This window comes from Hippopotamus amphibius, chromosome 6 (genome assembly GCF_030028045.1).
Source record: "Hippopotamus amphibius kiboko isolate mHipAmp2 chromosome 6, mHipAmp2.hap2, whole genome shotgun sequence".
Lineage (NCBI taxonomy): Eukaryota > Metazoa > Chordata > Mammalia > Artiodactyla > Hippopotamidae > Hippopotamus > Hippopotamus amphibius.
In genome coordinates this window covers 42,758,219-42,902,397 of record NC_080191.1, presented here as the reverse complement: position 1 = coordinate 42,902,397, position 144,179 = coordinate 42,758,219, and the positions used below count along the sequence as shown (strand labels likewise).

The window sequence follows — 144,179 nt, the reverse complement described above, 5'->3', positions numbered from 1 at the left end:
TTTATCACATGTAATTTTTAAAAGACATTAAAATATGTTACAAAAATCCAGCAGAAGGAGCGTGAGCATAGGTTGCAAACTGGATTTAAGTGTCAGCTCCATCTATGTCTAGCTAGTGTCTAGCTTTGGACCAGTCACTAAAATACTTGAGCCTCAGTTTCCTTGTCTGTAAAACGGAGGCATTAATACCTAATCCACATGGTTGTTGTGTTGCTTGAGACGGTAATAGGAGGTACTTGAGATTCAGTGGGTCCTACGTGAATACTTGTAAAAAAGAGAGCAATGATTGCCCAGACGTGAGGCAGGCTTCTGAGGGTGTTAGAAAATGGAAAAGAAGAGAAAGGTGAGAGGGAGATCTCAGAAACATGGCAGAAAACAAGATGACTTGCCAACAAAACTGAGGTTTATGGCCCAAAGCCTCCTTCCCTAAACCCTCTTCCCATCCCTGGCTGTCCTGGGGTTCTGCTTTTCTTCTTTCAGGCTGCCAGAATGTGGCCATTGTGGGAGGAGATGATGGGGACAGGAAAAAATGGGACAGGATGAATGTAAGACCAAATAAAGTCCGTGGTAATATTTTTAAATATTTGTGTGTTGCAATGACTATTTTTTGTGAAAGAGCCTGCAGTGCCCCTGCTTTCTGTTAGTGCATAGGTGCCCCGATCCTGGGGATAAACTCACCGTAATATCCTCGTCAGGACTGCCTGCTTCCATCCCACTCTCTAAACCATTCTCAACGGAAGCAGTATCACTCCCAAGGAGACAAAAATTGCTTCTCGGGGGGGGGACAAAAAGTCTCACTATTTTAATGTATAAAGCTCAGAGACTAGGTGACAGATAGATAGATAGATGATAGATAGATATTACACATACATAAATAGTATACCTGTGGTATTACATTTTCATGGGAGGGCATTTGAAGAGCATACCTAAAAAGGCCCTTTGGGGGGTAGTAATGAAAGAAAGTTGGGAAGCCTGCTCTAAGCACTTTGGGGGCAGGGATTCTGAATTCACAATCGCTGCGGTATCGTCCATGCACATGACAGGGGTTCATAACGACACACTAGAGGGACATAGGGAGCCAGAGAAGAAGGGAGGAGGGAGGCACTTGCTGCATCCGTGCATCCATTTGGGGGCTACAAACAAGGGAGACCATTCAGCGGGCTTCATTCTTAGTTCATGGGCAGGGAGCGAGACACTGCTGTGACTCCCAGCCCTGACAAAATGGGCATCTTCTGAAAATCCCCCCCAGCGCTTCCGACATCTTCCCCTCTTGTCCCATTTGACTAAGTCACATGACTTTCCCAAAACCGATCACCCACAAGGGTGTGGACTCCTCCTTAGACCTGTCGGGACGAGCCCTGGAGCTGGGAGGGGGTCCGCGCCACTGAGGCACAAAGGGGCAGAGAAGTGGCAGGAACCCAAATGAAATCAGGGTCTGTGGGGAAAGAAGAAGGAATGGATGGAGCCTGGTAAGGAGAACAATGGACCAAATCTACTTCATTGCTGGGTCAGATGTCCCTGAGCCATTTTATTAAGAGAAATGGGCTTCCACAGTGTTCCTGCCAAAAGTCAGTAGCTCTAAACAAAGCAAACAATCTTTATTTTTTTATTGAAGTATAACTGATGTACATTTTTAACTGAATAACAGTCTTTATTTCAATATATGTTTTGGCTAGCGATTTAATTTAATCACGTGAAATACAGTTGTATCTTTTCATGTTGTATGCATGTATTACAGCATACTGTGGTCTCTTATTTAAGCAATCTTAAACACGTCTTTGGATTTTTCTGAGAGAGGGACTATGGTATCAGGAAAGAAACGTGGATCTGAGAACCTAGGGACCAGGGTTGTAGCCTTAGCTTTTTTGAGTTAAACGGGTAACACCGGGCAGGTCCTTTCCTCTCTCACAGCTTTGGTTTGCTCACTTGTGAAGTAAAGAAAAGACCATCACAGTCTCTGCCATCCCTAAGATTCTGTGTCTTGGAATAAATACACTTCTACTATATTATAGATTATAGAGCTTTGTGGGGTTTTACTTGTATTGATGCTTTTGCCAAATATTTTGTGTCCTGTCTACAATTTTCTTCCCTGGTGTTTGAACAGAAGCAAGCTCTCAATTACAATGCTGTTTTGTTAGGAAAAATATAATCCATTTAACCATAAGTCGTGTCACATTACAGTTTCCATGTCTGTACCACAGAAGAAGCCTGCTATATACAGTTTTAAATGACCACGTGCAACCTTTTGGATGGATGGATGAGTTGATGGACACACAGACAGATAACTGAATGAATAAATGTGTTTGCTGTGTAAGGTTAGGTATAAGTCACAGGCCACACTGAGTCAATGCAGTGGCAGGTGTATGTCTTTCCACAATTAAGGGAACTGGACATTGTCCCTATTCTAATAATAGTTCTATGGATGGAGCTTGTGTCTACATTTGTCAACACTCTATTTGCCAGCTTCCCAAAGGGCTTACTGGCATTTTCATTAGACTCTCTACTTTCCTTCTATTACACATCTGCACCGTCTGTTGCCCTTGCTGAAGGAAGGCAGTGACCACACTGATGTCCTAAAAGGCAGAAAACCTCTCTCCTTGTAGCTCCCTTTCTCTGGTCCCTTTTCCCTTAAGGATTATGAGATTTACAGGTTGCTACTAATGAGAGTGTGTTTTCTTTTTATACAATTTCTCATATAAAAATTAAAAATAAACACACAAGCACAAACACCACACACACCTTGAACCACTTACAAAGGTAGGAAACATTTTTAGGTTAAGAGCAGTGACAAGTTATCAATGTTTCTGAGATGAAATTTTAATCTAGAAGGGCTTTTTAAAAAAATAGCTGATTCATTTTTTTGTACAACAGAAACTAAGACAACACTGTAAAGCAATTATACACCAAAAAAAGATGTATACAAAAAAATAAAAAATTAAATTAAAATTAAAAAAAAAAAAAACAGGGCTTTTTTTAAAAGTACTTTTCTATTTTGGCCCAGTAAATGAACATAAGTAGCTGTTGTTTATTACTGAAGTATTCCCAACGAATATGTAAAACCCAACTGACAAAAGCAAATCTAATATCCCAGGCGGAGAAAGTCCCCGGCACACGCTTCCTCGTGTTCCCCATTCAGCTGAAGACCTCCCTGTCAACACTGCCCTGTGATTGTCGCTTTACTGGCCGCTTCCTGCAGCTGCCATCTGGCTGATTAGAAGGGGTAAGGGCCTACGTGACAAGCCCTCGGGGCGTTACTCCAACGCTTTGGGAAACAGATCCAGGAACCACTAATAAATCTTTCAAGCAGCTTTAAAGAGGAGAGGGCACTGGGTCTGGAAGAAGTTGATCCCTTCGTGCCTTATCCCATACTCTCTGTTCGTGCCCTCCTTTCATTTCCAAGGAGTCTCCAAGCGCGCGCGCCCCGCCCTCCCGGAGCCCCCGCCCAGCCCCGCGCGCGAGGAGGGCGGCCGCGGTGGATGCGCGTGGGCCAGGCGAGGCGCGAGGGCGGCGGGAGGCTGCAGGATCTCGGTCCATACTTCATTGCCCCATAGGACTTCACTTACTAGACACCAGTTCAAAGATACATCAGAATGGCAAGACGGGAGGACAGATATTGGGAGTGCGGGGGCGGGGTGGGGGGGCGGGAGAGGGAGGCTTCTGGGTGCGGGACCCTGTGTGACAGCTCGCCTACGTGGACAGCCATGCCCTGGATCCTCTCTCCATTGGAGCACTTCCTTCCTCTCTAAGCATGGGTCTGCCTGCAGTGTGTCACATTTATCTGTTTTCCTCCTCTCCCCACCACCCCAGCCCACTACCACTAAGCTGGTGGAGATAAGCTCAAGCGGCCCCAGGGAAAACCAAGACGCCCTTCCTTCTGTGTGAGGTCATCGAGAGCAGCGTAGTACATTCCACTTAATTACCAGGAGAAATTCTCTAGGACTGCTTTTGATACTATTCCTAGAATCAATCAGTCAGATCTTACATTTAGATGCAACTTGAAGATGCAAAAACAAACAAAATAAAAACAAAACAGTAACAACAACAAAACTATGGTATTGTATTTTAACAGCTTAAACAGCTCCATTTGTTTAGCTTAAATAGAGGAGTAGCTTTCCAGAAATACACAGAAGAGTGCTTCAGGCCTGCTGAATGCATAACAGTGACAGCTGCAAAGTCACAAAGGAAGTACCATTTAGGTGGCATTTGCTAATGAATTGTATTTGAAGTGAGAAAGAAAAATTGTTAAAATAATGAAAGTTAAAGGCAAAATAGAGACCTTCTCATCTACTTTATTTTATGAATTAACAGCTGGATTTTCAGTTTGGAATATAATCTAATTGGCAGTAGCAAGGAGAGGGTTATATAGTATTTAATACGGGAAGGCTGTGTCTCAGAAGTCTTTTTTGACTTATTAAAATAGAAATTATATGCATGGAATACTTTTATAATTATGTGACTGTAACAGTTACTTCTTTCTTTCATACAGATATGTGTTAATGAAATAAGTATATGTTCTCAAGAGTCATATTTAGAAAGTAGAATTTCTACAAATAGGCAGGTAAGTTTTGAAATTCCAGTGAACAGAGTTAAAGGCAGTGCTGAAAAAAATATGAAACTAATTTTCAAATATTTTCTTCAGTTTTAAAGTTATGTGTTAAAAGTAAGCTCACCAGAGTTCCATGAACTTTGAATTCAAGCAAACATTTTTAAAATTAATTTTCTTATTTCTTTTCATCTGTTCATTCAAAGATAGTTTTTAAAACTTAGCTTAATGACTTTCCTACATAAAGAGCCTAATTTTAATGTAGGTGATTTTGGATTAACTTTGACAACAGTGCCAGCCTGGTAGGAAACATTTCCCTGAACTGATACAGACCTGTCAAAGAGAAATGGCCTGTTTCTGCATGATGCTTGAAGACATTCATGTGTGTGACACAGAAAATAATGGTTACACACAAAGTAAAGGTTACATACAAAATAAAGACACTTAGCAGTTTTGAAAGTACTAGAGATGGTGTACTTTGGTTGAAAGATAACTGAACGGCATTATTCCAGCTTTAAGGACATTAAAATTTAATTTGAGAAGAGCAAGTAACATCTGCTGGTAATAGTGCTAATGACACAAGCCAGGGACACAAAACCAGCCTGCCCAGTCTTTATCTTAACTCCGCTTGCCTCCTTCCAAATTGTACCCTTTCTATCTTCTAATCTTAACCCGTTTTGTCAGCCATTTATTCTAATATTAATTCCTTTCTTGATTGAAACCCTGAATAAAAGTCAGTTCATCCAACACACACAAGACAGAAACACTAGGTTCTAAATCTCGTGCTGGTAAGAGTGAGTCAATGCCCAATGTATGACACAGAGGGGACATCACAGGCAAAAGTGAATTAACTCTTTTGTACCCTTTCCCTTCTCCCCCATTTTCCTACTGGACTGGTTGCTGCCTTCCTCCTCCCCACTGCCCTCTCTACACCCACCTCCCATCCTTGTCATCCTATCCTTCAAAAGAATTCTTATCAGCTTTTTCATGAATGTCCATCATGCCCTATGCCAGTGGTCCTCAAAATGAGCACAGGGAATATTATGGGAATCAGTTCCCACATCCTCAGCATCCATATGGTTTGTATGAAAACCATTCTCCCTGAGAAAGAGCCTGTAGTCAAGTTGTCCTTTGGTTCTCTGTTCCTGTCTCCCTTTTCTCACCAAAAAAAAAAGAAAAAAAGGCATACCTCTCACCTATCAGGACTCAATTCAGTGCATTACCAGAGGGCTTAAAACTCTCTGAGACACCCAAGATAAAATCAATTTAAAGTAGTAGTGTTGGATGGAAAACAGTAGTGTTGGATGGAAAAAACTAAAAATAGAGTTACCATATGCTCTAGCAATCCCACTCATGGGCATATATCCAAAAAAGACAAACGTTCTAATTTGAAAAGATACATGCACCCCGATGTTCATAGCAGCACTATTTACAATAGCCAAGACATGGAAGCAACCTAAATGTCCATCAACAGAGGAATGGATAAAGAAGATGTGATACATATATACAATGGAATATTACTCAGCCATAAAAAGAATGAAATAATGTCATTTGCCGCAACATGGAGGAACCTAGAGATTATCATACTAAGTCAGAGAAAGACAAATATGATATCACTTATATGTGGAATCTACAAAAAAATGTATAACTGACTCACTTTGCTGCACATCTGAAACATTGTAAATCAACTATACTTCAATTAAAAAAAAAGTAGTAGTGTTGATGTTGCGACTCTAGTGACTGGCTAACAAATTCTTTTGCAAGTCAAGTGGCTTCTGATTCTTTTGAAAAAAGAGCTGATAGATCAATAAAAATAATTTTCCACAATATATCACTATGTGATTTTGTTAGGATATACCTTGGAGAAGTGAGTGGCTTTCCTAACAACATTTCCATTACCACCTACTTATTCAGTGAACAAAATTTCTTAATACATCTGTAAAAATGGCATGATGAAAAATAGACCCAAGCCCTGTCTTTTTCTAAATATAAGTAATAGTCATCTATGAACTCATGAAATAAGTTTTTAAACACCCTATCTAATTAAGAGATGCAGTTCTAATAGAATTTTATTTTTACATTTAGTAACTATCAACATTTGTAATATAATGATGTTGAGAACACACTGAGTCCTGATAATAATTGCAATAACTGGATTCTAGAAGAAAATCCTTATACTTAGGGTCTTATGGTCAAAAAATTAATTTCAATTTACATACATATTTTTGTTTGAGAAAGATAGTTAAGACTTTCAAACACAGAAAACACTAGGATAAAATTTTTATCAGGGAGTGGAATAGAAATACAATTTCAAAGGGTAAGGAAAAAAGAGGATGATATCAAATTTCCCCTTGTCTATGCCCATACCTTTCTCATCACTATGAGATTTAGGCTTTGTTGAATACATTAAATATTATGTATCAATTTTATTTTAAATAAAAGTGGAAATTAAATCCTTTGAAACAAGGTTGAAAGTTTTTAGATATCAACTTAAACAGGTGCAAAGAATACATAGCTTTTGAAAATTCTCTCTGGGGATATATAAGCAAAAAAGTTTGAAGACCATTAGGCTAACTTATTCCAATCTACACCTCTCCCCTCCCCAGTACTACCATCTGGGATGTTCCACTTTAGGAGGCACAGCTCAGGGGCAGAGTATTTGACTGCAGAACATTCTTCTTTCAATTATGGTATAGTGGTCCAGAACCTATGCTTTGGAGGCAGGAAGATCTAAGCACAATTACTAGGATGGGGGTGAGGGAGACAAGATGCAAGACTTGAGACACTCAGGTTCTTGCAAGCATCAGCCTGCACTTGCTCAAACCTGAGAGTTTGCCTCCTGAAATTTTGTATTCCATGTGCCTCACTTGCCTCACCCTGGTTTGATTTTAGAAGGCCCTTGGAGAGGCAATATTTTCACATGTGTGCACGTGTGCAGTTGCAGACATACATGTTCACACACAGATCCAAGTGGCTGATAGGTGGAGGTTTTCCCCCGTCCTCCTGTCTGTCCCTCAAGTCTGTCCTCTCCCACTGCCCTCTGGCCTCTGCTTACACTGAGTAACAGAGACGTGCCCTCTCTGTGCTCAGGAATCCCCCTGTCTCTTAAATCTGAAAAGTGCAGGAAACTTGTGTTCCCTTTGCAAGAAGTATAGCTATAAGGACTTAGTCCACATAATACTTTAAACATAATACAATATAACCTAATAGCATGGTCTCCAAAAACGTATTATTAGTGAAAACGCTAAAATGTGCAGGTAGGGTGGTTTCCACATGGGTGCAATGGGTAATTCTGTAAGAAGCCTAGTGAAGATTTGCCGAGTCTTGCTTTCCTCCCTTGCCCATCTTAGTCCATTCAGCCTGCAACAACAAAAATACCACAGACTGGGTGGCTTATAAACAATAGACATTTATTTCTCAGAGTTCTGGAGAATGGGAGGCACCAGCAGATTTGGCATCTGGTGAGGGCCTGCTTCCTGATTCATAGACGGGATCTTCTCACTGTCACCTCCCATGGTGGAGGGGTCAAGGAAAGCTCTCTGGGGTCTCTTTCATGAGGACGCTAATCTCATTCATGAGGGCTCCACCCTCATGACCTAAACATCTTCTAAAGCCCCCACCTCCTAATACCATCGCACTGGGCGTTAGGTTTTAATATATAAATTCTGGGTGGGGCGGTAAGGGGAGGGGAGGGGGAGAGGATGCAAACATTTAGACCCTAGCACTGCCCAACATTAAGGTCTGCCTGCAAGACTTGGTTCCACCCTCAGGTTATCTCATTACCAGCTCGCTGCAGTTTACACAGGGCAGTTCTGTGCTGGATACAGAGATGAGGAGGCACAACACCCACCTTCAATTAGCTTTACATTGAAAGGATATATTTGATTTCTTCTCTTTGCAACTGTTTTTTCTAGCCTCACAATACCAAAACTAGTATTTTTGCTTGTTTGTTTCTATATTGACTCATGCCCAGAGTCACAGAGATACTAAATGTTCATTCAACCCTGTTATGTGAGATAATTTTATTCACTCAAATATTTACTTATCAACAAGTGTTCTGGAGTGCCAGGCGACTGCGTGGGTACAGAGGATACAGAAATAAAATAGAAAAAAAAAATCCCTGCTCTCAAGATTTTTTTTTTGAGAGGGGTGGGGTAGGGAAGTATCTCTCTTAATAAATTAAAACCCAAACACTCAAGGCTTAGGCACCAGGGAGACCCCAGCCTGTCTCCTGGGCCACCTGTGCCTTCTGTGTCTCTTACTTGGTTTCTTCTGCCACCACTACTCTGGCCCTCAGGGATGGGTCATACCCCCTTTACCTGTCTACAGCACACTGAGGTCAGTGGGCCAACAGCAGCCTGCTGCCTGTTTAATTTTCTCTTGAGTTTTTTTGTTTGTTTGTCTGTCTGTTTGTTTTTGGTGGGGGGAGGCACAGCACAGCTTGCAGGATCTTAGTTCCCCAACCAGGGATTGAACCGGCACCCCCTCACCACCCCCCAGGGCAGTGAACGCTCCAAGTCCTAACCACTGGATCACCAGGAAGCCAGGGAATTCCCTGCCTATTTTTGTAAGTAAAGTTTTATTGGAACCCAGTCATGCTCATTCATTTGTGTGTTGCCTGTGGCTGCTTTCACACTACAGTAGTGGAGTTGAGTAGTTGTGACAGTGACCATATGCCCAAAAAGCCTAAAATATTTACTATCTGATACACCAACTCCCAGTCTAGAGGTGTAACCCAAGCCTATACCTTTTCCCTTAGCTCCCCTTAAGCATATCTGAAAAAAAGCTCAAACTTTCAAAAGGATTTTACTAAATATTTTCAGAAAATAAAATGAAAATGAACACAGAATAAAATAAGCATGCAAACATTCTGACACGGGACTCTGGTATCTGACTCTGTCACAGTTGACTCAGTGTAGAGTGTCTAGTTTCTGCCTTCTAATCCAGCCCCGAAGGCAAACCCAGAGCTGCAAACTCCTGACCTCTCCTGCTCCCAGCCTAGTTCTTTCTTATTTTTATTTTTTATTTTTATTATTTATTTTTTCACTGCATCGGGTCTTCATTGCTGTGCACAGGCTTTCTCTAGTTGTGATGAGCAGGGGCTGCTCTTCGTTGTGGTGTGTGGGCTTCTCATTGTGGTGGCTTCTTTAGTTGCGGAGCATGGACTTAGTTATTCTGTGACATGTGGGATCTTCCCGGACCAGGGATTGAACCTATGTCCCCTGCATTGGCAAGTGGATTTTTAACCACTGTGCCACTAGGGAAGCCCCTGAGCCTAGTTCTTTGTGGAGATTGCCATCTTATGATCCAACACTTGGGAACTACTTTCTGGACCTCTTGAGACCCACTGGTCAAACCCCAACAGACTCCCATCCCACAGCCCTCTTGGAACTCTTTTCTCTCAACTTTCCATAAGCATCTCAGTGCTGCAGATCTTCCTCGAATGACTGACCCAGTCAATGACCTCATCCTTCAGCAAAGGGTGTTGTCTAGACTACAAAACCAACAGTATAAGAACTCATGGTAAAAAAAAAAAAAAAAAACTCATGGTAAATACAGGATCCCAGTGAAAGGGTCACCTTCACTGATAGAGAATGAGGGCCGAGTTACGGTTCTATTTCTCAACTCTCACCTCAAGAAACCCAGTCTCCTAGAGAATATGTAAATTACCAGAGGAAATCAAACCTACTGAGGGACAATAATCTGAGAAGGACATGAGAAAAGTCCATAAATAAGCATAGGTGTGAAAGTATCAATCGCTGCTGAGGGCAGCGGAACAAGAGGACCTGGAGGGAGAGGCAAGGGAGACCTCTTTGGAGGAAGGGAACTCGGATAAATGAAGGATAAGAACTGACAGGGAAGATATGTGTTACTAAGTGACCCTCTGCTACACGTTGCCCCCTCCCCATTTCTCCTCTACGTTATTTCCTCCCTGGTAAAGTACCGCCAGGGCAGCAGCCACAGCTGTGGGTGACGGGGGCCTGAACAGTAGCTGAACCAGCCATGACTGTGTTTACTCAAAACAAAACAAAACAAAAAACAAAAACAAAAAGAGAGACTGAAATAGAATTTGAAGAGATCGTAACTCTGTAGAGAAAATTAGGCTTTTGGTAATTAGCAATGAAACACATTTTGCTCAAATAATCACTCTTCTATTCCCATCTTATTAGTAAACACACACTGAAAGTGGAGGAAGTCTGTGACTAAATAATAACTCTAAGAGGCTTCCTTTCACTTAAGCAAAAATTCATTTTGAATTTTTCTAATTGCAAGGTAGCTGCTTACAGACACTGATGTCCACACAAGGTGACAAATTTCCTCAGTATTGCATGCTCCATCTACCCAGGAACTGTTTTTTAACTCAGCAATTTTCCTTCAACACAGGGTCATGGAATAAATATTCTTTTCCCTACAAATTCAGTTGATCTAGACTTTGATGTAAATACCTATGAAGATACTGATTAATAAAGATAAGCTTGAGTTTAATCATTTGCCTTTGGATTTTTATCTTCCATTCTATACTACATAGTATTTCTAAGGAAAAACAAATGAGGTCAAAAACATAATATAAATAACATTTATTTAACTTCAAAGGAACAAAACTCTTTGTTTCTATGGAATTGTTGGGCCCCTGGTCAGCATCAATGTCATTCTAATTGACACTCTGTTTTCTGTTATACAATTTACATTTGAATTCCAAATATTTCCCTTTGATACATTTCCAAAAGAAGATTCAGACAAATTGTCTGTTTTTTCTTTTAAGTGTAATATTAAAATCTCCTTCTATGCCACTCCTCTGGATGCCTCATTAAAATTTTTAAAAAGTCATCACCTTTATTCTATCCATGGAGATTTTTGAGGGGAGAGGGAGGTTGGAACAAGATGAAGAGGATGTTTTCATCAGAGGAGAATTGTTCCAGGATGAAAAAGCTCGCAGGAATATATGACGTGTTTCAGAAGAATGAGGAGGAAAAAGCAAAGACTGGGAGGAATCTTCTCCTGTGGGTGTCAGCCCCGCCAGAGACACTGCTACACTGCTCACAAATGACATGTTTCAGATTACTTGACACGGTCATGCAAGCAACAGAAAGCTATATGGTTTTTAGTCTTCAGGTAGCAGTAAAATGATAATGTGGGAGGATGGGGGGGGGAAATGAACTTCTCATTTTGTATTTAAATTACTTTTGAGCTAGTTCTAGACTGTGGAGGAGTTGATAAGCCACCCAGTTCATACACACTCACACCTCCCTCCTCCTCCACAGCCTCACCAAAGTTTCCCACAGACTTGAACTAGCCAACTCATCATTCACTCAAATTGCATTTATGGAGGGACTGGTACATGCGGGCATCGTGTCATGCCCTGGCAAAATAGATGAAAGTACACATTTCCTGCCTCTAATGGAAATGTCAGACAAGTAGACAGACAGTCACAACGCAGAGAGGGAAGTCTCCTGTTATGAGCAGGAGGTTATGAGCCAGGCACCAACCCAGCTGGGGATGGAGTGCACAAGGTGAAGGTAAGGGAATTCTTCCCAGAGCTGGCTGTGTTTTTAAAGATGGATGGGTGTTGTTCAAGAAAAGGGAAGGACATTCCTGGGGATCTCAGCTGCATAATCCCAGGATATAAGATATAGAATGAAAAAGTTGAGTTTGGAAAAAAGAGCCGGGGCAATTATAGAGGATCTTGAAGGCTATACAAAGAGTTTGAACTTCATTCTGTAGTTGATGGAAGTGATGACTAGGATTTTTAAGAAGGGATTAACCTGATTTGCATTCACAGCATCAGTGTTGTGCATAGGCTGTTACCTCTTTTCTAAATGACTCAAATCAGGAAACCCAACTAGGATAAAAGGAAGGACTAGGGACTTCCCTGGTGGTCCAGTGGTTAAGACTCCCCGCTCCCAATGCAGGGGGCCTGGGTTCGATCGCTGGTCAGGGAACTAAGATCCCACATGCCACAACTAGAGAAGCCTGTACACCACAATGGAGAACCAGAACAGCCAAAATAAATATATAATTTTTAAAAGACTAAATAATAATAGTTTTTTTTTTAAAGGCAGGGCTTGTGAATGTGAGGCCCAAGAAACACATATGCTTCAAGAGGATTTATAAGAAATGGGGGTACCAAACCTATTGATGAATTGGCTGCTGGTAGTGAGGGAGGGCTAAAGCGACAACATAGATGGTGGTGCAATTCAAGACTCAGGAATAGGGAGCCTCATAGAGGAAGAGGAAGTGTAGAGAGTGGCAGTGGTGGACACAGCTGAGATGAGATGAGTTTAATCAATGGAGCATCCTATGGGGGATTAATATAGAGATGTAGAACTCGGAAGACAGGGAAGGATAGAAAGACACATTTGGGTGCCATCTGGCAGGTAGGAGAAGTCACAGGTGGGGATGAGATGGTCAAGGAGAGATAGGGAGGCCTGGAGATCACCTGCATTTCAGAGACCCTGAGAAAGAGACTGAGAAGGAGTGAGCAAATGGGCAGAATGAAAACCGCAAGAGCCATGTAAAAGCCAAGGAGGGACTGTGTTTCAGAGACAGAGTGATCGACAGGGACAAATGCCACTGAAAAGTAATCAGATCAAGCTAAAGAAGGGACTTGGCTTTTGTAAGCAGGACATCTTTGAGGATCTTGGCAGAGTGATTGTAGTAGAGTAGTGGGACTTGAACCCAGATCTCAAAGACTGAAGACTAAATGGGAGAAGGGGAAGCGGAAACAGCAATGCAGACTCAAATTTCAGGAGGCTTGACATAGAAAGCTAGTGGAAAGAAGTGACAGAAAATAGTTACGAAACTCAGGTCAAGGAGGAGCGTGTGTGTGTGTGTGTGTGTGTGTGTTTGTGTATGAGAGAGAGAGAGAGGGAGAGAGAGTTGAGTTTTGCTTTAAGAAGGTGCTGTCACCTTCTATTTCCTGCCCGCTGACAACCCTGGGACTAATCTAATCCAATTCTCAGGTTTTAAATGAAAAAAGAGTGGTGTGTGTGGTGCAGGAATTTATAGAACACTTACTGCCTGTCAGACCTTTTTGTGTTTTTTCCCTTTTATCATCCCAGCAGTTCTACATTATGGGCAATTATTATATTCTCTCTTTAAACTTCTCAGGAAACCAAGTCAGAAAGGTCCACTGGTTTGCTCACAGCCCAGTGTATGTAAACCATCAAGCTGGAATTTGGTTCCAGGTCTCTCTGAATCAGCCCCGTGAGTGAGAGGGTCAGCCACTCTCTAGCAATTTCATCTCTAGGAGCCTGTTCCCTTCTCCATGAAATGAAAGCTTTGGACCAGGCAGTCACCATCCTGACTTGCTTCCAGTGCACCAGGCAGTCAAGACCCAAGAGTTCCTTCAAAGAAGCAAACCACATGGTAAACAAACCATGTGAAAAATCCATTTATTTATCTTCTTGCCACTTTAACTCCCATCTACACATCTGAGCACACAATTCTATTCTTTTCAAATTCAACTTCAAGTCTAGGAGGAATTGAGTTAATTTTAGCACCTCAAGCGGCTGGCTCAGCGGGACAAAGGCCCATGACACTAAACACAAATGCCCTTTTTGGGTAGTTGCAGAAAAATTAGTCTGGAAGGAGATTTTTCTTCTTTCTCTTTATGCCAGGTTTCTCAGTATATAGATAGATAGATAGAGAGAAATATATAAATAAAATATATAATGTATATTTTTATTTTAACTTATTGATATGTAACATACATTCACAATAGTGCACACACGCTAAGTATGTACCATGATTAATTTTCACAAGATGAACATATGCTTGTAACCAGCACCCTAACGGCTGCCTCTTTTTGAAAATTATTTGTTCCTTGTTTCCACAGTCATAAAGCTTCCTTGGTAATTCAAGTCTCTACCTCACAGTGAATTTAGAAGGGCTAGCTAATTATAGTTTCAACTGTAAAACACTTTGACAAACTTGAAGTAGTTAGAGAGCTGCTTAAATTGATTATAATGTCACATGGTTTCTACTTAAATTATTTCACCTGGGAAAATGTCAAACTGTCCTCATTAACAGATCACGAAAGAGATGTGTTTGAAATTCAATATAATGGAGACTTGTGAATTTTTTTTAAACTATTGGCAGGCAGCTTGTAACCTGAAATATTCCTGTTTGAGTTTTGATTCAGCCTCCATCCCTTTTCATAACACTTTCTACATTCCTTTTTCTGTAGCAATGGGAAATTTTGTGTTTGAAAGTGATAGTGGTCCCCCAAAACCTCCATGTATTACAAGGTGGTCACATGGTTGGTTATCACTGGTCCTTGGCTTCAACTACTGGTTTTCAGGCATTGTTAATAATGCTTTGTACAAAGCCACATTCATAGTTTAACCTTCTCCAGACATGGACCACCTTTCAGAGTCTGATCTCATTCAAGGTCATTTCTAATCTGGAGGGGCATGAAAAACTGCTCAAGTAGGCTCATCTCAATGTGGGATGAGTGAGCAGAAAAGCAACTGGCCTCTTGAGGACGATGCTTCTACCTCTCAAGGGAAAGTGGAAAGGAAGAACCCTGCACATGACAAGGACTCTGATGGTGAAATCTAGAGAATCCCTGAGTTAACAGCAAGAAAGGTTGACTCAGCTGCACAAGATTTGGCTCCCAGAAAGTCAATAGCACGTCAGCCATTGTGGTTATTCCACAATGATATGAATGGAGGAAGAATAATGCTTTTTGTGGCACATGAAAATAAATCTCATTACTATTATTTCTATTTACTGATGCTTGGAGTCCAATCATTCCCAGCCTGACTGGGAATTGCTGGAATTATTTCCAATAGTCATTTTGATAAATCTAGTCATTTCACATAACCTCCAGGAAATTCATTTTTCTTCCACTCACTAACCTGTCTGAAAGATCTGGCTCACAATCTAGACTTGTACTACCTGTAGACCAATACTTCTCATTCCCAAATTATATGCCTCTAATCTTTCAAGCTCAGAGATTTACCAAGGGAGTGAAAGTTAATCCAGCTTTGGCAGTTGCTAACTTTATTCTGCCTTGGAGCAAACATCTATAGTTTGCAAATAAAAGGTCTGTTGTTTTGTTTTGCTTTGCTTTGCTTTCGGTACAGACTTATGTCCTATTTTGGATTGTTAGGTCACTCACCATTTACATTTTTCCTATCTTCCTAAGGAGAGTGTTAGCTCCCTGAGAGCAGGAAGTAAGCCTTCTTTACATTTCTTTGTGTGCCCAAAGTGCCTTACTCAACATAGTGTATAAGAAGCATTTGCTACCTGGAGGATTGGTGGAGGAAAAAGAAAAAGCCTAATAGATCATATTAATATATTTCAAGTTTAGAAATATACTCCCTAATTTTGATCTGTCATGGTAGTTGTATAAATCCAGTCTTTTTCAAATTTAAACTACTATTGCAGATGCTAAACAAATCAACCATCCAATAAGATTATCACTCAGAGAGATTAACACTTTTCCTTTAATATTGCTAATAATAGCTTCAAATGAAGACCAGTAATAATCCTCAGAAAAAATAAACCCTCAGAAAAGATAAGATCCTTCCCCCATAAGCAGCTAACAAACAATCACAAACAAGCTAAATGCTTCTCTGCAAAATATTTTAGGTTATATTCTTATTCTCAGCTTTGCCAATTTGCACAGTCTCAGGAAAACATCATTTTACATATCTGACAATGAAAATTATTCTCTCAGCCAAGTGCAACACCTCTTAAGCATCTCCGTGAGAATGACATGAATAGAAGGAAGTAAAAAAGGCACTTTGGAATACAAGGAAATGAACAATATAGGGACTTCACTGACCTTCTCAGAGAAGACAGTCTTTATAAATCTCGAATAGTGGTGTTATTATTTCAAATGCAAAAATGTGGATATATCTGTTTTGCTAATTAAGATGTCTGTTTAACACAAGTGTTTGACACCTCATTTAAATAATTATCTACTGGGGTACCTTGTACTTCTATGTTGTATATTAAGAGTGTTCAATCAGCAGAAATTCTAGCCTCCTTAGGAATGTTTGTTAATGAACAAATTTGGAGATTTAATCAGAGTACCTCCACCTTTGGAAAAATCTTCAAAGTTAAGCCAATAAAAATTGCAGCTCTCATTGTTCATCCAGAACGAATAACAGGCTCTGGCAGGCATTTGAATGCATCCTCAGCCACAGAGACGTAGCACCATTGATTAGGGCACTTTTAGAAAGCTACCTTTCCTATCCTTCCATAGCTGGACTCTTCCTACTCATCCAGCTTTGCTACTTTCCCAGAGGATCTTTCTCCATTTTTGAACCTGAAAACAAAACAACAAAAACAAAATGCTTTGTCCCTAAATGTCCAATTCTTTGTCCCTAAATGTCCAGCTTACATAACAATGACTTTGAGGACAACATCACTGCAAGTAAGAAATGCATGGCCAACCTAATAAAAAGGGAAGAATTAACTGGGTGTCTGTGGTATAATTTGGTTTTAATATTTTGATGAAATTACCATAGCAGGAAATTCAGGAAGGATTTTCAGTGCATCACTGTTTTTCAAGGTCTGCCACTGAAGGGCCTGTGAACTCCAAGTGTTTCTTTGATTGAAAACATATTTTCAACACAGAAGGGATTCATGCATTGAGCAAGCACTTACTAAACGCATACTAGATGCTACAAAGCACATGGTCACTAGAAATACAAAGAAGAACAAACCCAAGCCCTTCTGCATGGAAGCTCTGCCTTGTGGGGACACAAAAACACAAACATAAATAAAAACGTAACCCGTGGCGGGTGGTCCTCTAATAGGTGTTGACGTGGAACCTTCTAGGAGAGGCTTGAGGAAGTTGAACAGGCTCTTCGGATGTGGTAACTTTTTTTTCCCTGCTGTAGTAACTTTCTAATTTAAACAAACTCTGTTTAGAATCTGTAAAGCAATTTCTGTAAAGCAAATCATTTATTTTGTTTTAGTCATATTTTGACATATTAAACTTTTAAGAATAACCAAGTTGTATTCATCATTCTGAAAACAACAGCAAAAACGAAGAAACCAAAAAACTTATTCCTGAAGCTCTTTGATCATCCCAGTTTTCAAAGAGGAAACCGGAGACCACCTGGGTAATAATGGGAGCCTGGTGTAAAGCATATGCTCGTGCTTTGCAATTCTTCATTCACATCTTTAACTTCCTGCTAACACTGAAGGACTCAGTAACTAGATTTGGTTCCTATTTCAGTGATTAGTCAGCTGTCTTCTACAGGGAAAGACAGTTGACTAATCACTTTCTTATTGAATCATGAAACCTAAAAATGCTCTTGGACTCAGGACTTCTATTGGATTCTCAAACAATACCTCTGACGATATGCATCTTTTCCCTTTGCATTTGAGTTGGTGACTACATATTTTTCTCTTTATCATTGTGTTTTAACCAGAGGTTCTCTTGGGTGTGACTTAGCACTGGATACATTTATATATCAGGGATATATATATCATATACATATATATTAGATTGCGTTAGCACTGGGTAAACACACATACACACATATATATTATATATATATTATATATTTCAGGGCACAAGGCATCTTAGACAACTTTGGGGTCACTGGTTCACTCCCAACATCAGCAAACTCTTCTGCTGCCTTAATAAAGGATCCTTTCTCAACAACAAGAAAACAAACAACCCCATTAAAAATGGACCAAAGACCTTAACAGATGCCTCACCAAAGAAAATATACAGAGAGCAAATAAGCACATGGAAAGATGCTCCACATCATACATCCTCAGGGAAATGCAAATTACAACAACAATAAGATACCACTACACACATATTAGAATGGCCAATATCTGGAACACTGACGACACCAAATGCTAATGAAGATGTGGAGCAGCACGAACTCTCATCCATTGCGGGTGGAATGTAAAATGGTACAGCCACTTTGGAAGGCAGTTTGGCAGTTTCTTACAAAACTAAATGTACTCTTACCATACTATCCACAAATCATATTCCTTGGTATGTACCCAAAGGAGTTGAAAACTTGAGTCCAGGAGTCCACACAAAAACCTGCACATGGATGTTTTTGCAGCTTTATTCATAATTGTCAAAACTTTCATAGGTAAATGAATAAGTAAACTATGGTACATCCAGAAAATGGAATATCACTCAGCACTGAAAAAGAATGAGCTATCAAGCCATGAAAAGACATGGAAACTAAAATGCATATTATTAAGTAGGGAAAGAAGCCAGTAGGAAAAGGCTGAATATTGTATGATTTCACCTATATAACATTCTAGAAAAGGCAAAAAACTATGGAAACAACAAAAGGATCAGTGTTTGCCAGGGACTGGGCTGGGGGAGGGATGAGTAGGCAGACCTCTGAGGATTTTTAGGGCATGAAAATACTCTATGATATCGTAATGATGGACGCATGTCATTATACATTTATCAAAAGCCATAGAATATACAATACCAAGAGAGAACTGTAATGCAAACTAGGGACTTGGAGGGATAACGATGCGTCCACACAGATTAATCAATTGTAATAAATGTATCCCTCTGGTGGGGGATGTTGATAATCGGGGAGGCCATGCATGTGTGGGGGCAGGGGGTAAGTAGGGAATCTCTGTACTTCTCTCTCAATTTCACTGTGAACCTAAAAAGGCTCCAAGAAAATAAAGTCTTTCTGTTTTTTTGAAAAAAAGGCCCCCTTGTTTTCTGCTCATTCATTGTCTTCTATGGTTCCTTCTTCCCTCACTCCCTCGGTTCACTCTCATGCTGTCTCTTTCTTTGTGTTATCCTTGGATGTTGCCAAGCTTTCTTAAGGTAACTCAGGAACTACTGAGGAACTACTAACTGTCTGTGAAGACCCACATTTCTCCAAACTCAGTGTGACTGGTATCTCAGGGTGTCTTCTTTTGTGGCCCCATTAGGGAGACTGCTGGCCTGCAGTGGGCTCAGTCTAGTCATTTCCTATTTATTATATTCCTAGGTATATTGATCACCACCCCCAGAGGGATGACAGAAACCCTGACACAGATGTTAACTCCACAATATAAAACAAATTTGTTCATCAGCCAAGAACTCTTTCAAACACTGTTCAAGAGATTAAAGAAAGGCCAGGTCAACTTCACCCTTCATTTTTTGTCTGACCTATTTCTACTTTCGCTGTCTGAATTGTTAACAATGTTCTATATTATTTTTTTAAGACAAGCATCCTAGCCCAAAAAAAAAAGTTTCTTTATGAACATTTTTATTGGATTGAGCCAAAGCAAGTCTCCTAAAACCTGACTGCATGAAGCCCCGGGGCGCCAGGAGTGCTGGGCGAGAGCTCCCCACCTCGCTGAGCAGACTTCCAAACAGTCTGCACCAAGACTTCCTGCCTCTGCCTTTTATGCAGAGACTACACAGCCAATTCCTTATCCAGCAGATTCAATTTACAGCATTTTATTTTCCAAGAATGGCACTTTAGGGAAATCAGGCTTACCAATCAGGCCATCTTAAAAGAGCCTATAATCCAATGTAGTTTCCAATTGAACAAGAAAACTGAAGTTGTGCTTTGATTTTTTCATGACTTGTCTTTATTTTGTCAGTCAGTCAACAAATATTTATTGGGTGATAGACCGGGTCCCAGGCACAGTGCTGGGCGTGAGAAATAGGAGGGCAGTGGAGTACCTGCCTTTGTGCAGTGAACTCTCTGGCCTACTGGCTCCCTTTCCACAATCATCTCTCCATATGGTGATGGAATTAAAGGGGACGGTGTTTGCTTACAAAGCCATTCATCACATGGAGGAGGTAGTGCCATCCTATGATTACAGCAGCACTCTGGAAGGCTTAGGGAATATTAGGTAAAGTGAATTTCCCTTTATACCATCACAATGACAGTAAGTACCTACAGAAATGGCCGCTTACCAAGTCAGTAATAATGTTTATAAAATATATTGAAGATTTTGGAACACAGCCACAAGGCGAATTGCAAAGTATAAAACTTTTCCCAATGTGCCTATGCAATTCATTTGAAAATTGAACATCACTCCTGAAAGAAAAATAGGAAACTAGTCTTTTGTACTGGGCTGCTTGCAATGGGCTGCTCTAAGGGTAACTGGGCACAGCAATTATTGATGAGATAGAATGGTAGCCCCTGGAGAACTGGGCAATCAGTGTGAAAGCACCCCACATACAGTTAGGACTTTTGAATTTCAGAAATGACCTGTGTTAACTCCCACTAATCCAAAGCAGGGGTGCTATACAGCAGAGATTTATACCTGGTGATGTTTTATTCGGTCACACAATAGATTAGCACTCTAGATTCATCATAATTGTATGGAAAGCCAGTCCAAGACCAACAGCACCTCTTATTCATTAAGACATCTTTGATACAAGGACACACACACACACACACACACACACACACACGCTGTCTGCATGAAGCCAAATAGCCAAACGAAAAGCAAGGAGTTTTGTTCACTGTCCAGACCTCTCAGAATTAGGTCTTCTGCATCAAGATAAAAAAACTTCAAGATTATCAGGTTTTTTAATTTTTCTACAGGTGTTTTGGCATCAAGCAATTAAAATCAACCTTTCTCTCTTCCATCACAGCTCAGGAGAAAGCTGATCCAGAGGCAGAAATGAGCCAAACATATTTGGAATTACATCACATGAAGAGACATAAACAAGGGCATGCCCTTTGGTAATAAGTAATTGTTCTTTCCGTTGCATCAAGTTTATTTTATGGATTATTTTGAGAATATATCACCGAAGCTAATCCACTGTTACATTTTTGCAAGCTCTGAAGATCTACCAAATTAGTTTATAATAAAGGATGGATTTAAGAAAAGTGATGGTTTCTACCCTTTTGCTCTTGTGTCCCAAAATCTTTTCTGTAGTGAAATAAAAGGAACAAATGACAAATAGATATTATTCAGATAGCTAAAGAAAAAACTGATTTTGTTTATTTGAACATAGTTAATATATTCAATTGACTCTGTTGGCGTAAACCATGAACTCATTCTTAAGTTGTGCTACAGAATATTGTATTCATTGAAACTCCATCCACTGTTAATGAAAACAATGAAAAAAAATGGATACTAATAGTTTACTCTTATATACAGTACTGTGCCTTCAGTGGTTCTGTTAATTAAAATTATGTAATGGGTATAGGGAGTGTGGAGTCCTGGGACATTACTGGTTACAAACAGAGTATTGGTCAGGATGTTGGAGGGAAGGAGTAGAAGAGAGTAGGAGGAAGCCCTCAATCCCCGTCTCTTTTTTTCAAAATCATTGTCTTTCTCACTGTGACAAGTGAGGTGACAGTGTTTGGTGAGAATACTGGCTAATCTACTGAACTAAAAAGATTCCTGAGTACAAAAGCTCAACAAACAAGTGCATTTTTCTCTCACAATAGCTTGAAAGCAGGGGTAGGGTTGTAATGGTAGAAGACCTCACTCACAGGATTACCCATGTTCCCAGTTTTCTTCTAAAGGTGTTTTGCCATAGCTGGGTCAGTGTCACACCCACAGTCCAGCCATGGGACAGGAAAGAGAGGGAGGAAAGGACAAACAGGTTTCTTTTACTTTTTAAAAACACACATACCATACAATTGACCCGTTTAAAGTGTACAAGTCAATAGACTTGGGTATACTACATTATTATTGTTTTAAATAGTAGTAAAATATATTGCTATGGACTGAATGTGACCCTCCCCAAGTTCATATATTCATATGTTGAAGCCCTAATCCCCAATGCAGTGGGCCTGTGGGGAGACGATTGGGAAGCATGGACACAGTGAGAAGGTGGCTGTCTACATGAGCCAGGTGGACGTCTATGTAAGCCAAGAAGCGGGTCCTTACAGAACCCAGCCATGCTGTCACCCTAATCATGGACTTCCAGTTTCCATGACTGTGAAAAATAAATGCTTGTGGTTTAAAATGGTATTTTGTTATAGCAGTCTGACCAGACTAAGTTATATATAGTAACTTTTATATAACTTTTTATATAACTTTTATAGTGCCCTCTTAACCATTTTTTTAAAGATTTTTTTTTTGATGGGGACCATTTTTAAAGTCTTTATTGAATTTGTTACAATATTGCTTCTGTTTTATGTTTTGGTCTTTTGGCCATGAGGTACGTGGGATCTTAGCTCCCCGACCAGGGATCAAACTCGCACCCCCTGCACTGGAAGACAAACTCTTAACCACTGGACCACCAGGGAAGTCCCAACCATTTTTAAGTGTATGATTCAATGGCACTGATTCCATTCACAACGTTGTGCAACCATCACTACTATCCATTTCCAAAACTTTCTCATCAATAAGCAAGTTTCTTTTAAAAAAAAAAGTGATATGGGCATTGTCTACATCCCATTCATTCACCTTCTATTGGCTGCAGCTAGTTGCAGGGGTACTTGAGATTGTAGTCTGAGGTCTGCAGCTAAAGCAGGGCGCTCTAGTACCAGAAGAAAGAAGGGAGAAGGAATGCCTGGGGAAAACTAAGTTCCCATCAAAGGTATTTATCTAAAATAAATTCTTTGTCTCTTCTGTAAGAACAATAATCCATTTACGAAGTCTCCCCTCTCATGACCTAAGCACTTCCCAAAGGCCCCACCTACTAATACCATCACATGTGGCATTATTTTTTCAACATATGAATTTGGGGAAGACACAAACATTCAGACCTTAGCAATCTTATCAGCACAATCATGTATTTTGGATTACTTTTTAGAATTTGGTTTATTTACCCTCTATACTTTGAGGGGAATATAAAGGATTCACCAAACTTTGGTGTCTTTGTTAAGGAATTGTCAGTATCACACTCGACAGCAACAAACACCAGTATTTGGCTCCAAGTGGCTATAATAAAATGAAATAAAGAATGGAAAATTGAAATAAAACAACAACAAAAACAAAAGAACCCCAGTATTTCTCAAGAACCCCTGGAAAGCGGAATTTGGGAGACAAAGAAGCTTTGTTCTTCTCATCATGGAATGTAATCATCTTTTTATTTTTTATTGTTTATTGAGTGTTATCAACTTTATTTTTACTTTTTTTAAAGGATTTTATTGAGATATAATTGACATACAATAAACTGCATATATTTAAAGTTTTCAATTTGATATTTTTTTCTTATTAGTAATATATATATGGCAATCCCAATCTCCCAAGTTTTTAAGTTATTATGTTAATTTTTAAGAAGTATTTCCCAGGACACAAAACCCAAAAGGTGCCAGGAGGTACACAGTGTGTCTTCCTCTGACCCCTGTATCACAGCTACCTGATCCCCCTTCACAGTAACAACCATTATTACCAATTTTTTGTGAGGTTTCCAAAGATATTCTATGCCTACAAAAGGACAGCATTCCTTTTTGTAGACACATGGTAGCACACAGTTCACACTTTTCTATACTGCACACTTTTTCTTGACATATTTTGAAGATCATCCCCAAACATAATGTTGTCTTTCTTTTCAAATGACTGCAGGTATTCTATTGTTTGGCTGTATCATAAATTATTTAACCAGTACTCTTTAAATAGAAGTTTAGGGATCTTGTCCTATTTGGTAAGGCAAAAATGGTTTAGTCCTTGTATATATATTGTTTGGCCCATGTGCAATCATATTTTTAAGATAAAATCCTAGAATGGATTGCTGGATGAAATAATAGCTGTTTCAGTTTCAGCTTCAGAATTCCACAGACTGAGTGGCTTAAACAACCGAAATTTATTTTGCATGATTCTGGAGGCTGGGAATGTCCGAAATCAAGACGTTGGTGGATCCAGTGTGTGGTGAGGGCCTGATTCCTGGTTTGCAGACAGCCAGCTCCTCTTTGCATGCTCACATGGCAGAGGGCAGAGAGAGGAGGCAAGCTCACTTGTCTCTTCTTATAAGGGCACTAATCCCAGGTATGAGGGTTCCACCCTCACCTAATCACCTCCCCAAGGCTCCACCTCCTAATACCAATGCCTTGAGGGTTAGGATTTCAACATATGAATTGGAGGTAGAGGAGGGAGACATTAACATTCAGCCCAGAATAAGGTACATTATTTATTATCTGTTTTCTTTTCTGCAGAGATGTTACCAACATGCTTTCTCCTGAACAGCAGCCTTGCTGACACACATTTCATTGTGGTTTAATTTGCTTTTCTCCTATTTAAATGAAGTTAAGGATCCTCTCATCTGTGTAAAGGTCATTTGATCCCCTTTGCTAAAAACTTTCTATTGATACTTTTTGCCCCTTTTTATCACATCTCTGGTTCACTTTTTAAACTCTTGGTGAATATGGGAAATATTGTCCGGTTGTGTCTTTCAGATAAACTTTAGAAGACAAACCTTAGAGTTTTTACTGCCCTTTCAAAGAATGTTTGACTAGTATTTATCCTCAAATTATCCCTTTTGGAAGTAATCCTACATGTATATAAATATCACTAATTACATTGACTATAAAGAAATATTTTTAAAAAGTAAACAAACTTCAGAAATTTGTATATAATATTTACTTAATAAATGTTGAATCAAAGAATAAATTATGGATGGATGGATTAAAATCAGCGTTGCAATGGACAAAAGTTTTGCTTTTCAAGTGCACTTTTTTTGAAGCAAAATTAATTATCAAATTTAAATTATATCAGTTGGGAACCTTTTGACTGAAAGAAAAAGAATGCCCAACTAAAAGTGACTTTAGGATAGGAATTTGTCCTCTCCTGTAACAAGAAGCTTGAAGCAGGCAATTCCAGTGTTGCTAATTCAGCAGCACAATGAAAGCTTCAAGAAACAGGCTCTTTCCCTCCTTTTCTTGATTGCCCTCAGCACATTGCTGTTCACCCTTAGGGTTGTCCACTCATGGCTGCAAAATGGCTACTGTAGTTTCAGGCATCATATCCTCACCAACTGCATGCAAAGGCAGAATAAAGGGAGATTCTTCTGAAGAGCATCTTCTTATCATAGAGAATTTGCCCAGAACCTCTTCCCTAGCATACTTACTCATTCATCTCATTCTCTACCTGGGTCACAGGCCCACCATTAAACCAATCATTGGCAAAGAGCTATGGGTCTGCCATGATAGCTTTAGAAAAATGATGATTAATCCAACTAGGGGGTTGGCCGAACTTCCCTGAGCATATTGCTGCTTGTACCTGAACAAGCTTAGAGTTCTGTGTGCAAGGAATAATGGGGGAGGGACTGGGAGATGACAGGTGGGCAGACAACCAACTCTGCATTAATTGTAAAATTTTCCAGAACATCTTTCTCTATCCATATGTGTATATATCCACATATATGTGTGTGTGCATTAGTTATAAAATTTTCCAGAATAGCTTTCTCTATCCATATATATATATGGAGTGTGTGTGTGTGTGTGTGTGTGTGTGTGTGTGTGTTGTGTAGTGGGACAGCAAAGGGGTGATGCTTTAATAAATATGGCTTTTCCACATTCTAGGAAGTGGTGAAGATTGTGTTAGAGAATGATTTCTCTTTTGTTTTAGAGAACAGTATTATAGCCCTTCCAGTTACTTCTTCAGAAAGATATTAAGAAAATAAGGAACTTGGGGCTTAACTCTAGGGTAAATGTGACTACGGGAAAGGGACTTTTCCTAGCAGGAGAGGGTCCTGCATAGCAGCAAGCAGGGCCCAAGGAAGGAGAGAAACACTCAGAGACTCCAAGAGCAAAGTCTTAAAATATTGACTTTCAAGTTTTCTTTTCCTGCACTGAAATGCCTTTATGATAGGGAGCTTCAAGCATTTAGCAAATCTCATCAACTGCATCCCAACATCAACTTTCTATTAGCAATACCTGGCATAAAAAAGCAGCAGGTTAGGAAGAGCAGCTAGAAAAAGCAATTTCAGGATAGCTGGAAGCATCCAACCAGAAGAGGCAAATCCATAGAGGCTGAAAGTAGCTTAGTGATGCCAGGGGCTGGGGAGATTCAGCAGAAATGGATAGAGACTTCTAATGTTACAGGATTTTGTTTTGGGATGATGAAAATGTTCCAGAATTAGACGGCGGTAACAGTTGTACACTTCTAGAAACATACTAATGATTATTGTACTTAAAATGAGCAAAGTTTATGGTATGTAAATTGTATTTCAATAAAGCTTTTTTTTTTTTTAAGTGGTCAGCACAGCAGCTGGGAGCAGGAAGTAATCAGCCACACTGGGCATGCTCAGTGAGTCCTCAGAAACACTAGTCTGGAGGTCTGTATTTTTCAGGATTATTTGAGGTGAAGGATTAAGTTGTTTTATTTGAATATTAAATGAGAGCTGGACCGAAAAGTCTGGAGGTCTTGGGGATTTGGCTATAATAGCAATTGGACCCCTTTCTCTGTTCTGTTTTCATGGTACCTCAACTACTCTCTGAGTCCCTTAGTGCACGCAAACAGAAAACTGTCCGTACATACATACATGTATAGGTTGTATCCTTTTTCTGTTTGAGGACAGCAGAAAGGAATTATTGGTAGAGTCTGGGTCCTCACTGAGTTGCACAATTAACAAGCACTGGAACCGCCCACCACCATGTCCACCTTCTCCAGGTTTATGATGTCAGGTTGAGCGCTTCTTAGCAAGAGGCAGAATAGCACAATGGTGAGACAAATGGGCGCTGGAGCCAGACTACCTGCGTTCAGATCAGCTCCCACAACTACATGTTGTCAGCTATGAGACAAGGGCCAGTTATTTAGCCTTTACATGCCTCAGTTAACCCTTTGTATCATTGGGATAATAGTAATGTCAACCTATAGGAATATTGTGAGAATTACATGAATTAGTCCGTGTAAAACGCTTTGAACTGCACGAAATAACAAGCACTCTAATAATAAGCCTCAGGTATTATTATTTATAATAGTGTGCAATAGACAACATTGCTCCAACGTCCAGTGAACTTGTAAAGCATGAATATAGAATTCAACTGAATTGTTAACTGAAGAGAAAGACGATAGGTAAAACCATGAGTCATTTGAGACCATGGGTGATACGTGGTAGATGGTAATTTGTAAGAGACAAGGGTGGCATATCTAATCCCTAGTCAGGCTCAGGTAACAGCCTGTATGGTGAAAAATGAAAAACAAAAACAAGCCAAAAAACCTCTTTTGGTCCTTCACGCCACCCTGTTGGCTAAGAACCATTCATTTATAATTGTGTTACTCGGGACTCTTTGGGTTGAAAGTGGCAGAAGTCTTAACTTTAAGTGACTTGAGCAAATAACAACAATAAAAAAGACTTTGTCTTATGTAACTGACAATCTGAGGGATAGTGCTAACATAAGTGAAGGTCAGCTGAGTACCAGAGCCATGTGAAGTCACCAGGACTCAGTTTTTCTCTCTCTCTACCACCCTGGCCCACCTCCCTGTATTGATTCCTTCCTATTATATCTTTTCCCGGTGGCAAGATGGCAGCATCCCATTTGCCCCACCCCCACCCCATCCTCCTAGGTTCAAGTCCAGTAGGAAAAAAATATGCAACTTAAGTCTTACCAAAAGTATCCTTGCACCTCATTGGCTCTGACCAAGTCCATTGACCATCCTGAATGAATGGAGTTTCCAAGTGAAGGAAATGCTTTGATTGGATTGGCTGAAGTCATACTGAGGATGGAAGCGTGGAGTCAACACTATCTGAACCACATGAACTCAGAAGTGGAGAAAGGATGGTTCCCCAAGAGGGGCTTTGAGAGTCCATTTTACTAGCTGTATGGCCTGCTATTCCATATTCTACTCTGTTCTGCTCACAGGCTCTCTTCCAAACCTTGCTGTTTTATCTCAGGAGCAGGACAAAGCAAATGCAGAGAGGAATATATCCACAATCAGAGTTTCTTATTATGTGTGTAGGGTGTGGGGGGAGGGGGTGACCAGGGAGAGGGTACAATTTCAGCAGATGCTGTGGTGAAGTTCATCCTGGCAGACCTAACATGGTATCTAGAGACAGAAGCAACAGATGAGTCAGGTAGGCTGTCACTAGTGACAATTGACACTAGTGACAATTACCATGGCAACCAGTCTCAATGTGCATTGCTCACAATGCACTTGGACTCAAACGTTGCCCACACTCACATGTATACATCATCACAGCTTACATGCACGTGTGACCAATACTCAACATGAGGTACAGAGGGCAGGAGTTACAAGAAGGGCCAGTAGGGTGCTTTTACTTTCTTTTGGAACCTCCCTTAGGAATGCTGACCTTCCCTTCCTAATGGCTGTCTTTACAGAAGTTGAGAAGACTTTTCAAAAGTCTTCAGCCAAGACTTCTGGGTCAGTTCCATCATGTAAAGAACTTGAAAGGTGTTACTATCATCCTTACAAGCAGAAAAAGATGAACAGACTGCAAATCAATGACTTTTCAAGGACTCATCAGAGAACAGAGGTCAGAGGCCAAACTGCCATCCCCACATCTGGATAGACAGATGAATCCAGAAAGTTAAAGCAGAGACCTCCTTAGCTGGAGCAGAAGCCGCTGGAGCCATAAATTAGTAGAAACACATAAATGGTAAATTTTATAAATTTCTTGAGTTTGACTGTGGATTATCACAAGAGTAAGAAACTCCTAGGGGCCACAGTCTAAGGGGATCCTCCACATTTTCATGGACTTGACTTCCAGGAAACCTTGGCACTCCCTCAGAGGGAGGGAAAGAGTAATCACTGTGAAATATGCCCAGAGTGTCCTTCACGAAGGCCTACTCTCCAGGGGCAGAGACTGACCAGAGTTTCCCACCCTGGGGAAAGGGCGTTTTTCCCACTGGAGGCCCCTTTGGCCTTCATGTCTCATCTAAAGGGAGAGAAAATAAAAGGCTAAGAAATGCTTGTGAAAGTCACAACCCAGGGACACAGGCCACTAACAGACTAAGATGTAATAATGAGACTGTAGAGCACGTCCCTTCCCCTACACTTTTCCAGCACAGCAAAGAGGCTCCAGTATAATGAGAGTGGATTATGGCTGTAAGAGCCACAGCAGGGTGTCAAACTCTATTTAAGGCGGAGTTCTTAGAGAAGCCCAATGACAACAGGGAGATAAAAACAAGAACACTAGAGGAACTTCAAGACTCTGGCACCTACAGTTGCATTAACAAAGCCCAATTCCTAGCCATATTATCATGAAATCTCACACTAGAAGCATATTTACCTCAGTTTTTATTATCCCACACATCACCTGGCTTTCAATAACAACAAAGTTATAAGGCACATTAAGTAGCAAGGATAAAACATGTCTGAATAGTTAAAGCAAGCATCAGAACCAGACTCAGATATGACACAGAAGTTCTGGAATTACTAGATAGGGAATTTAAATTAACTATAAGTAATATACCAATGGATCTAATGGAAAAAGTAGACAACATGCTAAAGCAGATGCGCAATGTAAGCAGGGAGATGGAAACTCTAAGAAAGAATTCAGAGGAAATGCTAGAATATTTTTTTAAGAAAAAAACAAAACACTGTGACAGAAATGAAGAATGCCTTTGATGGGCTCATCAGCAGACTGGATGTGGCCAAAAAATACTCAGTGAGCTTGATAGGTCAATAGAAACTTTTCAAAATAAAAGGCAAAAAAAAAAATCTTCAGTCAGTTAAGGACTTGCGAATTTCACCCAGCTTTGTCTTGGTGAAGTATTGCTATTAGTCATACAGACTATTAGGCTGTCTGACACCACTTTTGTAGGATGGCTAGTCTCATAGAAGTTTAGGTCACTGCTTCAGCTCTGCTCAGCAACCCACAGTAGCAGGTATACACCCTCTCACATGCACAGTTCTGGGAAATCATTCACCCCAGAGCTTCTGATTGATCTATGTCTCAATTAATGATAGAGGGCTAGCCAGCATTTGGGAGGGGGTCCAGCAGCAGCGCCAGCATTGAGGAGGCCTGACATCATGCTGTGTTCCAGATAGCTCCCAGCTGAGAAGTGGCAAGTGCGTGTGAGGCAGGGCCTCCATCCTGAAGAACTGATAGAGGAACAAATTGTCATTTGGGACAAGACACCTAAAGGCGCACAAGGTGGGCCATGTTCTCAGAAAAAGGGAGAATCCAAGTTGTCCAAAATGGGCACAAAGACTGGGTCATTCACGCAACACCGGTGACTTCCAGCTGAGTCCCTCCCACAGTGTTACCCTGGAGAATGCTGGAAACCTGCTTCCTGTCTGCCTCAACGCCTTGCCAGAGCCCAGAGGTCAGGGTGGACCTGAGCCTGTAGATGGGCTCAAGTGCTACTGACTGTGGAGGAAGGATTTGCAAACCAGGCCATGCCTGTGACCTGCTCATGCCCTCCAGGCACTGACTCCCATTCTGCCCTGCCCTGTGATCTGTTTTCTTGCTCCATGGAGAGACTCCCAAGCTTTGCCCAAACCAGTGCATGTGACACTTTTGATCTTCCTGGGTTTTTCCTATCCTATCATACTCTCACCCACCCCTCCCACCACAGGCGCCTGTGATGGTTACTTTTCCAAGACAACGTGTCTAGGCTGTGGTGTCCAGTTGTTTGGTCCAATAGTAGTCTTAATGTTGCTGTGAATATGCTTTTAAGATATGACTAGTATTTACATTCAGTAAACTTTGAGTAAAGGAGATTACCCTCCATAACGTGGGTGGGCCTCATCTAATCAGTTGAAGACCTTAAGAGCAAAGACTGAGATTTGCTGAAGAAGCGATTCTGCCTCAAGACTGCAACATAAAAGCCCTACATGAGTTTCCCACTTGCTGGCCTGTCCTACAAATTTTAGATTTGCCAACTCCCACAGTTGCCAATTTTTTAAAGTAGGTAGATGGATAGATAGATGATTGATAGATCTTCCAGGATCTGTATACACACAAACACACACACACACCTTCTTGGTTCTGCTTTTCTGGAGAACTCTGATACAGTGTCTCTACAAGTTTATTGACAGAAAAGAGTTGATCTTTTTGTAATAAATGCAAGCCCACAGTTTTAACCAAAAGGAAAATTTTTTTCAGTGAAAAACATTTTGTCCATTTGCTTAATAGTGGACTTAACAAAAATATATATATACTTCGTTCAGCTTTGCTGTTTTTCATTAATTCTCAGCTTCACAGAGTTGCAGCAGGATATTGCCTTCTGGCATGGTGGCGTTACAATTAATGCTTATTTTGCAAGAAGTCAGTATACCTCTGGCCAACCATTTCTAACTGCAGCCATATGAGAGCTTCTACATCGTAAATGGCTTGCACAGGCATCTATGGAAACAATCAACTGCCCGTGAAGACAAGTAAACCAGAACCAATCACAAACCATCACAATGACACTTAGCAGCTTGTGGAGACAAACTGATGCCTCTGCTTTTTGCTTTGTTTTGATTTTTGGAAAATAAAGAAAAATAAAGGATGCCACCATCTGAGAGTCTCAGAAACATGCTGGCAAATAATGAGGGTCTTCACCTTCCAAGTACCTCTCTGGGAGGGGGCTGACAGGAAGACTGCCCCTTTGCTGCCGGCTACTATGAGGTCTCAAACTCCATGTGAAGTGAAATCGGCTGTGGATGGCTTTCATACTGCAGCAGGAGGCAGGACTTTATTTTACTTTACTTTTTCTTGACTGAAAAATGAGAGTGCTTTTGATGTTGTTGTTGTTGTTTGAAACCAAATTGCCATGCTAGTTTAGGAAGTTCCTGATGGGGTGGGTCCCACATCCCAGATACTAGACACCACCATTGAGGGCAAACACAAGCCTCACAGCAACAACAGAACATAGCTGTGTCTAAAATAAATTTCTAACAACATACCTTTTAGCAGAGAGACTCATACTTTATTTTGACAAATATAAGATAGAAAAATATCATAAAGTGAATATAGCAGTTGTTTTTTTTATAACACGGTTTGGGATATGCAGTGCGACTTGAAAGGCATAGCTTAACAGAACAGTCTCATTTCTGTTTGGGTTTCAGTTAATACTGAATTATACGTCAGCCGTTGCATTTACTTGAAAGAATACTCGACACAGTAAACTGTTTTTTTTAAAAAGGTTATGGCATTCAATAATAAATATTGTAAAGCGATGAACCAAAACGACTCTCAAATTTTTTTATAATTACTAAAAACCAACTTTAAACTTCGTGATTAAAGCTAAGAATTCATAGTTCCAAAATAGCTTTAACATTTTCTACCAATATATAATAGAATAATAGAATAGTAGAGCACTTAGACAGTTTTTAAAAGTGAGGAAATAGTAAACATATTTCAGATGACTATAAACAGTAAACATCAATTCAGTGTATTTAAATATGTCATTTCAATAATATACTCTTCCCAACTGGCCATAAAAACTATAGTTCTGTCCTCAAAAAGGTGCCCCTGCATATAACCTTTGAGCTTGTGAAGCGTTGCCAGCATCTCTACACTCCATCTTTGGAGGGGGTGGTTGAAGGGCTCTTGGTACATGCAGATATTTGGTTACGGTCACAATGACAAAAAATGTGCCAGGAGTCCGCAGCTGAAACCCTGCCTTAATTTGTTCACCACCCTCCATATTCTTTTGTCTCTGTGATGCTAAATAATTCACACGGGTGCACATTTTGTTGCTGTCAGGCGTTTCAGCTTCTTTCTTTGTTTCCCTCCCCATTCCTCAAAGCATAAAACTGAGCGGCCCCTCATTAAAATATGTCATCTCTAACATAGAAAATAAGTGTATGTACATATATACATACATGCACTTCCTTTTCAAGGACTGGGTAACTCTTCATTTTCTATCAAATAATCCTTCTTCACATACTTGGTTCCCCTAACTAACCTCCACACTTCGAGGTAAGCATCCCTTAATGATCTCTTGCCAGCTTCTTCAGGGCTGTCTGAGGTCTGCGAGCTCCCAGCCACCCGCGGGACTCCTCTGGGGCTGCCCCTCGCCTCCTGCCCACCTGCTGCCTTCCCACCTTCTGACCCGCCATTTCCACCCTCGGCGGGCAGCTCCTCCATGACGAACGGCAGCTGGTCTCCACTTAGCTGCGCCTCCTCTCCCCCGGGCTGAGTCTCCAGGTCCTGGTAGTTGCTTTGCTTTCTGGTTTCCAAAAATTTGGCCACACAGTAAATGATGGAGCCCAGGGTGTTCACCACGACGCCGGCAATGAATAGAGAGGTGGGCTCCACATCGCTGAAGGCCACCATACCCACCGTGATGGTGGCGATGCTCTTCACCACCCCCACGAAGCTGGTGGTCACCGCCGAGTTGATGTAGGTGCAGTGCAGCGTGGTGAAGTTCATGGCACAGCCGATCAGGACGCAGGCCACGAAGATGCCCACCATGGCCGGGTCCTTCCAGCCGGGGAAGGTCCAGGCGTGGATAGAGTCGGTGCTGGCGAAGGAGCAGATGACCAGCAACGGGGTGGCAGAGACAGCGATGACGTACTGCGCGGTGAGAGGCCCGTGCTCTGTGTCTGCGCTCGCCTTCTGGATGAGCACCAGGTAGGCGGCGTGCACCAGCACCGCCAGCACGCCCGTCACGTACCCGATGGGGTCGCCGGTCAGGTCGCCGGCTCCTGGAGCGCATCAAGAGGACAGAGGAGCCAGGGCAGGAAGAAAAAAGAGAAGACAACGGGTTGGCGAGGGTGGATATGCCCTGGGGCAACGGCGTCGGTTGGCAAGTAGAGACGGGGTTCGCACCTCAGCTCTACCCACGCGTATCAAAAGGAAGAGCCAAGCTCAGTCAATGCCCAGTTAGAGGCAGAAGGAGAGGCACGCCTTCCCTTCCTTATCCCCGGGGGTCTCTCGTCTACTCTATCCAAGACAGAGGCCCGGGACAGCGCAGATGCCCCCAGAGTAGGCGCTGTGGCTTCCCCGAGCTGGCACAGATGTCACCCAGGCACGTAGTACACCTGCCGCCTCCGTGGGGCACCAGAGGAGCGAGGGGGCCCCCGGCTAGTGGCTTCTAATCTCAGGCGGGCTGGGTACGGGGGCGAAGAATGCCCTCCCCTCGACCCTCGAATGAAGGTTTCCCGTTCCGCCAGCTCCCATCTCGCTCAGTCCTCCAAGCCCGACTCGCATTGGTCTCAATTCAGTTCCCTCTGCCTGGTGCCCTCACACCCCGCGCGGCGCCGGAGATCCCAAGCTAGCCCCGGGGCTCAAGCTTGGCCCCGAGTGACCCAGGGAAGTTCACGGCTCCCTCCTTCTGTCTCGGTCTGGGGACTCTAGCTCCCAGGCTCAGGCGGCGCTCCCACCCCTCCCGGAGGAAGGAAGGAATAAAAGGAGAAGACGAATGGGGGAGGGCGATACCGAGTGAAACAGGGGCGGGGGTCGGAAGCCAGGACTAGTGGGGCTCGGGGGGGGGGGGGGCGGGGGGATTCTGAAAGAGGAGGCCGGAGCGCAGGAGAAGGCTCTGCTGGGTCTCAGAAGTCCCGTTTTCGAGCCGAGGGACCATGTTCAAAGCTCTCTGCTTCTCTCTGCCTCAGTCTCCCCATCTGGAAGTGAGGGCTTTGCCCCAAGTGATTCCCGCGGTCTCTGATTGGTGGGGTGGGGTGTACCGGGGGTCCGCGCGGGTCCCGCTCACCTGCCAGCGCCGCGCCGCAGGTGGTGATGAGCACGGCCGCGAGCACCCCCGGCGAGGGCGCGCCGTTCTTGAGCACCAGGACACCGATGAGCATGGTGACCAGGGGCAGGCAGCGCTTGAAGACCACGTACATAGGCAAGCTGAGGCCGCGCAAGGACCAGAGCGTGAGGCTGGACTGCAGCGTGGAGAGCACGGCGACCCCGGCGAAGGAGCGCGCCAGGCTCAGGCCAAAGGGGGGCACCGCGATGAACCCGAGGCGCCGCAGCAGCTCCAGGCTCAGCGCCGCGGTGGAGCTGGTCAGGCACTGCACCAGGGTCAGGAAGGAGAACTGGTAGCGGCTGATGAGGAACTTGAGCAGGATGTTGAGGGAGCCCGAGAAGACCCCATGCGCGATGGCCACCGAGATGCCCAGCACGCGGCCCCGGCACAGCTGCCGCATCGCGCCTGCCCCGCCGCACCCGGTGGTGGCGGAGCTCCGGTACCTGAGGAAGGAGAGCGGGGAAGAGAGCCGGGAGGAGCCGAGCGAGGGCGGCAGGGGTGCCCGCCCAACACCACGGCGAAGGGCAGGGGGCGCCGGCTCGGCTGCGGAGGGCAGCTCCAGCCAGGCGTCCTCGCGGCTCGGCGGCTCCGCGTCCGACTGCCCCGCAGCTCCGGGGAGGCAGTGGCGGGGGCGGGGGACTCCGAAAAGTGGCAGGGGTGGGGGGCTGGTCTGAGAGGAGTGGCGGGAATCCTAGCGACAGCGATTTGTAAGTAGGTGACGAGCCGCGATGGGTTGTGTCCCGCGCGGTTTCAGCGTCAGGGGGGACCCTCTGCGGCTGGCAGCCCCGGCAGCTGCCGTAAGAGGGTCCGGACCTGCGCCCCTCGGGCACCTAGCACCCACCCGGACGGGCTCTCCGCGCGCGGCCCCCTCTCCTCCCGCATTGCCAGCTGCTCCCGCCTGTGCTTGCTGCCCAGCTCCGAGCTGAGGGGCCCGGGCTGGGGAATCGCGGGCACAGCTAAAGATTCTAGAAACAACAGCGTTCCAGGGCCGAGCACCGTTTATTAGCGGCAACAAGTGACAGCGCCCTCAGCCCCCTTCCCCTGAGCTGCGGAGGCTTTTCCACCCACGGTTCCTCGCAGCGCAGTCGCGGGACCCTGTTCAGCTGCCCTCCAGGGAAGGGAAAAACGTCGGTGCCCGCGGGCTGCCGGGCTCCCGGATGCTCGGGCGCCAACGCCCCACCATTGAAGGAACCCGGGGCCCCAGGACGCCGCCCGGGCGTGCTTTATTTCGAGCGCGAAGCCGATCCCTTCCAGTCCCGGGCGACGCGCTCTCCTCTCTGTGCACCTTCCAAGGAGGGGACCTGGGATTACGCTCGCAGCTAGGGGCGGGGGGAGGTTCCCGGGGGCGCCGGCCTCCAGCGGCTGCCCAGCCTGGGGGCGGAGGCATGGACACCTATTACAAGTGAGGCAAAGATGTGAAATAAGCAAAAAAAGCAGAAACTAGTCCAAGTAGCCTCTCCTAGTTCGGGAGGGTCGCCAGGGAGACGGTTGCCGGGGGTGAGCTGGGAGCTACTGGCCACTCTGGGGGATGGGGTGGGGGTGGAGGCCGGGGAGGGAGGGTGTGGTCCCAGGGGCTGGAACCCCGGAGTTAGCGCAGAGACTGGGTGCAGCTTCCTCTGGATACCCGGGAACCGACCGCCGCCTGCGGAACCGTCACGGGCCGCGTTGGGGAGCAGGACGACCACTGCTACCTGCGTCGCCGGCCCAGGGCACGTCTGTCTCTCCCGCAGGACTTGTGAACTGTTTACTTCTTATTTGGCTAAGAGTAAAAAGAATGAAATTCTTATTTTCCGCGGGTGCAAGACTTCTGTGTCCCTTTGATCTGAATTTCGTTCCCTGGAAAGTAATATCCTGACCCGTAAACTCAGTAGCAACAGAGGGTTCGCTCAGCGGAGGTCACTGCTAAGTGTCAGCACAGTTTAGTTTTTGTGCTGCTTAAAAATTACTGGCCTGGCCAGGGTTTGGGAGCGAGGAAGAGAGCTCTAGATCGCTGCACTCTACCTCCCTTTTCCTTCACTTCTATTCGCTCCCCACCCACCACTGGGATCCCTACCTTCTAACCGCCGCATTGCCCTAGTAATTCTTTTGTTTTCTCCTCCATATTTCCACCTCTGTGCTGAATGCAGCGCTTCCAGCCCAGATGTTGAAGCCGCGATTATTGTCGCAGCAGGAAAATAAGTTTACATCGGAGATTGGTAGCATTACTGCAGCCCTTCATCTGGATCAGCTTTGTGTGTGCTGGGAGCTCACTTTGGTGGGAGAGAGCTTGGTCTCGACCAGTCCTCCTGCTGGGATGCCCGGGGCCTACTAGGGCCACCTCCCTGCCCCCCCACAGGTGGGCACTCAAGAAAGTGTTTGCAGAATGGCCCCCTGTGCCAGCTTTCCAGGAATAACACTGGAAAGCATTGTACTGAAACCAGGGCTTCTGGTTCCCTGGGGAATTCTTGGGTTTTTGTAGCTACAAGCTAGGGTTGCACACTATTGGCTATTTCAGGGACTCTGTTTTTCAAGTGTTGATGTTCTTTCTTCAGAAAATAATGAGGTTTGAAGCAACAGGTGAAATTTATGTGTATGTGTGTGGTATAAGCATATATTCAAAGTACACTCAGATAAAAACTTTGAAAATTATTTTTTTTAAGACAGCATCAGCAAATAACACATTTCTACTTCTGGGGACAAGAATTGTCTGCACAGACCTGGTTTTGGAATGATTCATTTCTGCCAGAAATTATAATTGCTGCCATTTGTGGTACTAACATTAGGTAAAAGATTTGGGGCTGATTCAACTATCTTACCCTTCTCATTTAGGCAAGAATATTCAGCTTAATGTTTGGAACCCACATTGGCATGAAACAGTACATTTTCTCCATTTTACTGCATATAATTTTTTCCATTAGGGCTTTCATTTAAAAAAAATTAATACCATCTCCCACGCCAGTTACTAGATAATATTCTAAAAGAAAAATGGGAAATCTTCTAAAGAAAAATGGGAAAAATAAGAATACTATATTTAGCAAGGTTAACTGTACATGAATGTAGATCTGAAGGTCAAAAAGCTATTTGACTGACTGATATTAAGGGTCTAGACCCAACCTCCATTATCTTTGGAGCTACACAATAAATTTTGATGGCATTAAATATTTCCTTTAGTTCATTCATTTAACAAACATATAGAGAGCTAGTATTTTGCACCAGGCAGTCTGTTAGCCACAGAGGATCCAAAGATGAGCGCTCATCTTAGTCTTTAGGGATTCACAGGGGGTGGTGAGGCAACACAGTGACACTTATGCAACAGTGGGGGCTTGTGGCAGAAAGAGGAGAGTGCTGAGGAGGGCAATAACATTGGCTTGAGAAGGGTATCGGAGAAGGCTTCCTGGAGAGGGAAATATGGTCTTATTACATTATTTTAATTGTAAAAGTAATACATGCTCATTATAGTACGTTAAAGGGAGCAAACTTTATAAATAGTAAGTGAACATGCTGTCTTCAATATTCCCCAGCTCCAGCCCCACTACACAGAGCTGGCTGCTGTTACAGAGTTTGGCGTGACCCTTTCAGTTTTTCTCGTGTATATATGTATACATACATAATCCTCCCTTTAAAAAAAGTAAAATTAGGATATCATACACATTTGTCTATAAAAGCATATTGTGGTAACCAGCCTCCAAGAGAGTCCCCAGAGATCCTGGCTTCCTCACAACCTCACTGTTGTTAACCCCTCCCGTGTTGTACCACAGCTGGTCTGAGTGACCAGGAGAATGCAGCAGAGGTGAGGGTGTCATACCTGAGATTATGTGTAAAAGACCAAGGCTTCCATCTTGAATTTTCTCTTTCTCTTGTATCACTCAGTCTGGGGGAAAGCCAGATGCCACGTTGTAGGGACACTCAGCCCCCAGTGGAGGGTTCTACATGGTGAGTATCTGAGGCCAGCTAACTTTGGAAGCTGACCCTTCAGCCTTAGTTGAGCTTCAGATGTCTGCAGACCTAGGTGACGGCTTAACTGCAATATCATGAGAAAACCTAAGCCAGAACAACACAGCTAAACTACTCCTGGATTCCAAACCTCTAGAAACTGTAAGATAAATAAATGCGCGTTGCTTTAAGCTGCTTCGTTTTGGGGTGATTTGTTACACAGAAATAGATAATACACACATCAATAGCAGTCTATTTTTCCATGTCAGTACACATAATTCTACCTTATTCTTTTAAATGACTGTTGTATAATCTTTCTTCTCCAGACAGGTGTCTAGGTTTTACCAAACAATGATGTAATGATTACTCTTGGACATTTGTTCTTAGATACTTCTGTATCTAAGGATTTGGTGGGGGAGGGCGGGTGCAGGCAGGGAATCCTAGAATTGAAACTGCTAGGTCAATGGCTAATTTAAAATCTTTATTGCCAAATTGCCTTCCAAAAAGGTGTATAACAGTACTTTCACTTTAACCAATATTGGATATTATCAGTATTTTAAATGTCTGCCAAACTAATAAGCAAAAAAAGGGGGGGGCTTGCATTTCTTTGGCATCAAAGAGACAAAGTTCAACTAAGTATCCTTTTGAAGTGCACTAAACATTTGTTTTCCAACTTCTGTAAACTGTCTATTGATATCCTTTGTTGCTTTTATGTTTGGTTGTCTTCTTAGTGATTTTTAAGAGCTCTCTACAAATTCTGGATATTAAACCATTTGTTACACATGTTGCAAATATATCCTTCCAATATGTCTTCTTTTAGCTTTGCTAATAGTGTTTTGCTATTTTAATTTTTGTGTTGTCAAACTTTTTCTCTAGTCATTTCACATGACTTCCAAATGATGGGTAAGAATTTGCCGAGCCAAGAGCAGGGCGATCCAGGCATATGGACTACCTTAAGCTAAGAAAGAAATGAAAATCTGCATTATTTACACAGGGAGTTTGGGGGCCCATTGCTGGAGCACAAAGTTCCTGACAATGTGGAGGAAGCAATGCTGCAGAGAGGGGCAAGGGCTAGCTCCAGAGGACCTTGGCTGCCTGGTTAGAGGACCCTGGGTGCCTGGCTAGTGAGCTTGAACTTTTTCCTGTGGGCAATCCTATAAGCAGAGAAAGGTTTTACACTGAAATTGATGTAATCAGATTGTATTTCAGATCAGCCTCCGGCAGCTGTGTTGAGAAGGTTGGCTCAGAGGGTACAGAACTCGAAACAGACACATCATTTAGGAAGCTGCTGTGATGGTCCAGAGAAAAGCTAAGGACAGCTTGAACTAGGGCAGCGGTGTTTGGATTGAGGGGAAGAGACAGAATGGAGAAGTATTTAGGGGGTAAAAGGGATAGGATTTAGTGACCTATTTGATGTGCCTTGGAGTGGAGATGTGGGAATAAGGAAAGCAACAAGGATGGCATTTAGGTCTTTAGCTTCAGCGCCTGGGTGGACAGTACTGACAACAAATGAGAAAAGCACACGCAGAAGGAGCCCATTTAGTGAGCAAGATGAGTTTGGTTAAAAGAAAATGAGTGCAAAGGCTGTGGGAGACCCAGGTCGGGAAGGCAGGAGATTTTAGAGTCGTCAGTATGGAAGTCAAACACAGGTAAGTGGATTATCTCTTTCAAGAAGAGGCCTGTTAAGTAAGAAATTAAGGAGTTCATTTCTGGAAGAGCCAAATTATAGCTGAGATATACAGAGAACACTCACTGCCAAAGGCAGAAGGGACAGCTGGCTCTCAACCTGGGTCTCCCCAGACCCAGGATCAGCTTCTTAGCTCTTTAGACTTGACACAATTTTGTCAGTTCTCTCAGGAATGGTCAGGATCTAGTCACCAGAGAGTCCCACAGCTTTACTATTTCTCAGTGGAACAATTTCTGTTATTCCTAGGAAAAGGAGGCCACGTGGCAGCACCAGAACCAATCATAGCAGATTTCAAATTCCGGCTCCATATTTCCTGGCTATTATGACTCCTGAGAGCCTTCATTTCCTTGTCTGGAAAATGGGAGGGCTTCCTTGCAGGGACATTATAATGATTAAAGGGGATAAGATACAGAAAGCATCTCAAGCAGTGCCAAGATCACAGAAGATGCTCAGTGACCTGAGTTCCCCTTTCCTGCAGTCACTCCTCAGTGCTGTGCTGTCACTGCAGATACAGGAGGAACTTGGGGAGGCAGACAGGATGAAATCCAAGAACTCAGTTGCCAGGAGACAAATTCTTATTTTCCCAACTAGAGGGAATGACTGGATGTCCTCTTAAAGTCCAGAGGCTGCATGGTTTGTGAATTACCAAGAATTCAAAATTCTTGTGCATTCCCTTTCAGGATAGAATCCAGCTTCTCTTCCTCGTTTGCCAATCCTAGCTCAGGGAACCCACTGAAGAAATGTTCACCCACCCTCCTTCAGACTGAGAGACTCCAAGCACCTGAGTTAAGTGTTATGAAGTTAGTGTTCTAAACATCCTTAACATCCCCGAAATAGAGGGGAAAATATATCCAGAGATGTTAGTTTTTAAATCACAAGTATTTGTTTCAAATGATACATGGTGGATTATTTTAATAAAATCTCTTACATTCTAAAAGGAAAATAGGAAAACAGCATGGTCATTCCTCAAAAAAGTAGAAGTGGAATTATCCTAAATAAATAAGTAAATAAATAAATGGAAAATAAATAATTTCATTTCACTGTAAATATGATCTGGGTTAGGTATTTTTAAAAGTCTGTTATAAATTCTGCTGATACAGAGAACACTCACTGTGAACCCACTTTTACTGAACTGCACTTGGTGTGACAGTTCATCATTCTTATGGAGGGAAACAGCACAAAGTAGCTCTGTGAACTGACCTCATCATCGTGACAGCTCTAGAAGGATGTGTTTGAGCACCTTGTTCCTCACAAGACATTCATGTGAAGCAGTGTCCACTCTATGGGGGCCTCTCAAAAATAATTAGCACTGGGATGTCCCTGGTGGAGCAGTGGTTAAGACTCTATGCTCCCAATGCAGGGGACCTGGGTTCGATCCCTGGTCAGGGAACTAGATCCCACATGCATGCTGCAACGAGGAGCCTGCCTGCCACAACAAAGAGCTGGTGCAACCAGATGAAGTTAATTAAATTGAAGAAAAAAGAAACCAATTAGCACTGATCAGTCTAAGAACTGAAAAGAGCTATACTTTGCGTGAGACCATTTATTCACCTGACAAATATTCACTGACCACTTTCTACGTGCCAGGCATGGTGCTAGGGCCAAGCCTGGGACGAGGACAAAGTCCTTGCCCTCAGGTCTTAGACAATGCACTGTATACCTGACCAGACTTCCCATTTATGCTTCCAGTAACAACTTTGTAGGACTTTAAGGCATATATTTTCAGGCCCACTTCACGTCTCCTTTTGTTCTATCCTTTATGTGGTCTTGTTTTCGTATTTTGTAAGCTGTCAATTTTTTTTTTTCTGTAACAAGTAAACAGGGAAATATGTAAATCATATACATATATTTTAATTTGTTTTTGTTCTGATTACAAGTAAATTTTGCTCTTTAAAAATTCTCAAAACCTTGTTAAAAATTTAGTGACAATATTTTTGCCATTTGTAACACATTTTATTTTAACATTATATGAAAATATAAATGTTATGCGAAGTTGTCTATTCTACTAATTTTTTCCTTTTAACCTAATTTTTTCCAGGTCATCACACCTAAAGGTTTTTCAAAACTTAGCGAGGTAGTGAGGAGGGTTTATAGCATTACTTAGGGCTTTCATTTAGTTTCAAAGGTAATCGCTTGAAACCTTGGTAGGACCTAAGACTTTTTTCCCAGTGACCAGCTTTTTAAAAATTTGATTGTAGAGAAACAGGAAGAGAGAAATATAGGGTCATGGGTACAAAATCCAAAGCTATTTGGATAAATGTAAAATACACGCAAGCTCTTCGCTCTCAGCATCCATGTTCTTCTTTGTTGTCTTTTTTTTTTTTTTTTTTTTATGGCGCACGGGCTTAGTTGCTCCGTGGCATGTGGAATCTTCCCAGAGCAGGGCTCGAACCCATGTCTCCTGCCTTGGCAGGCGGATTCTTTACCACTGCGCCACCTAGGAAGCACCCATGTTCTTAAAACATGACAAACACCAGTCCTTGAGAGAATCTCATTCATTCTGTTTGTCAAGCACATAGCAGATGCTCAGTAAATAACTGCTGAATAAATCAGCAGTTATTAGAGCCCTGTTACTAAACCACAGATATATCTATAACATACAGTATTATATGCATATATATACTATATTAGAAAAAACAACCTTGCTGGGGGTGTCATAAAATCATAAATGATCAAGAAATGCAGTTTACTGAGATGTTTATCAACAGCAGTGATTATATTTTAATCCAAAATGACAAATTAAAAATAAAATATATCACTATCAATATAATCTACAGATCTCCCATATTTTAATCCATTTTATAATACAGAGGTTATACTTTAATAGATACTACAAGATATGCCATAACTTCAATTATTCCTTAGGATTTTAAGAAATATGGCTTATGCACCAGGCTTAAATAGTGAGCCAAAGTTTTTATCATCTACCTCAAAACTGATTCCAGAATAAATTTTAAAATTTGAAATCTGAGTAGTATATAAAAACATAAAATCTATGTTATCAATAATTTATTTCCTGTGAAGCAGTTCTTCAGTGAATATCCTTTGTTTCTGAATGGAGTAGTTTATCTCAAACAGGCATGGTAAGACAGACAGGATCATATATCTTTATCGTTTCATCCCAAGCACAGTCAGCCACCTAGAAAACAAAAAGTAAGAAGAAACATAATCTACAAACACTCAAAACTGGCAGAAAAAGTGTAAGTCATTTAGAGAGTAAGTAGATCACCCACCAGTGAACATCTCTTTAAATAGGAAGTACATAGGGACACATTTTTTTAAAAAAGGTCTATTTTCCCTTTTTAAGATACACTTTGGGTATTGTTTCCAATTGACTGAAGTTGCCTGTAAGGATTTCCCACCAGAGCTACATAATTCCCCATAGGTCCTGAGATAAATGCTGAAAAGATACATTCCTAAACTGTGAACCAAGGTGCCATACTAGCTATTGCAGGGATAAAAAAGGAGGTAAACTATAGCTCTTGCCTTCAAAGACTGGCTCATTCAAAACCAAAAGTGGAAAGTGCTCTAATAGACTCTCAGGGGAGGGACTCTTTGAATCCAACTGGGGCAGTGTCAGAAGATTTCACAAATGCTGTGGCATTCATACTGGCCCTCTTTAGGGACAGATGTGAGAGATACAGATATTCAAGTCTAAAAAGTCATATAAAAACATGAAGGGAAGATAGTTCATGGTGCTCAGGAACTGTGTGTTAAAAATTTGGTGAGTTGTAACAATGTCTCAGAGTATAAGATTATTATATAAAATCAATAGTATTTCTGTATACTAGCAAGAAAAAATTTTTTAATTACAAATTAAAAATTCATTTACAAGAGCATCAAATAACAAGATACTTAGTAACACATTTAACAAAAAATATACAAAATGTCCACACTAAAACAATGCTGAGAGAAATTAAAGAAGGCCCAAATAACTTGGTGTACCCCCCCCGCAAAAAAAGAAGGCCCGAATAAATGGAAAATATACCATATTCATGGGTCCAATATTTGTTAAGAAGTTAATTCTTCCCCCAAATAATTTATAAATAATTCATAATCCCAGCAGGCTTTTTAATAAAAATGGAGAAAGTGACTTTTAAAGTGTATGTAGAAAGGCAGGGGACCTAGAATAGCCACAAAAATCTTGAAAAAGAACAACAAAGTTGTACTACTTACACTATCTGACTCAAGACATCATAAAACTACAGTAATCAAGACAATGAAATACTGGAATAAGGATATACAAGTAGATCAAAGGAACAGAACACAGCTCAGGAATAGACCCCACACTTGGACGACTGTTTTCAACAAATGTACCAAAAGAATTCAACAGGGAAAGAAAAGTCTTTTCAACAAATGATGCTGGAACTGGATGTCCATATGGAAGAAAAATGAACTCAACCCCAACTTCACAACATAAACAAAAGTTCTTTTGAAATGGATGGATCATAGACTGAAATATAAAAGCTAATGGTATAAAGCTTTTAGAAGAAAACACAGGAGCATATAGTCTCAATTTGAAGGTAAATATTTCTTAAACAGGAAGCAATAACCATAAAAACTGAATAACTTAGACTCAATCAAAAATAAAACTTTTGCTGATCAAAAGACACTGCTAAGAAACTGAATAAGCAAAACACTGAGTGGGAGAAAATATTCACAAAACATACGTTCGGCAAAGAACTTGTATCCAGAACATATAATGAACTTCTATAACTCAGTAATAAGAAGACAACCCAAATAAAAAGAGTTTTGTTAACAGATAAAAAAATATATATGAATGACCAATAAGCACATAAAAAAATTCCACATCATTAGGCATCAAGGAAATGCAAACAAAAACCACTATGAGATACCACTACATACTCATGAGAATGGCTAAAATTAAAGAAAGACAATATCAAACGTCAGCAGGGATGCAGAGCAGCTGTAAGTCTCATGCCTTGTTGGTACAACCACTCTGAAAAACTGGCCGTTTCTTATAAAGTTAAACATATACCTAGTGATTCCATTCCTAGAGGTGTTTCCAGTAGAAATGGAAACATCTTTACAAAGCAACATATACAAGGATGTAGGAAGCAACTTCATTCACAACAGCATATAATTGGAAACAACCAAAAGACAGACAAAAGAATGAGTAACAAACTGTAGTAAATTCATACAACAGAATGTTGCTAAGTAACACAATGGCGGGAACTACTGATGGGTGTGACAACATAGATGAATCTCACAGATAATAAGTGGAGTGAAACAAGCCAGAAACAAAAGAGCAGTACAGGAGATTCCATCATATAAGTTCTAAAACAGGCAAAACTAATCTGAGGTGAGAAAAAAAATTAGGGTAATGGTTTGTTTTGTCTTTTCAACTGGAGGGAGGGATGGGGCTAGGGAGAGTCTGGAAAGGGGTACAAGGGAATTTTGGAGGAAGATGCAAGTATTTTGTATTGAGATGGGATGTAGATTACACAAGTGTATCTGTCAAAAATGTATATCTAAGATTTGTACACTTCACTGTATGTAAAAGATACCTAGATATAGTAAGAATAATAACAATAATAACAGTAATAACAGTAATAATAATAAATGAGGAGTGGGACATAAGCAGAGGAATAAACAAAATAAGAACGTTGATAATTGTTGAAGCTGGGTAATGGAAGTGCATTATCCTATTGTTTACTTTTAATACATTTGAAATTTTCCACAATAAGAAGGAGAAATGAAAAAATGTAGACAGAAACATGAAGGATGAAGTAGCAAGAGAGGGATTTGACCAAAGTTATTTGCACTGTATTTCCCGTCCTTTAATGGTTGCAAAGGCTGAAAGTTACACAAGGGAACTCACAGTCTTGGTCAATCTAATTACCTGGCTGTCACTACAGAAAATAGGAACTGCTCAGATTAATCAGAACATATTAACTCCTTATCATTCACTAACAATATCTCAGATCATAATCCAAGCTAGAGAAAGCATTAGAGACCTTTTGGTCAAACATTTTCTATATAAGCATTAAAAATCAGACTCTTCAAGATTTTGGTTTTTGTTTCTCACTGCATCAGGCTCACACATTCAAATCCTGGCTTCTTGTTCATGCCTCTGTGCTCTTGTCCACTTACTTATCCCCTCCCCTGAATAACCTCTTTCTCCTTCTCTTCCCCTCTGCCCCTCAGCTTGTTTTGCCTGGAGATGACACCTCTTTTGGGAAGAATCCATTTAAGCATAACCTCTTCTATGAAGTCATTCATTGTACTTATAATAATCAGCTGTGCTTATTTACTGACACATATGTCTTCAGCTCTTTGAGGGCATGCACCATGTCGTGCTATAACATAACAATGACTCAATGGAGATTAACTCAAAGAATGTATTTTATAGATTAAGACTACAGAGATTAACTTTTTCTCATACTCACACTAGAGCAGCAGAGTTGGAACCAGAACCTTAATCTCTTGAGTCGCTCCACGAAAAATAGTGCCTCACAAAAGGCCAAGTGACACTCATTATCTGTCTCATCCTGCAACTGTAAATTTTTAAACCATGGAACACAAAGATCATTAATTTACCTATCTCATCTATGTATATTTTTTTCCAAGTGCTGGGCCTTTCTGTATGTTAAGCGTCAACTATTACGGAGAAGAGAATCAGAGGAGACTTCAGCTTCTAATATAAGGTATCCGTACATTGTGTTTCTGAATCCTTATTTAGCACCTTTTAATCCAGCTTCTTACTTACTCAGAACTTGTAATAACTAAAAATGTCAAGGCCACTGAATCAGCAAGTGTTCATAACTCTATACTAAATTAATTGGTAATATGAGAAAGACCTAAAATTTCAATGATACAGAATTATGAATAGATTGATTCAAATTAATGCAAACACTACCTCTCCATTAACTAATTAATTAAACCCTATCTAGTGTTATGAGTTTTAAAAACCTTAAAAAAATAATAATAAGGTAAGAAAAAAAGCACTTTCCTAAACTAACAGTGAGGCTCCAAATTCTCTAAGGCAGGCACTGTGAAGACTTCCTGGTAAAGAAAGGTGACCATGTGGTAACTGGGGGTCCAGGGCTGGGGGGCGCTTACTAATTACCATCACCACCCCAATGGCCTTGAAGGCACTGCTTCCCACTTAATTCTATAACTTAGGGTAAACACAGGGCTTTTTCTTAATGTCCAATACTACCTACCTGAGGCCAGCTTAGACATTAAAAAAAAAAAAAAAGACTTTGCTAAAAATAAGGGTTAACAAAAAGACCAAAAAATAAACAAGCAAATGACATGATAATAAAAAAAATCTGCTTTACTAGATGAGATCCACTCATTGCTTTAGCTTGTCAAACACAGCAAGGAATCTTTCCTGGCTCCCATCCTGCTTCTCCACGACAAAGCCATCTTTCCCTCCCATCCCCAGGAATGCACTCCTGGCCATGAAGACTCCTTCAAGGCCAGAGTCAGGGTACAGAATGAGAAGACGATAACAGGATATCTCCTTTCTCATCTACCAAAGATCCTCTTTCTCCGTGTCAGTCTCCTATATGAGGACTCATTTCTTTGCCCACTACCTTGCTGTCAGGAAAAACTGTGAAAGATTGCAATTGGCAAAAATATTGCTAGGTGTTCTTTCAGTGGAATGCTGGCACTGACCTAGAGCCCCACAGGGGTACCTGAGTTTATAGGAACCTATGCCTTCCACTGTTTTTGACTGGATTATTTTACAGCTCTAAAGTTATAGAAAACTGATAGTAATCAAATGATTCTCTGCCATTAAAATTGCAAATGAAGGTCATCCTGTGGAGATGCAACTGATGCCTCATCCTGTCTCCCAAGAGATGATTCTAATCATTAACTGTTACTGCCCTGTAGATATTGACCAGTTCTACACCATTAGTAAGTTCATTTTTACATTCAGCAATTGCCTATGTGTGTTTGTTCTTTGGTCCTTTTGACCTAGTTGTAAAATCCTTCACAAGTTACATAAGGTCTTTGACACATGTTCACGCTATATTTGTATGAGAGCCATGACTGCCATTTTGAAAATCATCCTTTAACATGGCCACAGAAAAGCCATTTCATTAAAATAACAAACATGAAATGGGGATAAGGGGCTGATAATCATGCTGGGAAAAAGAGGCCAAAAATAATTGCTAAATAGGGTATGAAATTGAGCTCCATCTACACCTTCTGGCAGCAAAGGTGAAAAAAACAATTATATAAGATAAGCAAATATCATAATAAATTTACCAGTTCATCAAGGGAGATAAAGTTTATTCTAGAACTTGACTATAAGAGAAATATACACTATACCCCCACAAAAAGCATTCAATGCCAAAAGAATGGATTTACAAGAGATACAAAGTCATTTTTCACATGGCTGTTTTTAAAACAAACATTTCAACCCTCAAATAAGACAAAAGCATACTATTAAACTGTAGTTTCCTAGAGGCATGTCTATTGGGCAGTGGTTCTCAGGCTTTGGTGTGCATTAGAATCACCTGGAGGGCTTGTTAAACCACAGATGACTGGTCCCCATCCTCAGAGCACTGGTTCTCAAGATGTGGTCCTGGGAGTAGCTTCATTGGTATCACCTGGGGCTGACCTACAGCCTGGGATCTTTAAACCAAGGTCCATTAATGGGCTTCAGAAAGTCTACAATGCAACATTTTGTGGGTATATACATTTCGAGGGGAGGGGAGAAAAAAATCAATCATTTCCTTCAGATTCTCAATGCCTGGCCCCCAAAAGTTAATCCAGAATATTCTTCAGTTGAGTATTATAATCACCTAAGGAAGATTCTAATACGCAGCCAGGATTGAGAACCTCTGATACAGAACCCCTGATATACAGTCTTCCCTTAGTGTCTGCAGGAGACTGATTCCAGGACCTCGACACATACCAAAATCTACGGATGTACAGCCCCTTATATAAAATGCTGTAGTATTTGCATATAACCTACATACATCCTTCCATATACTCTTAAATCATCTCTAGATTACTTAAAATATCTAATACAGTGTAAATGCCACGTATATAGTAGTAAATACAATGTAAGTGCTACAGAAATAGTTGCCAGTGTGTGGCAAATCAAGTTTTGTTTTTTGGAACTTTCCGGAATTTTTCCCCCTAACATTCAGTCCGCAGTTGGTTAAATCTGTGGATGGGGAACCCATGGGTACAGAAGGCTGACTGTCAAGCAATTAACTGGACTTCTGTCCTGTGCACTAACCTGGAATTCTTCGGGAGTAGCTTATGTGCAGGAATTTTTTTATCGTTGACTAAAAAGAAATTTAGCACTATTCAAATAATCTTCTAAAGGAAGATTTCCTTTCTTGGGGAGAAAGAAGAGATTAATTTGCCACTAATACAATGGAAAACACCTTGTGCCATATTTTCATAATTTTATTTAGAATCTAAGTTTCAAATCTGGTAGGTTGACATGTGGGAGGAAGACAGTAAATTGGGAGGAGGACTAAGAAAGAAGAAACATGACCGAACTATCTTTAAAGAAAAACACTAGTCCTACCTAATGCATTCTTAACCAAAAGTCTATGTAGCTTCTTGATCTTATTCTATTGATACATAACCAGGTATCCATAATTTCCACTTAAACACATTAGAATATTTTATTACTCATTTAAACTATGGTTAATAACAATATTTTTATTTTACTCATTTTATTTGAGATTTGCACCCTGGTGAGTTCTAAATGGGCTAAAATGGGTTTATAAATAAACCCACAGGGACAAATAAAGTAAATACAGATTTTTAAAAAATCTGTTCTAAAGGGAACAAATGGAGCAAAATTTTTCAGGCATCAAAGCTCAGCACATTACAACACTTGCACAATAAATTAGGTTCTATGCTTTATGATAACTAAGGAGAAAGTGAAAGTATTTTGGGTAATACAGCTTCTGTTTTCTAAAACATTCACGTATGGATGTAAACACTTTTGTAAGACTAAACCTAAACAGAATCTTTTTAGAGTCAGTGGTCACATGTCATGAGCAAATCTGTATTCCTTTTGTTTTGTATATAATAAACTTTTAATAAGTGCTTGCTGAATAAATGAATGAATCCATGTATGAGCGGTTGTTTTCCTCCTCCAAAGATTTTGCTGAGTAGAGTCTCACTCATGGTAATGATCACCTAATCAGGCGTGAGGTCAGAGAGCTGGGTAAAGGCAAAAGGTTTTATAGGATTTGGGGGATAAATGGAATTTTTGAGCACCATGAATACAGGTATACTTCATCTTGTGATTCACTTTTTTGAACTTCAAAGATACTGTGCCTTTTGCAAGTTGAAAGTGGCAACCCTGCATCAAGCAAGTCTATTTGCACCATTTTTCTAACATTTGGCTCACTGTGTGTATGTGTCATATTTTGGTAAGTCTCACAACATTTCAAGTGTTTTCATGATTATTATTCTTTTTAATGGTGATCTGTGATCAGTGATCTTTGACATTCCTATTGTAATTGCTTTGGGGTGCCATGGCTGTGCCCATATGAGACACCAACCGGCCGTTTGCCCCATCTCACTCCCTCTCCTTGGGTCTCTCTATTCTCTAAGACACAACAATATTAAAATTAGGTCAATTAATAACCCTGCAATGGCCTCTAAGTGTCCAAGTGAAAGGAAAAGTGAAAGAAAAAGTCACATGTCTCTAACTTTAAATAAAAACCTAGAAATGATTAAGCTTAGTGAGGAAGGCATGTCAAAAGCCTAGATAGGCCAAAAACTTTAGCAGTTAGCCAAGTTGTGAATGCAAAAAGAGTTCTTGAGAGAAATTAAGAGTGCTACTCCAGCGAGCGCATGAATGATGAGAAAGCAAAACAGCTGTATTGCTGACATGGAGAAAGTTTTAGTGGTCTGGATAGAAGAACAAACCAGCCACAACACTCCCTTAAGCCAAAGCCTAATCCAGAGCAAGGCCCTAACTCTCTCCAGTTCTTTGAAGAAATGAAAGAGGTGAGGAAGCTGCAGAAGAAAAGTCTGGAGGAGCAGAGGTTGGTTCATGAGGTTTAAGAAAAGAAACCATCTCTATAACACAAAAGTTGAAGCAGAGTGTGAAGCAGAGTGTGCTGGTACAGAAGCTGCAGCAAGCTAACCCAGAAGACTGAACTAAGATAATGAAGTGGCTATACTAAACAACAGATTTCCAAAGTGGACTACTAAACAGGCTTCTTTAGGAAGAAGATGCCATCTTAGACTTCTATAGCTAAAGAGGAGAAGTCAATACCTGGCTTCAAAGCTTCAAAGGACAGGTTGACTCATCTGGGGCTAATGCAGCTGGTGACTTTACGCTGAAGCCAATGCTTATTTACCATACTGAAAATCCTAGGGCCCTTAAGAATTATGCTAAATAGACCCTGCCTGTGCTCTAGAAATGGAACAACAAAGCACCTCTGCTTACAAAATGGTTTCCTGAATATTTTAAGTCCAGTGCTGAAATATACTACACAGAAAAAGATTCCTTTCAAAATATTACTGCTCACTGACAATGCACTTTGGTCACCCAAGAGCTCTGATGGAGATTACAATTAGATTAATGTCGTTTTCATGCCTGCTAACATAACATCCACTCTGTAGCCCAGAGGTCAAAGAATAATTTTGACTTTTAAGTCTTATTATTTAAGAAATACATTTCATAAGACTGCCATAGAGAGTGATTCTTCTGATAGATCTGGGCAAAGTCAACTGAAAACCTTCTGGAAAGAATTCACCATTTCAGATACCATTAAGAACATCCATGATTCACAGGAAAAGGTCAAAATATCAACAAAACAGGCGTATAGAAGACGCTGATTCCAGCCCTCATAGGTGATTTTGAAGGGTTGAAGACTTCAGTGGAGGAAGTAACTGCAGATGTGATGGAAACAGCAAAAGAACTAGAATTAGAAGAGGAACCTGATTGAATTGTGATTCAATTGATTACATGGTTGCAACGTCATGATAAAACTTTAAGGGAGGAGGGGTTGCTTCTTATGCATGAGCAAAGAAAGGGATTTCTTGAGATGGAATCTATTCCTGATTGAAGATGTTGTGAAAACTGTTGAAATGACAACACAGGATTTAGAATATTATATAAACTTAGTTGATAAAGCAGCAGCAGGGTTTAAAAGTTTGACTCCAATTTTGGAAGAAGTTCTACTGTGGGTAAAAATGCTATCCAACAGCATTACATGGTATAAGAAGTTGTTTGTGAAAGGAAGAGTCAATCAATACAGCAAATTTAATTGTTGTCTTATTTTAAGAAATTACCACAGCCAACCCAGCCTTCAGCAACCACCACTCTGGTCACTCAGCAGCCATCCACACTGAGATGAGACCCTCCACCAGCAGAAAGATTACAACTCACTGAAGGCACAGATAACAGTTAGCATTTTTTAGCAATAAAGTATTTTTTAAATTAAGGTATGCACTTTCTTTAGATATAATGCTATTGCACACTTAAGAGACTACAGTAGAGGGTAAACATAACTTTTATATGCACCAGGAAGCCAAAAAATTCATGTGACTCACTTTATTGAGATATTCGCTCTATTGCGGTGGTCTAGAACTGTACCCGCAACATCTCCAAGGTCTGCCTGTGTTAATTAGAGGCTTCAAGAGAGCTTTCTTTTATGTCCCAGGAGCTGTTAGTAAAATAGTCCTCTGCACTACAAAGCTATCTAAAATATAATTCATATATACATATATACTTTTATTCATCCATTTATTCAGCAAATATTTACTAAGCACCTCTTCTGTGTCAGAAGTATGCTGGAGATATTACAGTTAACAAGATGGTCCTTGTCTCTGTCCCCACAGATCTAGAGTCCAGCAAAGAGATAAATAAGTAAATAGACACCTACAGTGCAGAGTGATTGAACAATGATAGAGGAATTATAAGGTCCAGCAGAAACAGGAAAACTATAATCACATGTGAGGAAAGTGGATGCTTTCAGGAGGACAAAGTATCTAAGCTGTGGCTTAAAGGAGATGTATGCCTAAGAGAGAGCCTTTGTTTGTGGGGCAGGGACACAATGGAGAGGAGGAAAGTGTTCTAGGCAGTGGAATAAATAAGAATAAATGAAGACCAGAGAAAGAAAATACCAAAGGATATCACTTACATGTGGAATCTAAAAAATACTACAAATGGGTGTACATGCAAAACAGAAACAGACCCACAGACATAGAAAACAAACTTGTGGTTACCAAAGGGAAGAGGCAAGGGAGGAGGGACAAATTTGGAGTATGGGATTAACAGATACAAACTACTGCATATAAAACAGATAAACAACAAGGATACACTGTATAGCACAGGGAATTATACCCATTATCTTATAATAACCTATAAACTGCAAAAATACTGAACCACGATGCTACACACCTAAACTAACACAATATGGTAAATCAACTATACTTCGACAACAAAAAAAGAATAAACGAAGAACTAAAAGTTCTAGCTTAAAGGCAGCTAAACTGCATTATAAGGCCTCTGATGAAACTCTTAATCTTTTGAGAGAGGTTTTTTTCTGACTCCTGTCTCACTCCCGTCTAGGGTTTCTTGAAGGCTGGCTGCCAATGCCTATCTTGTTTGACCCTCTCCCCTTGTGGTGAGTGCACATGTGGACACCACACTACATCTTCTGACCAAGGATATTCAAGTGGAAAATTTATTTCTTAACCTGCAAGCCCCCATTGAGGTACATTTCATCCCTCTGTCCTCTAAGTTTCCTTTAATCTGAGATCAAAACACAAACCTTGTCAATAAAACTCAAAATGAAAATTATTGACATTACAGGAAAAATGATTTGTCAAATGCTTTATATTTCTTTGTTTAATGTAAAGTTTGAAGAGAGGATCAGTCTTTTTCATTATTATTTTTAAAAGCTGCTATTTTCTGGGTAGTGAAAAATAACTAATAGGATAAGAGTCCACATAACTTCTATTTTTAGTCATTTCAATTTTACTTTGAACAGCACAGTAGATTTTTCTAAGTTTTAAGAATAAGCACACTAATTAGAAATATGAATTTCTTGCTACTACCCTATTACGTCAATTTCTTTAAAACATATAATGAAACATTCTTGAAAAACTGAGTAGAAATTTACTATCAATACAGCCTATACATCATCTATAGCATATACATCATGACATCGTCATACATGGAATGCTTGAGAGCAACTGCATTAAACAAATATTTTACCATTTCCTACGTGCAAAGTATTGGGCTAAGTCCTACAGCAGACCCAAGGATATTAAAGAAACAAATCCAGTCAATAAGGAGTTTATAGTAAAAATATATCATTGATGGATTAAATAAGACTTGTTATAAAACATCCTCAATAACAATGATCCTATAAATGCAAATTTTGGAAAAGGAAACATTATAATGAAAATATCAGACTTCAAATATATGTATAATTTCAAAAATGAATTTATATTCCCTAATTTATCAATTTTCTCCATTTTATTAAAATGCTTACAAATGCCAATAATAAGGTAACTTATTTCAAATGATTTAATATGGCTGTTAATATAACAGAAATTCTAAGGACCCATTAAGAGATTTACTTTATTGACAAATTTTCCATTTCCTATTTATCATTATACTCCTTTCTCTCAATTTTGAGGACAATTGCTTTTGCCTTTGGGAAACGTGTTCAATCTACTATAATTATCTGTATGACATATGACCTTTCTAGCAAAAATGAACAAGAGAAATAAGCAGAGGGATGTAAAGAGAATGAAAGAAACCACAAAGAGTCAACTCCAAGTTTTGAAAAAGCAGCACTGACATTATGTTGCAATGTATTAAAAATTACAGGCTAAAGAAAACACATCCTATTTATTCAACCAGCTTCCCAAAGGAAGTGACTACAGAGAAGAACCTGGTTTATTATGTTCATCAGTGTGGAGTTTAAGTAAAAGTAAGGAAAGTGTTAACTAATATACTAAAAAAAAGGTCTTTTCACTGATTCACTCAACATTTATTTAGTACATACACATCAGGGAGTTTGCGTTAATTCACCATGTAACTCCTGGCACATGGCTGGCACTCAAATATTAACTGAAGTAGAAAAAGGGAAAGGAGAGAAGGAAGAGAAAACCTTGTCCAGGACTTGGAGAGGCAGAACTGCTGTGCACAAGCAGAAGTGGAGGAGAGCAAGGGAAACAGCGGCAAACACATGGAGATGGCGAATAATAAAATATAACTGGTAGGAAGCGGGGAGTGTGCATAGGACGGTGAGAAATAAAACTAGAAAGCTATATGGATTATACCGAGCCTTGAACGTAAGATTAAGAGTTCAGACTCGACCGTGGAGGTAATAAGCCGCCGCCTCTTGAAAGGTTTCTGAGAGGACATGATGAAGGTGACAATTTAACTATGTTGATTTGTAAAGTAAAACTGGTACGTAACTAGGATGGTAGAAAGTTGATGGTCACAGTAGTTAAAGGGCAATCACAGGAGTGGCTGACCACCTGCTCCAGAGAAAGATCTTTTTATAAGATAAGAAAGGCCTAAAAAATTGACAGCCATAATGAAAAAAACCCATAAAACAAAAAACATATTCTGTTGCAAGAACATGATATGTCTGTTCATTTATTCTGGTCTTTTCTAAAGGTCCCTTAGTAATTTTCTTCATAATTTTCTTTACCTAGAGTCCCGAATATTTTAAAATTTTTATTCTTCCATGTATCATCCAATACACACATAGCTGTTGCCACGTAAAAGTAATTTTTCCCATTTTCTAACTGATAATTACTGATATCCACACGGTATTCATTTTTGTATATTTTTATTGATCTAACTGAACACATTTTTAATAGGTTTAAAGTTGATCTTGGATTATAACATTTGACAATAGTATTAAATATAAATAATGATAAAATTTTCTACCTTTTAAAAATATTTATATTCCATTTTGTTTTCTCCTATTACTAATTGGCTACAATTTTTAGAACCATATTGATTAACAATAATAATGGTGGCAAATCCCATCTTGTTGCTGCCTTTAATGGAGCCACTGATATATTTCAGGTCAAGGACTAACAAAGTCAGATTTGCATTATGGAGAGCTCTCCCCATAAGCAGTGCTGAGAAGTCAATGGAATGATGGAAAGAGCTTAGAGACCAGTTAGGAGATTACTGTGGTTATCCATGGCAGAGATACTAATAAATGCTCATCTACGGCAGTGGAGCTAGAAGAGTATGGTCCACATTTCAGAGATATTGGTAAGGAAAAATTCATAAGCTTGACACCCATTTGAATTTAGGGATGCAAAGAGAAATAAGAAAACTAGGATGCTTTCCCAGGACTCTAGTCTGGCTCCATCATGCAATCAATTGACCACATTAGGAATACTGAAGGATAAGTATATAATAACATCTATTGAGATCACACAGTAAAGGCAATCGGATAAATAAGTCAAGCATCGCTAACATATAATTACAAGCCAGCTTCAAGAAGAAGATGCACAAAAGTTGCAAAACTAAGACTTGTATACTGGAGAATATCTGCTTTTGAAAGGATGGTAAGTAACTGGCATAGGAGATGGAGATATTTAGCAAACAGGTAAGGAACAACTGGTTAGCATGGTCAGCATTAAAGCAATAGGAGGGGAAGATTTTTCTTTTTAAAAAATCAACATTATATAGCTAAAAAAAGAGAAGTCTGAGAAAAGGCTAACTTGGTTTTCAGGAGCTATTACTGGTGACCTTTTAGGCCTTAACTTCAATTGAATGATGAAAGGAAGACAGATACAGGGACTTAAAAGAGAATGCTGACTTTGAGAAACTAAAAGCAACAGGTAAACTACTAATTCTTGATGTCTAATAATAGAAGAGAAACCGAATTTACTGGTAGGGAGGTAAGACAGTGAGATCAAGTGAGTTCTGAAAATAGAGAAAAGAACTGACTGAAGATCTAAAGAAAAAAAAATAATAAAATCAATGGATTATTGATCTGGATGAAGAAGCCTGTGAGAAAATTAGGAACCTAATGGAAAGGGGAAAAAACAGAGATGGAACATAAATATTTTGAGGTGATAGAGCTGGAAGAAGATATTCACTCTTGTCTATTTTTACAATAAGGTAGGAGGTAAGGACAAATGTCTGGAGTGTTAATGATACTGCAGAAGGCTGAGGAAAGATATTGTGGAGAATGGGCTACAAAATCAAAACAACTTCAGAGGTAAATTGAGTAGGACCAAGAGCCCAAGTCCAGTTTTTTCAAAAAAGTAATTTGTTGTGTGTCAAGTCAGCATTTCTGCTTGTTTTTCAAGAAGTAGTGCTCTATAGTCTAGAGAAAGAAAAATGAGTAAGAGAGTGAATGACTGATTGAGGACTGGGAGCCCAGAGGCAGCAGAGGCTAACGTGTCAACAATTTCAGAAACTCTCACTGCAAGGGCAGCTCATGGAGTGCAGGGGGCAGTAGACACAGGGTTACACCAAGATCCTACAGTGCTGGGCCTGGGGAAGGTTTTATGGCTGGGGGAAACAAGCACCTGTTACACAGTTTTAAGCTAAAAATTACACAATTATGAAAGTATCGAAGAGGAAACAACAGAGACTAATGCCTGAGGACACTGGGTGCTTCTGACATATGTTCTTTTCAACTGTAAAGCTAGTCTGTGACAGATGCAGAAAATATCACCTTAGATAAAAGGTGAAGAGGACACATATATCCTAACTACCAATAATGCTAGTCATCTTCAAAATCTGATTTTCCAACCTCACACTGAGAATTTTAAAAATATTTTATCCACTGTCAACCTTTAAACCTGATATCTAAGATTGTGGAAACAGGGATTTGAATCAAAACATGAGCTGAATATTTAAATGAGACCCTAATATTTTTGTTGTTCTTTCTTGATTATTTTATTTTAATTGAGATAGAACTGCCATGTTACATCAGTTTCAGGTATACAGCATAATGATTCAATACATATATACGTATATTGCTTTTTTTTTTTTTTACTAAAACATCAATAAGTCAAAGATACTTTTAAAAACACACCCACAGAACTAGTTTAAATCAGAACCAAATCTAAGCATCTTCCACTGAAACAAAATGAAAAGGAGAGTAGTTACCTTTGGGAAGGAGAGAGGGGGTAAGATTTGGGAGGAAACATGAGTGGCCTTTTTGGGATGCTGGTAGTGTGTTCTGCACTTAACCTAAATGGTGGCTACACAGGTGTAGTTACTTCTTGATAACTTACTGAGTTGCATACTCAAAATATGTGCATTTTCCAATACAGGTGTTACACTTCAAATAAAAATTGCATAAAAAAGGCTGAAAATAAATAAGTTAATATGGTATAACAGAGATTCTTTCTAGAGTGGCAAAACCACAGGTAATCTTTTTTCTTTCTTCTAAATAAAATTTCCCAAATTCATCATGGGAAAAAAGATAAATTTATTAAACACACAGATGAGCTATCTTGGAATGAACTAATAATGTTTACTTTAAAAGAGATTTAAAAGAGAAATAACTATCTTCCAAAAGGAATGTGTAATAGTACATAAACCTGTACCCAGCTTATAAATACTACACTAAATATCAGTGAGCATTCAAAAGAGCAGAGCTGATACTGTAGAGCCCAAAGTCAGGGATTCTAAAAATACATGAATACAGAAAATCCCAATTATACAAATGGACATATTACAGGTCTAGAATCACAAGCCTAAAAACAGAAAAAAAGGTTTCTGATTCAGAAATAATAAGGATAAGAGAGAAAAGAGAAAATGCCAGGACTATACAAATCAAGATCAGAGGGAAAAAATGCAAAGAAAAAATTTCTGAAGGGAAAGATGATTTCAGCCTGGTTAACAAGAGGGCAGAGTATTTCTTAGCAATTATCCTTAAAGAATGACCCCAGACACTTATTTGTCAAGTTTTAAACCTTTAAAGACAAGATCTTACATTCTGCCAAAAAGAAAGGAGGTTATAATACAAGAATGTCTTTGGATCTCATTTTTCAGACCTCTAAGAAGGGAGAAGCTAAAAAGAAAATTATAAATATAAAATTACAAATACAAGAAAAACCTCTTTTAAGACGGGGAATATATTAAGACACGGAAGCCCAAAAGTAACATCCGCAAAGTCTCATAGCTGTTAAGATCACCACAAGAAATGACAAGTTTGTGAAAGTAGATGGAAAGGTACTTTCTACGAGGTGAATGATACTTTCTAAGAGAATAAACTATAAACAAAGAGTGAAATTAAAGTAACATGCAACCAGTAAACTTGAATACACATTTGTGGGAATAAAGGATAAATATCGTATGTCAAAAATAACTTAAACTACAAACTATACAAACAAAAGTTTAATGTAGTAGATTTTAAATGGCTACAAATTCTTCGCAGCTACTCCCAACAAGAGGTAGGGGCTCTCTGTCACTCTTTGAATCTAGCTGGCCTTGTAACTTGCTTTGCCACAGAAGGAATGCTACGTGACTTCAAAGTCTAGTCCTGAAGACGCCTTGCAGCTTTTGCTCTCGCCCTCCTGGAAATCTACAACTGCTAGGTGAAAAAGCCTAAACTTATCTAGAGACACATGGCTCAGAGGACAACTAGTGCTACACCCTACACATCTATGTGAGGCCATCTTAGACCACCAAGCCCTGGTTAAGCCACCAGATGACTGGAGCCACATGAGAGACCAACAGAGGAACTGCTGGCTGAGCTCAGCCCAAAATGTTGACTCAGAATTGTGAGCAAAGAAAACTGTTGTTTAAGCCACTAAATTGTGGGGCAGTTTGTTATATAGCAATAGATAACGGAGATAAAATAAGTGAAAGAAAAATAGGGAGAGGCACTAAGATTCTTATTTCCCAGAAAGAAGTTTAATGTTACTTGGTAAAACTATACATTAATAATAAAAATAAATGTTTGGGTTAAAATGTGTTAATGTTAGATATGTTTTTTAAAAAAGCATATTGGTTGGGATCATGATCTTAGTTTGAAAGGAAATTTTAAAGTCCAAGACACAATATAAATAAAATGGAGAAAAAGAGGATAAACTTTTAAAGATAAATTTACAGGAAGAAGAATAGTATAAACTAATCACTGAAGATGTTATACATCAAGTAACTGCATCCTAGAACTTGAGGTTAGAAAAACTCTTCTTCAAACCCTAAATCTGATAGGTCACTAAATCTTGACCTAGTCTTCTCAAAGTCCCTCGTATAGCTAACACTTTTAACGTCTTTTAATTTTGGTGTTTAGACCATTTACATTTAATATAATTGTTGAAATGGTTGGACTCAAAGGTTTCCACATATAAGATCATGTCATCTGAGAACAGATATAATTTTATTTTTTTCTTTCCAATTCAGATGCCTTTTATTTCTTTTCCTTGACTAATTGCTCTGGCTACAACTTCCAATACTATGTCGAATAGAAGTGGTGGAAGTAAGCATCCTTGTCTTATTCCTGATCTTAGAGAAAACACTTTCAGTCTTTCACCAATGAATATGATGTTGGCTATAGATTTTTCTATATGGCTTTTATTATGTTGAAGTAATTGATGTTTTTAATAATCATCTCCACCATTGGCTTATTAATGATAGCTCTTTTCCTCAAATTTCTTAAAGGTTACATATGATTCACAACATACATCTTGAATTTATCACAATCTATCCTCAAATAGTATTATATCACTTCACACGTAGTAATGACTTTACAACAGTATACTTCTAATTCCTCCCTTTCTTCCCTTGTTCTATTATTGTCCTACATTTTACTTTTGCATATATTAAAAACCTTACAATATCTGTACACAAATGTATTTTTTTTAAGTAAATTTATTTATTTATTTATTGGCTGTGTTGGGTATTTGTTGCTGCACACAGGCTTTCTCTAGTTGCAGTGAGCGGGGGCTACTCTTTGTTGTGATGCACGGGCTTCTCATTGCTGTGGCCTCTCTTGTTGTGGAGCACGGGCTCTAGGTACATGGGGTTCAGCAGTTGCAGCACTCAGGCTCAATAGTTGTGGCTCACAGGCTCTAAAGCACAGGCTCAATAGTTGTGGCACATGGGCTTAGTTGCTCTGCCACATGTGGTATCTTCCTGCAGCAGGGCTCGAACCCGTGTCCCCTGCATTGGCAGGCAGATTCCTAACCACTGCACCACCTAGGAAGCCCCTGTACACAAATGTATTGAATACAACACTGTTTTTGCTTTAGGCAGTTAATTATTTTTCAGAGTGATAAAGTTAACTTAAAAACTGTCTTGTATATTTACTTCATTTTTGCCATTTCCAGTTTTTTTTCTTTTCTCTCCTTCTTTTTCTCCCTTCCTTCCCTTTCTTCCCTCCCTTTCTCCCTCCCTCCCTTCCTTCCACCCTCTCTCGCTCCCTTCCCTCCTTCCTCCGTCCCTCCTTTTCTCTGTTTCCACAGATTCATGTTTTGGTCTGGGCTTACTTCCTTGGACACAACTTCCTTTAACATTTCTCACAGCAGAGATGTGCTCTCAGCTTTCCTTTGACAATTTCCTTATTCCCTTTTTATAGTCAAACAGTGTTTTCACTGGGTATGGTATTATGGGTTCACAGTATTTTCATTCAGTACTTTAAAAAGACATTTCATAATCTTCTGCCCTATATGATTTATGCCAAGAAGTCTGATGTAATTCTTATCTCTAGTCTTCTGGGTATGTTTCTTTTTTCCTCTGCCTGCCTTTAAAATTTTCTCTTTACCTTTGTTTTTTAGCAGTTCAAATATGGGTATGCCATGATGTTTTGCTTGTTTGTTTAAATCCTGCTTGGGTTTCTCTGGGTTTCTTGGATCTGTGGTTTAACAACTTTCACTATTTTGGAAAATTTTCTTTTCTCTTTTTTTTGGCCATGCCACGCAGCTTGAGGGATCTTAGTTCCCCAACCAGGGATTGAACCTGGGCCGCGGCAGTGAAATTGCTGAGGCCTAACCACAGGACGGTCAGGGAATTCCCTGGAAATTTTTCTGTGAATACTTCTTCCCTATTCTCTTTTTCCTTCTGGACTCCAATTACATATATGTAAGAACATCTGATATTGTCCCATAGTTCCTGGAGGTTCTGTTCCCTTTTATTTCCCTCATTCTTCTTTTTTCCTATTGTTTCAGCTTGGGTAGTTTCTAGTGACCAATCTTTTTCTTTCTTTTTTTTTAAATTAATTAATTAATTTATTTATTTATTGGCTGTGTTGGGTCTTTTTTTGCTGTGCATGGGCTTTCTTTTTTTTTTTTTTTTTAGTTGTGCTGAGTGGGGGCTACTCTTCATTGTGATGCGCGGGCTCCTCATTGCCGTGGCTTCTCTTGTCGCGGAGCATGGGCTCTAGGCGCGTGGGCTTCAGTAGTTGCAGCACATGGGCTCAATAGTTGTGGCTCATGGGCTCTAAAGCGCAGGCTCAATAGTTGTGGCGCATGGGCTTAGCTGCTCCACGGCATGTGGGATCTTCCTAGAGCAAGGATCGAACCCGTGTACCCTGCATTGGCAGGCAGATGCTTAACCACTGCGCCACCAGGGAAGCTCCTCTTGTGACCTATCTTTAAATTTACTGATGAGTATATTGAAGGACTGTATCTCTTGTACTGTACTTCTAAATTTTTTCTGCTATTTTCATTTGACTCTTATATTTTCATCTCTCTGCTGAAATCCCTCATTTGTTCACACATGTTGTTCACTTTTTCCACTATATCCCTTTTGTATAGCAGCTATGTCTTTTTCCTGTGCTTTGTCACAGGTAAAAATAGTCCTAGTGTCCCATCTCTCCTTGGAGAAAGGTGTCTGTCTCCAGATTTCAGGCTACTTGTTTTTCCTTCTACCTCAACTCTCTGATGAGTTCACAAAGTTCTGATTTTGTAGTTTATCTGGTTTTTTTCTTATTTTTACATTGGAAATAATGCTTTTACATCTTTTTACATCTTAGGAAAAATCAGAATTCCTGTCCATTCTATCTCTCTCCTTTTAAACAGCTTTACTGAGGTATTGGGTTGGCCAAAAAGTTCATTCCGGTTTTTCCATAAGATGTTACAGGAAAACGCAAACAAACATTTTGGCCAACTCAATATAAATACCATAAAATTCACCCATTTTAAGTGTACAATTCAGTGATTTTTAGTATCATTACACAGCTGTTTAACTATTACCACAATCCAGTTTCAGAACATTTCCATCACTCCCCAAAGATTCTCTGTGTTCATCTGCAGATAATTCCCATTCTCCGCTCCTTCCCCAAGTAACCACTAATTCCCTTTCTATCTTTATAGATTTGCCTTTTCTGGACATTTTATATAAACAAAATTATACAATATGTAGTCTTTTGCAACTGGCTTTTTTCGCTTAGCATAATACTTTGGAGATTCATCCATGGTGTAGCATTATATTGATGTAACACATTTTGTTTATCCATTCACCAGTTGATGGACATTTGGATTACTCCCACTTTCCGACTATGAACATTCATATACAAGTCTTTGTGTAGACATATTTTCATTTTGGGGGGGGTATATATCTAAGAATGTATGGTAAATTTACGTTTAACTTTTTAAGAAACTGTCAAACTTTTCCAAAGTGACTGGAACATTTTATATTCCCGCCAGCAGCATGTGTGAATTTCCTTCTCCTTGAACTACTTTTTTCTCTAACTTCAAAGATACCATACTTTTATAGTTTTCCTTCTACCTGACTAGTCATTCCTTCTCAATCCCCTTTGCTGGAATTCTCTTCTTTCAGGCTTCTACAGTTTCTTCTGAACCTCTTCTTCCATATGTTCTTTCCAGATAATTTCACTCTGCCTTGAAAGTTTTAAAGTCATTTATATGCTAAAAACTGCAATATTTGTATCTCTAGCCCTAAACTCTTCCCTGAGGTGGGCAGCCTATATCAAACTGCCTATCTCCATTTGAGGGTCTAACAGGAGACATTTCAAACACAACTCTTGATTGTTCCTATTCGAAGTTGCTCCCTCTTCCCCTCTCAGTAAATTAAACAATTGCCCCCTTGTTTTCCAGATCCAAATCCAAATCGATTCTTTCGTCTTTCTCATAGCCTATTTCCAATCCAGCAGCAAATTCTACAATCACTGTTTCCAAAATGTTAAGTTGAACCATATGAAACATCCAACAATTTATTCTGAATCTTTCCATCTCTACATCTGTTAGATTTTAAGTCACCACTGTCTTTTGCCTGGATTACTTCAGGATATTCCAGTATGACCTCCCAGCTTCCAATCACACCTATGGTCTATTCTCCCACAACAGCCAGAATGATCTTTAGAAATACAAATCACTGGACAGCCATGTGCAAAAGGATGAAACTGGACAACTATCTTATACCATACACAAAAGTTAACTCTAAATGGATTAAAGATTTGAATGTAAGACCTGAAACCATAAAACTTCTAGAGAAAAGCATAGGCAGTAAGCTCCTTGACACTGGCTTAGTAATAATTTTTTGGGTCTAACTCCAAAAGCAAAGGCAACAAGAGCAAAAAAAAAAAACCAAAAAGCAAAAAACCAAGTGGGACTATATCAAACTAAAAAGCTTTTGCACAGTAAAGGAAATCATCAACAAAATGAAAAGGTAACCTACTGAGTGGGAAAAGATATTTGCAAATCATATATCTGATAAGAGGTAAATATCTAAAATATATAAAGAACTCATACAACTCAACAGCAAAAAAACCCAAACAATCTGATTAAAAAATGGGCAGAAGACGTGAATAGACATTTTCCCAAAGAAGACATACAGATGGCCAACAGGTACATGAAAAGGTGCTCAACATCACTAATCACCAAGGAAATGCAAATCAAAACCACACTGAGATATCAGCTCACACCTATGAGAACAGCTATTATCAAAAAGACAAGAAATCATAAGCGTTGGCGAGGATATGGAGAAAAGAGAACCTTTGTACTCTGTTGGTGGGAATGCAAATTGGTGCAGCCTCTATGGGAAAAAATATTGGAGATTCCTCAAAAAATTAAAAATAGAACTACTATATGATCCGGGAATTACACTTTGAGGTACTTATCTGAAGAAAGCAAAAACACTAATTTGACATTTGGCTCTCTCCAAGACGGGGGTGAGGAACTGCCATGTGTCACGGAGGCACATGTGTTGCCTCAGGCCACAGTCTGAGGATCACAGAGATGGGTTAACAGATCTATACGAGATGGAAAATATCTGTTCAGGGCCCTTTTTTGGGTATCGCCATATTTCAATACGTACATTACAACTTTTTTTTAAACCAGGACAGCAAAAGGTATGATTATTTTATTAAAAAATCATCTATATGTTTTTCTCAGGAAAGGAACTAGTACATTTAAAAGCACATTGTATTCACATTAAAAATAATGCCATTTCACCTATCATTATTTCAATTTCTTCTCATCTTAGATACTATTAAGTCATTTTCAATTATTCTAATGTTAATGAGAATATTCTAATGTCTATTGAAAATATTTTAAACTCAGAATTGTCTTGAATTCCTAAAATAAAAAGACACTCACGTATTCACTTAAACTTAAGAATACAGTAATGAGAAATGGGATTTGCTTTTTCTGTAACTTCTAAAATTTATCACAAATGCATACTTTCTTAGTCATACTGTAGAATTTCTGCATATTATTTTGTTTCGTTGATATGTTGGTGTTTTCACATAGTCTGTATTATAAAGTATTTTTTATCACTCAACATAGTCTAGTGTTTCTGACCCGAGTTTACAATTTCCAAAACCAAAACTGCTTTAAAAAAAAAGCCTGAAGAATATTAAAAATCCAAAATATTGACTCTAAAGTCCTCAAGAGAACAAAAGAGGGAAAATGTGAACTTTAGTAACTAAAACAGTAGCTACTCTCCTCTACTTAGTTCCCCATGTGAAGGCTCTCTTCCAACACAGGGGTGTGGAGATGAGGGTGACAGTCCTGACAGGGAAATGACCTGCCCATCATCTCAACTGCTTAGCAGAACAGCTGAATCCAGGACCACACACTCTTGACTCCCACCAACCTCTGGGGACAATCCTTCCTCATTGTATTCTTCTCTGGTTACCCTTTCCTTTGGAAGAGGTCTACATGTTAAGCACAATACTTTTGGGGAAGTTTCTTTTTCCTCTCAGACAAGTCAATCTTTCAAGAGGAAAGAAGTATGTCAAATTTCTGGATACTTCTTCTTCCCTAGTATTTCAAATGCTCAAGTTTATACAGCAAAAAAGATCAGGTTTATTAAGTAAATGTACTTTTCCCTGCTCTAAAGGCCAGAATTTTGTTCATAAAAGCAACACACGCCACAACTAGAGCCATTTGTAAACTGGGTAGAAAAAACATGAGGAGACTGATCCATTACCTGAGTAGGACTCTGAAGACTTAAATCTAAACCACAAGTAAATTCTGTATGATGTTCCACTGTTTCAAGAAGAGGGTTAGGCTTTGAAAAGTTCCAGAATCTGTGAACATAAAGAAAAAGAAATAATTTAATATTAAAACTACAAAAAATTTTATCTAAGAAAAAATATTTAAAATAGCAAAGATTTCATCAAAACAGCTTCAACCAATTCATAAATGCAGAGCCCCACTACTAATCTACATTTTAAAATCTAATAAAGAAAAAAATGTGCTCTTTTCTACTGTATACAAAAAGACAAAAACCAAATGGAATTATTAATCAATCTACCCTTGTAAAAGTTTATTATATTCCCATGAGTATACTTGTAGAATGGAAGCTTAATAGGTTTTAGTTAATTGTTTGTTTGTTTGTTTGTTTATATTGTACAAGGATGTTTGATATGAGAGACACTAGGCTTTTTTTTAAGCAATTTCTAAAAGCATTCATAGCTGTAAAATGAGGATATTGGATTACATGAACTCTAACATTTTGTGTTTTTAAATACTACTTCATTTCTCAACAACTGACATGAAAAGATCGTAGGTTTAATTTACATTTCAACAGCAATTCAAAGTCTTTAAAAAGAATCTGTTCTCTTATGAAAACCTCTGTAATTCTAAAACTACCCTTTTTTCTGAGGCACGGCCTTTCTTATAGATTCCACATCAATGTAATTTATAGAGTCAAGAAAAACTGAAATATGTTTTCCTGGGCCAATATTAAGTATTCTATTTATCTTCTATACACTGGGAGTGGTCATATTTACCATAATGAGTCTCTGATTTCTACTGTACAGAGAAGAATTTGGCCCTATTTTCAATGCACAAGATAGTACTTTATGTCTAAAGCTTTATTTGCTCCTCATCTTTATTATTTGACTCTAAACACACCACAAAAATGGCATATTCAGAATCATAGAGTCATACCCACTTCAGCTTCCCTAATGATCTACAACATGGAACACACTGAAGGTTTAGCAGATCTCTTTGAAAGAGAGTAAATACACAGAACCAACAGTCAGTTTGTTTAACCTGGTGGTATTATTTCCCTAATAAATACAGAGTTGGTCTTATTAAGTTTGAAAAGGATTGTTGCTATGGATAATCCACTGCTGGGTACCAGAGACAATGAATAAATAGCTCATTTATCAGATTATTGAAATTTATACAATATTTAAGGAGAGTGATTTTACTTTTGAAAATTTTCCTATCCAAACAAGTGAGGGAACAGGCTGCAGTCTTTCTCAGAAATCATAATGGTGGTCTCTGCTGTCTTTGCATATTTGTTCCTTTGGGTCTATAGACAGAAATTGTACTGGAATCTAATTTTCCAGATCTTGTTAATGTTTATAACCAAAAGTAAATATGTAATTGTGTAATTTCATTCCTGAAACACGGTTATTCACTGATTTGCATTATTTGAAACAATAACCAAATGATTTTGTATATACCCACTTTGTTCCAAAAAATAATCAAAATAGTTTTTAAAATATGCATTTAATATGGAAAAAAATGTATAAGTTAAAGGAAAAGTAAGGGTAGGAAAGTAAATTCAAACCTGCAATGAGACTAGTAAACAAAAATATATTCATGAAGTTGTATACACTTGACAGGGAGGACCTTAAGATGCTAAGCTTTCCTACAGCCAAAGGAGAAAGGGACACAAGATCAGGCTCTGAATTTATAGCATCTACATCCAAATTGCCCCTGGAAATCTCAGAAGGAAATTCACCCTTGGGAGTTCACAGAGAAGAAACACTATGCTTAGGTAATGAAGAGCATCCTCAACATCTCTTAAGGAAACACAGAGATGTTGTTGCATGGGCTGTTACTCATGAGTCAACGGCATCATCCCAAAGGGTAGTTTAGCAGAGACCTTCTATGGGAAGATCAATTTAATCCGAGTATCAGCTCTCCGACGTCATTTGGGATTTAGATTTTATTTCACTAGAATGGATCACTCTTTAGAAAAACCATAAAAATTGGTTTCTTTTAGAATATTTTAGGGATGATAAAAAGCAACAGGGATTCATTTATACCCTCCTGACAAGTTCCTAGAAAAGTTTTTATTGTTATTTTGTTGTTTTAAACCAGTTAAAAGATAAGGCAGCACTGAGGACAAGACAGGCGGGCCTTATGAAAATTAGGATACCCAATAAGGATACATGTGTGAAACCATCCAACTTTAGCTTGAATAATCGTGACAGGGAAAGTCACACATGCAGGAGGGCTAAAATTCTACTCAAAAAGTCAATTTGAATTTGCTCTAATACATAGCTTAATGGGCAGTCACAGCCCCACCGAGTTCCACACCACAGACTCATACCATCCTAATTTTAACACAGGAAAAACTATCAGGTATTTATCTGCGTTTTACAAAAAAAAAAAAAAAAACTCATCAAACAAAATGCATGCTTAAATTCTAAGGTTAGTATTTGGTGAAGGGAGGCTAGTCTAGTGAATGACATAAGAGCACTATTGGTTATTATGTCATTTCATTGCTCTGATAGAAATTATGTAATATTCACAGTGTGTATTACACTGCAAAAATGATGAGAGGGTTATTCGCAGCAGAATGGCTGACTAGGTGCCTAGACCAACACTCTTACTGAAAAAAACCAAAATCCTACATAATACAGAAAAACAAACACCACAAAAACTTAAAAGCATTAGTGAGGGACACTCAGGTAAAAGCTATGTGAACATGGAAACCCAGAGCAGGACATGGAACAATGAATCCAGCTTTTGCCTTGAGAGGATCTGCTACACAAGGAGAACCCAAGCCTCAATTTTCTTAACCTCAAAGGGAGAAGCCAGGAAAACCAGGAAAAGTAATATTAATATTAATAATTTTCCACAAATTAAAATGTCTTATCAAAAAATATTAAGTTGAAAACAGTAAATTGCATAAGCTAAATAAGTTGAGAAAACCAAAAGCTGGGCAATGTCCCTGTACACCATAATTTGTTTTCTAATCAAAAATGGCTTTTTCGACAACTAACAAAAGAAATGTATTTCTTTCCTCATTCCTACCCTTGAAGGGCCACTATTGTTAACAGGTTGATATGTACGCTGCCAGAATTCTTCTATCTCCATCCAAGTTCCAAGAGGAAGGGATGAACTGTAAGGAGGAGGTGAGCTTTTCTCCAGGTTTCCTCGTGATTATAATTGAGGGAGCAGGCAAGGTCTTTCCTTGCAATCTTCCTCTGGACTCATAAGCTCTATATATCTGAGCGCCTTCATGCATATATCACGCAAGTAAAACGGGCTCCTTTTAATACGGGGGAAGTCATGCTACATACATCGTTAAGTGGTCAAACAAGGCATATTATTTTTAAGTGAAATGTTTGTTTTGGTCCAGCACATATACTACTTGGTGCCTTTTTGTCTCTTTGCTGATGAGATCACTGACTATTTAAGCTCTCTCATGGGAAGTAAATATACTGGACAGGCCTCTAATGATTAAAAATATTACAGAACTGTAGGGACATTTTTCATTTAAATTGGAAATGGAAAGAGAAAAATTTATCATAGTACACTATCTTGGTTGAGTTCCTTTTTGCTTTCTGACACCACAATTCTTGAACAAAGCACGCATGTAACACTGTCAAATAAAACATCAACATTATTTCCAAAATTAAGCTGAAATTACTTTTCACTTTATTAAAATGTAATTTGAAATCTCTATACTAACTCTTTTGAAATAAGCCTACAGGTGAATTCAGCAGATTTAAAATCTTTTTCAAAGTTCTCCCTTTTCCTTCCTTGTTTTCAACTTAAGAGTTAGTTATTAACTCTGTGAGTCTTTCCTAACTATAAGAAAAAGATGGGGAAATGTTTTGGCAACTTTTCAATGCCCTACATACACATCAATTTTAATTAGTTATTAGTTAGTAATCAGATAATAATTGTGAGGGTTTTGTTTTCACACTGCTCATAATTTAATTTTTTAAGGATCAGAATGCATTTTAGGTCCTTTATTAGTAACTCATGGTCATCTTGTCTTTTTGAAATTTTAAACAAGTTGCACCATTATAATTCCCTCTGTTTGTACTGTTTGGGTCCAGCAGTCTCTAGAGTGATGAGCAAAAATGTAACAACAGGTTTTTTTTCTCATTATTTAATTACTTACTCATTCAAAAATTTATAATTCCTAGAATGTGCCAGGTATAAGCACTAGAAGCAAGAGAGACCTGGACTCAGCCTTCCCGCAGCTTACAGTTTAGTGGGATAAACTGATTTTTTTTTAATCCAAAAAACACAAATGTAATTGCAACTGACAAATGCCACAAAAGACAACGCAGAAGGATGTAAGAATGAAGTCCTGAGGAAGTGACCCTGAGCTGAAATCTGAAGGTTGAGGAGTCAGCCAGGTGGAAAGCAGAGAAAGCGGCCTGGATTTAAGGTGGTAACAGCAATGATGAAGAAAGGTTGATGGACTGGAGATAAATTTAGGCAGAAGAATTAGTAAGACAGAAGAAATCAAGAATGATTCCCATGTTTCTGGCTTCTATCACAATACTTAACAAATGCTTCCATGCATTTATTTATTTGGAGATCTATTTTCCTCTAATAGACACTAAGCTCCTTGAATTCAGCGACAGTATCCTATTTGCATCCCTTGCATGTATAAAAGTGTCTGTCCGACACATGGACACCCAAAGAATGTTTCATGAATGGATGAATAAAAAAATTAAGTGAGCATATTAAAAACAAGATAAGTAAATAACAAAGGCCAACCTCTCAAATAAGTTAACTTTTAAATCACCTTTAGACATGGTTCCTAAATGATGGATCAAAAATTCCTTATACCAGGCATTCAGAAAATATACATTCCTCAGCTTTGCTGAGGAATTTTTTCCTGAAAATTACCATTAAGTGGGTCTGAAAGGAATCCAGAAAGGTTTTCCCAGGAAATGCTGAGGCTCAACCATCTAGGCTTGGGAATCACCATCCAAAGCAGTACTTCTCAAGCTTAACTTATTTCAAGATACAGACTTGATAAATTCCCATCAGAAACAGCAGTGATTTCAGGCAGAAGTGAGGCCAATTGGCCATTGGTTCTCAACCTTGACTATACTCAAACCTGATTCAACTGAGAAACTTAAAAAAAATATTGATGTGTGCACACTATTCCTAGAAATCCTGACTTAATTGGCCTGGAGTACACCATGGGCACTGCGAGGTGCAAACCTTCTCTGGTAATTGTAATGTGCAACCCAGGCTGAAAACCTCTGACCTCTGTGGGGGGCATTACCCATTAAGTGAGAATCACTGATCTAAACCAGTAGCTCTCAAGCTTAAGTTTGCATTAGAGCCACCTGGAGGGCTAGTTAAAACCAGATTCAGAAGTTCTGGAGTGTGGCTCAAGAATTTGCTTCAAAAACAAGTTCCCAGGTGAAACTGATATTCTTGTCTTAAGCTCACACTTTGAGTCTCACTGATCACTGGTCGTAATAAATTACTGGGGAGAATTTTTTAATAACCTGTTAGTGTATTAACTGCTGTTAGTTCCAGCTTCCCAATAAGAAAGAACAAAGATGATCCAAAACTGACTTTTTCACTTTACCTAAATCCATCCTCAGCAAGAAAGACTGACAGTTTACACAGTGCTTTCCCATTGTCTTATATTGCTTTTGATCAGCACAAAAACTTTTCTAGGTAGATATACAGGGTATAATTGTTCTCATTTCAGAGATGAGGAGAATATGGTCAAAGAAATCAAGCAATTCATGGTTACACAGCTAATTAACGGCAGCCTCAAGGCACGATACTCTACTGGCATCGTGTCCAGTACATTCTACCGAAAGATGCTCCCGTTCCCTTTTTCTCTAGGCCTGGGCCATGTTAGGGAATCTGGAATATAGCTGGGAAAGATCTGGGACTCTTCAGGTACTTTTGACTGACATCCTGAAAATTCAAATGACCATGGACCAAGTCAGGATTCACCAAACTCCTCAAACTACATAGAAAATGTCATAAGCCAAAGCCCACACCAAGACTCCATTAGCCTGCCAATTTACATTCAAAACCAACACCCCAAGGAAATCGTGAATTAGAATAAATCTGCATTCCCATGGCAAGGCTTATAAGAATTTCCCTTTCTCTCTCCCAGCATTTTCTTATGCGCACTTACTGTGTCCTCTCATCTAACTTGCTGTCTCTTCCTAACTTAGGTATCACTCAACCGATAAGCTCTTTTTGTAACCTCAGAGATTCCCATCCTTTTGAAGTGACTCCTCCCTGAGTAGAACACATGAAATCATGGCCTTATTATTTTATCATCTGTATTATCACTTTTGGAGGGGATTAAAAAATAGAAATTGTAGACTATCAAAACAATTTTGTAAAGTGGCAAACTTTCATTCATTAATTCAAAAATATTTATTGAGTGCTAATGCTCATTTTATTTGCATGATTAGATTGGAGAGTTATTTGGGTTTTTTGTTTTTGGAAATGGTAATAACAAAAATAAAGTTTAATACAGAAAAACACTAGCTGCCTGCTAAATGAAGAATATATGATTAATTTTGAAGAATTACTTAACAATTTTCACACATGACTTTTAGAACACTGAATTACAGATATCTGGAAACCATACCATATTTATAAACTTCCAGGGTTAAGTACAATCAAATTCTAGACTTAAGCTTCTTTATCTAAATGAGTTAATAATAATATTTCGATTAAGACTTTAATTAGATCAGTATTTTAGAGGGGCTGTTTCATCACAATAAGCATTAAAACCATACACCACCAAAGCCTAGAGTACTCTGACAAATGAAAGAAAACCATTAGCTGATGGAAGGCTTGTTCTGGGAGTATTTATGGCTGCAATCCACAGGGATGCAGGATGACTTTCTGAAGAATGCCACAGCTTAACAAGAGAAGATAAAGGAAAAAAAAAGAAAAACCCACACTGGGTTTCTTTACTGCTTACTGGTACAAACTGAAGAACCATGAAATACTTTTGCAGTAAAGTTTCAAACAAATATCTGACTAAAAAAGAAACAAAATGGTAAGAACTCTATCTACTCATGAAATAGTATCAGTATCTCAGGGATAAGAATAGTCTATGTACATTTCAACTGAAACTGGTGTCAACATGTTCCTACCTGGAGCAGGAGAGCATTTCACAGAAGTACAGAGGATATCAGATGAGGCTGCAGTAGAACCTCACTCCACACCTAAGTGCTGAAGAACATTAAACTTACAGCAGCTGCCTGCCTGTGCTCTGGTCATTTATTAGTTCTATCACCATGAAGTACTTAACGTCCTCACCTCTTGTAGCTAAGCATTTGCGAAGAAACCCGTTCAGGTTGTCAGGCTGTGAAATGTCTGCACAGATTACAAGGATCTCCTTTGTTGAACAACTCTCTCCTCAGCGGAGGATGGATACAGTGATGGGGGTGAGGGGGAGAAGACAGACACCAATAAGGGTGGGACAGAGAAAAACACTGACAGAGCAGACCAAGTAATTCTGTTTCTTTTCTGGTGACTGGACATGAAAGCTTAAAGGAAAAACAGAAAGAAAAAAGAATCTGTCTGCAGAAAGAGGAGGAATGATGAGGCAGGCACTTGGAGCAAAGCAGTTTCAGTACTTTCCTTAGGTTCCGCTGCACTCCTGCCCTTGGGCTCTGAGGGAGCCCATATTTTGAGAAATAGTCCCCTTTTCTACTGAACCTAGCTCAAGATGGTTTCTGTTTTACACACACATGCGCATGCACGCACACACACACACAATCTAATAGAGAAAGAAAAGGGATGCTGCTGAATTTTGTTTAAGACGAAAACAGATTAATAATGATTGGTTTTCATTCTCCGTATAGTTCATTCTATTAGGTTAATTCTCTAAGAATTCAATTTTAGAACATTTAGTGTTGCCACATTCTAGACTGGGGTCTCAGGACAGATCTCAAGGGTGAATTGTTTATCCCTGAGTTCTCAGCGGACAGAGTAAACCACTAACAGCTGACAGGTAGTACCCCGTTGTTCTAAATAAAGAGACTTACTATGTGTGCAAATCACTCAAAGAGGAAAACACTGAGGTTCTCTGCTCTATAATCTTTTTCTTAAAAATGTTAATTGCACAGATTAGAATCCATTCCTGCTACAAGGTTCAAGACAAAGAGCAGCCGCTTCCTGCCGAACCTCCTCAACCCTTCACCTCGGAGGCAATCACTTTAAATTCCTTTAGCTGTTTCTTCTGATATTTTACTCTACATTTCTAAATAATATGCACACAGAATTCATTGATTATTTTTATTTTCAGATGTCATCTTTTGACTTGCTACTATGGAAGATGAGGCAAAGCAACATCTACATTAGATGTTGTATAAATATAAACAACAAAATCCACTCAGTTGCCGTATTGACACTGCACAACAGAATTTTTAAATTATAATGCATTAACTGACAAAATCCATAAATTTTCTGTTGGAACTAATCAGCACAATTCAAAGTTCAAAGCGGTGACTTCTACTGCATTAAGCTAAGGCTTAACATTCCTCACTCCTTTTAGATCTATTTCTTCATGTGCTTGCATTAGGTTATGAATTAGACATGGATTTGGTGCAATTCTTAGAGAAAAATGTTAGTCCTAAATAATCCTGAAAAATGTTCTGCAGTTATAAATCAAGGTATTTAAAATCCAAAGTCTTGCAAGTTTTTTCTAATTAATGTATGTTGTTTCATTTTATAGGAAATTATTTTCATTTTTCACCTGGCATTTAACTAGCAAAATTATGCTTCACTTCATCAAGAGATCTTTCCAGTATGACAATAATTACCTTAAGAATTTTCTAATTTAAACAAGTCAAATGGAAAAAATCTTTGGTGACGTATCAACAAACTCAGGAGTTATTGGTTCATACCTACAAATATCTTAACCATTAGGTACATGAAGCTTAAAGAGATTTAATATTCATATTAGAATTGATTGTAGAAAAAAATAAAAATATCTTTCTGTGACTTTAGTTAACAATAAGCATACCAATAAAAGATTCCGAATTTGTTCAATAGTAAAATTTTGCAATGTAGTCATTACTGACTTAAACACAAGAGAACAGCAAGTTTTCGCTTTGAAAAATATCATTTTCTTATCTCAACAAGACTTTCCACTTTAAATTCAGTTTTATTAATTACTACTTCAAACATAATTAAAGTGAAAACCTCATTTAAATGTAATTGTCTGCAGGCTCTTAAGGTCAGAGTGACCAAAGGATATCATAAATGTTCATATAATTTAAATTCACTTATATTTATAAACAACTGTTTAGTATAGCCATGCCCTGGGTGCCAGGGACAAAACAAGGAAACAGATAAGTCCTACCCTGTAATCAGGCAACGTGCTTTATTAACACAAAATATATTCAGTACTGAAATATGCTTGCAAGCATTAAACAAAGGTGTGAATGCAAATATTCTCATTATTAAAAAAAGAAACCAAAGACGACTACATTAAGGTGCTTTCTCAATATCCGTGATGAAGTTTAGTGAACCTTTGCCACAAAAGCAAAAAATGTGATAGAGTTGCACATTTATATCCAAGCTCTCTGAAAGGCACGGAACATTAAACAGCTCTTGGGTCATTTTAAGAATGCAATCGTAGTTCCTGCAAAGGTGAACAATTAGTATCATGATCATGAGCCACACAATTTCTTGTGGTTTGAGGAACAAATGTAGAGGAATTAAAAGCAACTGCCTTAAAAGATGAAGTAAAACGATCATTTGAAGCCGCAGAGGAGCTCACATGCAGCCACATTTCTTATCTATTTACTTTGACTGACCTTTTTTTGTGAGTAAGGGGGACTAGGTAAAGTTGAAATGAAAGGTTTGTGAGACAGAGTACATATTCAGCTCTACTATCTGTTTACTTTGGCTGACCTTTTTCTATGGGGAAGGGGAAGAAAGAGAAGTATCTGCGTGTGGAAATCTCTGGGCTAATAATTGTAAGGATCAAAAAAAGCCCATCAGGCACAACAAAGTTAAGACACTTACTGTTCAAAGGCAAATCCCACGAGAGTCAACGTGACAAAGATAAAAGGCATTTCTGTATCTGCTGCTTTGTTAGGCTTCTACCTTTACTACGATACACCTAAAGGCCATTGTCCCGCTTACATAACATAATAAAGCTATTTATCTTATTTTATAATTAAACATAATTAAATACCACATTTATTAGAAGGTATTGACAGTAAGAAACATTTTCAGCATTTTGTTTTACATGAGCAAATACAGCTTATTTTTCTCTCAAGTGTTTTGATTTTGAATTACCAACCCACAGAAAAATTCAAAGAATACTATACTGAATACCCATATACCCTTCATTTAGGTTCACCAGTTGTTAGAATTTTTACCACATTTGCTTTATCTTTCTCTCTCTACACATACACATATAAAATAATATCTCTGCTGAACTACCTAAAAATAAACTACAGACATCATGACTTAAGTCTTTCCGTGATTCTGCCTGTTTTTAGCAATTTTGATCACAAATATAAGAGCCCTAGGCTTATAAGAAGTTTTCAGGTATCAAGTAGCATAAAAAGACTGGCAACAGAAGATCTAGGTTCAAGTTTGGCTCTGTGTGAAATCAGTCAGCCTTTCCATCTCTCTGAAACAACTGTCTTCCGGATAAAATGAGCACATCCCACAGCAGTGCTGTATGAAAATACAAGTTAGACACAGATAACCAAAACTAAGAAGTTAAATGTAAGAATTTAATTTAACGTAATTTGCTGTGGAAGGATTTTTGGCATGATAAAGATTCAACTCCTCTTGGCCCTATCCCACTCAGTGTTCCCATTGCCTGCAATCCAATCCAACTGGGGCACTTCCAACACTGGAGGAAGGGGAGCCAATTCCGAACTGTAGGGACCGTCACTGCCATCGTAGAACCTTATGCCTGGTCCCTGCCCACCAAATGCCAGTAGTGTCCTCCACCATTGCCACAGAATCAAATATGTCCCCACTAAGAATTACTGAAAGTATAACTTAAAGTGTAACCAGGAAAACAAATACATTAAGACTCAAGCCCTTTTACCTCCATATAGATAAATGGGTAAGCATGTTCCTCTGAAAGCCAATGGAGACAATGGGAAAGTTCTAGAAATCTAAGATGCACTGAAGAGAAAAAACATTCTGCCAAGGGGGCAGAAAGCCACTGAAAGGAAAGGAGGTAGAGAATACTTAAGCAAAATTTTTCTGGTGTATACCTTTCCTTTCCAGACATTTTTCAATGAAAATGTAGATGTGTGTATATATATATATATATATATATATATATATATACACACACACACATAATTTCAGAAGCTTTAAAAAAATCAATAATTATTAAAATAGCAATCATCCAAGTCTAGGGCCAGCCCCCGCATACTGGCCTGTGAGAGCTGGGTGTGCACATCTCTTCCCAAAACTATGTTTACTGACATCCTGTCACACTGGTAGCTTGACATTGCCACAGTGGGGGTATTTACACCACTGAACTCCTATCTCAAACACTACAAATTAGGTTCCTACCAGCGACCTAAAGAGCTGGTTGTTAAGTAACTATCAGCACACCACTGGTCAGCCCTCACTGTGTTTTATGTTGTTAATAAACTCAAATGGTGTCATTATCAGGTCTACACACAAGAGAAGCATTGATAAAAATTACCTTGTATTAAAAAAAAAAAATTACCTTGTATTTATATTTTTAGAACTATGAATTTAAAAGTTATGCACTGGAGAACAGGTTGACAAAAAGTTTCACACTGTCACTAAGAAACTGAACCCCAAGGAGGCAGAGGACAACAATAGGCCAGGTTGAGGCTGCCTATTTTTCTGTTGTAAAATAAAAATTACTACCTTACCCTTGAAGGCTAGAGCTGAAATGGGCCTCAACCCCAAAGAGATGCTGTTCTGTCACCATTCATTCTGACAACAATAATGACTGCAGTCGCAAACACTTACGCAGCATTACTATGTGCCAGCATCTATGGTTATTAACTCACCTAATCCTCACTGCAGTTTTAAGGTGGTAGGTGCTGTCATTATCTCCATTTTACAGATGAAGACGTTAAGCCACACACTGAGTTTTATGATAACTTGTTCAAGCTTATACAGAGAGTAAAAGGCAGTCTGGCTCCACAGCCTGTGGTCCTAACTCCTGTGTTACCTGGGAACATGCCAACCCACAGTCAGTCCATTCAGCACGTATCTTTCACTACCCCACATCTATTTTTGTGACTACGTATCTCCCACTATGCCAACACAACTGACATGCTCGCAGTTCCTTTGAGTGCTTACATTTCTCTTTAAGCTTCTGCTTTTATCATTTCCTCAGCAAGATATTCCAAACTGTCTACTACGTTGGCTGACAGATAACAGCCATTCTGTAAAATATGCCTGAATTTTAAAGCAGAGTACAGCTGGACCATTTTATATCCAAAAGGGAGCTTAACAGTTGAGTTGAAAACATTAAAATTGCTGGTATGGGCAAAGAGTTTCACATCATACAAGCTGTAGATGAGTACAGTTTGAAAACATTGGAATTAAAATTCACTTTATATTTTTCTTGCCAAAAAAAAATCTGTAAGTCTAAAAAACCCCCTGCCATTTGGTTTATTATTACCAAAGACCACTGATTTTAAAATGTTTTAAAGATTAGAATATTTGTAAAAGTATCATGAAACAGAAGAGTGTTACTCTGAGACTAAACTAATTATTTTAGCTTTATCAATTTATAAACGCTGTATCTTGATCTGAGAAATACTTGCTACAACATGGAAAAGACAAAATGTTCTTCCTAATGAAGAAACAATTATAGCAGTTTTTATTTTTGTTTGGCTGTCATACACACCTGGTTTGTTGATTTCTGCCTGTAGAAATGATAATTTATGAAATGATCTACTTGGTATAAAACCTAACACTAGCAATTAGAACTCAAACCATACTTACGTGTGGCTGGCACAGCAAACACGGCTTGGCAGAAAAAGCAGTAAGCTAATGGAGAGTGTATCAGGAGAAAGATAATACACTAAAATCTATGATGATAACATTCACAAAAGAATGGAAATAACTCACTGTGAAATATTTAAAATTTAGTACTGTCTTCAGTGAGGTTAAGAAACAACCAATGTACAGTTTTATAGAATATATTGCCCATCAGCTGAAGGGAGTTCCGATATTTTTTCCAAAAGGTTGGATTTTTATTTAACCTAAACCGTACTAAATAATTTAAAATCTATGTTTTATACATTACTTTTTAGACCTTTATTACTTACTTGGTGAAACATAATGAGCTACTATACAGGTACAGGACTTAAAACTTTCTCCTATTAGATATGATAATATATCCATGTAAAAAAATCTGCAACTTGCATTTTATAAAGCTAAAATATATCAGTTTTGATATAATGCCCACCATATAAACTGTTTTATAAGCTTAAAAAACTAAGCAAAATATAAATTGGCAAGTAAATGAAAACTTATATTTGAAAAGTTTATGTTATAGAAACTAGCCATACAGAATCTAGAGTCATATCTGTATAATTATCAGTGCTAAGAACTAAACAGGTTACTGCCAGTCTTATGTCTCAAATCTTTTTTGTTTTAAAATAATTTTCCTGCCACTAAAAATATCATCAATCCAATGAGATTTAAAATTCTTCAGAGGATAAATTTAACTCATATCACATGGTGTAAAAATCTACCCAAAATGCACCTTTTCTGACCTTTCCAATGAGTGGTCACCACACACAATAAGAGACTAAACTCACACAAGGCATTAGTACAATTAAAAGTCGTATTTGCAACATGTGTTGAGAGTTACAAATATGCATACATACATACATACATACATTCAAAAATTAAAGGTTTTCAAATAATTATGTTTTCTTTTTCTATTCATTTTCCTTTACATAAGGAAGTCTTTGATAATCCCATATTGGAATATACGATTAGTGGCCCCAGTTACATTTAGCATGAAGGTGGAACAGTAATTTAATAGCTATCATGTATGTTAAAATTAAAATCCTATTTCTGGAAAAAAAATGATGTTGCTTCTATATACTACCAGTGAAGCAATTTCATTTAAGTTTGCTTACTCCACTTCATATTGGGAAAATGTTTACCAATTTTGTAGGGAAAAAGCAGAACTCCAGGTTTTAGACTTGACTAGGGTTACTGTTCTCATTAACTGAGACAAATAATGTAGATAAATACATAAGCCTTGCAGAGGGAAGGAAGGGAAGAAATAAAGAGCTCGGAGTGAAATGCTTGTTTGGACACTAGGTGACTGCATCTAGCAGAGAGCTGAATAAGCAGGCCTGAAGCTCTCAAGAGAGGTCAGAGCTGGAAAAAGGGGGTGCGCTTTATCACTTAGAATAGATATGTAAAAAAGTGCCAAGCCAGAGTCAGCCAAATTTAAGGAGGAGAGAAAGAGATTCCATGATGAAGCACAAAGGGTCGGGGAGGATGAGGAAAGAAAAGAAAAAAAGAAAAAAGAAAGAAAAAGAAGAACATGGAATCCTTGGGGTAAGGAGTTTCAAGAAGGAAGGTTTGATCAACAATTTGAAATACAGCAGCAAGGTCCAGTACAAGAAGTGCTGACAAGTGGACTGGATGTGGTATCACTGAGGTCACTGATGGCTTCTGTCAGAGAAATTTCAGTAAAGAAGTGTGGCTAAAGCTAGCTTTGGGCTTAGGAGTAAACAGACATATAGCCATAAGTGCCTAGGACTATAAGCTTTCAAGAGTCTACAAAAATGTCTGAGCTGAAAATTAAAATCAAGTTTTAATTAAGTGTATATAAATTAACATTATGGATAAGTTATGTACTAAATGTTTCATTCCATTTGAAAACAATTTTTAAGTTAAGAGTTTTTTACTTCACAAAAATTCCTAAGTAAGCATAATAATTGCCAACAAATCATAATCAATCATAAGTGAGCCACTCATTGCCAAATGACTTCAAAAGCCAAAGTATAAAAATCTTTTCAAGATAATTAACTCTGTTTAATCAGTGATGTGGACCCATTTTATAGATTCAAATGATATGGGGTAAAGACCTCTAAGCAGAGCACCCTAAGGACTGCAGAGCTTTTATGACTCTGGTGAATGGAGCTTAAGGGGACACTAAAAGCTTGGCTAAGAGGGAAAGAAAAGTTAAAGGAAAATACAGGATAAAGGAAGAAGATACAGGCTGAGGAGAAAGTCAGTAGAGAGCTGGAGACTGATGATGTAACAGAGGGAGGAGGTAATTTAATGGAATAAAGTGCTGAAAGACACACGTGTATGGGATTAAGAGCACTCGTGTGCAAAGGTTCTGAGTAGCAGAGAAGAAACGGATAAGTATAGATTTAGATAAATTTACAGGCTTGTAGTGAAAACTGAGATAATCTGTGCTTGAGCCTTATAATTATTTTTCTTTAAAGAGAGGGAGAAGGTTGTTTGCTGAAAGTGCAGGGAATAGGATTGGGGAAGGGGCTTGAGAAGAGAAGCAAAGGTTGGAAACCAAGATAAAGAATTAGTGCCGTATTTTCATAAATATGTCCTCTTATGCAGTTCTTATAATCACCTTGCAAGCTTGTGGGGACAGATATTACTAATTCTATTTTACATAGTAAAGAAACCTGAACTCCAAGTTCTATAGGAAAATTGCCTATTTGAAGTCTCCTTCAACTATGTTAAAGATCTCACATTACCTAATATCTCAATTTTTCCAAATGCTTACAAATGTAGCCATGATGCTTTTGATATTGTAGATATTATGTCATAGAACCATGACCTAAGCCATCTCTCTCTCCCCAGAAGCACTAAACATGTATCGCCCAATCTCCAGTCTTGCTCAGGATTCAGCAAAAAAGCAGAGTCTAATTCTTAGAAGTGGAGAGAAAAAAAAAAATCTATAAAAATACTGAATTGCTATGTTGTACACTTGAAACTAATACTATAAATCAACTATACTTCAATTAAAAAAAAGTGGAGGGAATATTAAGACTCTGAGCCACAAACTAATGATTTCTGAGCATAGTTAGGTACCTACAAGATTTCAGAGTACTGCAGTTCACACTCAAAAGCCCAGCTTTAGCAAATTATTCCTGAGATAAAGGCATTTCCCAACTAGGTGTTTAGGGATACTTAAGTATATAGATAAAACACAGAGAGGTCAGTAGAATTAAGATCATAGTGACAATTCTGAAAAGAAAGAATAAGTAGTCACTAGGTTTTCCCCTTTAATTAGAAACAGAACAGTGACATGGATTTAAGATGGCCAAAGATTAATGCCTCAACCTCAGTTGTCAAGCCTTTGGCAATCATCTTTAAACACAAGAAAAGACTTTGAAGTCCAAGGACTAGATTCTGTATTCAGAAATTCCTTTTGAGCCCATAAGTGACACTATGTAATAAGAGAGAAGATTCCACGTTCACTCTTCGTCTTGCTCAGCCTACCTGGAGGATGTCACATTCCTGGCCATCCACATCTGGTGGACACCCTCGCCTGCAGTTTCTCTGACAACTGCCTGCTCTGGGGTAGCCTCCTGTTTTGGGTGGGCTGTTCTCCTCTTCCTTCCAACATTAATTCCCTCCTGAAGATAGTTTTTGTTTTGTTTTTTCTGCTCTTCTTTCCCTAAATTTATCTCCCTTTGATTGATGCATTCTTACGGACTAAACCATTAGTAAGTTAATGACCTTCAAATCCATATTTACAGCCCTAACCTCCAGCCAATGACCTAGCTCCACAGATGCAGTTTGGAAAAGCTTGGGGCGGGTGGTGAACAACTGTTTTCTTCCTGTCTGCCAGGTTGCCATTTTTTGGCTCCCATGCTAAAAATTCTATAATCACTCCATACAATTTTATACAGACTATTAAAAAAGAAACTCGTTATGGTATCCTTTTAATTGAGAGCTGGAAGTCTTAGTGTGATTATACTTCCCAGTTTGTCTGCCTGCTTGCATTGGATCAGCAAAAAAAATCAAGTTAGGGCATGTAATTTCTCCCAAGGCATTGCTGTAATTTATTCTAGTAGAAGTACATTCCACACAAACAAAGTAACGTGGCTTCTGCCATAACAAATACTGACTCAGAAGTAAAGAAGAGAGGAATTCTGGGTAGTTGAAGCAATGAGGCTATGTAAATCCAAACCTCTTAGTGTATCCTTACCAAAACCAATACAGAATAACAAAAAGAACAAATAAAAATACATCAAACTCAGGCTTTCAAAACATCCAAGCTTGTAATTACACGTAAAAAGAATAAAAACAGAATCCCAATGTGCACTCTCCCATGTTCCAGATCTAAGCTTCATTGGGCAGCAAGGGCAATTTAGGAAAAACTAAATAGAACAGAGAAGAGCTAAGGTCAGGTCTGAAACTAATTTAAAGCCACCACCAGAAAGAGAAAGCCCATTCTATGAGTGAAAACACTGAAAAAGCCTAGCATAGAATAGAGTACAGATTTTAAAGTGCATAGGACACATGGAGATATTTTAGGAAGTTAATAGTTTAAAGGGAAAAGAGGATTGAAAGGAAGGAAAGTACCAAACCCAAAGCATCAATCCTGTATATGGACATGCAGAAACACATAAAGTCTCAATCTAGTAAAAAAACAAACAAACAAAAATGTAAAAATAAAATGGGTATCATAAACTCAATTCACCTGACAAAAAAGATCACCTCAAAAAAATAAATAGCAAAGTGTAAGAAAACTGTAATATAATGTTCTGAACTGAATTAATATCTCCAAACAAGCATTGGAGGGAAAAAAAACCTGACCTAGATCAGTGTAGTGTAACAAGAAATATATTTGATCTTTGTCCCCAGTTCCTGGCACAGAGCTCCTAAAACCCCTGGAAATTCCCAAATGATAGGAATGTCTTTTATTATTCATAAGGAGTCCCTTTGGAGCACACCTGAGTTTTATGCTAACAAGGTGGCTTATGATGGAGTCCTTACATAGTCTCATGTGATTAGAGGGCTGGAATTTTCAGCCCCATCCACTGAACACCAAGAGAACAGGGAGAGCTCGAAATTCAGCTCTATAACTCTTGAACAAGATCTGATGAGCCGCTGGAAATTCAGCTCTATAAACTCTTGAACAAGTTCTGATGAGCTGCAAGGTTGGTGAACATATCCACGTGCTGGGACGGTGGGGCACTCCAGTGCCATGGAGACAGAAGCTCCTGCACTCAGGACTCTTCCAGACCTCACCCTCTATACCTCTTCATTTGGCTGTTATTTTTATCCTTTATATCTTTTATAATAAACAGGTACACATAGTGAATGTTTCCCTGAGCTTCGTAAGCTACTCTAGCAAATTATCAAACCTGAGTAGGGACTTGTGGGAGCCTCAATTTACAGCTAGTCAGTCAGAAGTACAGGTGACAATCTAGGCTTGTAATTCACATCTGAAGTAGGGGCAGTCTAGTGGAACTGAGCTCTTAATCTGTGGGATCTGATGTTATCTCCAAGTAGATAGTATTAGAATTGAGTTAACTTTGTAGGACACACCATTGGTGTCTGATGAGAATTAGAGAATTTCTTGGTGTGGGAAAATCCCACATACATCTGGCATCAGAAGTATAGAGTTTTCCCCTTATAATCAAGAATTCAAAAATAAAGAAGTGGGCAAAAACACAAAAAAGTGAAACAGAGCTAACTGGACACAAGAAAGAAATAGAAGAAAAGTGGCAAATTCATATCAGAAATGAAGATAAAATTATGTGGTGCCCAAAGAATAAATTTACACAAAAATATAAGGAAATCAGTGACAGCAGAAAAACAACCAAGGAATAAAAATGGGATAAAAAAAAAGTATCAGAGAAAGCATCTGATATAGAAGACATGTAAGAGAGAGTCAATTTATGTTTAATTGGAGTCCCTGTAGGAAAGAAATGTAAATCAAGGAGTTTATATTCAGCTAAGCTATCCTTCAAGCATTGAGACTACAGAGAAACAGTTTTAAATATGCAAGAGCTCCTGGGAAGTCTATACTCATGAGCCCTTCTTGAGGAATTTACTAGACTATAAACTTCATCAAACTAAAACATGATGAGGAAATTTTAGCAAAAAGATTGACGATGAGCATTTAATATATTTAGTTACATATCTAAGACTAAAACAAAATTGGAAACAAGAGTGGAAGAATAATATATCACATGATATGTATTATAGGTTATATGTTGCATATTTTAACAAAATATAAATAAAACAACAAAATCTGATGCAAAGGGGAGGGTAAAAAAAGGAAAGTAGAATAAGCTCATCAGCTATTATATATGCAATAAGAAGGAATTAAAATAAATACCATCAAAAACTCACAAACCAGATAATAAATGGTTAAGTTTTTTGAAAAAACAAGGGAATACTGATAAGGACAGCATTGAATCTGTACACTGCTTTGGGTAGTATGGACAATTTAACAACATTAATTCTTCCAGTCCATAAGCACAGAATATCTCTCCATTTCTTTGTGTCTAATTTATTTCATTAATGTCTTGTAGTTTTCAATAAACAGGTATTTCACCTCCTATATTAAATTTATTCCTAAGTATCTTATTCTTTTTGATGCAACTGTAAATGGGGTTATTTTCTTAATTTCTCTTTCTGATAGTTCATTATTACTATACAGAAAGGCAACAGATTTTTGTGTACTGATTTTGTATCCTGCAACTTTACTGAATTTATTAGTTCTAACATTTTCTATGGAGTCTTTAGTGTTTTCTAGATATAATATCATGTCATCTGCAAGCAATGACAACTTCATGTCTTCCTTTCCAATTTGGGTGCCTTTTATTTCTTTTTCTTGTCTAATAGCTCTGACTAGGACTTCCAATATAATGTTGAATAAAAGTGGCAAGAGTGGTCACCTTTGTCTTGTTCCTGATTTTAGAGGAAAAACTTTTAGCTTTTTTACTATTGAGTATGATGGCCATTTCAATGGCATTTTTCACAGAAATAAAACAAACAATCCTAAAATTTGTATGGAACCACAAAAGACCCTGAATAGTCAAAGTAATCTTGAGAAAGAAGAACAAAGCTGGAGGCATCAGGCTCCTGACTTCAAACTATATTACAAAGCTATGGTAATCAAAACAGTATGGTACTGGCATAAAAACAGACACATAGATCAATGGAACAGACTAGAGATCTCAGAAATGAACCCATCCTTATTTGGTCAATTAATTTACAACAAAACAGCTAAGAATAAACAATGGGAAAAACACAGTCTCTTCAGTAAATAGGTTGGAAAATTGGACAGTCATATACAAAAAGTATGAAACTGAACCACTATTTTACACTATACAGAAAAATTAACTCAAAATGAATTAACGACTTGAATATAAGACCTGAGAGCATAAAACTCCTAAAAGAAAATATGAGCAGTAAGCTCCTTGACATAAGTCCTGGTGATGATTTTTTGGACCTGACACCAAAACCAAAAGCAAAAAAAGCAAAAAGAAACAAGTGGAATTACATTAAACTGAAAAGCTTCTGCACAGTAATGGAAACCATCAACAAAATGAAAAGGTGACCTACTGAATAGGAGGAAATATTTACAAATCATATATCTGATGAAGGGCTAATATCCAAGATATATAAAGAATTCACACAACTCAACATCAAAAAGCCAAACTATCCAATTTTAATTATGGGCAGAAGATTGGAATAGACACTTTTCCAAAGACACAGAGATGGCCAACGGGTATATAAAAAGTTGCTCAACATCATTAACCTAGGGAAATGCAAATCAAAACTACAACGGGTATTATCAAAAAGACAAGAAATAGATAGTAAGTGTTGGCAAGGATGTGGAGAAAAGGGAACACTTGTGCACTGTTGGTGGGAATGCAAATTGGTGTAGCCACTATGGAAAACAATATGGAGGTTCCTCAAAAATTTTTAAATAGAATACCATATGATCCAACAATTCCACTTCTGGGTATTTATCTGAAGAAAACAAAAACATTAACCCAAAAAGATATATGTATTCCCATGTTCCTTGCAGCATTATTTATAGTAGCCAAAATATGGAAACAACCAAAGTGTCCATCACAGATGAATGGATAAAGAAATTGTGGCATACATATACAATGGAATATTATTCAACCATAATGAAAGAATGAAATTGTGCCATTTGCTAAAACATGGATGAACAAAAACAAAACACAAGTTCACAGATACAGAGAAGACGAGATTGCTGGCTGCCATGGGCAACAGATAGGGGTGTAGAAGAAATGGGTGAACTGTTTTTGTTTTTTAAGTTTAAATAAAACAAAATAAAAAGAATAAAAGCATTACAAAAGTTATAAGACCAAAGGAAACCAATGAAACAAAGAAAAAATAAAACTTACCTAATTATAAATTTTTTAAGAGAAAAAAAAACCAACAAAGCACATCACTTACAGAAATAACAAACAGAATATAATACACATAATAATCATAACATAAAATAAGATGAAAGACTTGATGCCAAACATATTTTTAATCAAAAAATACGAATAGGTTAAATTTGCACATAATAATAAAGATTTTTGATTTAGCTTGCCAAGCAAAACCCAAATATATGCTCTATATGAGAGGCATACTGAAAACAACATGATTCAAAAGAACTAAAAATAAAAGATGGAAAAAGGTATACCTGGAAGATGGAAACAATATGAAAGCAGGGGCAATAATACTATTAAGAGATAAAGATAATTAAAACCAAAAAACAATTTGTGTGTCAAAGAAAGGCTCTTTGATGCTAAAAGTCTCAGTTCACTAAATGTGTGTTATAAATATCTATGCATCAAATAATTTAGCATATGCCTTTATGAAGTCAAAACTAGAAGAGATTCAGGGAGACACAGATAGAAGCCCACTGTTAACAGGAGATTTTAACATTCCACTCTCAGTACAAAACAGATTAAGTGGACCAAATATAAGAAAGGATACAAGAGATCCAAATAACATAATCAATTAGTAGAGCTTATGGTTATATATTTAACTTTACAACATGATAACAGGAATATACCTTCTTCTCAACTGCATATGTAACATTCACAAAAATTGATCACTTATTTGATTCTCTCCCATAAAAATATCAACATATTCCATAAAACAGAACTGCTAACAACTATTTTCTGATCACAATGCAATAAAACTAGAAATTATTAACAAATTTTTAAAAATTAAAAGGCTCTGTCATATGAAAATTAAATACCTTCCTACTAAACAACTTCTGGGAGAAAGATGAGATACAAATAGAAGTTACACATTTTTTTCAATGATAATGAAAACATGTATCAGAATTTATGGGTTACACTTGAAATGAAAACTAGAAGAAAATTCACAGCCTTAAATACATTATTAACAAAATGAATCAATAAAAATAAGTTAATTCTCAGCTTGAAAGTTGGAAAAAGAATAAAGCCAAAAGAACGTACCAAGAAAGATAAAAGCAGTAATTAATGAGGTACTGAATAGAAAAACAGTAGTTCTCATTAATATTATCAAAATCCTGCATGTTGAAGGGAAAATAAAACAAACATACCACCATTAGATAAAGTAGAAATCACAATTACACAAAATCAGAAATGTGAAATAACCATTGAATCAGAAGGAATTAAAAAGTCATGACACTACAGACATTTCTATAAATAAATGTGAAAACCTAAAAGCAAAGGATAATTTCCTAAACTCCCATTAGAAATAGAAAGTTTAAATAGACAAATTTCCATAGAATAAATACAGAAAGTTATCAAGAAGTACTCCACAAAAAGAACCATGCCCAGATGGTTTCACAGGGAAAATCCACCAACACTTCAAAAATCAAATACCCTCAATGCTGCACAAATTGTTCCAGAGCTTAGAAAATGTAGAAAAACTTCTTAACTCTTTTTTAGGAAGCAATTAAAACACTGATACACAAACCAAACATTTTTAAAATAGAAACAGAAAAAAACCTATATGAAATCTGTGTGGTGTGGGATCAGAATTAGGGGTATGATTAAAGATACATATACACATATAGGTCAATATCACCTTTGAATATTGATGTAAAAGCTCTAAATAAAATATTAGCAGACAAAATCCAACACCACAGTAAGATAATGAGACACAAAGAACAAGAGGGATTTGGTCTCAGAATGCAAGGTTGGTTCAATCCATTAATATAATACATTACATTAATAGCTCCAAAAAGAAAAATCATGCTCATCTCCACAGAACCTGAAAAAGCCTTCAACAAAACTTAAGATCCATTCCTGACTCAAATAAATAAATAAATAAAACAAAAACCCACTCAACAAAACAGGAGTTGATATACACTTTCATATATACACTTTGTCTTAAAGTCAGCATCTTACTTTTAACAAGGAAACACTACAGGCATTTTTACTAATACAAGAATTAAGACATCCTCTATACCACTATTTAACACTGTAATAGAGGTATCTGCCAATGCAATTAGATAAATCAATTAGAGACACCAGAATTGGAACTGAAGATATAAAACTATAGTTAGAGATGATATGATCACAAACCTGGAAACCCCTAAGAATCAATGATCTTTAGATGGTAGAGAAACAGGCAGTCTCAAACACTACTGCTTAGAATGGAAATTGGTATATTCCTTATGGATAGGAATTTGGTAATATCTAACAAAACTATATAAATATGTTTACCTTTTAATCTAGCAATCCCACATCTGGAAATATATTCTGAAGCTAATTCTCTAGTGATGTCAATATATGTACATACAAGGTTATTATTCACTGTGGCTCTGGTCACTTATAAAATATTTGTAACAAGCTAAATGCCCATATGTAGGAGAATAGTTGAATAAACTATAGTACATCTACATAATGGAGTATTACGCAGAATGAAAAAGACCTCTAGGGACTGATATACAGTGATTTCCAAATTACTTTTCTGAGAATTCTAAGGTAGTAAATAAGTAAATATATTGTGAATAATAAGAATCAGGAGTTATAAATCTGGAAAAGGAGAAGTAGAATGAATCCTGTGTGGTATGGGATCAGGATTGGGGGTATGATTAGGGATACACATATACATATTAATACATAGATACACGTGTACACACACATACATGCACAGTCATATATATACATTCACAAACATACATACTCATTTTGATTTTTTTCATAGATAACAATCTTAGCCTTAAGATTCATATAATTAGATCTGAAGAAATACAGTTTCACAATTTTTTAAATTTAAATTTAAAAGATACTTGCTATTCAATTTATAGCATAGGAAGTTATTACTCTAGGAACAACTGCCAGGAAAAAAGGCTTTTAAACAGAGCAATCAAGCTAATCTTTAAATAGTAAAGAATTTACTCATATATGTGGCTAGATCATAAAAACAGAAAAATATAATATTAATCCCAGCGGTAAATATTCTTATGTGCCCAGCTCAGATTATTTTTATATTAGTAAGATAAATATATTATCCTTCATAAATGTTGCAAAGATGCAAATGGTACTTGGTATTTCACAATGAAACATATGAAAAGCCACTGTACCTTACAGTAAAATCATAGGAGCAAGAGGCCAGCACGGAAGCATGAAATGGTGAAAACTGCAAAGAAACCAAAAAACCCTTTTTGAGGTTAACTGTAATTATAACATGCTACTTCATAAGGTCATTCCCATGAACAATATAATAAATTAAAGTTTAGTCAGGACTGTCAGTTAAAAGTATGTTTTTTCAAACTATATATTCTTTAATTCAAGGCAAAAATCTTTTAGCCTTTTAAGTGTTCATCTACAGGAATACATAAAGAAAGTCATCTCTCAAGCTTTTTAAAGCTTACTTAGCACTAAATATTCCCAAAATGTTGCTATTCTGGAAAAATTAAATACAATTTTATATTGGCTGTCCAAAAACAATTCCTACAAATGTAAGGTACTTAAGTATGTGATAAAACATATACATAATTATGTAATTTACCAATTTTGTGAATACATATTATGGTTGCTATTAGCACAAGTATCAAATAAACATTTAAATGTTAAAAGTTTTAAAATAATTTTTACGTTATTTGTATATCACATTTAATGAAAATGATATCAAGGTCAAAAACTGCAAATTTAAAGACAAGTAATATATAGGTAATACACATGTTTTAACAGGCTGCCCATTGCAATTTTTATTTCTTCAGTGTTTTTCTTAGCAGTACTTTAATAGTTATATGCACATATATAATTACATTTGAACACTCTTCATAGTTTGCAAAATACTTTCACTACATTACCCTATTTCATTCTCAGAAACACTGTGAAATATATATAGAAAATATTTTTTAACTACTAAAACCAGCACGCCATTAAAAAAAAATTCAGGGCACTTTGTCTCATATGTTGAGTTGTAACCAGTAAAATTTAAAATATTAACTGCAATTTAGAATTTTTTAAACAGAAATAACATAATTATCTTAATGAAAAGATCAAAAAAGTACTTTTTTATCCTTAATGTAAAAAACAAAGAATGAAATTGGGAGATGTCCCTTAATAAGATGTTTTCCACAGTGACTTAGCAAAATTTACCTAAATAAAAGCTGGGAAACCAACTTAAGTCACCTTATAACCTGACAAATTTGGGGGTGGGGGGCAGAAGAAAAAAGTTACCTCATCTTCTGCTGTTTACAAAGTGGCAAATTTTCAATACCCTAAACTTTGTGGACATTCACATAAATAATCATGTCAGGGAAAAGAAAGAATTAACCAACTCTCTGAAAGTTTCAACAAAATAAAGAAACCTTCCCACCGAATGGAAAATTATAAAGAATATAATACTAAAAATAAACTACTATAGTTAGAAAATATTAAAACGAAGAGTAGAATGGGGATGACAGAATGAGGATAACATTTTTATTTAATCCTAAGTATTGTTTGACCACATTGTTACAATTCATTCAATAATTATTCCAATATTTTACCCAATTTTAGCTTTCAGTATTCATTATTATTCATTGGATAACAAAAACATCCATAAAAAAGAATCAATAACCCCATCCCCTAAATACTTTTCATATATATTTCATTGATCACATTTATATTTTTGTTCTATGTATAAAAAGAAAAGATAAAAACTTACTTTCACTCTCCTAATAGCATAGCTGTGACCAAGAAGTTCAAATACTGGTTGTCGTACATTCCTTAAGTCCCAGCCTCTCAAACTACAATCAACTGCCCCTGTCACCAGCAAATTCTGAAAACAATTCAGAGAAAAGTAAAGTGTGACATCTTTGCAATTAAGCAGTACCCAAGCCTTCCTACTAGAAACAGTATCTATTTTCTGGTACTCATTTAATCTGAACCCAGAAGTCATTCTTGAAAAGTTATATAACATTATAGCAAGGAGTCAAATATACATCAAAAAGCAAAAATCGGTAGGACCTGAGAGAAAAGGAACTCAATATGATTTAGGTATACGATGCAACACTATACACAACAGAAAAAGGCATAGTCTCAAACAGCACAGTAGATTTTCCAATCTTCTTTTAGGAGTATTAATAAGAACACAAGATATGAAAAATTATACCTGACAAATGAGCCCACCTTTCTTTTCAGCATGCTCTGAGGTTTCTACAAGGCATTAAAAAGGAAGAGGCCTGCTAACTTACAAATATTTGAAAGTGCAAAGGGTATAAATTAAATTTTTATATGTTTTTCTAATTCTAAATCAATCATTGCTCCCAACTCTTGAGAATTTATCTAACTCAGAATTTATGCAAATAGTGGTAAATCTCTTATCTAGTCAGATTTTATAAATTCTGCTATCTAGAACCCTAGGTGAACCCGGAGTTCATGGTCCACACTCAGCCCCATTCCATGTGAACCAGGGCAGTAATCCACTTTCTGAATGTTTTGGGCTTTAATATAAGCTCATCTGAAAAAAAGTTTCAATAATTTTTTAAAAAAATTTTAAACTACTTTCAAGTGTATTATCAGCATCTTTTTTAGAATTCCCAAAAGTATAACACAGTCCAAAATTTCATTTTCCTATTTGGAAAATTCATGAGAGAGATTTGAACTACAGTCATAGGCACTGAAAACTTTATTAAAATCAAGTATTAATTCTGAATATGTTTTATATGTCCTTTTAATCTATTGTATTTTTTCTATTTAAAGAACTTGGGAAAAAAACAAGGCATATGTTATATTTACTTGTCATAGTCAACAGACCACTTCAGGTACATAAATATTTTTAAACAGCATATCAACACATATTGAATCCATTTCTATTTCTAATTCATATGCTCATAGGGTTAGCTGAAGCTTTGCAAAAAGTTATAAGTGGACACTGCTATCTTACAGAAGCATGAAGCCTGGTTAGGCTTAAAAGGGAAGATGAAACAGAAAATTCTAAAAACTGATGGACTGTCAAATTAAAAATCAAGTTACAAATAGTTCAGCAGCCTCACTAGCAAAGTGAACAAGAAATGAAAGCAAAAGATGACACAAACTGGCAGGGTTAAGAGCAATAAAGTAAAAAATTACATAAATTGTAAAGCAGTTTCCTAAACAAACAAGTAAGGCTGCACTATTGAACTTCTGAGGATTTCTGTTTCTTATTCAGCCTGTTTTATGTGCACTTAAATCCAATTAATGCTAATGCAGGTCACTCACAATCATCAATTAGAAATGAAAGGGACTGAATTTAACTTAATGGTCCATAAACACTATCAAAGTCCACATAAACAAAGATAAAATAAAATCTAGAACATTTCAACATTAGGAAGGGCTCAGCAGCTCAGGATAGAACCAGACAGGATACCTCATTGTATTTACACCAGTCACAGCTCAAAATTTCTGCCTGATGTGCTGGAACCACAATTCTGACTCCTGTTGTCTTCACGTCCCAAATTCTCAAAGTCTGATCGCCTGGTGAAAGGGGAAAACTTGATCACCTTCCATCACACCACTTGGATGCTTGGTACCCATGATGACAAGTCAGAGGAAAACACACCACTTTCACTATCAAGATACTGCCATCTATATATCATATACACATACACACCATATTTATACTATAATAATGCAAAAGAACTACTAAAAGTGACAAAATATAAAAAGTAAGGCACCAAGATAATGTTTTCAGATCTACTCAAAGCAGGAAAATCTGAATCTCACACTAACACAAGCATAGCAGTGACTAAATACATACCCAATGCATGTTTCTTCAGGATAGGAAAAGGCCCTGAAAATCCTCCTTTCCTGCGAATAAAGTTAGCACCCTATACCAGCTTATATTCTATAAGCTTATATTCTATATTCTATAAGAAACAAAATGGTAACAGTTTTACTGTTAAATGTGTGCAGAGTCTACCAAGTCAAAATGGATAATTTTCAAATCTTAGTTTTTACATTTATTGCATTTTATATAGGGCCACCCAAAGGCATACTTTTCACCTTGGAAAAAACAAGTTGAGAAAATTTAAGGATTATACTCTGCATTACTACAAAAATAATTTATATAACATAGCTGCACAAAGTCAACCCTGATTGTTTTACATGCTGTTTGCCTTCAATTTTGTAAACTGTGAGGAAATAACAAAATGATCAGATGAAAAACCCTGAACACATATGTATATCTACATCAAAAGTAAATTATAAACAATAACTGATCGTGTGAGAAAGCTAATGAAAAAAAATGGTGGGATGGCAGTAATGGTCTTGATTCCACTTAGTTGTGTGACCCTGCACAAGTTATAGAATATCTCTGAGACTGATTCCTTATTTCTAAAAACGAAACAGAATGCCTACATGCAGGATGGTACATGGATTCAGTGTAGTAAAGTTTCTGTAAAGCATTAGCATGGTCTCTAGCACATAGTAGATATGCTTATATATGATATATAAAAATGATACAATTAAAAAATTTCCTCTAGTTACCTACATATAATTTCTTATCAGCCATATAATCAATGTTGGCTGAATCTTGAGGGATTATTCTTTTAATTTATATGTTAATTATTTTATAAATTGGGGAAAATTTTAATAGGCACACACACAACATTTCATCATATTTGCCCCACAATTCTTTTAGAAGTAAAAGTAACAAAACACAACAGATAAAGTTGAAACCACTACTGTATTTCCAACCACTTTCCCCATCCTCCTTGCCCAGAGGCTACCACAATCCTGAATTTAGTGTGATTCCCTGTAGTTTGTGTTTTGGTAATACTTTTACAACATTTTTATGCATTCATAAATATGTACTATTGTTTTGTGTGTGAGATTAAAACATTTTTTAAATTTAAAAACACCATCCTCCTACTTTACAAAAGGTTGAAAACCACTTTGATAGAAGAGAGTGACTAACATTTTTGAATCTAGCTAAGGATACATGGGGATGAGAAGGAATGATGAGTTTGAAAGTACCAAACAGAAATGGTTCAGAATTGGTACAGACTAGAGCTCCCAAAATTTCAGGGGTCCTAATTATAACCATTGTCTGTGGTCTAGCCACAGGTCAGTAGGATTTCTTACAGAATTTTAAGTAGCTTTGATTAAACAAACCTTCATGACTTTGCCTAGCCTACAAAGTTTACAGCAGGGCTGTGTGGATGTCTAGACTCTGCCCAGCAACACCTTTCCAGGAACGGCATCCTCTTTTCACCATGTAATTCTAGAAAGACCTATGGCTCAACACAATTGACTGGCCAAAGACAGGTCTAAGCAAGGCCAGTCAAACTATCTCATTTTCTGTCCCTGCCACAGCTGACAGGTCAAAAGTAGCTACTTGGGATTTTTCTGAACTTATAATTGCAAAAATAATGTCAGTCCCTCTCTCGCAGTAGAATTTACAGGTTATAAAATTGAGAAGCTGTTGGTGGCCATGTGTTTCACTGTATGGACAGAGCTGGCCTGCAGAGCCAAGTCAACAAACAAAGAAAAGTCCAGATTAGAGACAAAGAATACGTCCTGGGGTCATTTAAGCATCCCTTCCCCTTCTGGGGTTGCTTTTCAATAAAGTCTACAAAGACCTAAGACTGCTCAAGTTCTACCACCTGTAGGCAAAGGCGATCCCTTATCATCATAGAAGCAGTGAAAGGAATTCACTTGAAGCTTCAGACTCTACAAAGCCTAGCTCCAGAGAAAAAGAATCGATTTGGCACAAAGCTTCCACTAAAACATAAGATGTCTAAATGAGGTACATTAGCTTTCAAAAATTTATATGTAATATCAGGTCTGAAACCATAAAGTCTGCTATAACCATGACTAAAGCATTGTTTAAAGTTCAATGAGCTTGTGTTCATTCTATAATTACATTCCTAATAATTACATTTTACGGGTGTGTGTGAATGCTTTGAAGTACCAAAACATTACAATAAACATGGACTAGGAGATTAAGAAGTAACTAGTAATTCTAGCAACAATATGGATGAATCTCACAAAACATAATGTTGAACGAAAGAAACTAGACATGAAAATGTAAAAACAGGTAACATTAATCTATGCTACTACAAGGCAGTTCAGTGGTCACCCTCGAGTGGGGGGGTGGGGTAATGACTGGAAAAATGAGGGAGGCCCCTGGGAATGCTCTATTTCTTGACCTGGGTGCTGGTGCACAGATGTGTTCATTGTGAAAATTCATCGTGTTGTATGCTTAAGGTTATGCACTGTTCTATATGTGTATTATATACTTCAATAAACGATTAAACAGGGACTTTCTAGGTAGCGCATTGGTTAAGAATCCGCCTGCCAAAGCAGGGGACGTGGGTTCGATCCCTGCTCCAAGAAGATCCCACATGCCGCAGAGCAACTAAGGCTGTGTGCCACAACTATTAAGCTCTGTGCCACAACTACTGAAGCCGGCACGCCGAGAGCCCATGCTCCACAAGAGAAGCCACCGCACTGAGGAACCCATGCACCACAATGAAGAGTAGCCCCCGCTCATCGCAATTAGAGAAAGCTCGTGTGCAGCAACAAAGACCAAACGCAGCCAATAAATAAATAAATAACATTAATTAATTAAAAAAATAAAATAAAAGATTAAACGAACAACCACAAAGGCTGGGGGGATGCCTATTTCAAATTTCTCTGGGACGAGGTTTTGGTCCTTCATGACCATACTCAAGCAATGTTTTTTAAAAAGACCACGGCTTCGGTTGTCCCCTCTTGCAGTTAATTTAAAGGGCACAGGGCTTCCTAGGTGGCGCAGTGGTTAAGAATCCGCCTGCCAATGCAGAGGTCACGGGTTCAATCCCAGCTCCAGGAAGATCCCACATGCCGCGGAGCAACTAAGCCCGTGTGCCAAAAAAAAAAAAAAAAAAAAAAAAAAAAAAGAGATAAAGGGCACAAAAAAGTGAGAATTGTTCTGAATGAGCTGAGAATTCCACTTCTGCGGCACACATTTGGCACTTCTTCCTCATTACTTTGTTTTCCAGGTGTAGGAGAGGGATCTTCTGGCCCACTGGTACCATGACTCATTCAACTCTTTAGCCACCAGGACATCTACATTTATATATTTTTTTTAATTGGATTTTCCAGACAACTGGCCTTTCATTGTCAGCCAGACGTTTATCAGGGCCCTTGACAGTGCCATAGACCCACCTGAATTACCAGCTTCTCTTATCAGTTGCAGACTTGCCACTGGCAGCAGAACCAGTGGATTTAAGTGCATGGTACGGTTTAGGACGTGCTGGCTACTACTACGTCTAATTCAAGTTGCAGCGTTAAGAAGAAGCTGGGTAAGGAGAACGAGTGTAAACGGTGAATCTGAAACTGTGAAGCGAAATGAGCAGCAAAAGGATGCATATTGGGCTCAAATAATTTAATTTATTTGAAATGCCAGATGCCTATCAGATGTAATATGACTTCTTGCTTAGAGTAGAATGATATTTTTTTTAAACAACTGGACTCCACACATTCAGGCATGGCTATGATTTATGCAATTATATGGAGTCTGTAATAGCAGTAATTTAGTTTTCATGGTTCAAAAGAAAGTTTACTTCATATTAATCCTCTTTATGCACAGAGCTCAAATACTCTCCCCTTCCATCTCATGTAGTTTAGAAATATGAATTCTGTACTAATACAACTTTCATGAACTAAACAAAACCAGTGTCCTTAGAGAACTCTGCTAAGGAAGATCTAAATCTCTACATACTCCTCCCTTTTGGTCTGTCTTAACTTAGCTAATGACAAATTTAGTTCCAGATTTGCCAATACCGTACAACTTTGAAGGTGACCAAATTCTTGGAAAAACTTAAATGCTATATTTGCATATACTATCTTAAAATAGAGACTGCTGTAAGCAGCTGAATGACATAATTAGCTATATGTGTGCCACAGGGTTAGACATAAAATTATGTCTTGACTGTCTATAATATAAGCTTCTATCATTTGTAATATTTGTGAAGACAAATATTTTACAACTTTGAGTTCCTCAACCATGAATTTTGAAGTTGAGATGATTTTTATGCAAAGATTATAGTATGTTTTACAGCAAGCTCTTGTTTGTAAGCACGAAGACAAAATAAGAGAATTAACTGCTAAAGACCACAGCATAACAAACTATAACTGACAAAACTGAGGGAAAAAAACTAAGGAGTTCTCAGCCTAAGGAAACCACTTCCTCTCTGAATTCAACACTGAAACCATTCTGTGGGTTTTTTTTTAAGAAAGGGATCAGTATATTTCTATTAAAACAAATAAGCAATTTCCAATACATCAACAGAAATAAGCTATCCATTAGGCATCTTAAACAGAGCAACACCACAGACTGGTACAGTGCTCTCTGAATCAGGCTGATCACTAGACTCAGGCGGGGGTGATTAAAAAACTTACTTCTCAGAGATATCTGATTCAGTAGGACTAAGATGAAGGCTAGAATTCTGTTGTTTTTTTAAGCTTCCCAATGACTCTGATGGTGGGTAAAGTTTCAGGGTCACTGGACTAGTATGTTATCACTCAAGCATGCATTCCAGATTCTACCTGGAAGAAGTTACCCTCAAACTCTGTTCTCAGATAAGCACTGACTCTTAATCCTTACAGCTCGTACACACGCAAAAGCCATTCAGATCTTCCTCACATATGGCCCTGTTCTCTCCATATCGCGTCCCTCTGCTTCCCACTTCTCATCTCCTAACTCTTACCTGTTCTTAAGGTACCAGCTTAAACACTATTTCCTCAGGGAAGCTTCCCTGATCAGCCAGTTTTGACAAGCTTGAGACTCCTTTGCTATGTTTCCACAGAATTCTGAGTACTTGGGTTAACGACAGAAGGCACCACTCAGAGAGTCCTTACTCTGTGCCAGGCCCTGTCCTAAGCCTTTTGCTTATATTAATTCACTGAATGCTCATCAAAACTCCACGACACGGGTATTACTGTCACCCTTATTTTTTAAATGAGGAGTGAAGAGAGAGAGGTTAGGCAGCATGACCAAGGTCACGTGACAGTGGTGAAGGCAGCATGTGACCACAGGGAGGCCGGCTCCAGAGTCCGTGTCCCTAAGCACTGCGCTGTGGCCTCTTCCTCAAAGAGCCTCACGCCCCTTCTCATTATCGTTATCAGATTTTTTCCGAGCGTTTTTCTCTTTCTCACTGGGCTATATACTTAGTGCATCTTCAGTGCCCAAAGGTAGACATTCACTAAATATCTGACTGACTCACTGACAATGTCCCTTTCAACAATCAAAATTAACCTTAAATATGTTTCTTAAATTTGGATAAGATGGTTATTCCCATATCTTAAATAATAATAATCAAAAAATTTTAGCGTTTGCTTGTGTAAGGCACTCAGTTATGTCAAAGAACACACATGCCCTGTAGGAAATGTATGAAAACAAGTCAAGCAAAGAAAATATGCAAAGAAGCGCACTGTACACAGCTTTGGTAAGCAAATTTTCTTGTCTCTCTTGAAATGGCAAAGGCACAATGCGAACTTTAGAGCTTACCCCAACTTTTACTATGCCACAAACCCTCCTTTTGTAGAATGGAAGAAAAACTTTAAATCTTTTCAACTTTACTAAGTATATGTTAATGTTGGAAAATCATCATGAAGCAATATTTCAGGAAAATGTCAAATGCTTGATAAATAAACCCTCCAATGAGTTTCCAAAAATCATAAAAGCTGGCAGAAAATGGCTTTACTGTATTAGAGGAACACAGGTTATAGCTCACAGGTCCAGTGCTAGGTTCTCATCAAATCCCTTCTGATTTATTCTAAGACTGGGATGTTCAGAAAATTTAATTAATATTGGCCCCCTAGAACGTATCCATCTTCTTCTACCTAACTAGGATTCAGTCTTGTCATTCCCAGTATATGCAGCTGGGTACCGCCCTCGCTCCTGTTTCCTGTTCCCAACTGCAAAAGCTGAGCCAGGCCCAAGCCAATCAACAAATTACAGCCTCCTCTCCCAGGCACAGGGATTAGGAACATCCACACAGGCCATCAGAGCCCATGAGAGAAAATGAAACTTTCCTAGATGTCTGAAAAGGAGTCTCCCACTTTTTCCTACTGGAAAGAAACAAGAAAGGATGTAGGGGTTGGAGCTACTGCCATCTTGCTATCATGTGGTACCTGATACTGAAACCAACTTAAAAGAACACAGAACAAAAGAGATGGCAAGAACATCTGCTGAGCCCTACATCTAGCAATGTGTACATGGCCAGGTGTAATTCTGGACATTTCAACTCTGTAAGAAAATAAATTATCTTCTTCCTTAAGGCAGTTTGGGTCAGAATTTCTTTCACTTTCAACCAAAGACGTGCTGGCTGGTATGACCACTATTTACATTCATTTCTAATATAAACACATGAAGGTAATGTCATTAAACAGACACTTTTTTTCTACTAAAGCAAATGCACATTCTGTTGATAGAAGACTTTTTATATACTATCTAATTACAAAGTACAGTTAAGTTTTGTAATTATACTCCTAACTCTCTACACACAATTAATCTTTCTTCTGCTATTCAGTCTCACACACTGAATATTCTATATATAACATCCAGAGTCAATATTATGTATACCACGCTACGCAAAAGGCCAATGCAACACAAAGAAGGGTGTGTGACTCAGCCCGGGTAAAGAGCTAGTATATACAATTCTGCCTGACATTTAAACAAATGCAGCTGTATCAGTTCATGGTTTGTCACTATCAGATTTTACATTTGGTCATGGTCATTACGAGAACAATTTAAAACAAATAAGATAATTTAGGGGCCTTAAATAATAATACAAATTAACAAAATTACATACAACAGTAAGGTAAAGGCATTTTTTTAAATCTGTCAGTAATTTACAGTTTTATTTACTAATACTTTTCCAAATATGTAAAATTATACTCATTATTAATTCTAGTTTATTATGAATGCTACAAATTAGAGCTCCCAGCAGACACATCTTCACTGTTTCACTAGAAGGGAAGTATGTTTCAACTCTTTCTGAAGATGGATCTATTCTATACCACTAATTCCTTCCAGGGTTTGAGACGAATCCTTTGAAACTCTAGGAAATAAGACCAAAGGGCATCCCTACACTAACAAAATGATGCTAACGTCAAACTAATTCACATCCTTACAAGAACTGTAACTGAACTTGAGCTAATAGTCTCTGTATTAGGGCTTTTCACCAATAGTAAAATTACAAATGGTCAAATGATAACCATTACGCTCAACTGCAGTCATCTTGCAGATTTGATTCACTACCAACACGAAACTCATTAGCATTTACATTAAATTAAAAGCATAAAACTGACTAACTCAAGTTACATACGCTGGCTAAAGCGTTAGTTAATCCAAAAAACAAGTGTATTAATATTGCTATCATCTACTTGATACACACCCAGCCTAATGGCTAGCTGAGCCACAGAAAGATTGAAAAATCAAAGAAGAAATTTAGGGTTGGAAAGGAAATGTGACAAGGAAAACTATATTACTGGTCCCATTCCCAAAGACTTAATATTTTAGAAAAGATTTTGTTCAAATTATGGACTAAAAAACTACAACTTACATAACTTAGAAATTTTAAAAATAATAGTAATAATAATCTTATAAGTGTACCTTTCTTCATTCTAGAAAACAATATTATTTATTTATTTATTTTTTGGCTATGTTGGGTCTTCATTGCTATGTGTGGGCTTTTCATTGCAGTGGCTTCTCCTGTTGAGAAGCACAAGCTCTAGGCACACAGGCTTCAGTAGCTGCAGCACGTGGGCTCAACAGCTGTGGCTCACGAGCTCTAGGGCACAGGCTCAGTAGTTGTGGCACGTGGGCTTAGTTGCTCCGCGGTATGTGGGATCTTCCCAGACCAGGGCTCGAACCCGTGTCCCCTGCATTGTCAGGCAGATTCTTAACCCCTGTACCACCAGGGAAGTCCCAATACTATTATTTTTAATCCGTGAACAAAATATTTTGTTAATTAACTGAACCTCTATACATGCAAATTATTATTCACTATTATCTTAGTAACTAAAAAATTGCTTAATCTATACGGGACATATTTGTTTGTTCACAATTTACCTGAAAGTTTCCAATTCTGAGTCTCTCCAACCTACTAATACTTCAGAATTCAGGGACATTTGGTCATTTTTAAGTTTCAGAATTAAAAAACATAATAAACAAATGGAAAGGATCTCTGTGATATTATATTTCCTGTGGAACCCACTCAACATAATTCAACAAATCAGGGCATTGATTTAGTTTATCAGCAAGAAAGGAGCAATTATCCTACCAACTGCCTATTTCAGATGCTGGGTAATGAAACAAGGAGACAATACAGGAAGCAGTCCTCCCCTCTCCTGCCATTGTGTCTTCTCTCCTCCCCTAAGTAACAACACTGTGCAAAAGACCTTCCATCCCTCTGTCTCCCCTCAAGACTTCACCTGGGGTCAGCAAACACCTTCTGTAACGAACCCAGCTGTAAGTATTTTTGGCTTTGCGGGTCATTCAGTCTCTGTTGTAAATACTCAACTCTGCCACTATAGCATGAAAACAAACATAGACAATATATAACTGAATGGGCATGACTGTGTTCCAATAAAACTTTATTTACATAAACTGTCAGTAGGTCATTTTGATTTGAAGGCAGTAGTTTGCCAACCTGTGCTCTATTCTAAGGTTTCTTCTATTTAGTCTCTCCTGGGTGTTCTGATTTACTGCAATGGCTTTAGTTCCCATTTAGGAGCCAACGACAATTTTTATTCATAAGGCCTGATTTCTCAGCTCCAAACTCCACCTGCTCTTGACAATCCCACCTGTGTGTCCCACAGGCTCTAAAACAAACTCAGGATCTTCATTTTCAAATGAATTTCTTATCTCAGTTATGACATTACCATCCATGAATTTGTCCTTGCCAGGAATCTAGGACTTGTTCTTTATTCATCCCTCTCCCACCTCTTCCACATCTTATAAAGTCATCTCGAAATACCACTCAAATCAGCCTGTTTTGTTCCATCCCTTCTGCTACCATCCTTATCCATGCCTTCATCTCTCTCTTGTTTCTCTGCATCCACTCTTGCTCACCTTTAAGCCATTCTCTACACAACAGCCAAAATGAGTTTTTAAAAATGCAAGCCTAATCATATCACTCCCTTGCTTAAACCTCTTCAATGTCTTCCCACTGTCCATAGGATAAAATCCAGAATCTTGAATCCAGCCCACAAGGCATGATCTGGGCCCCTGCCTGTGATCCTGACCTCTTTTTTACTACCCTTTACCTCTTAGGCAACAGTCCCCCGGCCCTCTTTCAGTTTCTCAAATGCATTAAGTTCTTAATTTTGAATATACTACTCTGCTTGGAATGTTCTCTCTTGCTATGCCATCCAAGGCCTCCCACTTTTCACTGAGCGAACTCCTTATTCATCCTAAATGAAAGCCAGAAACCTATCAAGCAAAAAATTGAAAGTTTTGACTACCAAAAAGTTTCAAAGCTTATACTGTAAAAATTAAAATATAATAGGTTAAAGATGGAAAATAAATGGGAAAATATTTGCAGCAGATGTAAGATACAGAGAACTAATTCCTAAATATAAGAAGAGCTCATACATCAATATAGAAAAACAGCAACAAACAGCTCTCAGTAGAAAAACAGGCCAAAGACATGAACGGGTGACTCACAAAAGAACAGCTATGGTAGCCAACTGACATAATGAAACTATTCACTACCCCTAGTAATCAAATACACAAATCAAAGCAACAATCAGGTATAATTTTTCATTCGCCAAACTGGCAAATATCAAAAAGATTGAGGAGACACATCTGTTTAACCATTTCAAGGTCCAAACCTTAAAATAACTGTTACCTTGACACTGTCAGAACTCTCATTATCAGAACAAACTGACATCATCTAGACCGGGAAAGTTGTTGTTGTTTTGTCTAATTTAAGAGCATAGGCTCAGTAGTTGTGGCACACGGGCTTAGCTGCCCCGCGGCATGTGGGATCTTCCTGGAGCAGGGATTGAACCCGTGTTCCCTGCATTGGCAGGCGGATTCTCAATCACTGCGCCACCTAGGAAACCCTGTTTTGTCTAATTTATAAGGTGTTTCTGCCCTGAAATAAACACATTTGAAAATAACTACTGTCATATACATTATATTTATGCCTACATTCTCCCAAATGGTCTAATTTAATCATTTCCCACGTTGGAATAATACCCTGAACAGACATCAGTTTCTCCTTCCCCGGTTGTGTCTCCTGAGGCAGGTGAAAGTGGCTCAAGGAGGCAGCCTTGGAAGAGAAACTCTGCCCTTGCTTATGCTAATTAAATTGCTCACCTTTGTTTTATTTCTAGTTTTTACAGCTTTAATGGCACTCGATAATTATACAAATTGTCAAAAAGAAAACTGAAGCAATATATATGTAAGTATCACAGCTTTCAGGAAGCAAACAGTATGAGAAACCTTTCTTTAGCTGAATGTTTATTGGCGGTATATCAAATAAAAGAAACATACTTCTTTTTCTACTTTAGATTTGTTTTAATATTATAAATTTAAATATACAGTATAAATTCATATGTAATATTCATAATATATACTGGGTGGATGCTCTCTTCCATCAAGTTTATTTAAAACTATAGTCTAAGAACTCTTTCTGAATGGTGGTATGATTCACTCAATTCAGCTGTAATACTGGACTGCAATTATGACAAAAATCTCCATAATCATAAAAAAAAAAATCTCCACAATCAAAAATTGTTTTAGGACTTCCTAGGTGGCTCAGTGGTTAAGAATCCGCCTGCCAATGCAAGGGACACGGGTTCGAGTCCTGCTCTGGGAAGATTCCACATGCCACGGAGCAAAGAAGCCCGTGCGCCACCACTATTGAGCCTGTGTTCTAGAGCCCGTGAGCCACAACTATTGAGCCCATGTGCCACAACTACTGAAGCCCATGCCCCAGGCACCTAGCGCCCATGCTCCACAACAAGAGAAGCCACTACAATGAGGTGCCCGCACACCACAATGAAGAGTAGCCCCCGCTCGCAGCAACTAGAGAAAGCCCGTGTGAAGCAATGAAGACCCAACACAGCCAATAAATAAATAAATAAATTTATTTAAAAAAAAAAGTTTTATAATAACAATGTTTTCAATGGGGAAAATGAATTTAGGACAGCTGATTTTCTGACTCAAAATTACAAAATTACTTTCCTGTACAATTTCAACACAACAAAAGTTTTATAGCTATCAGCATGTAAAACCTAACATCACTAAGCAAATTCAGCCTTTAAAGATATCCTGCTTTTTCCTCAAGAATATTCCCCATTAATATTTTTAGTTTCTTGAACATATATTCTGGAATGAGCATAAGAATTTTTATGGAGGAATACAAGAAAATGTTAACAGTGGTTCTATAGGAGGAGGGGATGAGCACTTACTTTTAATTTGGCATGTTTCTATGTTGTCTGAATTTCTTAACTATGTATATGCTCAAACAGGAATTATCGGGGATATCATTTCTCTTTTTTCTTCATAAATTTATTTTTTGAAAGTTATAAAAGAAGCAAGAAATAGAGTGCTGATGTTATCTTGTCAATCACCATAAATATTTATGATTAATTAACACATTCTTATAACTGTTATTCAGACTCATCAACCTTTGTTCTGATAAACAAACCAAAGATAAAGCCATCTAAGCAAAGTAGCCAAAGGATCTAGACTGGTTCCCAACTTTGAAAGATTCATAACTGGTTATGATCTGCCTAAGACAGACCATTAATCATTAGTTAATCACTAATTAAACCATATTTATTCATTAATAGTTGTGCATGTAAAATTCACATTATGAAAACTCATGGTGTGGCAGATATCATAATATCACCAAGAATTCACATTCCATATTCTTAACCACATGAAAGAACTCCAAATGCCTTCCAACATATTGTTTCCCCACTGGGAATGATTCTACCTTCTAACCATGGGAAGAAGGGAGCATTATTCTTCTTGTCTCAGCTTCTCCCCACCACCTTACGGGAGCACCCTTCCATTGAACTTGTTCATGTAAAGTCAGGACAACAGAAGGGTGATAGGCTAGACTGGCAGAAAGAAAAGATAAGAGAATGAAAGCACAAGAGCTGTGAGGGCAGGGCTACAGGGTATGAGAAGAAGGCAAATGGCCAGGGGAGATCCACTCTGGAGCAGCCAGGGGCGAGTGAAGATGAGTTATTTAAATGACCATTCGGCAGGTGGACCATGCTGTTTTATTTTTTTTTTTGTAGGTGGTGTAATGCATGTTTTTTACAAACAATAAAAATGAAGTAAACAAATATATATTTACAGATTGCGATTTGTGTTACCACTAAAACAAATAAAATGCTATTGAATAAAACCATAGTTTGCTTTTAAGTTAAGCTGCACGAGTTAGGAGGAGACTGTAAAGAAGTGTTTGAGATCAATGGTGAATTCCTGGAATAATTTTTTCAATTTTGAACCATGCTGTTTTAAATGGCACTGCAGAGAAACTGTGCAATTTCGACAAATTATAAGTTTCTCTACAAATTATATATGTTAGATTGCTCTACAAATTATATATGTTAGACTGCTCAGATTATACATGATCTAGGAATCAGACAACAAATCAAATTTGCAAATCCTTACGCAAACAGTACTAAGTGTAATTTTTAAATTTCTATAAAATGACTTTTCTCTGCAGAAAACATAGAGACATAAACGTAAATATCTACTTTATCTTAGAATTGCTGACATAAATAAAAACTAAACAATTAGGAAAAAAGATCATACTAAGCACATTCTTGCTATGGCTTAGTGGCAATGAATTAAAGAGACTATCCCTAAAAAGAGGGTAAATATCAAGCAAAGGAGGTTGACTATGTGCTAGACATTTTATGTGTCCTTACTTCATCCTGACAACAATCCCATAAAGTAGACATTCTTAGCCCCATGTTACTGATGAGAAAACTCATTGCATCACCCTGAGGCCCCACAATCGGCCACTGAAGAGAGTTTCCAACTTTAATCAAGTCTGATGCCAAAGCACTCACTTTGTCCCTTACCTCTCACCTCACCAAAAAGGCACATGTCAAGTCGAAGGGTTAGAAGCAAGCCTGGCTAATTCTGGTCTAGAGACTGAGAAAGAATGAAATAGTCTCAAGAGTTTAAGTAGGAATGTAGTCCCTTTTCTTCTTCAAATCTAAGGTGCACAGTGCCACCTACTGGGGAAAGTGAGGCCACCATTTACTACAAATAACGCTTTAGGTAAATGAATTCTTTACCTGAGGCTGAAGCAAAGCAACCAGGAATGTGAGGAGACCAGATCGTGCTATAAATGACACTTTCATGGCCTCTAAAGGTGCACAGAGACTTCCCAACAGTTGGATCCCACTACAAATAAATGAAGAGATAAGCTACGTAACAAAGGCAAATTCAAAGGTATGCTTTATATGTATAATATATATACCATATATATTTATATACACACACAATACACACACATTTCTCAAGGATTTAAGTCTATTTTTATATAAAGCAAGATGATATTTAAGGGGCCAAAATAATTAGTGCTGAGCTAATTATTAGTTTATAGCTAAAAGACTAGAAAATTTTAAATTCTAATAAATGCTTTAGTATACTTTTTGAAAAGAAAACTAGCTGTCTAACTGAAAAGCAACAGAAGTATGTTCCAGAAAAGAAAAAACTTCCGCGGAAGCTTTGGAGAAGGGAATATTTGGTTTTCAATACAGCAATGCTGACTTACCAGTTTGACAGTTTGATCCCATGAGCCAGACACCACAAGCTGTTCACCTCTGGTTTGGCTCCAGTCAACACTGTACACCTAAAAACACTTTAAAGTGTCATTTAGAATGCAACAGAGCATCAAGTTCAATATTACATTTATCTGTTCATAACAGTGGCAGCCAATTAGAACAACTAATTCACTTTGTTGAAACGTCAAATAAAGTCCTACAAATCTCAACATGGTATTTGAGAAAGGGAAAGGTCATCTTGTCCATTCCTCCAGACTTATCCCTAATAGATAAGACTCCATTCTACTTTAGCAGAATCCTACAGAATATTTCCAAAACCCTCTTCACTAAAACAAATTACACATATTTTTAAACCTACCAACAAATCACTGTTTGCAGCACCCTGAAGAAATGTCAGAGCAGATTAGAAAGTTAGTCATCTGAAAAAGCTTGCTGGGTCAACGTTTACCAGAAAGCATGAAAATTTAATTAATATCCCTTTCTGGCCTTTCTTAGAAAAAGCTTATAGGAACTAGGTGATCCTTTCAGATCTCTTGGTAAACAGCTTTAGTTATCTAATGCTGCTCCCAGTAAAACACGTCAAATGAATTATTTGAAAACTTATGGAAATACTTATAATTCTGTTATTTGATACAACAGATTATATACAGATCACTACTGGAAGCTAAGTTCAACCAAACATGTGCGTAATTAAACTTTACAAAAGTAGTCCTGCCATGGACCTGAGTATGCCACTAAATGTGATCAGCCAGCAGGTTAATTTGAATCTAAAAACTCTAACTACCATATTTATGTAGGAAGCATGATTGTGTGGAGTTTATGGTGGCTTAAGTGTGGGTTCCCTGTTCTCTGCTGCCTAGTGCCATGCCTATGTTGAAAACTGAGTTTAAAACAAAAAAATTAGTAATAACGATTCTGTCTTTACCTAAAACTCTGATATTTTGTGCATCGTAGATTTTTTTTACATTAATTTTGATTTTTTTTAAATACTGCATTAAGAGATTATTTATCTTGACTACTAAGCTTTTGGGGGCTCCCTTAAATTATGTGCCTAGGGTGAGTGATTCATCACCCAGTTCTGACCGTGTTGCAGCCCATGTTCTTGCACAAGAGAGAAGAGCAGTTCGAACACTAAAGAAATGATGAGCCAGCCACAGAGTAGCTCATAAAGTATACAGAAGGATTAAGGGTCGGCAAAAACCAAAGAGCTGCTACAGCCATCTGTCAGTTATGGATGGAAACAGATAGGCTGCGAAGCAATCAGGGAAGCTCTCGAGACCTAAAGAGTTTGATTTTAACATCTAGGCCAGGCCTCAGCAAGTTTCTTTTGTAAAGGGCCATATAAATATTTTAGGCCTTAAATATTTATATGATAAATATATTAATATATTTATTCTATTCATAATATATTCATAATATATTATGGGCCATTTGGTCCCTGTCACAGCTACTACACTCAGCCTTGGAGAGCACAAAAGTAGCCACAGATGATAATAAATGGGCATGGCTGTGTTCCAATAAAACTTTATTTACAAGCCAGACAGTGGGCTGGGTTTGGCTCTGGCCCATGAGAAGTAATCAGCCAACCCCTGCTCTGAGCTGATGTGAACAGTCAAAAATAAACACAACAGGAAATCTTTATTGAGCACCTACTGTTTGCCAGATGTTGTCATAAGCACTTTACATATTTTTTCTCACTTAATCTTCACTTATATGAAGTAGATGCTATGCCAAGGCCCAAAGAGGTTAAGCAATTTCTCCAAATTCCCAAAGCTAGTAAGTTGCAGAGCTGAAGTCCGAACCTGGGCAGCCTAATCACAGAGTCCACCTTTAATCATGATGCTAGGCTATCTGTACAATATGCTGCATGAAATGACTTTAAAATGGAACTTTTCAGTGACTTTGGACTGTGATATTTAGGAAATAAAACCCCGCCCATGTTGGCACTGCCCTTCATTGGCACTCCATTTGGGCCCAGACTGATTCCATTTTGTTTTCATGAATTATCCATATCCAAGAACTTAAAGCCCCTACCTATCTATCTACTTGGTGAGCCCTTGCTCACCTGTCAAGACTCAGCCTCTTTACATCCTCTGTGAAATAAGCCTCCCTTGATGAACCTCTCAAGCATTAAGGAGTTAGATGCTTCCTTCTGTGCTCTCTGACAGCATCTTACACCCACTTCTAGTTCAGCATTTACCATATTTTACTAAATTTAGTGTCAAGTACCTGCTAGATTTTGGAAAACTCATCATAAGCAAAAACCATCTTGTTTACGCTCATCGCAATATAATAGGCACTCAATAAATGTGAATTAAAACGATTTAACCAACCAAATTTATCTTCACAACCTGCATTGTTGCTAAGTAGTTACAAAAAGCTACTGTTGTCATGTTCGAGGATAACTGAACAAATACAATTAACGCTAACATTGTTAGCTCAGACTCCTCTGCCTCTACACTTTCCAGTGTGACACAGGACTTGAGACCTTATGACTTCTCACCTTTTAAAATCGCAAGAGCCTCCATGGGCTCAGCCCCAATAAGAACAAAAGATAGGACATAAGAAAACTATGCTGATGCCAGTGGCACTGCCAGGTATTTTATGTGACACACAACAAAGTGGCAAGTATCAGGGTCTAGAACAAAACCAAGCATAGGACATACATGGTAAGGTTAAAAATGGGATAAAAAAGAAGGAAATAAAGGTGACTCAATATATACTTTTAGCTTGTTTGTTTTACTGTGTTTAAAATACTAGGACATGGGAAAGTAACTAACAGTATAAGTCAGGATATTGTGTTTAAAACACAAAAACAAAAACTGTAGACCATAAATACAAAAGCTGGTGGGATGTGAAATTCAGCTTGATGCCCAGAAGAGAAGGATCCTAGCAGGGCCCTGAGGGCTAGCTAAAATGTCAGTAGCAGAAAGCAGAGGTGAAAACCGTGACCAGAAACTCCCCCAAAGACATGAACAGGGATCTAAAGCACCCTAGGGATTAGAACTAGTGAACACTGCAAGATAACACCAAGGTTTTGTGCCTGGGTACTGTCAGTGATGGTGGCATTAACAAAAGTGGAAGACTGGAGGAAGGGAGATAGCGGGTAATTTTAGACATAGTGAGTTTGAGGTGACAGCCTGACAGTCAAGTGGAAATGTCTAGGAAGAACAGGGTTTGGGCATTAACCTCAAGCCCTGAAAAAAGTTTACAACCAGAGAGATGTTTGGGAGACAGATGAAAAGGGACTGACTAGATTCCATCATCCCAATCCCAAGTCAAATAACTAATCTACCCAATAAATATTTATTAGGCACTTACAATGAACAAGGCATGTGGGAGGTACTCTCCCTACAGTGTCAGGCAAGACAAAGTCCCAGCCTTCATGGATCTTACACTTCAGCAAGGGAAGACAGGCCGTAAATACAAATACACAATTTTAGGTTGTGATTTTTAAAAAACTACAAAGAAAAAGAAAGCAAAATAAAAAGACTAGAAAACACGAACAAGGGCAGGGGGGTCACTGCTCAATAAAGGGGTCAGCGAAGGCCTCTCTGAGCAAAGACCTGAGTGCAGTAAGAGAGAGAACCCTGCAGATTTGAGGGGAAAGGTTTCCAGAAGAAGAGCAAAGAAAGCCTGAAGCAGGAAACAGGCTCGTCATGTCTGAGGAACAGCAAAGTGACAGGAGGGACAAGATCCCAAAAGGCCATGGTTATGAGTTTGTACATAGTTCTCTGAAGAGGCTACAATCATCAACCAGAAGCTACCATCTAGATTATAGCATCCTTCTAACTGCTCACCTCATCCATTCTTGCTCACCTTCAATCCATTATCCACAGTGGATAAAAAAATAACTTTTATAAAACACAAATTAATGTCACTCCCCTGGAGAAAGCCCTTCGGCGGTTTCATACTACACGGCTCCTGCAACTTACCATCTTCACTCAATACTGAGATTCATTCATGCTGTTGCTTATTAGCCAAAGGTCAAAATTATACAAAACTATGCAGGACTTAAGAGTGCGTGCATACGCATAAAACTAAAAGGAAAAACAAAGAAAACATAAATAGAAAATTCAGGATAGTGGTCGCCTCTGAGAAAAAAGGAGAATGAAGGGTTGACTCAGAAAAAAGGAGCTAGAGGAAGGACACAACCAGTAACTAGGGGCTCCGATGTTTTATTTCTTAAGCTAGATGATGAGTATGCAAGTGTTCATTATGTATTTTTACAACTCACATATTTCATATGCATGAAATATTTCCTAGGAAATGTTTTTAAACCTTCAATATGCTTTCACTGATCTTAGCATAATAGCCAAAATGCTAACTGCTCCAGGCACACAGGCTCAGTCCTTCCCCTGCAAGCATGCACTTTCCTTTGCCTCAAACCCAGTCCTCTGAGTAGTTAATCTCCACCTGAGTAGTTAATTCCTACTGTCCTCTCAGATTCAAGGATGCCCTCCTGTTCCCTTCCCCAGACAAGATCCTCCCCTCTCATTGCACTCTGTACATTCACCGCACTTATCCCATTCTAAATTAGATACCCAGTAACTAAATTAGATACCTAGAGAGGGCAAGGACCCTGCCTGACTTGTTCATCTTCCCTGTTAGGCCTTATACAGTTCCCTGCAGACAGTAGAGTTAACCAAAGTTTTTGAAATGAATGAAGGAACAGAGAAACAAATCTGAATGGAAAGCACATCTCACATTAGTCTACTCTTCCATCTTTTCCCTATTTCCAATTCCCCACTCCACTCCCACTCAAACAGCAGACATGGCAAATGGTTAAGTTAAATATAAAAAGAAGAGAGATATGCAGCTATGCTTTAAAAGCAGGGTCCTCTAAAGTCCTATCTTACAAAATTACTCTTGGTAGTGGTGAAGAAAATTAATCGGGAAACTACACAAAGAAAAAAAAACAAGGAAGAATATTTTGTGCTGCTTTATGAAATCTGAACTTCATCAAAACCTCAGTTTGAGGAAGACAAATTTTATTACTGAATCCAATTCCCAAAGAGCTCATTTTTAATCTACTGTACAGTATTGCCCTTTTTAAGTTGGTCTATTTAATTAAAAATCATCAAATTAAAAACTGTGTCCAGAATGTTCATACTTATCTGTATCAAAACAAAGGAAAGGGACACTGACTTTTAATTACTGAGCGATTAGGAAGGGCTATATATTTCTTTTAATGTGAAACAAATTAAAAATTCTTTTTCATTATAGATATTTTTAAATGCACAGAAGAGTAGAGAGAATAGCATAATAAATCCCTAGGTATCCATCACATACCTTCCATAATTATCAACATTTTACCCATCCTGTTTCACCTGTTCCATTACTGACTGGATAACTGCTGGAGTATTTTAACATCAGATCATTTCACTCACAAATACTTCAGAAGTAAGGATGTCTTCACTTTTTACATGAGCACAAGGCCATTTTCACACCTTAGATTAAAAACAGTTCCTTAACATCATCTAATACTCAGTCCATATTCATATTTCCCTGATTGTCTCAAAAACACCTTTTTACAGGTGGTTTATCTGAATGAGGATCCAAACAAAATCTATATTTTATACTTAGCTGTTATGTCTCTTAAGTCTTTTCTAATCTAGGAAAGTTCCCTTTCCCACCTTGGTTCAGGTACCCCCTACCCCACCAATGACATTTACTTGCTGAATAAACAAAGTTATTGGTCCTATGGAATGTTCTAAATACATTCTGGATTTGGCTAACTGTTTCCTCATGGTGGTGTTCCACTTTTTCCTCTACCCTTCCTATTTTCTTTAAATTGGAAGTTAGATCTAGAGGCTTGATTCGATTCAGTTCAGTCTCTTTTTTAGCTTCCTATTGTATTAGGAGGTGTGTAATTTTCTTGTTGACCCACTTTCAGTGATCCTAAGGTTGTTCATAAAATGTATCACTCAAATTAATGGTTTTAGCATCCACAGATAACCCTTGCCTAAGATCATTATTTCATTAGGGGCTACTAACTGGTGATTTTCTAATCCTATTATTCCTTCTGCATTTATGAGGTAGAATTCTATTACAAGAAATTTTCTGCACAAACTATTTGATTACCCCACAGTGAAACTGATACAGGAAAAGCAGGATAAATGCCTTGATTCTTTACCTTTATTTATAAAGTCATGAGCAAAAACTTTAAATGGATCAAATAACTTTTAAAATTTTTCAGCAAATTGATAAGCCTTACTATTGACCATGAAGACAAATTTTAACTATTTTTAAAAATGGTAATAAGCACACTGAAAATTAGATGTTGAAATAAATATTAAACTGAGTCTGTCATCTTTAAGGTCACTTTTAACTCACTCTCAACAGCACAGTGCTATAAGCCACGAAGTCAGAAACAAAATTCTCAATTCACTCCCTTTTCTTCCCTTCTGGATGAACTTTTAAAATTTTCTTATTCTGCCATTTCTATTATATATTCAGCAGCAGGCTAAGCTAAAGGCATTTTATGGGGCTCCAAAGACATAATGGCCACTGCAGTTAAACAATACAGAGAAGAATCCGATTCCTGCTTTGAGCTAAGTTTAGAAGCCATACAAAGGGAAAACGTCCAAGCTCTTTTCATTTCACCAAGACCTTTATCCCTTAAGGCCTAAAAGAGATCTAGGTCTTGCATTTCTCCTTTTTGCTTCAGTAACTACTTATCTGACTATCTGAAAATTGACTATTGGACTTAATTTATTCAACACTGTTCGTTGAATAGTCAACAAATATTTATTAGCTCCTCAAAACTCTATTTGACCTGAAATCAATCCTTTTAAGTGTTTCTGTATGTTTGGTATAAGAGACAAACTTTAAAAAAATGCTGTATTTCTCTTTAATGAAAAATGCCAACGATTTGGTATTATGATGCTGAGCTTTAGGTTGATTACCAGAAATTCTTTCTCTTAACAATCTCATGGAGGACGATCTTTCTGGGGGTCCTACGGTTCTCTACTCATCATTCAGCTTGGTGTGGTTTGACTTTACTAACAATCGTGAGAAAGAGGAAGTAATGTTGCAGCACGTAGTGATGGGTGACTCCCAACCACCAATCTCCCTTTCTCCTTGCTCGCAGAACCCCCGTTTTGTCCTTTAGGGAAAGCTTTGTGCCTTCCTCATCCCGGGGGTGAATCTTACTTCGGTGAAAGCACACAAGTGGTGGCTTGTTTCCCTCACAAGTGACAGAGTTATGACCGAGCGTGTGATGAGATGACAACGGGAACTACACTGGGGCGAGCAGAGCAGAAAGGCAGGAGGAACCTGGGTGTTTGCTGACACTGCCAAGCCCAAACTAAACAAACCTGGACCCATTCCACCTCCAAGTGCTGGCTATCTGAAATAACCAACTCTGACGGTTGAATTCACTTTTAGTTTGGTTTTCGCTTATGCTAACAGCCGAGGGCATCTAACTGATACAAATGCTTATCAAAAATTGCATTTAGGGGCTTCCTAGGTGGCGCAGTGGTTAAGAATCCGCCTGCCAATGCAGAGGTCACGGGTTCGATCCCAGCTCCAGGAAGATCCCACATGCCACGGAGCAACTAAGCCCGTGTGCCAAAAAAAAAAAAAAAAAATTTGCATTTGAAAAGAAAACGAGGAAGGACAACCTAAAACAATGTCTGAAAAAAAATCGATAAAATAGTCTTCAGTTCAAAAAACCAGCTACATAATTATACAATGATGTAAACCACTGGTTTAACAGTAGTACAAAGATCTTTACAAGTGAACTGAAAGTAACCCAACACTACAGCTTGGATGAGGAAAATGCACAGCCATGTAAGTAATATTACTAGAACTAGAGGCTCAAGATGGTGGCAAAGCTGTATAAAGCTCAGCACTAATAATCAATTTCTAGAATAATTAGGTTCACAACATTAAAAGCAACAATGAAAAACAGGAGATTACACAAAGGCATTTACCAGGAGGTGAAAGATACAGAGACTATGTAACTTGAGGACAGGTCAAAGATATTACAAATGCACAGTCTGGAAGAAGGAAAACTTACAGTAAGGGGGCATGATGGCTATTCTCAAGGATTCTCCTGGAAAAGAGGGATGGGACTTAGTCTCTCCACATCAGAGAAAGGTATCCGAAGCAACAGCTGGTTGATACTGAAAGTAGATTTGGGCCTAAGAGAGCAAATATCTAACCAACAGAGCAATCAAAAAGTCACATAAGTTATCACATGAGATACTGAAATTCACTTTCACTGAGATGAAGTAAAGACTGAGTGACCATCACATGGAACATTCTAGAACAGTATTTTCCAGAGTAGTAGCAGTACACACATCACTGGTTGTACAAGAGATGATTTTAACTGCTACATACATTTTATTTTATTCATTACATATTTATTTTACCGTATATGAAACAAATGTACATATTAAGTTAGCCATCAATTCCACGGTTTCATGAATATATGCTATTTTAGGATAAGTGAAATAACTATGTAAAGTTCATTTAAAGAAAAACATTATCCTTGCTCTATTCTCTATTCTCCAGATGATGCACTGCCTTGGTATTAATATTAGGTTTTTGTCTTTATCTTAGTTCTTAGTACAGTTGTCTAATTACATTCTGAGAATCTCCATTCTCTCTGGTGGTACTCCAGCTCATTTCTATATTTGATCCTAGCTTACAAAATCTCCCTGGATTGATGTTTGTAGGTGTAGGGTGTTATTTGTTGTTTGTTTGCTTTTGCTTTGTCTCTGATCTGTTCAGTTTCAGTTGTCAATTTCTGCAGGGTTTCTCTTTGAATATCTGATAGCACACTGGGGTTCTGTCAGGTCTTTCTAGAGCCTTATGTACTAACGGATTCAGTAATTGTGTGTCTTATACATGTATGTGTTTCCTAGACTGAATATTCGTTTAATCCAATACTTGGACATTAGTCTGAGGCTTGGACAGTCTTCTATAAACACCTCTATCACCAGGACAAGCAACCCCAAAAGCTTGGACAACCATGAGGAAACAAAGAAACACCATGCAGGCAAAGGAGCAGGAAAAAAACCCACAAGACCAAATAAATGAGGAGGAAATAGGAAAAATGCCTGAAAAAGAATTTAGAGTAATGATAGTTAAAATGATACAAAATCTCGATAACAAAATAGAGAAAGTACAAGAAACAGTTCATAAGAACTCAGAAAAACAAACAGCAATGGATAACAAAATAACTGAAATTAAAAATACTCTAGATGCTATAACCAGCAGAATGACTGAGGCAGAAGAACGAATAAGTGAGTTGGAAGATAGAATGGAAGAAATAAACGCCACAGAGCAGGAAAAAGAAAAAAAAATAAAAAGACTAGAAGACAGCTTCAGAGACCTCAGTGATAACCTTAAACGTATTAACATTCGAATTATAGGCATCCCAGAAGAAGAAGAAAACAAGAAAGGGTCTGAGAAAATATGTGAAGAGGTTCTAGTGGAAAACTTCCCCAACATGGGAAAGGAAATAATTCACCAAGTCCAAGAAGCACAGAGAGTCCCATACAGAATAAACCCAAGGAGAAATACACCAAGACACATATTAATCAAACTAACGACAATTCAACACAAAGAAAAAATATTAAAAGCAGCAAGAGAAAAGCAACAAACAACATATAAGGGAAAACCCATCAGGATAACAGCTGACCTTTCTACAGAAACTCTGCAGGCCAGAAAGGAATGGCAGGATATACTGAAAGTCCTGAAAGAGAGAAACCTACAGCCAAGAATACTCTACCCAGCAAGAATCTCATTCAGATTTGAGGGAGAAATCAAAAGCTTTCCAGACAAGCAAAAGTTAAGAGAATTCAGCACCACCAAACCAGCCTTACAACAAGTGCTAAAGGAACTTCTCTAAGTAGGAAACACAAGGAAAGGAAAACACTTACAAATACAAACCCAAAACAATTAAGAAAATGGTCATTGGAACACACATGTCAATAATCACTTTAAATGTAAATGGATTAAATGCTCCAACCAAAAGACACAGACTGGCTGAATGGATACAAAAACAAGACCCTTCTATATGCTGCCTACAAGAAACCCACTTCAGACCAAGGGATACATATAGACTGAAAGTGAAGGGTTGGAAAAAGATATTCCATGCAAATGGAAGTCAAAAGAAAGCTGGAGTAGCAATACTCATATCAGACAAATTAGACATGAAAGTAAAGACTATTAAAAGAGACAAGGAAGGGCACTACATAATGATCAAGGGATCCATCCAAGAAGAACATATCACAATGGTAAATATCTATGCCCCCAATATAGGAGCACCTCAATACATAAGGCAAATGCTAACAGCTATAAAAGGGGACATCGACAGTAACACAATAATAGTGGGAGACTTGAACACCCCACTTACATCAATGGACAGATCATCCAAACAGAAAATAAATAAAGACACACAAGCTTTAAATGACACATTAGACCATCTCGACTTAATTGATATTTATAGGACATTCCATCCAAAAACGACAGACTACACTTTCTTCTCAAGTGCACACGGAACATTTTCCAGGATAGATCACATCTTGGGTCACAAATCAAACCTCAGCAAATTCAAGAAAATTGAAATCATATCAAGCATCTTCTCAGACCACAACGCCATGAGACTAGATATCAATTACAGGAAAAAAACTGCAAAAAATACAAACACATGGAGGCTAAACAATTCACTCTTAAACAACCAAGGAATCACTACAGAAATCAAAGAGGAAATCAAAAAATATCTAGAAACAAATGACAACGAAAACACAACAACCCAAAACCTATGGGACGCAGCAAAAGCAGTTCTAAGAGGGAAGTTTATAGCAATACAGTCCTACCTTAAGAAACAAGAAAATGATCAAATAAACAACCTAACCTTGCACCTAAAACAACTAGAGAAAGAAGAACAAAGAAATCCCAAAGTGAGCAGAAGGAAAGAAATCATAAAGATCAGAGCAGAAATAAATGAAAAAGAAAGGAAAGAAACCATAAGAAAAATAAATAAAACTAAAAGCTGGTTCTTTGAGAAGATTAACAAAATTGATAAACCATTAGCCAGACTCATCAAGAAAAAAAGGGAGAAGATGCAAATCAACAGAATTAGAAATGAAAAAGGAGAAGTCACAACGGACACCTCAGAAATACAAAACATCATGAGAGACTACTACAAGCAACTATATGCCAATCAATTGGATAACCTGGAAGAAATGGATACATTCTTAGAAAGATACAATCTTCCAAGACTGAACCAGGAAGAAATAGAAACCATGAACAGACCAATCACAAGTACAGAAATTGAGGCAGTGATTAAAAATCTCCCAACACACAAAAGCCCAGGACCAGATGGATTTACAGGCGAATTCTATCAAACATTTCGAGAAGAGTTAACACCTATCCTTCTCAAACTCTTCCAAAATATTGCAGAAGGCGGAGCACTCCCAAACTCATTCTACGAGGCTACCATCACCCTGATACCAAAACCAGGCAAAGATGTCACAAAGAAAGAAAACTACAGACCAATATCACTGATGAATATAGATGCAAAAATCCTCAACAAAATACTAGCTAACAGACTGCAACAGCACATTAAAAAAATCATACACCACGATCAAGTGGGGTTTATCCCTGGGATGCAAGGATTCTTCAATATACGCAAATCAATCAACGTGATACATCATATCAACAAACTGAAGGAAAAAAACCATATGATCATCTCAATAGATGCAGAAAAAGCTTTTGACAAAGTTCAACATCCATTTATGATCAAAGCTCTCCAGAAAATGGGCATAGAAGGAAACTACCTCAACATAATAAAAGCCATATATGACAAACCAAAAGCCAACATTGTTCTCAATGGAGAAAAACTGGAAGAATTCCCTCTAAGAACAGGAACAAGACAAGGGTGTCCACTCTCACCACTGTTATTCAACATAGTTTTGGAAGTGTTAGCCACAGCAATCAGAGAAGAAAAAGAAATTAAAGGAATCCAAATTGGAAAAGAAGAAGTAAAATTGTCACTCTTTGCAGATGACATGATATTATATATAGAAAACCCTAAAGACTCTACCAGAAAACTGCTAGCACTAATTGATGAGTTTAGTAAAGTAGCAGGATACAAAATTAATGCACAGAAATTTCTTGCATTCCTATACACGAACAACGGAAGAGCAGAAAGAGAAATTAAGGAAACTCTCCCATTCACCATTGCAACCAAAAGAATAAAATACCTAGGAATAAACCTGCCTAAGGAGGCAAAAGACCTGTATGCAGAAAACTTTAAGACATTGCTGAAAGAAATCAAAGATGACACAAACAGATGGAGGGACATACCATGTTCCTGGATTGGAAGAATCAACATCGTGAAAATGACTGTACTACCCAAATCAATTTACAGATTCAATGCAATCCCGATCAAATTACCAATGACATTTTTCACAGAACTAGAGCAAGAAATCTTACGATTTGTATGGAAACGCAAAAGACCCCAAATAGCCAAAGCAATCTTGAGAAGGAAAAATGGAGTTGGTGGAATCAGGCTTCCTGACTTCAAACTGTACTACAAGGCCATAGTGATCAAGACAGTATGGTACTGGCACAAAAATAGAAAGGAAGATCAATGGAATAGAATAGAGAACTCAGAAGTAAGCCCAAACACATATGGGCACCTTATCTTTGACAAAGGAGGCACGAGTATACAATGGACAAAAGACAGCCTCTTCAATAAGTGGTGCTGGGAAAATTGGACAGCAACATGTAAAAGAATGAAATTAGAACACTTCCTAACACCATACACAAAAATAAACTCCAAATGGATTAAAGACCTTCATGTAAGGCCAGACACTATCAAACTCCTAGAGGAAAACATAGGCAGAACACTCTATGACATCCATCAAAGCAACATCCTTTTTGACCCACCTCCTAGAATCATGGAAATAAAATCAAGAATAAACGAATGGGACCTCATGAAACTGAAAAGCTTTTGCACAGCAAAAGAAACCATAAACAAGACTAAAAGGCAACCCTCAGAATGGGAAAAAATAATTGCCTATGAAACAACGGACAAAGGTTTAACCTCCAAAATATACAAGCAGCTCATGCAGCTTCATACCAAAAAAGCAAATAACCCAATCCACAAATGGGCAGAAGACCTAAATAGACATTTCTCCAAAGAAGACATACAGATGGCCAACAAACACATGAAAAGATGCTCAACATCACTCATCATCAGAGAAATGCAAGTCAAAGCCACAATGAGGTATCACCTCACACCAATCAGAATGGCCATCATCACAAAGTCTGGAAACAACAAATGTTGGAGAGGGTGTGGAGAAAAGGGAACTCTCCTGCACTGTTGGTGGGACTGTAAGTTGGTACAGCCACTATGGAAAACAATTTGGAGGTTCCTTAAAAAACTACAAATAGAACTACCATATGATCCAGTCATCCCACTCCTGGGCATATACCCAAAGAAAACCATAATCCCAAAAGAAACTTGTACCATCATGTTTATTGCAGCACTCTTTACAATAGCCAGGACATGGAAGCAACCTAAATGCCCATCAACAAATGAATGGATACAGAAGATGTGGCATATATATACAATGGAATATTACTCAGCTATAAAAAGGGATGAGATGGAGCTATATGTAATGAGGTGGATAGAACTACAATCTGTCATACATAGTGAAGTAAGTCAGAAAGAGAAGGACAAATATTGTATGCTAACTCACATATACGGAATCTAAAAATGGTACTGATGAACTCAGTGACAAGAACAAGGAAGTAGATACAGAGAATGGACTGGAGAACTCGAGGTATGGGAGGGGGCGGGGGGTGAAGGGGAAACTGAGAAGAAGCGAGAGAGTAGCACAGACATATATATACTACCAACTGTAAAATAGTCAGTGGGAAGTTGTTGTATAACAAAGGGAGCCCAACTCAAGGATGGAAGATGCCTTAGAGGACTGGGGCAGGGAGGGTGGGGGGGACTCGAGGGGGGGGCGTCAAGGAAGGGAGGGAATATGGGGATATGTGTATAAAAACAGTTGATTGAACCCGGTGTACCCCCAAAAATAAAAAAATTAAAAAAAAAAAAAATTAAAAAAAAAAAAAAAAAGAAAAACATTAAATCAGTATCTCCCAGGACGTCCTTGGTGGTGCAGTGGTTAAGAATCACCTGTCAATGCAGGGGACACGGCTTTGATCCCTAGTCCAGGAAGATGCCACACGGCACAGAGCAACTAAGCCCATGCGCCACAACTACTGAGGGTGCACTCCAGAGTCTGGGAGCCACAACTACTGAAACCCACATGCCTAGAGCCCATGCTCTGCAACAAGAGAGGCCAACCCAAAGTGAAGCCTTAGTGCTGCAACAAACAGTAGCCCCTGCTCACCACGACTAGAGAAAGCCCATGTGCAGCAATAAAGATCCAACACAACAGATTAAAAAAAAAAACAGTATCTCCCATTTAACATAACTGAATATATTATTTTATGATTTGTTAGTTACAGCCCTAGAATTTATATGGATAATTAATACAAGGCCCAAAGATTTAAGAACAAGAAAAAAAAAAAACTTTTGAGAGGAAAAATATTTTTTAAAAAGAAAGAAAAACATTAATTATAATATAAGTGGTATAAGAAAAAGGCAAAAATCATGAAGGTACCACAAAAATGTCTCAGTTTTGGGCATGCTGCTTGGTGGGAATTTTTGCATTGAACATCCTGAAACTAAAGTTCCTCCTTTGCTAATGTTGTCTTAGTATTCAACGGTTCTATGAAAACACAGTCATTTATAACTACATTTATTCAAAGAGCCTCCTTTACAATAAACTGGAAGAACTAAAATTTTCTGCTGTTTCCAGTCACATCTTAGAAATATTGATTTTTAGCCCTCTTCCAAGAGCACCAGAATTACAACTCACTGCTGAACAGTCATTGACAGAAAGACACTGGAACTCACCAAAAAAGACACCCCGCATTCAGAGACAAAGGAGAAGCTGTAGTGAGATGGTAGGAGCGGCACAATCGTGATAAAATCAAATCCCATAACATCTGCGTGAGTGACTCACAAACTGGAGAACAGTTATTCCACAGAAGCCCACCCACTGGAGTGAGGGTTCTGAGCCCCACGTCAGGATTCCCAACCTGGTGGTGAAGCAACTGGAGGAGGAATCCCCAGAAAGTCAGACTTTGAAGGCCAGCGGGATTTGACTGCTCCATAGGACCCAGGGAAACAGAGACTCTGCTCTTGGAGGGCACACACAAAGTGGTGCGCACACCAGGACCCAGGGGAAGGAGCAGTGATCCCATAGGAGACTGAACCAGACCTACCTGCTGGTGTTGGAGGGTTGCCTGTAGAGGTGGGGGGCAGCTGTGGCTCACCGTGGGGGCAGAGACACTGGTGGCAGGGGTTCTGGGAAGTGCACATTGGCGTGAGCCCTCCCGGAGTCTGCCATTAGCCCCAATAAAGAGCCTGGGTGCTGGGTTGCCTCAGGCCAAACAACCATCAGGGTAGGAATGCAGCCCCACCCATTGGCAAACAAGCAGATTAAAGTTTTACTGAGCTCCACCCACCAAAGCAACATCCAGCCCTACCCACCACCAGTCCCTCTCATCAGGAAGTGCACACAAGCCTCTTAGCATCCTCCACAAGAGGGCAGACAGCAGTATCAAGCAGTACCAGCAGTATTTCGTTCTGTGGAAGTGAAGATCACAGCCACAGAAAGATAGAGAAAATGAAAAGGCAGAGTACTTTGTACCAGATAAAGGGACAAAATAAAACCCCAGAAAAACAGCTAAATGAAGTGGAGATAGGCACGCTTCCAGAAAAAGAATTCAGAATATTGATAGTAAAGATGATCCAGGACTTTGAAAAAAGACTGGATGCAAAGATGGAAAAGATGCAAGAAAAGTTTAACACAGGCCTAGAAGAATTAAAGAACACACAAACAGAGATAAGCAACACATAACTGAAATGAAAAATACACTAGAAGGAACCAGCAGCAGATTAACTGAAGCAGAAGGGAGGATAAGTGACCTGGAAGACAGAATGGTGAAAATCACTGGCGCAGAAAAGAATAAAGAAAAAACAATGAAAAGAAGTTAAAACAGCCTAAGAGACCTCTAGTACAATGTTAAACACATCGACATTCACATTATAGGGGTCCCAGAAGGAGAAGAGAGAGAGAAAGGACTCAAGAAAATATTGGAAGAGATTATAGTCAAAAACTTCCCTAACATGGGAAAGGAAATAGCCACCTATGTCCAGGAAGTGCAGAGAGACCCAGGCAGGACAAACCCAAGGAGAAACACGCCAAGGCACACAGTAGTTAAACTGACAAAAAGTAAAGACAAAGAAAAATTATTAAAAGCAACAAGGGAAAAATGACAAATAACATACAAGGGAATTCCCATGAGGTTAACAGCTGATTTCTCAGCAGAAAATTCTTCAAGCCAGAAGGCAGTGGCACGATATATTTAAAGTGATGAAAGGGAAGAAACTACAACCAAGAATACTCTACCCAGAAAGGATCTCATTCAGATTCAATGGAGAAATCAAAAGCTTTACAGACAAGCAACAGCTAAGAGAATTCAGCACCACCAAACCAGCCCTACAACAAATGCTAAAGGAACTTCTCTAAGTGGGAAACACAAGAGAAGAAAAGAACCTACAAAAACAAAAACAAAACAATTAAGAAAATGGTAATAGGAACATACATATTGATAATTACCTTGAATGTAAATGGACTAAATGTTCCAACCAAAAGACACAGACTGGCTAAATGGATACAAAAACAAGACCCATATATATGCTGTCTACAAGAGACCCACTTCAGACCTAGGGACACATACAGACTGAAAGTGAGGGGATGGAAAAAGGTATTCCATGCAAATGGAAATCAAAAGAAAGCTGGAATAGCAATACTTGTATCAGATAAAATAGACTTTAAAATAAAAAATGTTGCAAGAGATAAGAAAGGACACTACATAATGATCAAGGGATCAATCCAAGAAGAGGAGGTAACAATTATAAATATATATGCAACCAATATAGGAGCCCCTCAATACATAAGGCAAATGCTAACAACTATGAAAGAGGAAATCGACAGTAACACAATAACAGTGGGGGACGTTAACACCCCACTTACACCAATGGACAGATCATCCACACAGAAAATTAATAAGGAAACACAAGCTTTAAATCACACAATAAACCAGCTTGATTTAATAGATATCTATAGGACATTACATTCCAAAACAGCAGATTACACGTTCTTCTCAAGTGCACATGGAACATTCTCCAGGATAGATCACATTTGGGTCACAAATCAAGCCTTGGTAAATTTAAGAAAACTGAAATTATAACAAGCATCTCTTCCGACCACAATGCTATGAGAGTAGAAATCAATTACAGGAAAAAAACTGTGAAAAACACGAACACATGGAGACTAAACAATACGCCACTAAACAACCAAGAGATCACTGAAGAAATCAAAGAGGAAATCAAACAATATCCAGAGACAAATGACAATGAAAACACAATGATCCAAAACCTATGCGATGCAGCAAAGGCAGTTCTAAGAGGGAAGTTTATAGCAATACACTCCTACCTCAAGAAACAAGAAAAACCCCAAATAAACAATCTAACCTTACATCTAAAGAAACTAGAGAAAGAAGAGCAAACAAAACCCAATTAGTAGATGGAGAGAAATCATAAAGATCAGAGCAGAAATAAATGAAATAGAAACAAAGAAAACAATCGCAAAAATCAATAAAAGTAAAAGCTGGTTCTTTTGAGAAGATAAACAAAATTTATAAACCTTTAGCAAGACTCATCAAGAAAAAGAAGGAGAGGACTCAAATCAATAAAATTAGAAATAAAACAGGAGAAGTTACAATGGACACCACAGAAATAAAAAGCACCATAAGAGACTACTACAAGCAACTATATGCCAATAAAATGGACAACCTGGATGAAATGGACTGATTCTTAGAAAGGTATAACCTTCTAAGACTGAATCAGGAAGAAATAGAAAATATGAACAGACCAATCACAAGTCATGAAATTGCAACTGTGATTAAAAATCTTCCAACAAACAAAAGTCCAGGACCAGATGGTGAATTCTATCAAACATTTAGAGAAGAGCTAATATCAATCCTTCTCAAACTCTTCCAAAAAATTTCAGAGGAAGGAACACTCCCAAACTCATTCTATGAGGGCACCATCACCCTGATACCAAAACCAGACAAAGATGCTACAAAAAAAGAAAATTATAGGCCAATATCACTGATGAATTTAGATGCAAAAATCCTCAATAAAATACTAGCAAACAGAATCCAACAACACATTAAAAGGGCCATACACCATGATCAAGTGGGGTTTATCCCTGGAATGCAAATCAATCAATGTGATATACCATATTAACAAATTGAAGGACAAAAACCACATGATCATCTCAATAGATGCAGAAAAAGCTTTTGGCAAAATTCAACATCCATCTATGATAAAAACTCTCCAGAAGGTGGGCATAGAGGGAACCTATCTCAACATAATAAAGGCCATATATGACAAACCCACAGTAAACATCATTCTCAATGCTGAAAAACTGAGAGCATTCCCTCTAAGATCAGGAACAAGACAAGGAGGTCCACCCTCGCCACTACTATTCAACATAGTTTTGAAAGTCCTTGCCACAGCAATCAGAGAAGAAAAAGAAATAAAAGGAATCCAAATTGGAAAAGAAGAAGTAAAACTGTCACTGTTTGCAGACGACATGATACTATACCTAGAAAATCCTAAATATGCCACCAGAAAACTACTTGAGCTAATCAATGAATTTGGTAAAGTTGCAGGATACAAAATTAACACACAGAAATCTCTTGCATTTCTATACACCAACAATGAAAGGTCAGAAAGAGAAATTAAGGCAACAATCCCATTCACCATTGCAACAGAAAGAATAAAATACCTAGGAATAAACCTAACTAATGAGGTAAAAGACCTGTTCTCAGAAGACTATAAGACACTAATGAAAGAAATCAAAGACAACACAGACAGATGGAGAAATATACCATGTTCTTGGACTGGAAGAATCAACATTGTGAAAATGACTATACTACCCAAAGCAATCTACAGATTCAATGCAATCCCGATCAAATTATCAATGGCATTTTTTACAGAAGTAGAACAAAAAATCTAAAATTTGTATGGAGACACAAAAGACCCAGAATAGCCAAAGCAATCTTGAGGGAAAAAAATGGAGCTGGAGGAATCAGACTCCCTGACTTCAGACTATACTACAAAGCTACAGTAATGAGGACAATATGGTACTGGCACAAAAACAGAAATACAGATCAATGGAACAGGATGGCAAGCCCAGAGATAAACTATGGTCAACTAATCTATGACAAAGGAGGCAAGGATATACAATGGAGAAAAGACAGCCTCTTCAATAAGTGGTGCTGGGAAAATTGGACAGCTACATGTAAAAGAATGAAATTAGAACACTCCCTAACACCACACACAAAAATAAACTCAAAATGGATTAAAGACCTAAATGTAAGGCCAGACACTATAAAACTCCTAGAGGAAAACATAGGAAGAACACTCTTCGACATAAATCACTGCAAGATCTTTTTTGATCCACCTCCTAGGACAACAGAAATAAAAACAAAAATAAATAAGTGGGACCTAATGAAACTTCAAAGCTTCTGCAGAGCAAAGAAAACTATAAGCAAGACAAAAAGACAACCCTCAGAATGGGAGAAAATATTTGCAAACGAATGAACAGACAAAGGATTAATCTCCAAAACATATACACAGTTCATCCAGCTCAATATCAAAAAACAAACAACCCAATCAAAAAATGGGCAGAAGACCTAAACAGGCATTTCTCCAAAGAAGACATATGGATGGCCAAAAGGCACATGAAAAGCTGCTCAACATCACTAATTATTAGAGAAATGCAAATCAAAACTACAATGAGGTATCACCTCATACCAGTGAGAATGGGCATCATCAGAAAGTCTACAAACAGTAAATGCTGGAGAGGGTGTGGAGAAAAGGGAATGCTCCTGCACTGTTGGTGGGAATGTAAATTGATACAGCCACTATAGAGAACAGTATGGAGGTTCCTTGCAAAACTAAAAACAGTTACCATATGACCCAGCAATCCCACTACTGGGCACATACCCAGAGAACACCATCATTCAAAAAGACACATGCACTCCAGTGTTCATTGCAGCACTATTTACAATAGCCAGGACATGGAAGCAACCTACATGTCCATTAATAGATGAATGGATAAAGAAGATGTGGTACATATATACAATGGAATATCACTCAGCTGTAAAAAGGAATGAAATTGGGACATTTATAGAGACATGGATGGACCTAGAGACTGTCATACAGAGTGAAGTGAGTCAGAAAGAGAAAAACAAATGTCATATATTAACACATATATGCAGAATATAGAAAAATGGTACAAATCAACTGGTTTGCAAGGCAGAAATAGAGACACAGATGTGGAGAACCAACATATGGACACCAAGTGGGGAAAGTGGGGGGGTGGGGGTTGCGGTGGGATGAATTGGGAGATTGGGATTGCCATATATACATTACTAATAAGAAAAAAAATATCAAATTGTACATTTTGGATATATGCAGTTTATTGTATGTCAATTGTATCCCAATAAAAGTTCTTAAAGAAGAAAAAAAAAAAGAAATATTGATTTTCAATAGCTAGAACTATAAAAATGTCTAGAATTTTCACATAACCAGTCTATTATTACAAAAGACTAACATTCTTGCACCTAATAAGCATTTACTGAAGGCCTTCCATGAGCCAGGCAAAATTTTGCAAGTAAATCTGCAAGTTTTCATTTGAAAGATCTACTGCTACCTTGAGAAAATTTTTAAAATATTTAAGGTAAAATACCAAAAGAGAATGTCTTTACCATCATGTTCATTAAAAGTATCTCTGTTTTTTTTTCTTCTTTTTTTTTAATTTATTTATTATTTTTTGGGGGGGTACACCAAGTTCAATCATCTGTCTCCATATCTATGTATTTTAATATGACTTAAGGCCAAACTATTTTCTATGCTACCCATACACACACACAATACCTAGCACATGAAAGAGATTTAGTTTTTAAACTTCTTCGGTAAGCTCTGCCTTATATTCAGTATTTCATGTTCTTGCTTCAATACATTCTGAAAATCCTTAGGAATCTTAGTGAAGCCCTAAAGGCAATCTCATGACATCTTTGCGAGAAGTCCACCTACCTCTATCTTAAGGCAGTGCATGGAGGCATATACTTCCTTACAGCTTAAAGAAAGCGACGGGCCTCTGGAGGAAACAGTGCCACAGTATACTTCCCACCAGGGGCATTTTTTACTGACTAATGAGAAGGCTGACCTTTTCTTCCTTCCCAGCTCTTTAGGCCGAAAGGTACTTTACGTCTGAATAATCAAATAACAAGTGACATCTAACATGAACAAGAAACACTAAAGCTTAAACTTCTTGTCCCCTGAAGACATTTCCCCGTGTTTCCACCCCCGAATGGATTTCAACCAAAAAAAAAAAAAATCAGCCCAGAAAGATTCCCTTCGTACCTCCTGAGTGTGTTCCTTATAGACCTGCAGTGGCCCTGCAGCTCGGGCGGTGTCCCAGAGCTGTAACGAGCCATCACCACTACAGGTGACCAGCACGTGCTCATTGTTCTCACTCCAGGTCACGTCAAACAAACCATCGTTCCAGTCGAAGCTACACCAGGAAAATTAAAACCAAAAAAATGTAGTTACATAGGCAGCTGAACATAAAATAGCAATCTTTTTTTTTTTTTTTTTTAGTTTATCACATATTTTAACACACATTATCTCACATGGTCTTCACAAATATGGGAGATTCATAGAGCAGGCACTTGACAGATGTGGAAACAAGTTCAGAGAGCTTAAAAGAAGAGCCCAGTCACACAGCTAGAAAACTGCACAGCTAGAGTAAAATCAGGGCTGCCAACTAGAAATATGCCATCTTTTACATGAGGACATGCGGCCTCACCTGGGTGCTCACTGTTTTCTGTGGTTCACAGGAGGGAAGAACAAGCACTTGAAAATACTAATCTAGATCAACACTTGCAATGTTTCCCATCAATCTTTCACCTGAGCTGTCAGCAGGTAGCTATTTTCTGGTGGAATTTCCTTTCCTTCCTTTACCCTTGACTAACTCTGATGGAGATGTTAACAAGTCTAACAGTCACACAGACAAGACAGGCATCGAAGGAAGAAAGGGAAAGAGGCGATCACCCACAAAATGGATAATTAGGTCCTGAATGAGTAAAGCTAAAGTACACTAAGAAGAAAACAAAGATAGGAACGTCAAACAGTATACCAAGCAGCTCACATTTTTTTTGTTTCAGTTGTATCATTTATAAGCGAATACTAAGAGACAAGAGCTTTAGAAGAAAAGTGACATAATCACAAGTTAATGGCAAAAATAAGTTCTATGCTGTGCAAATCCTGAAGGTTCTTTTATATTGCAAATTAAAACATCTTATTGATTACAAAGATTCAAAACCTAATTTTATTAAGGCCTTAAAAGCAACAGAGAAATACATATATAATAGTTAGAGTCATCTTACCTTCTAAAAAGCGTAAGCCCAGATTCATTTTGATCCAATATTAGCAGGGTTCCACAGCCTAAGGAGAAAAATGTTGAGCTCATGCTCTTGAACCTGATGGGGGACCACGTCAAGGCAAGGGGGTACCAAGTACTGAGTACCAATTTTACAGTCACAAATTTCTCCCTAAAGTTACCTGAGGCCACGTATACAAAATGATCAGGATTGCGCTCTCCATTTCTGTCTCTCTCTCTACACTGTGCTTCAATAATTAAATATTAAGTTTACCATCTCACCTATGCCTGGAATCCAGACACAGCTCTAACAGGGGAGGGATATTTAAGCGCATACTCTATGCCCAGGCAGGATGACAGGCACACAAACCTCCCAAACAGGTGTTATCGACCCTATTTACAGGTGAGAAACCTCAGGCTAATAGACCCCAGGGATTGTGTACCTTCTACTACATCACACTGCCTTCACAATAAATCTAAAATACATTCAGCATGGGATTTTAAAACAAAATACGTAGTGGAATTTACCACACACTTGGTGGTAAAGTGCTGAACGCAATGTATCATAATCTACCAAAGGGGAATTATTTTACTAAAGAAAGGATCAGCGTATTTTAAGAGTTTTATTTGTTACAGGGTTGGAGGGGAAAAAACTCTTCTATTTAAACATGACTAACTTTTTTAAAAAATACATCAGCTCCTTTTAAGAAGTTTTTTTTTTCAAGGATGTAATTTAAAATATCATTACAAACTCACGAGTCTTCAACCTAAACGGTGGGCAAATACTGTAAATCTGAATTTGCAACCACTAAAAGCTAATGGTGAAAATATAAGGCAAATATTTCTCTCCCTCTCAGTTTTAGAAATCACTAAATCACAGTAGGAACCCACAAAAAATACTATCGAGAGTGGCATTATGCAGTGAACTGTTTCATAGACTTTCAGTGTGTATACAACAGCTACGAGATCAATTAAAAGAAAGCCTGAAGTCAAGAATGGTAGCCCGCCTTTCAACCTTGACTAGGACCAGAGACCATTAACCCGAATCTCTAACTGCATGCACATGTACGTATTCCTCCGGAGATAACAAAAGGCGAGAACAGAACTTAAGTTTGTTGGCACTTGCGGGGAAACTCCTGGCGTCGGCTCGATTGCGGCCTGTGGGGAATGTGGTCCAATTAGCGGGTACTGGGGTGACCCCGCAGGCCGTCTTCCAAGTCCTGTTGGTCCCGTCGGACCGATAGGAGGGGTCACACACGTTCAGCCCGCTCTCCGCAGGGCCGCGTGTACCTGGAGGGGTGTGTGTCACGGGGAGCGATGGTATCGGTGCACTCTAAGGAATGAGGACGAGGGGCCCTACGCATCTTCCACACTGTCACTGTAAAAGATGATGGACTCTAGACCAACTCCCCACACTGGGCAGGGCGGCCAGGGAGCCAGCCGTTCCTCGGCTTCCCCCGGTGTTCTTCTGGGGCGCCGTCTACTGTCGGCAGTGCTTTCCGCCCAGCGGGAGGAGCGGCAGCTGGCTGGAACCCGCCCCCGCCCCGGCGGCTCGGCGCGGCCCGGCCTCACCCGCGATGCCGTAGTGCTGCGCGGCGGCGCAGGCCAGGCGGCCCGGCAGGTACGGGGAGAACTCGGCGGCGTAGCCGTGGCGGCCGGGCACCCGCAGCGTCCGCACCGCTCCACCGCGCGCCGCGCTCATCCCGCCCGCCGCCTGCGGGCCTCGCCGCCCCGGCCGTCGAAGCCCTTCCGACTTGGAAGCGGACGGTCCGGGCTCGCTAAGGGAGTTAGAGAAACCCCAGCGCCCGAGGCGGAAGTGAGGACACCGGGTGCCCTGAATGCTAGGTTTCCATTGGTCCGCAAAAGAAAGGGCATTGACTCTGACGGAGGCCATTCTTGGTTTGGGCAAAGCGAATGCTTGGTGCCGGCTGTGATGAAGTAGACGTGAGGACGGTGTTTCTAGGGTTAGGTGGTGACTCTGACACCTTTCGTTTTTCCATATCAGCCTCCACCGCGGGCTATCTGGCTTTTATTAATTCCGTGACCTTTTGAAAGACTGGCATCAGGAAATGTGGCTGTTTACAAAATGAAACAAGTTACAGCAAAGTCTGAAACCATGCTGCGAGGTCAAAAGGCAATTGGGCTCCGTGTTGCCCAAGGTAACTTAAGCAAAGTTAAATCCGCGGTAGTCAAGCTAAGGAAAAAGCAGCTTATGTCATAAGCAACTAACTTTTAAAAAACTTTTAATTCTCACTATATTTATTGTATAGTAGTAAGTGCTCAGGTGCCAGAGGTGATTAAGAAAAACGAAGGCTGATTCATCCATTCAAATATTTACTAGGCATATACCATGTAGAGGTGGCCATGTATTACTTATCTGCCAAACAAGACCCTTTTCAGAGTTAGAGTGCAGTTAGTAATTAAGCCAGATCAACAGGTATAAATCTAGTCATATGACCACTTTGTACACCAAGTACAGTGCTAGGCACCGGGGATCAAAAAAGCAATAAGATATAGTTTGTGTCATCATTTAAGTGTATTCAAAATACTGTAGGTGCTATGAGAAATATATAGGGGCTATTTTTTTTTTTTTTTTTTTTTTTTGGCACATAGGCTTAGTTGCTCCACGGCATGTGGGATCTTCCTGGAGCAGGGATCGAACCCGTGTCCTCTGCATTGGCAGGCAGATTCTTAACCACTGCACCACCTAGGAAGTATAGGGGCTATTTTAAATAGGAATTAGTGCTGGGGGATGGGGGATAGGAGGAAAAGCTTCAGAAAGCAAGTAATGTTTGTGTAAATGATGATAAGGTTTTCTTTAAGTAGACAAGGAGATGGGGGTCTTTATAGGAGCAGGAATAACAGGAGACCTAAAACATCATGATCCATAGGCGTTTGTGGGTGCCAGGAATCAGCCTGGCCAGATGGAAGGGGTATGGGGAAGGGTATTGGATGGAGAGACTAGAATATTGTATTGGTTCATGAAGAGTCTTGTGTGCAATACCAAAGGGAATTTGACTTCGGCTGTAATTTAAACAATAGGGAACCATCAAAGTTTTCTAATGTGAGAAATTAATGACCAAGTTTTCATTTTAAAAGATCTTCTGGCAACACAGAGCTGGAGGACAGGGACTGGAAATGGGGAGGCCAGTTAAGGCTTTAGCAATAGTTCAAGCAAAAGACAATAGAGACAATAATCTAAACAAAAATTACGGTAACTGGAGTGAAAAGAGTCACGCTCTACAGTATTGTGAGATTTACCTCTAGGAGGCCAGCCAGGTCCTCACAGTAAATATTGGGGAAAAAAACCACTTTGTGTTTCCTGCAGGGGGGAGAAAAGGAACCATTTTGAAATAAGCCAGTGCATTCTATTCTTCTTAACAAGGCCTGCTCTCAGGGAAAACTAGTTAACCAGAGCCTAACCTTCTAGGGTATTTTCAGAGCCTAACCTGAAAGTTCCCTTGTGCCCCTTTTCAATCAAACCCACCCCCTACCCCCGATCAGCCACTGACCTACTTTTCCCTCTTACGGACTGCCTGAAATGCAAGTACTAGAAATGTATTCCCTGTGAGTTTTTTAATTGATTACTTGACGATTCCTCTTTTAAAGGCAAGTAGGCTATAGGACAAAGAATACTGAGGTTTAATCTCAATTTGCCCTTTACTTCTCAGTAATATACTTTCCCTCAATTCTTTTTCTTGCTATGTAAAATGGAAAAATTTCAACTGAATCAGTCATTTCTAGCCAGGAGGTCTTGAAAACTATAACAGGAATAGATAAACTGATCTGAATATTTCAAAAGCCAAACAGGAATTGCACATTTATAATTCTGCATCAAAGGCCAGCCTGAAATTCTAATTTTCTTTGTTTTTAGGCTGAGATTATAGGAATGCAATGTGGTTACACTCATTCTCTAATGTCGATATTGACTTCTGATTGATTGCTTATGAAATCATGACGTTTCTGGAGCTCACGGAGGAAAAAAATTTGAAAAGGTTTATGGGTATTAGGTTGATCTCTAAAGTTCTGCACAGCCAAGAGCATTGAGGAATAGAGTTGCTGTCTGTTGTGCACACCTTATTGGGATAATTGAAAAAATATGAATGGTAGTTGGATAAAAATTATTGTATTAGTTTGTGTCCCGAATTTGATGGCTGCACCGTGGTTACATGAGAGAATGCCCTTATTCTTAGGAAATACTTAGGAATTAATAAGAGGTAAAGGGAATTATAAAAGGATAACTCTTCAAATGGTGCAGAAAAAATAAAAAATATAGACAGGCACAATAGAGAGAAAGAGAAAACAAGTGTAATTTAAAAATGTTAAAAATTTGGTAATCTGGGTAAAAGATATATGTACATTTCAAGTATTATTCTTATAATTTTTCTGTAAGTTTGAAATTATTACAATTAAAAGGTTTTCTTAAGTATGTGATTAAAGATTTTACTAATTCAGAGTTTTCATCGTCCAATTAGTTTGAATTAGTAAGAAGTGGCTCTAATTTGTTAAGTAACACCTGGAGCCCTATGAGAAATTCCTATACTAATGCCCACGTAGCCCCTATGGCTAAATTACGTACCAGAAATGTCTGTTGTGTGATTTTTGCTGGGACTTCTGACTTCTATAAATTTGAGGGCATATGTTGAGAACAGCAACAGAAGTTTCCTGCTACTTAAGTCTAGAATGAAACAGAGCTAATCAAGTGGAAATGTCAATGGGGAAATCCAGGTCAACTATAATTCCCATCATGACTAAGTGGCATAAAGACTTAGAATATAGTAACCTAGAGTTGACCTAAGGGAGAAATCACAGTCAGATCAAGATGGCTCATATCCAGGATTCTTTGTAAGGTTGACTCGACAATTCATAAATCTTACCATTTACAATGAACACAAACCTAGGTCACTGTATACATTTCATTTTCTCAGACAAATATGCACAGTAGTACCAAGCTGTTTCTCAGGACTGTGTATGTGGTTATGTATTCTCAAGAAAGAAAAGTTCAGACAGAGAAACAACTTACCAAGTACAAAAGGAATATACGTGATCATCGTAAATGTGAGTATCAGACATTAAAAATCTAGCATGTTCATTACCTGCCTTGGCTTTCTTAGCCCTGGAAAATAGCATATTCTTCAAAAAGCTATCACTTTCATTAACTAAGAAGTAGAAACAACACTGATTTCCTTGAAACCTGTTCAAAAAGGCATGCATGCTTTCACGTGAAAGAGAAATCTTAGAAGTTGTCTGGCATTCTTCTCAGAGCCCCCAGACTCCGTGATGTTTTAAAGTACAGCATTATTCACAGTAAAAAAATAAATAAATAAAGAGAAGTCTCTGTATTGTGAGTCAATTCATTGCAAATAATGATGAATACAAATTTTAGCTCAGATGCTGTTGATGGTATGATTTTGAGCAAATAATTTATCTCTGAGCCTCAGTTTCTTCATAGAATAGAGCTTCTGAGAAGGGCAAGCAGAGCATTGAGGGATCTGGAAGCCATATGACTTGAAGAATTGTTAAGAGAACTGGAATACCACTATACACCTATAAGAATGACCAAAATCCAGAACACTGACAACACCAAATGTTGGTGAGGATGTAGAACAGCAGGAACTTTCATCCATTGCTGGTGCAGTGAAAATGGTACAGATACTTTGGAAGACAGTTTGGTGGTTTCTTACAAAACCAAACATACTCTCACTATACAACCCAGCAGTTGTGCTCCTTGGTATTTACCCACAGGAGTTTAAAGCTTATGTCCACAGAAAAACCTGCACATGGATATTTATAGCAGCTTTATTTACAATTGGCAAAACTTGGAAGCAACCAAAATGTCTTTCAATAGATGAATGGATAAATAGGCTGTGGTGTATACAGACAATGGAATATTATTCAACACTAAAAAAAAAAATGAGCTATCAAGTCATGAAAAGATATGGAGGGACTATATATACATATTATTTAGTGAAAGGAGCCAATCTGAAAAGGCTGCATACTGTATGATTCCAACTATAGCATTCTGGAGAAAGCAAAATTATGGAGACAGTAAAAAGATCAGTGGATGCCAGGGGGTGGAGATGGGGGTGGGAGTGGGGGGGGGTGGAAAAGATGAATAGGCAGAGCACAGTGGATTTTTAGAACAGTGAAAATATTCTGTTTGATTCCATAATGATGAATAGATGTCATTATACATTTGTCCAAACCCATAGAATGTACAACACCAAGACTGAACCCTGAGGTCAAACTATGGACTTTGAGTAACTATGATGTGTCAATGTAGGTTCATCAGCTTTAACACATGTACCACTCTGGGGGAGATGTTGCTAGTGGGAGAGGCAATACGTGTGCGAGGTCAGGGGATGTGCAGGAAATCTCTGTACCTTCCCCTCAATTTTGCTGTGAACCTAAAACTGCTCTTAAAAAATAGTCTTAATTTTACAGAAAGTCTGGTGCATTAAAAACAAACTTTAAGGGCAATAATGTTTTTAAGTAAATTGAAAAGTTTTAGAATTTTATTCTCCACCACCCTTCAGAGAGAAAATTTTCAAGAAGCTAAAAAAGAAAATCTCCCCTCCCCCACCCACTAACATGGATTGCCTTCAGATTTCTTTTGAAAGAGTCTTTTGTTCTCTACACCCACTTACTCTTCTGGGTGTTCTTTAATGCTACCCCCTACGCAGGAAAAGTCTTTGCTTTCTTATCCCACAAGCTAACTCTCTGTCCTCTTTCAAATTCTGCCTCAAGGTTGAATACTCCCAGAAATTCTAACTCACCTCTGGAACTTAACTTCTGGATATGAAAAGAGCATGTGTCTAATATCATTTGTAAGAATTGTAGTTGTTTTTCTTATTTTCTCTTTTTTGGGGGGGTCATACAGGTCATATCCTTTTTATGATAAATTTAATGAATAAAATACTTATGAGAATAATGATTATTAAGGTTTTTGTTTTAATGGAGACAGCAGTGGACTGAATGTCAGGAATCTCTGTTTTGTGTTTTGGGACTCATTGCTTTACATTTTGGTACTCTCTTTCTCAGGTATAAAATAAATGTGATAGATTCTGACTTTTTATCTCTTAATATCATGACTCCAAGACTTATCATAAAGAAACGTTATTGTAATTGAAGTGTTTTTTATTCAGAGTAAGACCACCAGGCTGTAGCCATACTTATTCCAAAACCTGGATTCTGTATTTCATAGACAACAGAATAACATTTCCTGTTAGAGGTGAGTTGATTTTAGCTAGCATCACAACCCAAAGCTTAATTCAGAATGTAAATGTTGTTAAAAATCATGCTCCTCAAGAAGAAATGGTGCCACATAAAATGAGACATAAAATGGCCTTGAACTGGTTTTCTTTACAATCTTACCACTCGTTTTTAGGGTTGTCATTCAAATATTAAGAATATGCAGGACTTCCCTGGTTGCGCAGTGGTTAAGAATCCACCTGCCAATGCAGGGGACATGGGTTCGAGCCCTAGTCCAGGAAGATCCCACATGCTGCAGAGCAGTTAAGCCTGTGTGCCACAACTACTGAAGCCCACGTGCCTAGAACCCGTGCTCTACAACAAAGAGAAGCCCGTGCACCTCAATGAAGAGTAGCCCCCACTTGCTTCAACTGGAGAAAGGCTCCGCGCAGCAACAAAGACCCAACACAGCCAAAAATAAATTAAAAAAAAAAAAAGAATATGCAGACATCTTCTTGTATGTATGCTTTACGATTGAAAAAAATAATACATGCACATGGTTCAGAAAAATTATTCAAAGAGTATAGAACGAGAAGCAGTCTCCTTCTTACCCTTTAACTTTTCAGTGCCCCTTGTCAGAGAGAAATATATTGTTTACTAAAAAAATCAAAGTGCAGAACAGGGCTTTAATATGCCACCATTTGTGTTTTCAAAATGTGTGTATGTGTGTAGATGACCTGTTATTCGATTCATAGAATATCTCTGAAAAGAAATATAAGGAAACTGGTAATAATGGTTGCCACTGGGAGGAAATAATGGAGACACTATGAGACAAGATGGAATCAACACTCACTAGTCACTGGGTATATTTTTTATCTTTCAATTTTATACCATATGCAACTATCAGTTAAAAATTCCCAGAATATATCTTGGAGACCACTCCATAACCACATGTAGTTTTATCCCAAGCTTCCTAACAATATAGAAGCTTCTCAATCTACTTGAAATTATATATATTCAGTTTTACCAAAAATAATATTACTGAGAACAGGCTTTGGAACTAAGCAGATCTGGGTTGAAATCCAGGCTCTGCCACTCTAAGTTCAACTGCGGGCAAGCCACTTCATTTCAGTTTCCTTCTCTGTAAATGGATATAATAATAGGTTTTAGAGCTGTTGTAAGAATTTAGTGAGGAAATTATGCAAAGGACCTAGTAGTATGCCTGGCACACAGTAAGTGCTCAGTGAAGTTTAGATTTCTTTCCCTCTTGGCTTTTTAGTCATTTGAGAAAGTTAGTTAAATGCCTAAAATAGAAAGACAAAGGTATGTTGTTATTGTTGTTATTAATTATTACTCTTTGTGTTCATAGTAGACTTCTGCTCTGAAGAAATAAATTCTGAAAAGTAAGTGTTAAATTAAACAGGATCTAAGATCATGTACCTTTGAAAGGAAGCTTTTTTTAAAAATTTTTCAGGTAGTTAAATGAGGGAAATGAGAGAGCATGGAGCAATTATCCAGTCTTACTATCAGCTAAGCTATCCAATTTGAATAATTTAGGCCCAAAATGAGGAAGCTATTTGAGACATTAAGCTAACATATAGCTTATGTATTTCATCTACTGTGTTGCCACAATTACCAAGAAATGATGGTAGGGACTTTCCTGGCGGTCCAGTGGTTAAGACTCCATGCTTCCAATGAAGGGGACACAGGTTCAATCCCTGGTCAGAGAACTAAGATGCCATGTGGTGTGGCAAAAAAGAAAATAATGATTATAATAATAAAATAAAAACATTTAAAAAATAAAAATAAAAAGGCTTTGGTTGGAACCAAATTCATTGAAAGGAAGAAAGAAAGGAAGGAAGAAAGAAAGAAAAAGAAAGAAATGATGGTAGCACACTGCTCTCTGTGTTACTATTTGTGGTAGTCTGAATTGTGTGTCTTCCCTCCCCTCCCCCCAGTTTGTATGTTGAAGCCCCAACCCTCGATGTGACCGAATTTGGAGATGGAGCCTTTATGGAGGTGATTAAGGTTAAATGAAGTCATAAGGATGGGGCCCTAATCCGAAAGGATTGGAGTCCTTATAAGAAGAGGGAAAGACGTGAGAGTACTATCCTCTCTGTGCATACACAGGGGGACAGCCATGTGATGGGACAGCAAGAGGGTGGCCATTTACAAGCCAGAAAGAGACCTCCCACCAGAAGCTAAATTTCCTAGCACCTTGATCATGGACTTCTAGTCTTCAGAACTGTTAGAAGAGAAATGGCTGTTGTTTAAGCCGTCCAGTCTGTGGTGTTTTGTTATGACAGCCGGAGTAGACTAATATACGACTGAAGGAATTTCCCCCATCAGGACATCTGGAAAATACGCTGTTGCTTTTGTTGATATATGCCAGTCTTCAATCAGAAATGTTTCTAAGACAAAAAAAAAAAAAAAAAGATATAGACAGTACAAATTCAGAATCCTTTCAAGAAGTTATTTAGTGATTACTCTAGCAGTTAAATAAAATGCTGTGACAGTAATTGAACTTCATCACCGCCATTTTACAAATTAGGAAACTCAGCCAAAAGAAAGGAAGTCAGCTCTTTCACAACTGAGCCAGAACTGAGCATACTCCAGGTGCTCAGAGCTCTTACCATTACGCCCACTGCTTTAGAGCCACAGGTCTCTTCCATTCCTGGGGTTACGGGGTGTGGTTAAGGAGGAGAGAGAGGAAGGCAGAAGCTGACTGCACTCTCACGTCCCTGCTACACCATTAAGAGCCAAAGATTTAAGGACACACACTATTTTATGTGAACCAAATATAGGACCTCTCAAAAAAGTCTTTTTTTTTTTTTCTCACCTCTCATATAGGAAATCAGTGGAGATCTTTTTGATTCAGATTATAACAGAATTTGCTGATTATTTTGAGAACCAGGAATAGTGAACTTCACCCTATAAAATGTGACAGCCCATAATTCACACCCCTTAAACAATAACTGTCTAGATGGGATACTTAGCACTGTAAAAATTTAAAGATGGGTAGAAGCCAAATATTTAAAGTTAGGTTTTATATATATGATTTTTTACAAGAGTACTTACAACAACCTCAACCGTATAATCCAGCAATTTCAATTCTGGGTATATACCCAAAAGAATTAACAAACAGGCATTTGTACACCCATGTTCATAGCAGCATTACTCACAATAGCCAAAAGGTGGAAGCAACTCAAGTGTTCATAGACTGAAGAATGAATAAGCAAAAGGCGGTATGTACAAACATACCATTCAGCCTTAAAAAGGAAGGAAATTCTGACATATGTTACAACTTGGATGAACCTTGAGAACATTATGCTAAGTGAAATAAGCCAGCCATGAAACAACAAATCTTGTATGATTTCATTTATATGAGGTACCTACAGCAGTCAAATTCATAGGGACAGAAAGTAGATGGTGGTTGCCAGGGATGAGAGAAGGGGGCAATAGGGAGTTATTAGTTAATGAGTATGGCGTTTCAATTCGGGAAGGTGAAAAGGTTGGGGATATGGATGGCAGTGATAGTTGCACAATGATGTGAATGTACTTAATGCCACTGAACTGTACTCTTAAAATGGTTAGAATGGGAAGTTTTAAGGGATATACATTTTACTACAATAAGAAAAATGCTTTAGAATCTTAACTAGAGTGTTGGTCTAGGACATACATTTACTGAGCTTTTATGCAGAAGGAGAGATGAAAATCTGTGTGATTGATATAACCTGAACATAGTAGAAAATGCATTTTATCATTTTTCATATCTTCTGGAAAGACAGCTGTTAAGAGCACAGGCCTTCAGAATCGGGGACTTAAGACTGAACCAGGCCTTGTGCTTTTTACTTGTATGATGAGGAGGGTCTAACAGCTATTTGTCCGCTTTCGGTTCTGGGGCAAGATAACATTTTAGGAGAGCTGCACATGTAATGACGGCCCCTTGATTAGCCATTGGATAAATGGGTGGATTTATCCCATAAATGGACATTGGCTCAAATGGAGAAATGACTAAATAAATGAGTGCCCTTGCTGTAGGCTCAACTCAACATAATAATTTGGCGTGATAAATTGGCCTCCTCAAATCTCCACAGAGTTAAAAATCTCCCTCAAAGGGTTGTTGTATGGTTAAACGAGGTAACATGTAACTGTAAGCTCTCATTTGGTGGAGGCTATTATTTTAGTTGTGTGCTTTCTAGCTTGGCTCAAATACTAAACTTACTTTCTCAAGGCAGATAATTGAACTCTTTAATTCCACTTAAGATTTAATTCTCTCCCTTAACCTTTCTCACTATCACCAAGGAATGGGGTTTCCCAATGCTTTTAGGATTTGGCTAATTTTTCACTCATGTACTCGCAAAAAGAATTTAGAAAAATTATGACCCCTACACAGGTTTTAAGTTGCTTTCTAAAATGTTTCCTCGTAAATCTAAATAGCTGCAAATGATGTAATTTCAAGTTTATTGAAAAATAACGTCATTTTAAAATTCAAAATATTTTCTCATTCCCAAATGTGTCCAACAGATTCTAAAAACAATAGCCATTTGATTCACAATTATTGTATTAGTTACCTAGTGCTACGTAACAAATTGTTCCTAAACTAAGCAATTGAAAACAACTGATAATTTTCTCACAGATTCTCTGGGTCAGTTCACTCAAGATCTCTCACAGGACTGCAATCAAGGGGTCATCCCAGTCTCCAGTCTCATCTAAGGCTTGACTAAGGAGGATCTGCTTCCAAGTTCACTCACGTAATTGTTGGCAGGATTCATCTCCTTGTGCACTGTTGGACTAAGGACCTGGTTCCTTGTTGGCCAATGGCTGGAATCCTCCCTCAGTTCTGTGCCACGTGGGGCTCTCCATGAGGTAGTTCACAACATGACGAGTGGCTACCCTCAGAACAGGTGAGAGAGAGAGAACAAGAGTATGAGCAAGATGGAAATCACAGTCTTTTAGTCACCACAGTCTTTTTCTAATTTCGGAAGCTGCATCCCATCATTTTGCTGTATATTCTCTTTGTTAGAAGTAAGTCATTAGGTCAAGCCCATTCTCAAAGGGATGAGATTACACAAGGGGATAAATACCAGAAGGGAATTCCCGGCGATCCAGTGGTTAGGATTCCGTGCTCTCAGTGCCGAGCACCCAGTTCAATCCCTGGTGGGGGAACTAATATCCCATAAGCGGTATGGCCAAAAAAACCCCAAAAAACCAGCAGGAAGGGATCATCACTGGGGGCCATTTTATAGAGGCCGCCTA

At 38.4% G+C, this 144,179-nt stretch overlaps 2 protein-coding genes across 3 annotated transcripts; both read right to left on the bottom strand.

The window, feature by feature from the left end:
- Nucleotides 1-32,209: 32,209 nt before the first annotated feature.
- Nucleotides 32,210-35,410, bottom strand: SLC35D3 (solute carrier family 35 member D3). Its single transcript, XM_057740155.1, has 2 exons — nucleotides 34,957-35,410; nucleotides 32,210-33,949 (listed from the first exon to the last, which is right to left on the bottom strand). The coding sequence occupies exons 1-2, from the start codon at nucleotides 35,393-35,395 to the stop codon at nucleotides 33,138-33,140; spliced, it is 1,251 nt and encodes a 416-aa protein (XP_057596138.1). The 5' UTR covers nucleotides 35,396-35,410; the 3' UTR covers nucleotides 32,210-33,137.
- Nucleotides 35,411-43,274: 7,864 nt separating this feature from the next.
- Nucleotides 43,275-133,531, bottom strand: PEX7 (peroxisomal biogenesis factor 7). Of its 2 annotated transcripts, XR_009054288.1 has the most exons (11): nucleotides 133,302-133,531; nucleotides 131,737-131,794; nucleotides 130,712-130,862; nucleotides 109,092-109,169; nucleotides 108,610-108,718; nucleotides 94,712-94,818; nucleotides 93,029-93,142; nucleotides 91,455-91,510; nucleotides 66,903-67,002; nucleotides 52,324-52,447; nucleotides 43,275-43,733 (listed from the first exon to the last, which is right to left on the bottom strand). XR_009054288.1 is itself a non-coding variant. In XM_057738675.1 (10 exons), the coding sequence occupies exons 1-10, from the start codon at nucleotides 133,429-133,431 to the stop codon at nucleotides 43,665-43,667; spliced, it is 972 nt and encodes a 323-aa protein (XP_057594658.1). In that variant the 5' UTR covers nucleotides 133,432-133,531; the 3' UTR covers nucleotides 43,275-43,664. The 2 variants fall into 2 exon arrangements, 1 of the variants encoding a protein (XP_057594658.1); XM_057738675.1 differs by lacking the exon at nucleotides 52,324-52,447.
- Nucleotides 133,532-144,179: the final 10,648 nt, after the last annotated feature.

Bases quoted from the DNA above. Each gene is read 5' to 3' on its own strand.
- SLC35D3 (XM_057740155.1), bottom strand. From the start codon at position 35,395: ATGCGGCAGCTGTGCCGGGGCCGCGTGCTGGGCATCTCGGTGGCCATC. The intron at 33,950-34,956 runs GTGAGCGGGACC...GATGCGCTCCAG, and splicing joins CTGCGGCGCGGCGCTGGCAG to GAGCCGGCGACCTGACCGGC.
- PEX7 (XM_057738675.1), bottom strand. From the start codon at position 133,431: ATGAGCGCGGCGCGCGGTGGAGCGGTGCGGACGCTGCGGGTGCCCGGC. The intron at 91,511-93,028 runs GTAAGTTTTTAT...GTTTCTTTGCAG, and splicing joins ATGCTATTAGGAGAGTGAAA to TTTTCACCATTTCATGCTTC. The intron at 43,734-66,902 runs GTAATGGATCAG...TTTGTTTTCTAG, and splicing joins GTCTTCAGAGTCCTACTCAG to GTGGCTGACTGTGCTTGGGA.